General features: G+C 40.3%; 1 protein-coding gene across 1 annotated transcript; it reads right to left on the reverse strand.

The window, feature by feature from the left end:
• Nucleotides 1-24287: 24287 nt before the first annotated feature.
• On the reverse strand, nt 24288-102227 carry ADAMTS18 (ADAM metallopeptidase with thrombospondin type 1 motif 18). Its single transcript, XM_071567749.1, has 23 exons — nt 101943-102227; nt 101707-101785; nt 99530-99846; nt 73046-73328; nt 69148-69347; nt 68355-68438; nt 67267-67426; nt 66555-66660; nt 62321-62458; nt 60930-61083; nt 59843-59938; nt 58703-58851; nt 53008-53180; nt 50554-50684; nt 50295-50418; nt 48966-49210; nt 39064-39205; nt 37475-37601; nt 32505-32709; nt 29864-30055; nt 29322-29534; nt 27797-27944; nt 24288-24489 (listed from the first exon to the last, which is right to left on the reverse strand). The coding sequence occupies exons 1-23, from the start codon at nt 102042-102044 to the stop codon at nt 24374-24376; spliced, it is 3684 nt and encodes a 1227-aa protein (XP_071423850.1). The 5' UTR covers nt 102045-102227; the 3' UTR covers nt 24288-24373.
• Nucleotides 102228-144179: the final 41952 nt, after the last annotated feature.

Genomic DNA, 144179 nt, shown 5'->3' on the forward strand with positions numbered 1-144179 from the left:
TATTTTCAAGCTGTATGTTGTGATTCTCAATTACATTTATGTAGTGGTCAGGCTAAAGAGAATTGCCGCTTGTTCTTAACTCTGAGTTTAGAATATAAGAAATACTCTTGTCTTTCCAACATGACATAACTGTAGGCTTGGAAACTGTGGCTGACTTGATATGTTCTTGGCTTGCTGACTTTGCTTTATCCTCTTAACAGAATAAATGTTCTCATGTAACAACAAACCCAACAGATCTTCATAATTGATCCCTGTTCCTGACATGAAGGGCACAGGATGCAAACAGAATGAAGCACTGTAAGTATCATGCAATGGAAGTATTGATTCTTTCACCATCAGTACTGCCTTTCTCTGTAAGTGCCCACCTCAGCAAGAAGAAATTATGGGGGAAAATGGACTGGGGAAGTAAAATTAGACTTAAATTAAAAAAAAAAAAGTGTTACTGATAACTCAGTGAGAGCCTGCCAAGTAGTCTCATTGCCTAAGGGCTCAGTTTCACAAAGAGCCCTTAACTATATCAATAGATTCCTTTTGGACTACTGAAGGTTAAAACAAGTATAAGTGGGGGAGAACTAATAAATCAACCCTGCTTGTACTAGACACAAGTTAGTAGTGTTCAAAATCCCTTTATACAATTAGAATTATTTACAGATGAGTGATTGGCATAGGCTGAGAGGTGCAGTGGGTATTGGGTAAAGTGATGTGAGAAGGGCTGCTCACACCTCTTACAGCAAAATTATAATCAAGCAAGTTGTTCTTTCAAAGCCTGATGTCCTTGATAAACAAGGAATGGCAAGACTTATTAAAGTGCAGTGCAATCATTGTTATACCCTGAGACTGGAAGAGATAGGTGTCAGGTTCTGTTATTGCTGAAGTTTTCACAGCATCCAAATGATCTCTTTGGAGGTGTGTGAGAAGGCACATTGGCACATAATACGTGCACACCTATTCCCAAACCTGCAAAACCACTGCAGGGACCCTTTAACCTGTTCTTTCATCTTCTTTCATACATCACTGTTCCCTCACAATCTGCTCCCACTGAGCATGCTGCAGTTGTCTAACGAATTTCACATTCAGATGGTTGAGTCACATTACACTCCACAGGGTCATATGAATGTTCTGAAGCTGACAGTTGTGATTACAAGTTAGTTGGGTAAGAAGAGGACCCCTGGGCACAAATCTCTGATGTACCTGAAAATTCTTTTGGCAGGAGTGACTAAATCTATCCCAAGCCTACAAGGTCAATTTGCAGCTCAGTTGCCATCCATATTTATCTGCCTCACACATTGAAATTTTACGATGACAGTGATAGGATCTCTAGGAAATGCCTCAAGTAGAATGTTTCCATGGATAGCCTGTAAGCCTCATTCTTTTGAAACAATCTTCCAGGATATGTTGTTCTCCTGATGATGCTTTCTTATGCTAAGTTTAAAAAAAACCCCAAACAAACCAAAACACAAAACAAAAACAAAGCCTAAACCAAAAGATGTTCTTAAAGCAATAAAATTCCCCTTAATTTCAAATCTTAGTGGCTCATAACATGGTAAGTCTTGGTTACAGCACTGTCACCAAATGTAGACATTGTTCTGCTGAACAATGAAGGGAAAGTGTTGGCTGCTAGAAGGGACAAATGCAGTGTAAGATCATTAAGTACCTTAAATTTCTCATGTTATATTATGGAAGGACTTAAGAACAAATACCAAAGACATGGAAAATCCTGTTACATATACAGCCTCTTTGCTCCTAAGCACTTTCAGTTCCTGATGATCTCTCAGTAGGAGTTCCTATTCAGAAGTAATATATTTAATCACAGGATCAGTATGATCAGATCAGATAACTGCAGTTACAAAAGGATTCAGTGCATGTGTCATGTGGATTTTAGAAGCAATAGCAATTTTAGAGATGCATCTTGGTGGTGTGAAATCAGACTGTTGAAATGGGTCTTAAAGAATTAGCATTTAGCAAGTTTAAAGGTATTTAAACTGAGGTGATACTTGGGAAGTTTTCAGCTGAGTCTCTGGAGAGAGCTGCTTTTCTTGGTCCCTGATCAAGGCAGTGCATGGTCCTGTGGGATACAGGGACATGCCTGAGATAGAAGCAGGTTTTAACTGGGATTTTATAATTCACTACATTAAATGGTTGATTCTTTGCATTTCTCAACACAATCCACATCTGAAGTGCTAAATATTGGAAAAAAATAAGACATCCCTTGCTCTGAAGTATCTGTTTAATATTGAGGCAATACAGGTGGATAATTTTGTCTGGCTTTTTTTTCAAGAACAAAAGAATGTAAAAGCAAGGAAGGTTGCTCAATGGCTTGGAGAAGCTGTAGGGGGAGAGGAGCTGTTGTGGTAGACTGTAAAATGAACACTGAAAAGGAGGGAAAATAACTTTCTCTAGCTCTGTCTTTTCGTTCCTTATATTGTGAAGTATCCACACTGCAAAAGTGTTCAAGAACTTCAGTGTTCAAACACTGTCACTGCAACTAACTGCACCAAGGGCCTAATATAATGCATGCTGAAGTCACCAGGAGTCTTTCCATCAGCTGGAATGGGTGTTGGATCAAGTTCAACACAGCACAGAAATGCAAACTCTGCAGCCCTGGCTCTCAGAGGAGCTCTTTACGATGTCAGCTGAAGTAAACTCTGCACTAGCTGAGCTGGTATTGTCATCAGAGACCCTGAACACAGAAGTGCTTCTGCAAAATGAGCCATATGCTGAAGGGTGGCTGCAGGCAGTAGGTGCAGGTCAGTCCATCTCTTCAGAAGCAACATCTCTTTGCTTTACAGGGGCTATGGTGTGCACTGGGCAAAGTTTCTGCTCAGCAGAATTAGCCTTTTCTGTATTTAATTTTGATATTTAATCAAAAGACTGTATTTCATAGTTACTCAACAGTGTTCCCTAAGATAGGTAACATTTGCAGGGAGGTGAAGATGCAGAGGTTTTTTCCTGAGCCTGTACACTTATCTCCCTTGAGACTCAAGGCAAAGCTGCTGTAGCTCCCTCCATCATTATTCAATTGCTAAAACAGCCAGAAAGTTCTATTGTAAATGTGCCCCCCTGCCATTCACAACATGAATATTAGTTCTGCAAAATTTTGCTTTTTATTTACAGCCCTCTAAATACATTTCCAGAGCTGGATAATACAGTCTTTGTCAGCAATACAAGCAATAAAATATTACTGTATAGCTGGCATCTCTGAGGCCAGAATACAACCCAATCAAACTGACACAACTGATAAAATTCAGTGCTGCAATTCTCTCAAAGTCTTTGCAGCACTCTGAAATGCTTGAGTACAGAAGAATCTGGAAATCAGTTTGGGTTTGTCATAAAAACCCACCTCTCAGTGCTAGGGAATAGAGTCCTTTGTTGCACTGATTTAGTGCTCCATGCCAACCCCATTCTCATTAGGAAATGGTCATCAGGGACAACTCAAAAGCGTTTTGCTGCTTTTAAGTAAGAAATCGAAATGAGTGGAAGCTTCAAGTGGAGGTGTATGTTTTCTTTTGCTGCCAGAAATCCTTCTGTCCTTTGCATCAATAAAACCAATTGATTCTAAATTTGCTAATCCTGTTGAAAATGGATTTCTTGTACTCTCTCTGAGTCCAATAAATGGGGATGGAAAGTGATAGTTACAGTAGGTGCAGGGTGATGTAGATGGTGCATCAGAACTCCTGAAATCCAACATGTTGGGGTTGTTTGGTTTTGTTTGAAGAAGTAATCCAAGGCTGCACTATAAATATACCTTCAGCCATAAGGTTGCTTTGTCCGTCACTTATTTCTTGAAGAACTAACTTTATATTAGGTAGCAAAGTATTTCTTCCTATGCAGAGGAAGATAAACTTTTGGTCTTATGCAACCCCTGCACATTTCAGAACAGAAGGAAATATTAACCCTCTGTATCCTTGCACTGTCTGTGGTGATGTGGTACATGGCAGCAGAGGCACCAATCCTTCTATAGGAAACCTGTGACAGAATTTCTCCGGCTCTTGCAGTCTATTGAGCCTGGAAACTTCTTCAGTAACTACCAAGCATTTAACCACTCAGGATGTTTTGTCCTCCTGCCTCTGCAGGAGCAACATAAATTTAAATGAAAGATGATTTACAGACTTTTAAAATAACATGGTATATGTAAACTTGTAAGTGTCAAATACAATTAGACCTGGTGGGAAGGATGAAAAAAGCCTATATCCTGTGCAAAAATGTCTTGTTTGGAACACAAGCTTGCAGCCAAACTCCCACCCAGCATGTTCCCTACTGCTTCCCCACATTGCTGCAGAGAATGCTGGAGAGATGGACAAAAAGAAACAGATTTTATTGTTTCAAAGCTGCCTCTTTCCTTCTTTCATCTCTTCTCTGCTTATCTTTTGCTGATCTTCAGACCCCCCTTTAGGAGGGAGACTAAACAACAATATGGGAAAGCAAAGGAAACATAAGAGCGGTTTATTTTAAAGAAATCTTTCTCGAGTGTCTGCTCTCAAATGCTTACATTCAGATTTTAATTCTGTTGTTTCAGGTTTTTTGTGTGTTTAAACACATTCCACTCTGTCATAAACAATCCTTTTGCCATTTCCAGTGTCAAGAAGGGAGATCTGGGTCTTGAGTTGATTTTGTGAAGGTACAGTTATAAAGAGAAGCAGATGGGAGACAAAATGTTGGGTGAGATTTTCTGTCTGTCTCGCCACCCACCCATTTATTGTCCCTTTCCATCTGTCTTTGCCTGCCTTCCAAGATTTCATTGTGTACTTCTCTCACTGCTGTTAAGTGCCAGAGATTTAACCGAGCACCACTCAGCTGCAGAGCTTACATCAACAAGAAATAGTACTTAGTTATACTGCATTGGGTTAGTGCTTAGTGTTTCTTATCAGAGTTTTTAAAATATAGCTGTTCATGGGTCTGCAGAAGGCTCTTATGACAGGTTTACTGTGTAGCTCATCTTAACCAAAGATACATTACCTACTCTCTGCTTCAGAGGGTTTTTTTCTTCAGTGCTCACATCTTTATGTTTTGCAAGCTTTTAATCCTTATTCCCACTTTTCAGCTGGCTTGCTTCTTGCTACTTTTTAATCATTTTCCTTAATATTCATTCCGCAAAATGCTTTAAGGCTTTGTTAGCATGGGAAAAGGAAGCATTCAGCAAGGTAGGTGGGATTGAAGACAGGTTTTCCTGAGCTCTAAGCAGAGCTGATCCCAGTGGTAGATGTTACTTTAGGAGGCACATAAACTTCTTGCCTGTCTCCCCAGCTTGAGCACGGAGGTGCCAACACTGCCCTCTCAACTGCAAGTGGCTTGGGAAAAGGACAATTAAACAGTAATAGCTGCTGACTGCTTTATACAGCATGCTGATAGTTTCAAAGTGCTTCGGCCTCAGAAACACATATAAAACTGGTAGTTTTAAGCTCACTTGACATTTTGTTCAGATAAGCACCAGCATTTTCCATGTCAGGGGAAAATCTCTGTATGTGTGTGTATAAATCAGAAAGCAAAGTCTGTTGCTCGATTTACTGGCAGCCTCAGGTTAAAGCACCGGAATGGCCCAAAGCAAAACCACTAAAATGTTGTAGAATCCTGCTTGGAATAATGATGGGAATGCCCAGTGAACTGCATGATGTGATGCTAAGAATGCCTGGATATGGAAAATGAGATATGACTACTGTAAAGGTAAGACACCCTGAGGTAAGGACCAGGTGCTGGTGTCAGGAGCTTTTAGGAGAGGCTGTGGAAAATGACCCAGGTCAGTTCTGCAACTGAGAGGGGATGTAAGTTTTGAAGAAAAATTCAGGAGATGGAGATAAGGGTACTTATCTTTGGGTTATCAGAGCAAGATGGTCATCTTAAAGACTTAAAATACATCCTGACATCTTTCAACACCTGGATGGGGTTACTGGTTTGTTCTCAGTGTGGTTCTTTTTCAACTGTTCATCCATTCATTCAGCCTTTGTCTGATTTATTGTCCTGAAATAACAATCGTGTGAATTGGCTCCATGAAGTTATATAAGGTTTTAGCAGATTCTCAGCCTCAGGGGGTGGAATCCTTCTTCCTCTTTATTTCCATCATCCCTGTCCTCTATCCCCTTAAGGATAGGTGCACTCATTTCCTCTGTTAGCTATTTTGAAACAGTTAAACGCTGCCAGGCATTGAATCAGTTCATCTATGATATGTCACACAAGCCTGGCAGCAATTGCTATCCTGTTGTGAAAAAAAAAAAGTCATATGCAAGTTATTTCTTTTACTGTCTCAAGACAACATCCATTTCTTTGTGAAGCTTAAATTATGTTACTATTTTTTTCATTATTATTATTTTCCACTCACTTCAGAATGCTTCTTTATGCAGTAGAGTTCAGTGAAAGCCATTTTGATAAGAATTATGGAATGAAGAAATGTAGGATTAGAAATTTTCTTAATAGGAAAAAAACATTTGATTTTTTTCCCTCTCTATGCAATTATTTTATTGGAGTACAACTGGAGGTTCCTCAGAACTTCATGGCTGAATTTCTGAAGAGAGTAATTCCATCATGATCTTTCCCATATGTTTTGCAAAAATAAATAGTTGTCTGTACTCAATTTGCTTCAACAATAGGCTTTAAAATATTCGTTATATATTTATAGTGGACACAGATACAACATGTGTCTTCATGTCTTGTAAATGAATACTTTTTCTTCTTGCTGGCCAATTCAATGCTAGAAGCCCTTCTGAGATACCATCCTATTGAAATCTTAGCTGACATGTTTTCCTTTCTGCCTTTTTATAACATTTCAGTGGTCTGGGACCTGAATTATAATACATTCCTCACTCTAATATATTGTGTTATTTCATTCTTAAAGCTGCATGCTCACTGCAGTGCTGCTAATGTGTACAGGGTGAAAAGAACTTAAAGCTGTCCTGCAACCTGTTTTGCAAACTTGGCAACACCAAACTGCAAATGGGTATCAGCATGTGCTGTTCTCCAAATATTTTCAAGGGTGTTTTCTGGTGTGAGGAGTCTCCAGTCTGTGTAAAAATACAACCACCAGCTCCTTTGCCATATTCCCTTAGGGAATCAGAGGATACAGGAAAATTGTGTCTAATGTCTGCCGAACTCTGACCATCTGGCTATGGGAGATGTCACATTGGAAGCCACCTATTATAGATAAGACCAGTTGCTTTGGCTCCCTGACTATTAAGACCCTGGAAATGGGTTTCTGCTTTCCCCAGTATAGTCAATCCCATCTGTAGCAAATGGTTCCATGGAATACTCCCATCGAGCTGTGCAACAGCCAACAACATCACCATTTTCCTTGGCACCTCTACATGCAGATGCAGAGATAACTGTGTTATCTGGGATGTTGTTATGAGATCCCTTAGGGTAGGACTCATTCCTTAATGACTACCAGAAGTTATTCCAATAGCTCATTGCCACGTAGTGAGACACAGCTCACATTCCCTGCTTCCTTTTTCAGAGAAGGGAACATTTCTGTTCTGAGAAATGCACTTGATTTTCCTTCAAGTGTTTCTGAAAGAGGAGGACAAAGCCATTACACTGTCATGTAGGCTGCTTTTCCAAGCCCACACTTATCTGGCAATAAATACTTGGATAGCAGTAAGAGGAAGTTGTGAAATTGAATCATGATATCTCAGCAGATGGTAACAAGCAGCCTAAATATGAGGTGAGTGCATCAGATGTTTGACTTGATTCTGAGAAGAAGATTTATACAGTTATGTTCTACCTTAAAAGGAAATACCTAAATACCTTTGCTAATCTAGATCTGTGCTACATTAACTTTCACAGGCAGACAAGATCTCTGTTGCACTCTAAGGTAGATTATTGGTTCTTCTGAGCCAGGAGGCACGTAAAAAATGACAAAAGGGAATAGGCTCCTATTGAATTTACCAGACATGTTGATAAATTGTATGTGAAAAGGGAGGTTGGAAGTATAAATATGTTCTACATCCTTTCCATGACAGGCTATGGAATATTTATTATAAATGGAGACATAAAACAGGAATAATCTTCCTCATGACCTCACTGTGACAAACTGGCTTTCTAATTCTTGCTGAGTGCTGATTATTACTTGGCTAACACTCTGAGCTGAAGATGAAGCATGTGCTAAGTTGCAAGAATTCTTACAAATAGGCTGAGCTATTTCCAGAAGGGCAATCTTAAGGACACATTCATGTTTTTACTTGTTGGAGTATTTTTTCCTTAAAGCATACGAATAGATCCACATATGCTGAAAAACCTTCAGGCAAAACCAATGTGAATGCAATTGCTCATTTATGCATCATGTAGTGCCTGGCCCAAGGAAGCAGTGGGATTAGTGGCATTGGTTACATGCTGGGAAAGGCACTCTCCTCAAACAGCTTCTGGAGGTGGTATCATAGGAACAGGAATTACACTAATAAACTTACTTCAATTTTTATCAACTCAGATGGCAAAGGTAGCTCAGAAATACACAGGTATAATACATGAGAGTGAAGGTAAGGGTTTTATCACTTGCTGGAAACATTTGGACTGTGTTTATGTAGAGACTTTGCTCAAGCTTTGCAAGCAGCTCAAGCCAGTCAGACCTATTGGAACAGTCGCCTTGTTCCACACCTTTCCACACTGCAGGATGTGCTTTTCCAACCCTCACCCTGACCTTTGATCAGTTCCTTTTATCTTACAGAGCAATAAGCTCCAGCCCCAGGACCTCAACAAGTTCTTTGTTCCCGTGTTTTCAGGGCCTGTTAGTGGCAGCCTTTTGCAGTTTTGTTCCACGGCCCCCTTAATGTGTAGTTATAGGAACAAGGGGGGAAAAGGCAACAACTTTTCAGGTGTTACTGCTACTGAACAGCAAGGATAGCACACTTCTGAGGATGGTTGTTTAGAGCAGTTCTTTTAATAATGTACAAAAAATAATGTATAAAGGAAGGATTTATCATTCCCTTTGTAATAATCTAAACACCTGTAACTTGCTTTCAAAGATTTTCCATATAGCATAAGACTTTCTTTATAACTTATTCTACTATCTCATCATGCAGCCTGTTTCTGTGATACAACAATTTGTGCTGAAATTAGGACCACTGGGGGAGATCAGTGGAGAGGATTGTCTCACATGAAGAGTGTAAAACATCAGTAGAATGAGCAAATACCTCTTTTAAGTTCAAGATGTGCTGTGGGGAGTTTTTGCTTCTATGAAGTTTCACAGACTGTCTGAATTTAAATCTCCTAAATCTCCTAAATCTGTGAAAACAGAGTAGGTTTTTTTTACTTCTTTCAGATCACGAATCTGAGACTTTCTTCAAAACTAGATAGGCTCAGTGTAGAGCAGCACTGACAAGAGAGAAACACCACCTGCAGGCTCAGCAGTGTGTTTCACTGCCTGTGTCATGAGCCCTGAGGTACTCCCAGAGCAAGCACAGTGCCCATCCAGGTAGTGGGACTGAACCAGCAGGTATATCTTAGTTTCTCAGATGGGTTAGCCTCTCTCCTGTTTTGCATAAACTGTGACAACTTTGTGACTCTGAGGGCTTTTTTCAACCAAATGGAGCACATCAGTGTTTTCAAACAAGTCATCCAGCAAATGTAAGGGTTTGTTTCTTGTATTCTTGACTTCAAAACTACTTCCTTAGGCAGGTCATGCCTGCAGAACACCTTTTGCATTAGTGTGGTTGATTGCAGCTCAGCTGAATTCATCCAAATTCATCAAAAAACTCAAGTGAATTTTAATACTTGTTAAATATGTGTTCTTATGTACCTCATGTTCAAATAACAGAAACTTCTTTATGAAATCTAGAGGGGATATAGTCACATGCTTTCCTACTACCATTGGTTACATTCTGTGCCAGTATGTCAGATTTTAAAAATTAAAAGCATATAAAATAATTTCCAGTACATGTTTCATTTCACAGACCTATGAGTGTTCTGTGACTCCTGTAAATTGGCTTTACTCTGACATCACAGGTGAATTTCTAGTAGTTCCATACTTCAAGTTCTCAACAGCTTCAGCTGTGACTTTATGTTCTTGCCTGTCCTCAAAATTAAAAAGTTAGTTAATCAGAGATAGAAACAATAAAATAATTCAAACTCAGTTTTGTGAAAGGTCTATGAAGATTTAAAGGGAATGTTTTTGTAGTTAAAGATCTGAGAAGCAACAAAAATGCACCAAACTGTCCTCTTCAAGAGAATTCCTGACTCTAGTCTGCTTCGAGTATTTTCCAGAGGCTTTGGGGGTTACCAAATTTCAGTTTACAGAGGTTGTTCACAGAGGGGATGGTAGCATTTCTTTCTAAATTAGAAAACTCTGAAGAGATATTTTTGCCCTGAATCAATAAAGGCTAAACTCATAATCGCAAAGATATTCAGTCATGTCCTGCCCCTGTTTTCAAACCACAGAAGGATGGATGCAGCTTAATGCTCATTCGTATGAGAAGTCAGGTATTTTTCCAGGGATATAGAGAGTTGGTCTGGTTTTGGTTCCTTGGATACCTTCCCTTACTGCCAAGACTGTTCATTTCATACAGCAGAGCAATGGTACTGAACAAATTGTCAAATGCATGAACAAAAGTCCTAGAACAAAATTGCAGGCAATGCCCAAACCTATCTGTAGGTTCAGAAGTTGTTCACAACATTGTTTCTACAAGCTTAAATTTTCTTTAATTCTGCAATTCTGAAATGCCTTATGGCTACTAACAGGCACCTCATGAAGTGATTCTGGTGACAAGGATGTGTCAGAACAAAATGGAACACAGAGATAAACTGCTCCAGAGGGTTTAGGTACTCTGAAGGACTTTTTTGGTGATCCACATTGAAAAGACTTTAACCAAAAAATGTAGAAATTAGTGTCATACAGGTATTACCTGAGAGAAAAACATGTTTGCATGTCTAACATAAAGAAAATGTATTTTCTAGATCCTGAGGTGTTAGGAACCAATACCTGCTGCATGGTCTGATAGTGATGAGTTTGCTAACAATTTCTGTGTGGCTTTCTGTACTAAACTGGAGAAGTACCCTGAGGAATTATGGAGGCTGTGGAGACTGTCCCTTGAGAGAACCTTGTGAACATGATAGCTGGAGGAAGATTTCTGGATAAAATTCCTTGCAGTACTAGAAGTAAGATAAAAATCAAGCAAAAAACACCACAGAGGTGGTGAACTCCCAGCACAGAGCTGGAAACCTCAGAGGCTGCAGAAGTGCCTGGCAGAAGTTCAGACCCAAATGTCACAGGCAGCACCTGCAAGTGTTGAATCCCAGCACCAGAGCAATGCTGGGAACCAGTGGCCATTTGTGGGACACTTGTAGGTGACCTCAGATGGAGGAGAAGTGTGACACTGCAGTGGAGATGTTTTAGAAGGTACATGTCCCATGTTGTAAGTCTTACCGACAGCCAGAACTTCATATTGTAAACTATAATTTGCCAAACTCCGTTATTTGACATGTAAAAAACACAACAACAAACAAAAAAACATTCAAGATCTAGAATGAGCCCTTGAGATGTCAGATAAAACACTGCAGTGAACACAAGCCAGTCAGGGAAAGTCGAGGCTTGTGACACTTGTGATATTTCATACTGTTTAAACCAACAGCACACACAAAAAACATCAAGCCAATAGACCATGCTTAAAAATACTCAGGGCCAGGAAAGTTGAAGTCCCACAAGAAAGAACTGCAAGACTTTGCTGACCATAACAACCAATATCTGTTATACTGAAGTGAATGAAATAATTATAGTGTTTGTAAATATCTCCTTAGAGCAAACTGGATATCCATATCATCCCTATTCTCATGGAGTATACATTTTTCTACTTACTATTAATAACTGTGCCTGGGAAATGGGGAGGTTGAAGACTGTACTTTAGAGATGCCCCAATTCTTTAATGCAAAAGCCTTCAATATCTAAGTTGGAACTGAGACACTGAGAAGTGCTTATCTCACATGCCTGGGCACTGTTGAAGAACATCATGGCATCAAATTGCTCCCTGGGTACAAAAGAGAGGAACAAGGAGCTTTGTGAAGGCAGCAGTTTGAAGTTATCAGGATCTCTGCTGTTGGGGGTGGGACCCACCACCCTCCCTCTGGGGATACCCTTTAGACCCTGCTGAGCTGCCATCAGCATTTAACCCCTCTTGCCCTCTGAGGAAGGCAGTGAGAGCTGAGTTTGTACTCCAGTTCTGGGCTAAGAGCAGATCTGCTGGTGGCTGTGGGAGGATAAAGAGGCTGTGACTCTACTCTGGAATAAACAAACACCGTTTCTTCCTCTCCACAGATTTTGTGTGGAACCTTTGTGCATATGTTCAGCTTCTACACAGGAGCAAGCCATATGTGCAGGCGAGCCCTTTAGAGGTATGGGAAGTAAGCAATCAGTAAATGGCCCCAGCCCCACGTGTCTGAGGAGTTCAGAATTGAAGCTGAACTCCTTAAGGGGCTGGGAAAAACTGGGACAGAAGAGCAGCAAAGTGGGAGAGGGAGAGTCCTGGAGCACAGTGTGCCATCTCAGTGTGACCGAGCATTTTGTCGCAGCTGAGCCATGTGAGGAGAGGAGGATTTTGAGTGAGACCTAATTAAAATCATCTGGCCCTCATGAGAGAGGTTTCATCTCCTTGCAATTATTTTTTTTTTTTTGTGTCAAGGATATTTAATTACGCATGCAGAGCTGATGTTTCTGAGAGGAATTCAAAGCACATTCATAGCTATTTTAGTATGTTATTATATTGTTAGACTTGGGGATTATAAACACTGCAAATCCAGAACAAAGAAACTTTATGTCCAAGGCTGCAGTGGTTCAGGATTTACATGATCTGCAGCTTGGACAGGCAGTTCTCTGTATCTAAGTTTCAGGATGTAATAAATATCTCAGTAGAAATTCTACAGCATCCCAAAGAATACCATCATCAGTGTTTAATTGTTTCTTCTTTGACCTACTCACACCCTTGCTATTAATATGTGGCATATTGATACAGATAAAACTTTGGAGAACCACAATTTAGATAATGTTTTTCACGAGTTCTTAATTTTTTGTTTGAGCTGATCTTTTTTTAAATTTTTCTTTCAGTGATCACAGTTATGAAAAGACCATCTGGGAGGTTCACAGCAAAAAGCAATTTAGTGAGCAGCAGTTAATAGGTAACTGCTGGACTGATGAGGTGCTGACTCTGGCTCCTTCATTTTAATTCCACACATTCTGTGTCCTTCTAACACAGGGATAAAGTTGCATGTTGTGGCTCTGTGAGCATCCAGAGCACCAGCAGAGACATGAGGCAGTAAGTGTGTAACTGTGTCAGAGCTCTCCCCGGAATAACTTTGCACAGGCAAACTCAGAAATCACACCTGCCTGTTCTTGTGTAGACCCTTGTGGGTGAGGGATTTTAAAATTTTCTTTACTTTCACGGAGCTGGAATTCAGCACACACAATAGTAAGTGTAAGTGCTGTTCCTCAGGTAAACTGGGCTTATAGATTCTCTTTTGTTACTCAAAAGACTTCATGCTATTTTAATAACCACATTCAAATTTAGGTTGCCAGGAATGGCAGAATACACCACAGCAGTGAAGTAGGCTCTCTGTGCTAATGGTGGGGTCACCATCCCTGGAAGTGTTCAAAAACTTGTGGATATGGCGCTTGAGGATATGGTTTAATGGTGAACATGGTGGTCCTGCTGGTTTGATGTTTGGATTTGGTGATCTTAGAGGTCTTTTTTAGCCTTAATCATTCTATGATTCTATTTCTTCATCTGGACTTTGTCCCTTTTGTAATATTGCATGATGTCAGTGTTTTCAGTCAACAGGAATGTTTTGATTTGCAAAGGATATGTTTGAAAAAGTAATGTGTATACATACATACACACACACACATATATATCTATGAACCATACATATATACTTGTTCTTAACCAAAATTTTGAAATTCACTTAAACCCCAACCTTCTTTTCTGATACTTGAACTCTCACCAAAACATTTATTGCTAGAATTGCAAAATGATGAGAAATCTTGTCTTTCAACTGCTCAGTAATTGAAGAGCCCTTTTGCTCTGCCACTGCCTGGACTGAGGCAAAGCCCTTCTGAAACTCCCTGGAGTTTAGCAGTGCTTAACATTGTATTTGTAGTGTAACTCCAAAGTCTCTGTGTGAATTCACCAAATTTTCTTCAAGCTCTTGATTCCTCCCAAAACTCACTAGGTGGCTGTCTAAGAACGCATATAAGTCTTTTCCTTGCTCTGTACTTGTTTTCTTACTTGGCTCTCGCTGCTGTGCCCTTCTCTGCGCTGACACTGGAGAGCGCCCCCTCCTCAGCCACAGCAGGTACCAGGTGCCTCTGCATGGTCAGGTCTGAGAAAACCCAGCCCCACATGTCCTGGGCACCAGATCCCTTTAATTAAAACAGTTTTGTTCTCCAAGGCAGAATTACATACTTATATCAACCGAGTTCAGGCCTTGTTTGAATCATTTCCTCGCAACACTAGGACTTCAAATTCTGTGTGGTGTTCCTAGGAGTCAGGTGAAAATAGGAAATAAGGTGCATCAAGAATTTGCTCTTTCAGTAAGCTAGGGGAGTGAGGCAAAGCAGCTTCCAGAATCTGGAAATTGTGGTTTGCATGTGAGGGGACAGATGGAGAAAAAAAATCTGTGCAATTCTCTTAACATTCTTCTTCTTGAGCCCTTATTGCCAGATGTGGCTTGAGTTTGGCTTGTGCACACTGATGTTGTGTGGTTATGAATCCTTTAACTTAAGGGAAATTATTTCTGATTGAGATGAAAATTGGACCCCAAGGCTCAGTCTGAGATGAACTTTGGGCATGTATCTCAGTTTTCCAATGGTTCTCATTGGAAACCCTGACTTACAAAGGAAAGTATGCACAGATCTATCTCCAGTCCATGTGTCATCCTATTGTCTTCAGTTCTGCAGAATATAGAGCAGGGAATTAGACCACACAGGAATGAATGCATCTCTCCAGAGCACCTCTGGATCTGGCTTACATGGTTCGTGCTTCTCTGGACTACCCCAGAAAGAAGAGGCAGGGAATTGGCAGTATCTTGTCTCTTTGCCTTACTGGGATTGCAGCAAAGCTGAATTGGCACATGGCTGGGAATGACTTTAATTGCTTATGCATGGAGAAATGAGGGAGAGGATGGGAGGACTGAAAGGACTATAAATGTTATCTGTACTTAATCAGTTTTTTCCCATCACCATGTTTTCAACAGGATACTTACATTCCATGAAACAATAATTTTTCTTTTAGTTCAGCCTTGTTGAAAAACCTAGATTTACCTGACACTTTAACAGTTTTCAGTTGGAAACACTGAAATGAGATACTTAGTCTGAGGGCTGGGTCAACTCCATATCTTCCAGAAAATCTCAGACTGTGAAATAGTTTGTTTCCTGTCATCAGGACACCAAATGCTGATGTACAACTCTCCAGTGCCTTCTGGGTGTTGTAATTCGCTTGTTCTCTGCCCAGCTCTGGTATTTTTTGGCACCTTGCTACATGATACCTTTTCCACGTGAAGATAAATGCATAGTTTTAAACCCTCATTTTCCATAAATCTTAATTTGCATATTGCAAGTTTAGCTGGAATAATAACAAATTGCCAAAATGTTTTTGCTTGGCTGTTGGGCGAGTTTGAAAGCTAAATTCTTGGCTCAGAACTGGCAGGATTAATATGAAATGCTAAAACATGATACTGGAGCTGATCAAACCGTGCAACCTACACCTGAGGGGAATTTTTCTCATGGAATTCATAAAAATGTCCTTATTTTCTCTTGATTACATGTGACTGTTAAGGTTTAAATAGAAAGCAGCAACTTGTACGTGGACAGCAGTGGGAGCTTTACTGTTCCAAAGCCATAACTTTTAATCAGCACAGTTCCCTGTCAAAGTGGATTACCCCAGGACACTTCACAACCCACTCTGCTCCCACCCCCTGATGGCTTTGGGGGGGGAGCTCTGGAGCAGGAGGAGGGAAGCAGTGAAAAGGGGATGCAATTGTCCGAGAGAGACAGAGCTATGTGCCAAAATGTCTGAAGGTTTCAGGGCTGTATGATTCTCACATTATTGTACTTTATTTTTTAATCGACTGCTGTTTTTACAAAGGCAAATCCACTGTTTGCATTCCTCTTCTATGTAGTTGGTGTGCACAGTAACTCAATTTGGAATCTGAGGTGTAAACTTTCCTTTCAAAGAGTCCTTTAGTGGTGAAGGATGCTGGCTGGGATCCATCCAGCAGGCATGAGGTTCAGAAGGTTAATGAGAAGTTCAGGGAAGAGCATTTACAAAAGCCAGCACCAAGAACAACCCAGTTCTTGCTGCACTCTGTTCCTGGGCAAAGTGGGGTTGTGCAGTCTAGGAAGCTGGGAAACTACTCTTCTCTGGCTGTTCTCTGGTAAGGAGACATAGCATGTATGAGATAGTTTGGGGATTTTTTCCACCTTAATTAAGTCCTTTATATAAAAAAAAAGAGCTAGATTAACAGCCTGCAAAAAGTACACAATATATATTGTATACATGTGGATAAGTAGAGTTTGGGTAGCAGCTTCTAAAATTGACTTTATTAGAGGAATCTCTGATCTAAAAGAAGAAGACTTTTAGTCTGCCTTTAAGTTATAATCTCTCAGCAGATCAGGGCTGTACCAGGTAACATGAGGACCCCATTGCACTCACCTTTGTACAGACATGAGCTGCGAGTTGTGCCTGCCAAAATAAAATTAACCATTTAACCAACCTAATCAAAGAGGACAGTGGGTATGGTGACCTAGACAGAGGTGTTTAGCAAATCCAGTCTCTCACCACAACACACTGCTATGCCATAGGTATACAGTCCAGAATGAATCCAGAGGATCTGCTTTTCTCTTCCCCTTCTCCTTTCCTCAGAGCAAGTGAGGAACTTTCAAAAACACTACCTGCTTCCTTAGAGTAGACTTGATACAGACCATAAAAGATTCAAACCCTTGTAACACACAGATTATAGAAGAGGTTAAAATATGTGCACTGATACCAGGAATCTCTCCAGGGTGAGACTGTGACTTCCCAGTATCTAAAGGGACTCCAGGAGAGCTGGAGAGGGAGTTTGGACAAGGGCCTGGAGGTACAGGGCAAGGGGGAATGGATTCCCACTGAGAGAAAGCAGAGTTAGATTAGATATTGTGAAGAAATTATTCCCTGTGAGGGTGAGCAGGCCCTGGCACAGGGTGCCCATAGAAGCTCTTGCTGCCCCATCCCTGTAAGTGTTCAAGGCCAGGTGGGATGGGACTTGGGCCAACCTGGGCTGGTGGAAGCTGTCCCTGCCCATGGCAGATGAACTGTAAGGTTCCTTCCAATCCAAACCATTCTGTGATTCTATGATTCCATGACTATGATTTAAATATCCTCAGACTAATAAATTTGGCAGACAGACAATGTAGAATCTAAATAAAACAGAGGACGTTCAACCAGCACAAGCTGTTGGGCAAATTTGTGCAGAGTGTGCAACAGGGCGAGCTTTAAGGTCCCTTCCAACCCAACCCTTCCATTACGCTGTGTTTGAAAATGTCCACATGATCTTAACAGGGTAAAAAAATTCTCCTTCTAGACCACAGATTTAGCATTGATTATAGAAAAAAGTGAGCAAATCACTCAACCAAGAACAAGACAGCATTGGCAAATCTTGATCAGTATCTTGTCCTGCTTTCTGTGAGTCAGAAGACAAATTCCTCTCTATTTTGTGTCTTCAAGTTATGCTTCAAAATGAAAACCCCACTCCCAGTCCCTGCTGAAGACCAGCAGAAACACCAAAGAGTGGGCCAAGCTCAATGCAATGCAAATCCTGTGCAGCAAGCACAGCTCAGCCTGGCCTCCCTTCAGCCTCACAGCTGTTGGTCACAACAGGGTGAGGATCAGGAGTCCTGTAGTCCCCAACTTTCATTTATAGCTCTGGCTATGACCTCACCTGTTCCATAAGCAGTTCTGTGAACTTGTGCCTTCTCAGATGACATTCCTTCCCCAGTGCTCACACCTAACCTGCATTGCTGCACCAAGGCAGGGAGGCACAGAGACCCTGCCTTACTATTTGTATTTCTACCCTACTATTACCTTACTCTTCAGTAGTATGACTGGTGAAACTGGGCAGGATTCTAAATGCTGTGTAAGTTCCAGGGCAGAGTCATTGTGCTAAGGGTTGAATAAAATGGTTGATGAGTGTTTCAGATGTACAATGTGTCAGTGAATTCAGGGGATCTACCGGCCTGTGAGAGCTCCACTGGTCTGCTCTCAAATCTGATGTCACTTAGGTCTCATATAGCTGGAGATGAACAGACTATTGCTGACACTTGAGCTTACCTGAACAATGTACCAGTTCATGATTTTCATGACAAGTTCCATTACAAGTGAGAAACAATCAAAAAAAGTCAGGATTAGCTGTTAACTGTCCACGGGACACAAGGCCAGCTTGGGTTCATGTAATATGGTCACTATATATAACAGCAGCCCTTATACCATCAGATGGCCTCAGTGTCTTGATGCTTTTCAAATTAGATGTTCCAGTTTGTTTATATACAATTTTGGTTTTGCAACTGGTATTTTGGAAGTGGACACCAAAATCCTCCAAATGAAATTACACAGTTTGAAGAAGTATATCCTGTATTTAATTGGATAGACCTGTGTTTACAGCCTGTTATTGTCTGTGCTGGTTGACTCTTCTCCACACACCAGCAAAGACCAGAATGAGCAAATTGTGGCAGTTCTGGGCAACTTGGCATCTGCAGTGTCCTTTTACAAAGCCTGAGCTGATGAGCTTCCTGCTGACAGGCAATCTCTCTCTCTCTCTCGAAGTGAAATGTTCTGACCCAGTTTAAGATACCATCTATCAATCGAGGGTGCTGTACAGTTAAGAGTCTTCAAAAGCTAAAATTCCTTTAACGGAATGGAAATAAAATATCTTTTTGTGGAGAGTGAAATAATGATTTGAATGTTGAATCTTAGCTCCTGTGGATAAATAGTGAGATATCATTAGTTCACAAATAATCTATGAACACTTTCTGCAGTGTCATATGGGGAGGGAAAAAATCAGTGAAATGATCTGTTTGGATATTCAGAATATATCTAGACAACTTATTTTGTCTTTTTCCAATAAAAGTTTATTTCAACTACCAAAAGCCCCCAAAATGAAAACTACAAAATATTTTGTTTAGTAGCTTATAAAAGTCATTTTTGGTGCTGCATTTTGAGGAAATAGAGACCTCAATTACTTTCTACTTGCTCAACAGTTCCATTGAATATACAACATGGAAATGTGAGGGCCATTATTTCCATGGCAGCTCTGGGGAAATACCTTCACTTTCTCCTGTCAGACAGACCAAACTCAGATGTTGAGGCGATTTGAGAAGGTGAAGATCTCAAAGAGGAAGTTCTTGTGTGTGCTTTTCTCCTAGAGCTGTTTGCTCCCTCATAGGTAAGACCCTCATGAGTAAACATTTCCCTTTATAAACCCTTTCATATTCCTTTTGAATGAGCTTTTGTGTCAGGTCCCCTATGTTATTACAAAAGGATTAGTGAACATTATCACAATAGAACATATTAAAGTAATGCTTGGCAGCTCAAGTCACCTAAGGGATACTGAAGGTCTGTCCTAAGTTGCAGTAGGCACACAGCAGTGTTAAAGCTGAAGTGTATGGGGCCAATAGCTTGATTTAATGCTTAGAAAGTAAGCCTGGAAGTTAGGGCTTAGTTGAAGGTTCCTGCCTCTGTTGGCAGAATCCAGAAATTAAAACCTGTTCTGTTCATGACTGAACAATTCTTTTTATTGGACAGAAAATACATAAAATATTTAGTAGTTTAAAGTATAGGTCCTGTAATAGATGTTTTTCTTCAGGGAGCATTAGAAAACTGCTTTTGATGTTGTTACATTGCTTTGTGGATTGAGAAATTCAGGTTTTGTCTCTGGCTGAACCCACTTAGGACATTCAGGCTGTTTCTGCCCTGGTATCTCTCACAGAAAATATGTACACCAGGAAGATGTGTACACCTTAATGCTGCCTGGTGTGTGCTGGCTTTTAGAAGACAAGTTCTCGGGCCAGAGGGTGACTCTGCTCGGGGCCATGGCTTCCCCTGGGCACTGTGAGGCTGATGCTGTAAACAACCCCCTGCATCTGTGCCCTTTGCAGGGAAAGGCTGGGCATCATTTCCACACTCACTGTGCTCATGGGAAGAAAGAGTGTAAGCTGAAGTGAAGAACTTCAGAGTGTGATAGACAACAAAGGACACATTCCAGCCCAAGCTGGACCCAGATTTGTTCTGCAGAGCAGGGAATGAAGAATATCTACAATAGTGGTGCACAGCATGCAGGAATTAGGCAGGAAGGTCAGCTTGATTTGGCTGATGTTCATACAGTAGTGCCTCGGGAGGGATTTAATGTATCTTCTAGAAGCTGTACCTCATTTCAGGATTTTTTTTTAATAGAAGGAAGTCTTACTGCCTTGCCAAAGCATCACATCTCTATAGTCCCCAATAACTGGCATTGGTTTCCTTTCAGGACAGTCACTATCTTAGTTAGGACTCAGCACTGATCACGCCTCATTTCTGGTGTACCCTCAGCAATGCTCAGTGTCTGCTTTCCAAACAGAGCCAAGATAAAATTTCCCACTACTGCTATTCCAGATCTTATCTGCACGAAGATGCCTTTGAGATGTTCTGCAGTGTCCAGACAGTGAGCCACCAGCAGCACCTCCCCTCCTAATCACCAGGAGCTGCCTGATAACATGTTCTTTTCCTGCAAGTTCTTGTTGCACACTCAGGACTGTGAGCCCCCCATGACACGTGCACACAGTGCTGCACAAAAGGGGATCCCAGTGTCTCAGTAGGGTTGCGCTTCAATTGCAATAGAAATAATAATGTTAATTTATTTTCTTGATGCTTTTGACTAGGATTTGCTGAAAAATAAATGAAATACGGGCTATGGATCATGTTACCATAAAACCACATGCAGTGAAACATTCATCTATCTCCAGCATTTCATGTCTTCTGGGCATCTGAGAGAGTCGATTTTGATTTACACAATCAAGCTATTCATTAAATATCTGTTTGAGTTTTAGGCAGATGCATCCTTTACCTGAGTGATGAAATCTGACTACAGGAAATGGAGCTATTCCTTTGTGAAAAGACCCCATTCTGCTTTCTAAAGTGAGCCTTGCAGCAATATACTTCTAGAAAACTGCCAAGCTTTGTATACCAAATACCGTTGTAAGGGCTCAGCAATAAAACAGTTGTGGACTTGGGGGTGATCCAAGCACACAATAGCACATCTTTATGCAATATTTCCTCTTTCAACATCCCTCTCCAACACTGTAATTCACTGACAACCATCGGTTCATTTGAATTCCAAAATTCTAGCCCGGAACACTAAGCAGTTTATAGAGTCTGAATTCTTGTGTGGGCATATTAATTATTTAAATCACTAGTCTAAATCCTGTTCCAAAGAGCTTGCTGGGAGTCCTTCAGGAGCAGACTGATCTATTGCTTATTATCGCCTACTGGGTTGTACTGTGAGTCAGAGGCATGCTCAGTATTTCCTATCAACAACCCTCCGCATAACTGGTTGTTGGGAGAGCACTGAGTGATTGTGAATGAAAGGAAAAGCAGCAAATATATGTTAGAGAATATATCTGAAATGATCCAGTGAATTGATTTAGTCCCTAACAGGGATTGGCTTGGAAACTTCTCAGACGAGTCATTTTTAGAAAAATAAAGTATCCCCAGGCGGATGGGAGAGGCTGTAAAACCTGATGCTGTGCTGAGTGAGGCTCCTTATCTTGCAAACCACCTTGCAGATAAACACACACAGGGAAGAATCCTACTGGTTCAGGGAATCACAAGTTCCCACTGTCTTTGGTGAGAGGAGTGATGGGTCTGGTCTGTCTTACACCTAGAGGGGCAGCTGTATTTTTGTCTATTTTAGCTTTTGTGTTGTTACAAAACCCACGAAGTTCTGATCATTTTGCCTTTTGGGGCCTGAAATGGGCACGATCACACCAGCTGTTCCAGTGGTGGGGTAGGCATTCAAATGAGAAACACCTTCTGCCTTTAAAGGCAACCCCAACACAGTCAGTGCGCTGAATAACGAGCCGTGCATTCCTCCCCAGTCAGGATAAAGGGACCTCCAAAAACAGAGCAGTTTCACATGACCCCAGCATATAGGGCTGACTTTGAGTGCCTGAAAGGAATGACCTCTAGCCCATTCATCATCGTGGCTGGGTAACACTCAGACCCTGTTCTGAGGTTCCCCCCATTAACCCAGCCCAGACCTGAATGGCAGGGCCATGGTTGAGCAGGGGGGTCACACTGAGCTCCTGAATGGCCACTCTCCAGAGGACAGTCTTTTCTTTTGGACAGCTCTGCCCATCCACAGAACCAGCTCAGAGTCACAGACTTTTGCCAATTACGTAGCAGGAGATAACAGGAAAATGTTCTCCTTAAATCTACGACGGGACAATCAAAGCAAGCGAATGCACCCAGTATTCATATTACTTGATATTTACTTATAACCTCCATATTTTATTCATGAATTTTACAATTCCAAATATAATGAAACAGTTAGAGTATTTTATTACAAAGCTTATAAAATAATTAAATATTACACTTATAGTTTTTTTGCTTTTTTTACACCATAATTCATAATTTGTGACACTACCATTTTCTTTCCTCAGTTGTCACTTAAGGAAGTGAACAAAGAAATATAAAGGAAAAGCTATGCATTAATAAATTAATTATTTTACATCAAATAATAAAAAGGAAACAATTATAAAAACAAAACAAAAACAATCTTGTAGTTTTCCTAGAAAAGAAAAGTTATAATTACACAATGTCCAATATCAAGACAGAGCAGTGTAGGCTGAGATATGTTTCCAATCATCATTTCTTAGAGTATCACAGAATACATGTTTTTAATTTAAATTGTTGCAGAGGGAACTGCTAATTTTAAGTGACCACTGTCTGGCATTAGTGCTGAGCTGGCTAATCTTAGGCTGAAACCATACTTTAAAAAAACAGTCAAACTGAACTACATTCATCAAAAAACGTGGGATTGGGTGGAATTAGATAAATATGTCCCTCATAGGCACTCGAGAAAATTACAGTAGGACACAGCTCTGTCTCAGGCGGGTTTGGCAAACAGGTTGGAGATATTTTCAATGCAGAAACCTTTTGAATTGTACCATTTGATAGTGTCACCTTGATACTGAACAGTTACAAAAATCATTATGTTTACAATTCTTTTGTTTCCTGGTGGATTCTGAACTAAATACAAGTATTAGGAAAGTGTATAAAAATAGAATTGACTTTTATTTGGTTTGAGTACATAATCCATTTATCTTTTCCATGCTCTTTTTCTGTATAACCTGTGTGAATAAATAACTGTTTAGAGAAGTTCAGCATGAATTAATGGACTGTAATATTCTTGCTATTTCCTTTGGGTAATGGATGAATCAAAATTTGCAGAGATTTAAGATTAAAAGGAAGACATTCTTCAGTATCTTGGCATTCAAACAATCTAGCTTCTGAAACAAAACTACTTTAAAATATCAAGTTTAAATTTTAAAATTACATATCTAATGAGCTTAGAAAGTTGAAAACATAACCATTGAGCTCAATAAGTCTGAGTTCCTTGAGTTAGTTGAAATATGAAATCCTATTTTACTTGTAACACAGCAATATTAAAAGTCCAAATATTCTAACGCTGAGTATTTCTAGGAATACATTTCAAGTTACTAGTTAACCACCTCTGAGTTTCTACACAAAGCAGAAAATTAATTCTTCAAAATAATAAACACATTAGCATGATGCAAAACTTGCTTTTCCAGCAGCAAGTGTGATAGAGAAGCACCATAAATCTTTGTAGTGCACTATTTACTTCTGGTGGTCACACGTGTGACAATGTTCTCCAGCCAACAGCCGTTGGAATGTCTCTCTGTGGCAGCAACAGCTTCCTCACCCTGGACAACAGGATCATAAAAAATTATGACAGGACACGCTTTTGACAGTGTGATCTGTCCTGCTGCCATGCTGTAGCCTTCCTCCTCGAGCTCCCCACCTCTTTTCCTTTGCATTCTGGTAAATTAGCCAGAAAAGGCTTCCTTGCCTTAATTTCTTCCTCGTAACATGTGACAGTGCAAAATGACACTTTTAAAGAAAGAAGAACTTCCCCTTGAGTCTCAGTGTTCAAGTGATCCATAGTACCCTGTGCTTTAGTGAGGTCAGCAAATGAACAAAAAAAAGAAACATTCCTTTTTCAACACATATCCAACAATTACTGTACCTCAGACATTCCCTTAGAAAAAAATGTCTCTTCCATCAGTGGTTTATGTGGCACCATGTCTTGCCTCAAAGTAGAGATAATTCCAACATCAACTGAAGACAGAATCGTGTCACTAAAGGGTTTGGATACCACAGGACTATCAGTTCTTCTTTGTGCATGATTTACAGCATTGCTTGCCATAAAATTTGTGGTTACAGACACCATGCTGGGGCACCAGATGACACCAAGTGAAGAAATCCACACAAGAAGGATCATCTGAAGGAAAGAAATCCAAGCAATATGGTAAGACTGTGTTTTAGCAAGTCTGCAAGTCGGGCAGTATTTCCACACACTTGTATGCAATTGTAAATATTAAAAACATGATAGGTGACTCAATTCAAAGAACAGGAAACATGAATGAGCTTTCATTTAAAAAATAATAGTTCATTTTTTTATTTTGTTAAGAACTGTTAAATTTGTTAAGAGATCAAATTTATTAATTTATAGAGATAGAGCTAATATAGGAGGGTCAGAGGCTGAATGAGTTAAAAAATTTAGAGCACTGCAGGAAAACAGGAGAAAGTTCCACATTAGAGGACAGAAAACGTTATCTGTGTTTACATCTCTGATTACAAATGTTATTCTAAAGCCAGATACTTGTACCTATGAGCCCGATCCACAATTAATGCCAACTGGCTGTTGCCACCATCATCACATGGAGTTACAAACACAAGTGAACAATATTTTTCAATTAATATCTTATTTCTCTTCAACTTCTGTACAGATCATTTATACACAGAGCTCTGCTGCTTTAAAACTGTTTCATAGCTGCTCCCCTCTCCAGTTTTGTAAAGGATGCTTTATGTTTCTTTAAATGAGCAGAGTGATGACTCATATGGATGATTTATAAACAAATTCACCATGTCTGAGAGAGCAGTAAGACTGAATGAGGATTAGCAAAATTTATAGCTCAACTGAAATCTCCTGTGAGCATGGGAAAAGATTTCATTCAACCCTTAGAACTACTGTTTACATGGTCAATAAAGGAATTTACAAGGAACTGAAGAAAATCTATCCATCACTATCTGCATGCTCAGATCAGCTAAGCTGAGTCACAGCACATGCTCCCTCACATGGCACAGACAACTTCATGTTCCCCAGGCCAGGAGTCATCTCCATCTCTCTATAGGAACTTCTTTGGATTAATCACCACTGCTTTTTTTTTTTCCTTTTATAGGATGCCAAAGGTGATTTTGTGTGCCTTTATCACCCTCAAATTTATTTGAATTAATAAGATCATAATTTAATAATTTTTTTAAAAAAATAAGCCATTTTTTTCCTCCGCTTTTAAAAACATAAAACTGTCTGTAAATCTAATGGTATGGAAATAAAATACTGTTCTTGAACAGCCCAGGAAGCTGTCCAGGGAGGGGAGAGCTCAATCCTGAACTGCAGCCTTCCCACTGCACAGCGCTGCCTTTCCATTCTTCATGCAGCATCAGGAGGGACGAAGCTGGAGTTCAGCACCAGCCTTCCTGTCCCTTCACCTGCTGCCACCAGGCAGAATTTGGGAGTACCCAAATCAGACAAAAGATGAAAAGCACACACCACGCAGAGGAAGGAAAGCTATTCTGAGTAAGACAAGAGAAACTCTCCAGCCATGAAAGGGTAAATTAAAAAAAAATTACAAATTACTCCTTATAAAAGAAAGTCTGAGCATGGAGGAGGCAACGTTAACAAATCTTTATGCCCACTTTGAAGATCAGAAGGCAATGTTAATATTACAGAATTATGGCCAAAAACTTTACACCTGGAACATAATCCAAGGACTATTGGAAGAAACACACAGAGTCCCACAAAACTCAGTGGATGGGGATCAGGCTGTCCATTCCTTATTTCTATTTACCCAAGTATTTGTACATTGGTCAGATTTTCATTCATTTTAAGCAGCTCCATTTACTACGAGTTACGGTGACCGTAACTGCATTTAGCAGAGGGGTGGAAATGACCTGGTTTGTCTAGGAAAGTGTGCAAACTCTCCCTGAAACATTAATTTCTTGCCTATGATCACTGATCTGGAGCTGCATGGCTGATAACAGAGACTGATTTGCTTCAATGTGATTCCAGCACAGCTGGTTTCCTCCCTTACTGCTAGTTTAGACAGAAAGTTAGAGAGCAGTGAGGAGATAATTGATCTCTAGAGCCTGACGACCCAGGTATAATAAAGGGGAAAGGGCTCCTGCAGATGTGAGGAGAGAGAGAAACAAGCCAAGGCCAAAATTAATAACAGACAGTACTTCAGACATGAAATATAGCAGGGGAAAACAGGGGTGAAAGAAAAGTCCTTGCTATGTAACAGAAAAGGGAGTTACACAGAAACTCCAAAGTATGGCAGAACCTTTTAGGAAGGTTAATTTGAAGTGTTAGGAACATTTACTGATAAAAACAGCAGAGCTATTTACTTATCCCTTTTAGGACCATTTCATCTCTCTATCCTTGTTTAGATTAAGGTCCCCTGATAGATCAGTTTGATACTCTGCATGTCTTGAGCTGATGCAGTAGAATGGTCTGATAGGATCTCACTGGGTTTCACGGGGTTTCTGTGCATAGGGAATGCCAGGAATTGGGGCAGACGTGGGGGTGGTTGGCTAATGTCAGCTTACATGAGGCAGGGCCAGAGCCTGACCTCTGCTCCCAACTCCATTACCACCTTCCTCTTGCAATCCAGCTTAGGTTTTATGGAGGTTACTTTCAGCTCCCAGTTTTAAAATGGTAGCAAGTGAATTAATGTGCAGTATTTTGAAAGCTAATGTTTAAAGTGCTTAACATACCTAGATAACCAGTGTTATATGGGACAAACCTGGACCCTCAGGAGCTTTTTTCACATAGTTAGGAAGGAGTCACAAATCGTGACCATTCTGTAAGCAAATATATGGGATGGGGTAATGCACCACACTCTCTCTATGGTGGTGCTGAAAGAATTCACCTTCCATTATTCCAAGTGGCACAAAACCTCTCGCCCCTCCCTGCTCCTCACACTGAAGAGGTAGAGAGGGACAGTGGACATGCAAGTGGGGAGAGAGCTTAATTTCATGTTCCCTGATTGCATGTCACACACTGATCAAAAGCATAAGAAAAGAGGGACATTCTAGGCAAAGCATTTTTGGTGTCTCAGGATCTGGGTGCAATCTGAGGCTTGGTCTGACTTCAAAAGAGGAAAAGTAAATGACAAATTCTTATGGCTTAGTTCCAAAGTTGCTATTACTGACCACAAAGCAGTACCAGCATAGAATGGTTCTGTTACAGCACCAAGGTGCAGCTCAGAACCAAAGAGTGTAACTTTTTCACATACTGTTTTTAAAATCTCCTGTGTCAGTTGTAGTCTCAAGTTTGCTTTAAGGGGGCTCACTTTGAGAAGAGGGATGCTGTAGTATCACAGAGGTACCATCAATCTATAAGCCTGTGGAAAAAATCATTTATGAAGGAACATGTCAAATTAGAGGGTGTAACAAAAAGGTGGGTTTTGCTGGATATGGAATTCTAAGGAACAAACCCTATTGCAGCATGTAGAGCTGAGTTTTACCTCTTTTCACAGGGACTGGGCAGAAGTTGGTGTTGCAAGCTCTCAGGACAGCTGGTTTCTGGTGGGGCACGCACCCAGAAGCTGGTCTCCCTTGGCGCAGGCACTGCACGCTCCGGGTCTGCACTCCCCCTCCACAGGTCACTGTGCACTGAGAAAAGGAAAAGCTGTCTTTCACTGCACAGACTCTGGGAGCCCATGAAAGCCAAAGAGGAACTTTCAAGGGCTTCGGATGAGACTTTCAAAGGTCAGGATCAGATATGTTGCTGTTCAGTAACTCCCATCAGGACTAGTTTTTCAAAGATATGTGTGTCTTGTGGTTATCTAAGGACTTAGCTAAAAATGTGGTTTCTTACTTAGGCATTAAGACAGAAACTGAACATTTTAGAAAAACTGTTCCTGACCGTCTGCACTGATTTCTTTTGATCTCTGAGCCTTTGGGCCCAATCCTGCTGCCTGAATAGAGATAAAACTCCCATTGGAACAATAATTATGGCAGTATCTGGGGAAAACCACTATGCACTTGCAGGAAGAGCTATGAAGTATTTTAACATTAATAAGCCTTTTATTTGTATGTGTTTCATGAAAAGTTGTCTTTAAGATAAATGTGATATTTTTCATCTGATTGCAATTGTCAGGCATACATTGTTTCATGTATATATTATTAAATGAGTGTGTGTCTCATTGATATATGACTCATAAAGTAGATAAGTTCCAGAAATACAGAAGCTTGTTTGCAAGAATGTAGAAACAAATACAGACTGATCCCACAATTAATCACAGTATTTAGGGAATTCCAGGCAATCTGTGCAGATGCTCAAATACATTGTGCACAGAGATATGCAATAGTTCAACCACAGTGCACTTTGAAGAAGACTGAGAAGAAAGTGTTGGAAAATGAGTGTGGAATGTAGTGCCTCCCAAGCATGAAGAACATTTTTAGGTTACATTCTTCAGTTTCAGGACAAAAAAAAAAAAGCTGTACCGAAGGACATGATGGATGTGAACCAGCTGCATCATGTTTAGTGGCTGAGTGTTGTGGTCTTCTTTAGGGAATGGCTACGTGCAGGAGATACCTGGGAACTGTTAGTACTGGGGATGGCTCTGCTGTACCATTGGACTTTTGAATACAGCAGAATGTAAAGCTGGAGCTGGCTTCAATCTGAGCAGCCTGGGCTCACATTGCCATGGTCACAGTGGCATGGCTGTCAGCATTTTACACCCACCAGGTGTTTGTGCCACTCCAGACAATGTTCCTTCTGTGGGATATGATGGAGTGTGGTGCTCTCCAAACTCAGCACTGACACCTCACCTGCACTCCAGGACAGGCACTGCCCAGGAGGAAGCACTCGTGGTGCAGGTGTTTTGTTCTCTAGGTCTGTGCAGGGAAGAGCACCAGGGGATCTGACTTGAGCTACTGCACAGAGAAACTTGGCCCTTTTGCAAAATCCTTAGAGCCAAGACATGAAAGAGTGCAGCTGAAAGAGCCAGGACAGGAGAGAGAGGGGAGAAAGTTTCCCATTCCTACCTGCTGCCAGGGGGAGGAATACCAGCCAGACATCATGTTATACAATGTCTGTGATGGACAGGCTCCCTTGTTACAAGCTTCTTCCAGGTTGGTGTTTGGTTTCTTGATGTTTCTGCATCTCCTCTGAGGGAAGGTGATCAGTTTCCCATGGATGCTTTTCTCGCCACATTTCAGTTCTCGCCTCTGCACGCCTGGGCCGCAGGAGGCTGAGCACTGCAGAGGCAAAGCACACCTCTTACCTCTACAGAAACATGTTCAGACAAAGGGCAATGTGCAAGAGAACCCAAAGTGTGCATTATAAAAGCATGACAGAACTAAACCCACAAAAGACCATGCTCCGCAAAGTGAAAACTGAAATATGAATCCAAGCCAGTGGAAGTCCTGAATAACAAAGACAGCAGGGTACATCTCACTACATCTGTGTTTTATAGTGGCTTGCCTAGAACACCTGACAGCTCAGCTTTCTTTGCTCCCCATGGTTTGTGTATGTCCCTGAGTCAGCACTTCCAAGAGCAGCAAAGGCAGGCAGTGAGCCACTTTACCTCACTCCAGGCAGAAATGACCCACTGGAGCCGGTCATTTTTGGGACAGCGTCCTAGCACACAGGTCTGCTGGGACTCAGGTCTGTGGTCTCTGCTGCACATACTTTCAGGCAAGATCTTCACCTTGGGAGAACCAGTACTTTTGCAGTAGACATCTCGTTTCTTAATACCTCTCCCACAAGTCTTGGAGCACTGTGATGGAAAGAAACACTTGTTTGAACTGGAGGAAATGAAAATTGGCATTATCTGTATTTTACAGCAGAAGTCATGACTAACATGCTTATATATAAGCAAACTTAAAATTCTACTGGTAAATAAGTAACAGTAACATCTGTATGTCACTTCTAAAACATTGCACTAAGTGCTTTCATAATGTAAGCTGTGAACTCTCACAGCCCCCATGAAGAACAGATAAGTAACATCTCTTTTCCGTAGATGTAAGTTGGACTTGTGAGCAAAATGCTTTTGTGAGCACAACGCTTTTTTTCCCTGCTCAGCATAGTTGAAAGCTGGTCCTAACCTCCCTTGGCAGAATCTCCCACAGCAAGATGCTCTCAGCTATTTGTTATTTTGTCCTCACCCTGGCCTAGAGGGATTAGAGAGAGGCAGAGAAAATTACCCAGGGAATCTCTGTAACTCCTTCACCAAGTGAATCTCACCACAAGACAGAATCTGATACAGACAATGGTTGTGAAGTTTGACCAAAGATATTTTAATTGCCAACTGCAGCTTAGGACAAGTCACCAGTGAATAAATAAGCATTGCTGAATTGTGGTTCAGTGGAATACATATTCTGTAGTTTTCACTGCATTAGCACACAACAAAATGCCTGAATGAGCCATTTCTCATGAAATGAAGAAATAAACAGCTCTGAAATAATGCTGCCGCCTTCCTACCCTCTTGCATCCTCTTCTAATTATTCTTCTTTCTATTAATAATTATGGGGCATAGTTCAAGGTACAATCACTACTTTTATCAAATTACAAGTGTTTTAAAAATATCTGCGCAGTTGTGTTGAGGATGTAACAGGAATATGTGCATGCTGAAAAACTGTGGGTTTAATCCTTCCCCAAACAAAGTCAAGTCTCTTCATTTAAAATGACACTGATTTGTGTGGAGGGGCTGGGTTTAGATTAGATATTGGGAAAAAATTCTCCCTGTGCAGGTGGGGAGGCCCTGGCACAGGTTGGGCAGAGAAGCTGTGGCTGCTTCATCCCTGGAAGTGCCAAGGCCAGGTTGGACAGGGCTTGGAGCAACCTGGGATAGTGGAAGGTGTCCCTGCCTATGGCAGAGGGTGGAACAGGATGAGCTTTAAGGTCTCTTCCAGCCCAGACCATTTTGTGATTCTATGATTTTGCCTTTTTTTTCCTCTTAACTCCTTTGACCCTGTGATATAACAGTTTTCAGCTGAATCTTAAAATCTTTACTAACTTGTTCAATAGGCCTGTTCACTGCACTTCAGCAGGCCTTGTAAACCTAAAATCTCAGCTGGAATTTTACACCTCTTACAGAAGAGGGAAATGGATTTTTCTTTAACTGCATTATTTATTTTAGAGGAAGGAAAGTTTGAAAGTGTGAATGTTTGAAGATCCGGTTTCTATAATCTCCTGCCACACTCAGGTTTCCTTCAGATACACAGGAAGAAGTTCCTTTTTAAGTGTTAAAACTCTTGTTACGATGCACTACTGAGTAGTTACTCGTCTGTCATAGTACATTCCAGGGCACTCCCCTGGAGAGGCAGTTCATGCTTCTCAGCTGGGAATGCTGAGGTCAAGGTGTTCTTGAACACCTAAAGAGTAACGGAACACTTAAGTAATACATTTTACAGTAAATTCAAATCCATCTTGACTCTCACTAAATGAAGATGGAAAAATAAAATTATTCTGCCTCCTTTTGATGTAAGTGCACTGCCAGCTCTCTCTTAAATCCCAGATTTCTTCATTTATCCTTATATTAACCATCCACAACAGCACTAACAGCAGTGAAAGAGCAGAGCTGAGTTTTGTGTGTGTTTTTTAGCTCAGGTGGTTCAATGTCAGGCACCCTGCAGGTGTGTAAAGCAGGGTGTGTACACATAGGAATCTGCCCATGGGCCTCATGCCCCTCATGGCAATACCTGCAGTGGCACCGCTTGCAGCAGAGCAGCTGCTCTAACAAAGGCAGAAGCACAGAGAAGGGATTAGTGAACATGTAAATCACAAATTTATCAACTTGCAATCCATATACATGTGTGCAACCCTAAGCCCAATTTTTTAATTTGCTCCTTGACTGCCTCTCTTCTCTGAGAGAACTTAATATTGCTTGAGAAACAATCTCAGAGGGGGTTAAGGGCTTGAAGAATTCACAGAGCCTTAAGTTATGAAACCAGAAAGAATCATCCATCTATTTGTGTGTATCCTAAAGAACACCACCTGTCTGTTTCTGGCAAGCCCTCCTGTCTGAGCACTGCTGAAGGCTGGTTACAAGGCATATTTAGTTTACATGTTTATACATACATGGTTTACATATTCTCTTCATGAATGAAACCACTTGCAAAACACTGATCTCCACAAAGTTTGGACTAGTCTTCTTTTTGAGGAGAGTTTTTTGCAATATTTTCATTACGCCAGCAGACTAAAATGTAAGTTTTTCTCCAAATTACCTGGGACCAGGGGCCAGGGCTCCATTCAGGTGGGCAGTCCTGACCATTGCACACCTGCACCTGTGCTGGGGTGCTGACAGGACACAGGGAATGGGCCACAACCTCCTCTCTTTGGAAAGCTCTTTTCTGGACGCACTGAAGGAGACGGCTTTGCTGCCCTCCTCCACAAGACTTGCTGCATGTGCTCCATTCACCTGCTGACCAGCTTAAAAGAGGAAAGGTATGTTAGAAACACAGGAGTGCAATTAGCTTTATAAAATCAATACATCTGAGCCGCCTATCAAATGTGAATTATTCAGGGATCCTGCTCAGCCGATCTCCTGATGTACCAATATCTGTTCAAGCAATCAGAGAGCTGTAGTTACATAATCTGTCTTCAAAGCATGGAACATTTTCCTAAGGATAAAATATAAGTCACACAACTAGAAAAACAAGTATTGCTTATTTACAGTTCTCACCTACTAGAACTAGCTTGCCTATGAATCTGACTTGGAATCTGAAATTCCACAGGGATTGAGAGAGATGCTGCCATTGAGGCTAGTGGAGTATTCAGAAGATATAAGGGTCTGGTTAACAAATCACCATTCCTTTCTAACCCTGTCTATGCTGTTTATTAAAAACATCTCTCTCACATAGGGAAAGAAAAGCATTTTCTAAAGAAATGGTAGGATTATCACTCTTGTCATTGTAGTTGCTTAAAAGACACAGAACAACAGACTGAGGCCAAAGGAAGAAGCCAAAAGGATGGAGAGAGTGCTGTAGAGAGGTAAGATTATTAGAAAGTTCTGCCCTTTGTTGTATGACTTTTCCTTTTTATATCTCTCTCAGAAGACAGGATGGGCGAGAAAGATTCACCTAAGCTGATCTAAGGAAAAGCTGCCATGGAAGGGAAAGAATGGGCCAGTTTAGCTTAGCATGTACCTACCAGGTTTGTGCTTAGATATATTCACACAAGATGACAAATGTGAATGTCCAGTGGTAGTTCTGTCAAACCTTACTGGCCTTTATTCACCAAAAAAGAATTGCTTGCTAAAAGCAGCAGTGTCTTGAGGATTTGAAAAGGTTCTGAAAAGCTGAGAGAAATGGGGTTATTCAGCCTAGAAAAGAGAAGGCTCTGGGGTGACCTAATTGTGGCCTCTGAGTGCACAAAGGCAGCCCACATGAAAGAGTGAGAGGGACTTTCATAAGGACGAGGGAAAATGGCTTTGAGCTGAAGGAAGACAAGTTTAGATTGAATATTAGGAAGAAATTCCTCCTTGTGCAGGTGGGGAGGCCCTGGCACAGGTTGGGCAGAGAAGCTGTGGCTGCCCCATCCCTGGCAGTGTCCAAGGCCAGGTTGGATGGGGCTTGAAGCAACCTGGGATAGTGGAAGGTGTCCCTGCCCATGGCAGGGGATCGAACAAAATGAGATTTAATGTCTCTTCCAACCCAATCCATTCTATGATTCAATGATTTAAATGTCCTCAGACTAATAAATTTGGCAGACAGACATTGCAGAATCTAAATAAAACAGAGGAAATTTAACCAGCACAAGCTGTTGGGCAAATCTGTGCTCGAGGACACGTCACGTCCCTGAAGTGACACAAAGTCTGAGGAGTTCCTGCCAATTGTTTGGGGTAAGTTCAGTTCTGAAATGCCAAGAACTGCTCAGTATTTCTATTCCTGAAGCCCTGAGTGGGTCCCCAGCCATTGTGGAACACTTTGGAAACATTCAACCAAGTGTCTGTCCTCGAAGGCTTCCAATGTAAGACCATAAATAACAGCCAGATAGAAAAACAGAAGGGAAGAAACAAAGGAAATTATGAATGACTAAATGATTACTCATTGAGAACTCTTATTCAAAGACCCACCACTGAAATTAAACAGAGTATTTTAGAAAAGTTTTACAAATTTTTGATAATGTAATTCACAGAAAAGTTTCTTTGGCCTATGCTGCTTCCACAGTTTCTCAGAGCACTATGACAACTGGAACAGCTGCTTAAGTACAGTTTTAATGATAGGAAAGCTTCTTTTTTTCCTGTGTGAAAGATGTGCAGCATCCCACTTGCCTGTCTGTGCACATCTGTCTGAAAACAAAGTTAATTTTAATTTGTAAAAAATGCATAAAAAGCCTATTTTTGAAAAATCCCTCTGGGAATAGAAGAAATCCCTGCACTCAATGTCTAGTAACTTCAGTTACTGCCAAAAGTAGTGGGAAATTGAAAAGGCACTAATTTAAGGACAAAGAAATATTAATGTGAAAAGTCAGTAGTTATGTAATTCCAGAACACATCAGAAGTTTCCTTCTTGTCTGATTTATAAATATTTGGACCATTGCATTACAAACTTCTGGGAAAACAGTTTTAATCCATTTTACAACTTTTAATTAGTTTGCCTTGATGTTTCTGACAATGGTGACTGGTAGACCAACCAAAAGTGTTCCTTTTAAGAGTTTCTGCCCAGAAAGTTCCCTTCTTCACAGAGGAGAGGGCAATAAACCTACTTTAATGTCCTCTAGTAAACTGCCATTTTCCAAGATTATCTGGGCTGTGATCCAAGAGTATCTTTCATTAGCTCAAATAACTAAATAATTAATTGGCAGCTCTGAAATCCAACAACAACAGTGTGTAGCACTGGTGCCTTTCTGTGTTCTTGGGACAGTAGTTGGGTCCTATTCAGACTAATAAGCCTTTGTTCTTATGCAGCAATTATTCCTCACTGACTTTGGTAAGTTTGGAGCCTCTTTTATGTCCCAAACCTGACACACTTGTATCTCATCTGTTAGTCACCTCCTTCCCTTGCCTGTTCTGCCTGCTGTATTTGGGTTTGCTTTATTTGCTGGCTATTAAACATTCCTCCATGCCATTTATTAATCCTACATTTTTTTCTGTTGGCACTCTCAGGTTTATGGGAAATATTACATGCTGTGACTTTCTGGGCAGATTCCTCAGCAGAGATATTCTGGCACAGTTTCACTCAGCTGAATGGCAATGTGTTCATTTAAGGCATGGTCCTACATGTAGATCCTCCATGAATTAATATATCCTAAGGATTTTAAGAATAATTAATTAGTGAGTTGAGCTGTTTTTCCCTAGAGGTGCTTGGAGCTTTTACATCTTTCTTTTTGTACTCTTTTTAGGGCTCAAGTCAAAAATTGTGTTTTAAGGTAGTAAATTATACAATAGCTGCAATTTCAGCATGAAAACATTGCACTGTGTGTCAAAATGGATATTCAGCATTTGCAGTGATAGGTATATCAGTGGATGTTCAAAGTACATCAGGATTTCAGGTTAATAGAAATGGAAATTATGTGTGTGGTCAATATAAATTAATCTGATTTGGGTGGAGTTTTTATAGCATAATGATGCCACATCAAAACAAAGGTAAGCAGAAAGAACTTAAAAAGACTTCTGGGGACATCATAGACAATACATTTCTACATGCATGATACTGAGCTCATTGGATAAAAATAGTTCTGGCAGAAGATAAGTTGCATATGAAAAGATTCTGTTTGGCTACAAAGATTACTTAAAATTGGTATTGAGAAAATCATGTGGCTAAACGCAATGTAAAGAAACTGCTGAAGCAGGAACACAGGGCTCTCATGTCACATGTTACCATTATTTAAACCTTATCTCTATCGTTTTGTGGTCAGAGTGTATAATTTGCCATTTGGATTTTGTGTACTCTGCTGTAATCATTAAATTTTGCAGGAAATTCCAAACTATTACTGGACTATTTTTTACTATGTCCAACATATTGCAAAGTATGGATTTTTAAGTAAAAACAAAGGCACCACAGAACATATGCATGTTTTTGCTTTGCCCCATCCTCCTCCTCTGGGGGAGATGAGGAATGCTTCCTATTAAACTTCATTAAATATGTTATTTTATGAAGTATGGGCTTAGCCAACTACTTTTACTGCCCGGTTGCTTTTATCACCACAAAGTAAAACCAGCAAATGACACCAGGTCTAGCCCCTTCCTCCATTTCTTCTGCTTCAATATGCATCTTCAAGTGTATTTATTTTCCACTGACTGAAACACTCTCAATTTTTTCAACATAGTACTTAAGACAATCTCCTCTTCTGGAGCCCAAATGTCTTGTCTGACATAGCACAGCTTTTCTGATCTTTAGTGCAAAATTAAAATAATGCAAAGGTTGCAAAGTCAGGAATCCAAAAGTGGAAAAAAAAAGCAGAAGAAAGATGGCCATTTATATCCCAATCCACCTATTTATATTCTAAGCCACATAATACTGTGCTTAATTATATGAGCACACACTTTTGGTTGGTTTTTTTTTTTTCCAAAAGGACCCCTTTACAGCTACTATAAATCAGTGCAACTCCCTTGGTTTTTAAATTGATTTAGACCAGCTGGATTCTAAGTGCTTATCTACATGTCAATGTCTTCCTTTGCATCTCACCTTTCTTACATCTTTTAGAAAATAGGGTTGTTCACATAGGCAATGCCTCCATATTTATTTCTGTGGGCACCGGGAGCACTGCTGACAATTTGTTTGGTTTAGATAGTCCTCATTTTGGTATCACGATACTCCGTGGGGCATTTTGTTCAAAAATCACTAATTACACTTCACAAGAGTCTTTTAACCTAATCTAATATGTGGAATGTGAGCCGTGGGGCCAAGCCTGCACACAGGGAGTAGCACTTTACTCAGGAAATGGGCTCAGTGCTTCAAGATGAGTGGAGGTGGCAGAAGAGGCGTGTGAGAAGCAGCTTTGCTCGGTGTCACACGGCTCAGCCCAGCACGGTGACAGCGCCGGGGGCGCCCAGCGAGCCCCGCTCAGACATCACACACACCGCGCTGTTGTCCTTGGGCAGCAGCCACACACTCACATCTTTAAACAATTCACGTTACAGCACACAAAGGGGTTCATCTTGCAGGGAAACAATTCCATGTGCCTGCTGGAGAGCAGCTCCTCCGTGGCACACTCGGGCACAGGGAGCAGGTACAAAACACACAGCACTTACTATGCTGGGCAGGGGTTTGTGTTGCACAGCTTTGTTTCACTCAAAGGCTTCATCCTTGGGCCACAAAGGGAGGTGTTGACTCGCACACGATGATCTTCTAAACAAATTGCTTTTGCTGTAATGTGTCCTGTGGAAGTATTAAAAAACAATTAGACTATATTAAACATTTATTCAAAATATTAAGTAGTAGGGAACAATATTAATTAAAGAAATCCAAGCTCATCCTTGGTACAATTCCACTGACTTGAACTAAATAATACAGTGTTTTATCCAGCAGCATGTTTTTAACATTGATTTCCTTCTCTGCAGCACAGGTACTACTGCAGTCATAACATTTTAACTATAAGGAGAAAACTTGCAGAATCTTTCCCTAGCAAAAATTAGTAATTCTTCAAATCCTAATTCCCTGCACACACTAGCAGTGCTTGCTCAGAGCCCTCCTCATGCACTTGCAAACGGCAAATAAACATTCTGCACATTTTTTTTAGTGTATCTTTACAGACTCCAGAATTCTGCAGGTCCCTGTACCTTATCTCAATCTAGTGTCAGCATCAGGACAGGTTACAGAGAAGACTGAAAATGCCTTAAGAGATGAAGTGATTTTCTAGATTTATCTTTTAACCAAGATCTATCTTTCACCTCACACATGGTTCATTTGGCACACCAAGTCAAATTTGGAAACACAGTTGTTTCCATCATTTTTATATCCATGCTGCAACCTTTCAAAGGGAAGGAAGAAAATACAGCTGTCATATTTTATGGCTGCAGTGCTCCTAGTGGGTCTTTCTTCCATAAACTGTTTACTGAGATGTTGAAAAATCTGACAACACACTATCAAGATATTCTTGAATTTCACCTGGATGGACTATTTTGCCAATACAGGAGCACAACATGGCATTTCCTTCATTATCCAGTCCTTTCCTTTGGTACTAAAAGCTTCCCACATGATAGTTTTCTGCTTTCATTACATCCCAGAATTACTTTCACTGACAGCTCATCCAGGATTTAGAAAAACAAATAGATGGTCTATGCAAAGCAAGAGGAATATGGCAATAAGAAATCCTCAGATTGTATGGAATTTCAGACTTTGACCTGGTAGAATTAAAATATTGGTAATTAAACAGTGAGAAGATTGGGTGCAACTTTCAGTGAAAGTCTTGATAATATTTTAGTCTTCATTTGCTCTCTACAGACAGGATAAATTTTCCTCATTTTACCTAATTTACCTCAATTCAGTATCTTTCAGTGTTCTCAAATTGCAACCTCAAAGCACATATTTAAATCCCACATTACTTCAACAGCAAGGTATCATATGGATATGTAGTTACCTAAACAAAAAAGACTGGAGTCATAGTGATATGAATTGAAACTGGCATGGATCTTTTAAATTTTTTTTTAACTATAAAGGAAGTACAAAGGTACTTCATCTGTGTTTCTTAATTGTCAAGTGAAAAAATAAGGACCAGGTGGTCAGTGTAACCCTCTGTATGTATCAATACACATTGGCAAAATGAAAGGCAGCTGAAAAGTTTGAGATGCTTTTAAAAAAAAAGAAAAAGAAGAGGTTTAGCAATTGGGAAGTTACCTACCCCCACCACAGGTAGCTGAGCACTCAGACTGCACCGTCACCCAGGAGTAGCTGTGTTTTCTGACAGATGTCTTGTTTTCTGTGTTGGTTTTAGAAAATGTATATTCCCAAGTAATCCCAGGATTTTTGCCTTGTAACAGGATCTAAAGAGGGGTATTTGGGGTTTGTTTAAAAAAAAAGAAAAAAAGGAGGGCATAAGAAAAAGGATTCTGTCAGTCTGAAGGAAGATGAACTAAGCATGATACACACATAGTATATGTCTCCACTCTATGCTTGTGAAAGTCTTTCACCTCATGATTTTAGCATAACATGGTAGAAAACTTACAGAAAGTGTGATTAGTGACTGTAATAACAATCTTTGTCATTTAACTAAGGGAGCCCAACCCTCGGGGGTGTACTATTTTAGTGGTGAATTATAATGCAGTTTTCATGCAGGCAACTTTCTAAAATTCACTGTATTCATTTCAAGACTGAATTATAATCAATGCAAGATGCTTGAACATCTGACACATACTTAAATTTGGGGAGAAATTTCTACTTAACAACATTTATTTTAGCAAGTTTTGGCACCAATGTGCATTTATATTCATACTTAATAGAAACAGTGCAAGGGTTCACAGTTACTGAGCTCTGATAGGTTTTAATTCTTCACCAATATGGATCTTGTCACAGTAGTATTAAGAGCAGGTGCAGTTACCCTCAGTTCCTAAATACACTTTTTGATAAGCATTAACATTTCAAGTACAATTCAAATCTATGCTAATGGCTGCCATTCAAAACATTAATAAATTATCAGATAAGTTCACATAATGTCTGACCTGAGCACTTAAGCAACCCATATAAGTAGAACTGATCTCTGTATAGACTGATTTCATAAAATAGCAACAAACTTGTATTTATGTTGTTTAAGACCAAGGAATATAATAACATTTTGAAATGTAGCCATGGGTTTTAAAGCATTCTGAAAATGTATCTATTGGAAAATGGAAATTACCCATGACACTGAAAATTCAGAGCAAATTTACATGACCTCCGGCCCAATAATGTTGAACACATGAAGGATCTGGACTGCACACTCTACTTTTCTAGAAGAAAGAAAAATGGATGCTCTATTTTCCAGGCTTAGTAGCCAAAGATTTTATTTCAGTCAGGGAACTTCAATAATGATCCAGACTGAGAATACAGAAATTAAGGCTGCAAAAGGCAACATACCTCCAAAAGAATTGGAGAATATGTGCCTTCTCATGGGAGGATTCAGATTAGAAGCTCCTTCAAGCACAGGTAAATGGAACTATTTCATGTGAATATTTTCATCTCCCTCATCCAAGTTTAATTCATGAGCACCTTAAAATACTCTGAGATTATGGAAGACATAGATCTAAGAGTAGTTAATGACTTCTTTATTTTGACTGAAAATTCTTGGTAGAAATGGCATGATGAGATCTGCTTTAGGGTGAGTCACAGATGTAAGTATATCTCACAACTATTTTACAAGAACAGGATTGAAATGGAACGGTCTGAAATTAGGAAAAATTAGAACTGAGACTGCTGTGCAACTTAGTGCCCTGCAGGGCTGCCTCCCAAAGCTCTAGATCTCTTAATGGCTTCCCAGAAACGTTCTACCCTGTTCAGTGCTCCCAGCACACCGTGCTCACTCATGAGCACATCACAAAGCTGCTATACTTTACTTTGGGCTCACTCCTCAAGTTGTAGTTCTGTGCTCTAATTCTGTACTCTATTCAAACCATTCCCAAGTGTAACTTTTTTCAGGACCCTTCTTTTCCCCTTGGCTATTCATCACTATCTGATGTAAATGTTTTATAACATTTTACAGCCCCTTAAGAGGAAGGAAAACATCTCTTCTATATAGTTTTTTATTTATAGAAAGCTATCAGACTGCTGATAGCAAAAAATCCAACTTTATTAAAACAGCTGTTCCACAGTTACTTGAACCCCAAGCCCATAGAGTTTCCAGGTATAATAGGTTGTAAGAACCTGTTCACTCTACTGTTCTTCTCTCAAGGACAAATTGAGACAAATATCTAAAGTGTAAAGTTTCAGAACATGTGCTTCAGAAAAAAAAAGGGGAGGTGTTCAGTAAGAATTGAGCCCTGGAAAACTACTCTTCAATTAAACCAATTCATTCCCTGGTTCTTCTTACAGACCAGACTTGAAATGTTTCTATTTGCTTTTACTCATCCAAAGGTCCTATGAGTCCAAGGTATTAGCACAATCTCAGCATCTTAAGCAGCCAGAAACACTTTCTCCCATTTCAGTAGGTGCTCTGTACTCTTTCAAGTGCAGAGACTGAAATTCTGTCTGGCCTTTTACTAAGTAGTGTCAAAAGAGGAGGAGGTTTGGTCCACCATACCGCAAAACCTTGTGTAAGGGTTAGTCCTTGTCTCATTTCATTCTGACAACTGTCATAAAACTGTACTGTGTCAGTGGCCAAAAAACCAGTAAAGTTTAAAACCTTTCTAATAAAAATATCTTGAAGTATTAGACTGAACATTTGTCTTCTGAAAGCGCTCATTATTTTGTGACAGTAGAGGCAAGGAACAGAATAAAAGCATCCTGAACACAGAATTCAGAACAGGAAAGAGGGAAGATGAGAAGGTAAAAATGGCAAACACTTTTACTCCTGTTAAAACAATATTCTCCTGGTGCTTCAACAGAGTGTAGGGAATGAAGAGGAAATGATCTTGGACGAGTCGGAACAAGACACATCAGCATCTATCACTTCAGAAAACAACCTCACAATGGTGTAAGGAACTCGCAGCCTCCAGCTGGGTGAGTGCCCAGGGGGTAAATCCTGCACACCAGGCAAGTTGGGCCATATGAATTTTAAGACCTTGAGCTACACCCTCTCCTTGCACACTGGAAAAGAGCCACAATTATAATAGGCAGGTGAAGGGAACTTCCTCTCCATTTCCTGGCTGGCAGCCAAAGCTGGAGCCCCTTTCCACCTAGCAGAGGGAATGTTTACCAAGCAAGAGCTGCATCACAGTCAGGTGTCTTTCCTCCTGTATCATCCCAGCTATGTAGAAGAAGGGCAAAAATAAAACTATAGAATAGTATTGAAAAGAAACATTGCAGGGCACAAACCATATGTTTTAAAGTCCCTGGCACTCAGCTGAAAAACAGTATAGGATGTATAATGTTCAACCGTGTTTCCAGCAGGAATGCAATACTATTGCAAAGTTGCAATTTTGCCAAAGTAATGAGCATATAAAAAGTTTTCTATCGTATTTTCAAATATTCATTATAAAGCCCTTTCTTAACAGCCCAATAACTGAAGTCTGCATATTCAGCCAAGTTATCAGACCTACAAATTTGGAAAGACCTCCAGTGCTAGTCTACTTAACTGGACACATTCCAGCATCGTTTCAGCCAACTGGCATTTGCTCCCAAATTTACAGCTGGCAAATAACCTCCTTAAACATTTCCAGTTCCTCAATAGAACTGTTTAATGTCTACCTTTAACACACCAACCACCTGACTTCAGACACAACACTCAGCAGCTCTGACCGCAGGGCGCAGAGTTATAAAATTTACAGCTTCTTGAGTTGGAAAAGCACAGGCTCTACGGCTGGAATCTGCCGGATCTATCCCGGAGAAAAAGGACTGTGGCTTTCGCTCAGGGCACAAAATGTTAAAACAATGGATAAATTGAACTCTCCTGAGTAAAGAACCTTTTCCTTTCGCTGCTAATTTTGTTGTGAGAGCTAAACCAATAAATACTCTAAACTAGCTGTGCATCTGCTCCTTTGTTTGAGATTTTACCTTTTTCCCATGGCCATCCTAAGTTTCCAGTAAAATATGCTGTTTTCCAGTCAAATTTTTAAAGAAACTACCAACATTGTTTTCTTAGTATTGACTTGGTGCTTCTCAGAGATTTTTATTCTAAGATGTGTAGGTGAAGTTACTTGCAGTGCAGTCAATTAAGAGAGATTCATTTACACAAGCTAAACTCCTCTTTCTTCCACAGTATTTTGTCCAATGTGTAGGAAAACATACTAATGACTGGCTTGCAACAAGCTGAAAAAAGACTCTTTATCTCTGTGGAGGATTAACAGTTACAAATCACTTACAGAGTGAAACTGAGCATAGAGAAAAAAGCCAGGTAAAGGAAAGTTCTCATCTGCACACATTCTGCATGTGCCCAAGAAAGAAACTTTGCATTCCAGCATCCATGAGAGCTTTGATCTGTGTCCTCACATTGCATCTACACCTCCTGGGTCACTCCCATGCTTTGGAAGTCTTTGATGAATTCTTTAGGGGGATGCAGCAAAGTTAATCTCTCTGCAGGAGGGCAGATGGAGAAGTTTGTGTGGAGGACAAGTGGCTGGCTGTGCTCTGCTTGAGACCTGCAGTTCTCATCCACTGTGGATGTACATCCTGTTCAATAAATATTGTAACATCCAACGTCCTAAGCGAGATCCTGATTTCTCTGTTCAATCAGGATTAATTCCATTGACTTTATAAATTTACTGTGATTTCAGTAGGATAAATCTATGCATGCAGCATATGGTGCTAGTGGGAAACTGTCTAAAACATGTTTTAAAACAGGACCATTTTCTTGAATGGGCAGTTATTGGATGGGATCCTTGACAGTGGCTAACACCAGTGCTTCAAAGGAAAGTGAGAGAACACCTGTTTGGAGAGCAGTAGAGGAAGAATTACACATTGAATACTTAAAGCAATCCTTAAAACAAAAGGAGTTTTATCTCTTCAATATTTCTAAAGTAATTTTAAACACAGTCCTAACTAAAAGCTTATGAAAAACTACTGTTTTTCAAGGAAGTCCACTAAGGTCATTGAAAAGAGAGAAAAAAAAAGTATCCTTGAAAGGTCCTATATGATCTCATTTCTACTTCAGCTGTTTCAAATTTATCTTCTGTTGTTATAGTGTCTCCATTTTTTCACTGTTCACATGCTAAATGTACAACCTTCAGGGACACTGTCCAGCTAATCTCTCCTCACTACAGGAGAACCCTTTTATCCATTGTATTGAGTCAACATCTGTATCTTATAAGCACATCTTAGTTCTCTTTAGCCCACTTTCTCTTTAGGGGAAATCAGTACAAATTTATCATCTAGTAGCTAATAATAAATGTAATCCTTTATAACTGCAACTTGGCTTTCTCCCAGTGGCAGCTACATCATCAGTAAAGCCATTCCACCTGGTCTCCTTTCTCCTATTTTCCCCTATTGATAAAGAGGAAGTGATTTACTGGATTTAATTAGACATATTCCTGCCTTGAAGCTCTGTTCACCTTCTCTTCCCGTGGCTGTGTGCCTCTTTACAAAGCATCCTTTCCATCTGTTACTTATTGATGGCAAAATAAACTCTCTTTTGTTCCCACAGGTTTCACCATTTCTTGATTCAAAGTTTCACCAAGATTGAGGTCAACTTTAGTGTGGATACTGATCCTGTCTCATCCTGGAAAACTTTCCAGTGCTTTCTCAAATTGTACTTGACGTCTCAAATCAGACAATTCTTTATCTGCTTACTGACAGAATTGATAGCCAAATTACCAAAGTCGTGTTTTTAAGCTAGTTCATCAATCCTGGGCCATGCAGCATTTTCATGCCCATGTAATAGTTTCATTTCTTTTGCTCTTTCAGAATCTTTTCCAGCATTTGAGTGAGTGATGGAGGGTGAATATTACACCAAATGGATGTCACAAGAGAGCCTCATATGAGTTGTGTAGTGACAGAGGCCTGTGATGGCGATGTCCCTTGGGCTCTGCCAGCCTCCTCTCCCAAGGATTTCCGGCAGACAGTGTTGCCCACTGGCAGCCCTTGTTTGCAAAGCTAGATAAATTAATGATAAATACACTGATTGGTTCTCCCCAAGTTAAATATTTTTCAGTTAACACTAAAACACTGACAAAGTCTTTAAATTGGAAGTGCTGACTTTGGATTACCTAAAACCAAATTACAGATAAATGAGTTTAATATATTCAAGTACATTAAAAAAAATTCAGCATGTTTCTACTTAACATGAGATAAATATGCTACAGAAACTATATTTTTAAAACCTGGTAGCCATTTCTCATCCTAGATTAGCATCTAACTATCATACTTCTACCCCCACTTTGACTACTGATCATTATTTCATGTAATCTGAATTCAGCCATTTCAGGAACTGCCTTCTGAATCCACAAATATTTTTTATTTCAGCTGTTAGTAGTTTATAAATACCCACAATCACCAAAACATCAATAATATCAACTTCAGAGGGGCACTGATACACCAGTTCTGAAGGACACCATTTTACCGGTTTTCCCCTTCCTTCCATGTCTGAAATGAATTCCTGAGCAACCCAGAAAAGATTCTGATGAATCCTAAAATTTACCCTTCCATAAGTTGCGGGAAATGCTACACACAGATATTTAATTCCACATTCATCTCACAATGTTCTCTTCTCAAAATATTTGGTCACCATAATTTGTATTTTTCTTCTACAACTCAGTTAAATTACAGATTCACTGTCCTTTGTCTTTTCTGGTTGGACCCATTCCCATAATTACAGACATTTAATATATATAAGTATATATAAATATATATGTATGTGTTCTAGGGTAAGTAAGAAAAGCACTTTATATGTCTTTTTCTTGTCTCAACCATTTTTGAATAATGCTGAGGACTTCAACATAATCATTAAATGATACATGCTCAGGTGAACTATTGAAAAGCCTGATAGAAAAGCAGATGCATAGGAACATACCGTCCAAGAAAATATAAATACAAAACATTTCACAGAGCTGCAAGGCTGAACTTGTGCTATGCAAGACAATAGGGAATCTAAAGATTTCTTTTATTCCTTATTTGCATCTCCTCTCTTAATACACGCTTCAGATGTCTCTTTCAAGAAAATATTTTGGAGAATGACTGCATTTCAAAAGAAGTGATTGCCTTGAGCACAGACTTGCCAGACCTGTCTGGTCCCATCCTCTCCTGGGAATGTTGCTCAAGGACGTGCATAACCTGAGCTTTCTGGATACACACAGACTAGTTTGCATCAAGAAACAAAGTAGAAAACCTGAGCCACTTGAGTCACCACACGAATGTGTAGTAAAATTGTGACCACAGAATGAAACGGGTACAGGCTGTGCTAATCTGTCTTTCAGAGTGGAATGGCAATAAATACAGCTACAAAACCTCGTATTTTCTGCCCACCTGAATAATAAAAGTTCCTGTATTTTTACATGCAATTTATTGAAGTCCTCAATATCTGCAGTGTGCATTTTCACAAGGGCTCACACAGAAGTATTTTGGAAAAAATCAACAAACCTAATCTAGGGAAGAAGTATTAAATATCATTTAAATACAACCAAATTACAAAATGAAGAAAAAAATAAATCTAAATATTACAGGAAGAAGCTGAGGTCCAAACCCTGGAAACCTTATTTTATCAAAAACTAACTTAATTGAATAAAAAAAAAATTGCTGGCAGGACTTTTTTTGTATGATTCTTTGAAAATTACAGATGAGATAAAAATCAAAACAAAGCTACACTGTAGTGTGCTTAAACACTCCTTTTTTCAGCCTTCTATCAGTTTCTGGTATTTACAGCTGAACTAGGATTTGTTCCATTATTCCTGCTCCCAGCAGGTCTTCAGCAATACGTGTGTTTTCTCGTCAGAGCATGTTTCTTCAGTGTTCACTGGCATTTTTGCATCTCAGAGTTACAGGTAAATCATAAATAATGCAGATCGCTGAATACAAAATTCTGCAATTTTTTCATAATTCAGCTTGTTAATGTTGCTTAAATTATTAAAAGGGAAAAAACCTTAACTGCAGTTCATAGATACATGTAATTGGGGAATACATAATAACATTTTCAGACATTAGAATCCCTAGCTACCCATGCCAGCGGTGTAGGTATTTCAATAAAAATACAAGGGAAGCTTAAACAAGCTCTGGAAGGAGAAACAGCCTCCAGTTAAATGTTACATCTTAATAAAACTGTTTAGCATAATATGATAGGATGAAAATAGAAGTGTTATTTGGCATTAAAAATTTTTTCTTTAATCTTTATTCTGCAAAGTATGTGCAGAATATGCAGCCAAGTCGTCTTGCAGGAGATTTATTATTCATACTTTTAGCTCCATAATAATACAGCTCAAATCTACTTTGTGTTATGACAAGTAAGATTCCTGAGAGCTCAGCTTAACATTTCATAGTATTTGTAAGTATGGTTGTTTCTTTGGTGTAAGGCTGTTTCAGAGATGACTTGCAGACAGGGGAGAATGTCTGTAACTTACAGATCAAACTCTTCCTTGGACTAAAGAAGATCCCTATTAACATATATATCCAAAATGAAATTTCTTCAATGGAGAAAAATGCTTTTAAAAAGCGTTAAGAATGATGATGGCAATTTGTGAAAATACACACCCTTAGCCCATGTCAAACTGTCCATTCTAAAACATGTGTTCACCCTGAAGTGCTTTAACATGTGTTCAAGGGCCATGGCCTTCAGTGGCTCTTAAAGACACATTTAAGTACATTACTCAGTCAGTGTGAATAGCAGTAAAGCTCTTCAACATTCCAAATAAACACTTTACTGAATACTTGTGGAAGTTTATGTAATCCTTGAAGAATATATTTCATGTCACAGTCTGTGCTTGCTCTCTCTCTTGGTTTAACAGAACCAAGCTGGGTAAGGAAGTGGGATGGAAAGGTCTGGGCTCCCTGCTCCAGCTGCAGGGAGTGGGTTTCAGTGACAGGGATATGGGATGGGGGAAGCACTGCAGGATGCTGCCTTGCATCAGGGGTACAGCACCCACTCCCCTGCTCCCCAGGTGCATCACACTGACCTGAGTATTGCTGGAAGGTGTGGCAAGGAATTGAATCCCTTCTGGTCCTGAAAAAAGTTCCACTTAGGAATGGTTTGAATGGAGTATAGAAATAGGATACAGAACCACACATCGAGGAGTGAGCCCAAAGTAAAGTACAGCAGCTTTGTGATGCGCTCATTAGCTGGGATGTGATGTGCTGGGAACACTGAACAGGGTAGAGAGTTTCTGGGAAGCCAGTAAGAGATCCAGAGATCCAGAAGTGAAGGAAGGACTCATTAAAACAGACAGAATAGCTGAGCTATAGAGCCAAAGACCTGTTGGAGCTTTCTAACAAAGCAGGCAAACTAATGGAGCTAATGGGGAGCAAAGACCTGAATGATTCAGCCAGAATGGCCCCTCAGATGCTCTGATGAATTTCACAAGAAAATCTAAATAAGTAAACCAATGCAGAAAGAGATTTTTCTTAGAACAGCCGTAGTGGCCAATTTCAAAATTGTAAAACTGGAACAAACAATGTAAGTACCAATTTTCTTTTCTACTAACTATAGTTTCAACACAGGACATCTGGCAGACAAAGCAGGTGATACAAATTTATGAGATAAACAGATATATAATGAAACAACTAAATCAACAGCAATTCTACAGGAACCTAAGTGTGGTACTTTGACTGTATTCCAAGGTGGATGTGAAAATGGTTCCGTGCACCTCTAGTTTCAGAAGCATTATTTGAACCTGTTACCACTGAATGTTGACATCATGTTACATTTAATTTTCCCATTATTGGGTTTTATTGTATACCATGTATGGGATTCATTTATGATCTCTATTACCCTCATGCAGCAACTGAGAAATGATGCTTTATGGTGTGTTTTATGCACCTTCCTTTTCCCTGAGTTTGTGACAGTTTGCTAAACTTCAGACTTTGATAAAGTAGTGAAAGGCCTTTCAATCTAGCAGGACCACACAATTAAGTCTGAATGCTATCGTGACTCAACACTATTCTTTAATCTTGCTGAGAGCTTCAGTGCAGAGCTCCAGCTGTCGTTACTAATTCTGTAATAGACATCAGGGGAAGAATAAACAGAAGAAATCTTACTTCAAAGACCAGCGTCTCATTAGTCGGTCCTGCTGCATAGAGACTCTCTGGATGGTTGAAAGAGCGTTGATAATCAAAAACTGTTCCAGCAAAAGGGAACTTTCCTGGCCAGTCAATTGTCCAGTCTCCTGTCAGGTAGTACTTTTTAGCAAGGTTTCTGACTGCCAGGTAGCTGGTGGAAATCTGCATCTCTTGGAGGTGGATACTGCGCGCTCCGGCCGGGACCGTCACCACCGCGTAGTAGTCTGCAAGAGAGAAGGAAGCAACATGTTTGCAGCTGTCATACAGCTAGAGATGGCTTATCAGTTCTGGGCCAATTTGAAATCATTGCAGTTTAATTAAGACAGCTGTTCTGGTCCACCAAGTTACTCCATTTCCACAAGGAAAAACCAGTTCTGATTTTAACCCCACTATGTTATGCAGCCTCTAATCAGAGGCACTCTGAGGTATTTCAATTCCTGAAATTTGTCTTCGTGATTAAAGACAAGAAAAAGCAAGTACACCTTAGAAAAAGGCAGAGCACACTAATGGTGTCTCCACTGTAATGTTTTCAGCAAGTTTTCCCAGTAGTTCCCTGCAGCAGGTACTGCTTCCATTGTGGATGAGGGCTGTGAGTTGATATGCACTGGGATGTGCAGAGCCTTCACAAAGCCCTGGATAGTACAGGATCTCCCTGCTGACAGCCAGTGCTCAGTTACTATATCCTGAACAACTTCCTGGCCTGTATTACTGCAGCATTGACATGTCTTATGATCAGCCGTAAATGGACCCTCAAAATACCCCCATGAGTACAGAAATCTTATCTGCATTTTTTGCCTGAGACTGCAGCACAGTGAGATTATTTCCCAAGAAGCCTGTGACAGTTACACTAAAGAAAAGTCCACCACCCAGTGACTGGATCTTCCACTGAATCAGCTGGACAGCTTCCAGTCAACTTAATTTGAAAATAGACATGGAAATACTGTCATGTTTGGCATTATGCTGTGTATTGCTTTTTATATGTTCTACAGTCCCATTCCAGTCAGAGTTGCTGACAGCTATTTTTTTTACTTGTCTGAATACTAAAATCTCTCTTAAGAGGAAATTCACACGTACAGGAAAAATGTGGCTAAGGCAACAAGAGAAATGCTTAACTGACCAAGACTTATGCTCATAGCTTTTGTGTTACCAAGAAACAGGAGAAATGTGAACTCTCCTCTCACTCTCCCTGTGATTTTCAGTTCACATCTGGACCCTCAGCCACTGCCTAAATGAGCAAGGAGGCAAATATATTACATGGGGATAGAGCAGAACAATGACATGATGATAATGTGGAACAGTTTTCCTTACCATTAGCTTTGTGCTGGATCAAGTATTGGCCTTTAAAGAACTTGCACGTTGAATTATCTCCTTTACAAACTCCACAAGCATCCAGTACAGCTTTGGAACCAAGTCCGTGATCACACCCTACTTGCTGCAACCAAAAGGCACAAGTGAAGGACTCAGACACAAGGGAATTTGAAGAAACAGCTGCATTTTCCATAAAGGAGTCAATTGCCCACTTAAAAAAATACACAATAGGATTGTAAGAAACTTAATTTTATCTTACTTCACATATTCCATCAATACAAACATCATAATTATTTGGAGAACACAGAGTTCCATCCTTCACTTTGCTGGACATTGCGAAGAAAAAGTCAAAGTCTTCAGCTGTGCAGTATAATTTACATCTGTCTTCCTCTGGGGAAAAAACAAACAAACAAACAAAAAACAAAAAAGGATAAGGAAGCATTAGCAAACCTGCAGCATAAAGTTAAAAAAAAAGCTATTGTTTTTCCCTGCATCCTACAGGACAAGCTACAAGGCTTAATTGTGCATGGTGACATCTTAGGACACCAAGATGTGCAGAAATACAACTAAATAGAGTACCTTATGCTATTTTAAAAGCATGTGTGGGTTTGCTTGTCTGCACATAGAACCAAGAATTCAAACCCAGTTTGAGAATCATAGAATCATAGAATCATAGAATCGATTGGGTTGGAAAAGACCTCCAAGATCATCGAGTCCAAACCTTGGTCCAACTCTAGTTCATTTACCAGATCATGGCACCCAGTGCCACGTCCAATCTGTGTTTAAAAATCTCTAGGGATGGTGAATCCACCACCTCTCCAGGCAGCCCATTCCAATGCCTGATTACTCTCTCTGTAAAGAATTTTTTTCTGATATCCAACTTAAATTTCCCCTGGCAGAGCTTAAGTCCGTGCCCCCTTGTCCTATTGCTGAGTGCCTGGGAGAAGAGACCAGCCCCCACCTGGCTATAACTTCCCTTCAGGTAGTTCTAGACAGTGATGAGGTCACCTCTGAGCCTCCTCTTCTCCAGGCTAACATTGCACACTGCCTTAGCTCTGCTGCTGTGCCCTGGTTTCAGTTCCACTGCTTCACAGGTTCAAATTGCATTTTTATTAGGAGAAATGAGAGATTGTAATAATTTTATTTGAAGTTTAGTTAAAATTTGGAAAAGGCATAACATGGTAAAATGATCAGCTGAAAATTTTCAGCTGAGCTGAAAGCTCAGGACTCAGGCCAGATTTCCCCCCAACAAAAGCATTTTTCCTCCAACAAATCCCAACCATTGTCAAATTTCTTCTCACACAAGGATGGTGTGTTGTGCCTATGAAGGGCTGATTAATTCTGCACAGTCAAAAAGTCATGTGATTGTAAATATTTTCACAATTTCTGAAATAAACAATTTTAAGACAAATAGTATGTGGAACAAATAAAACAGCACCAAAAAGTTTTGAGGAGCGTGAAACTGGATTCAAAATAGTATCTTTTTATTCTTGAATCAGCAGCTGCATTTCCAATAGTCCTTTCTCCAGACGAAAAGCACTTGTAACAATTTTGAAAACCAGCTCATGTTTTCAGGACTATAAATGTGTATCTTGGGGAAGCTTTTGTACAGCAGCTAAGAGAGTAAGGACAGGCATTTTCAAGTTCAGAGTCACTTGGGGACACCTTGCTTTGGAAAATTACACATATTCTCCCTCATTTTAAGCTTCTTTTACTAAACACAGCCCCTACATTGAAATCCAATGTAGGCCACCTTAATTTCTATTAAAAAAATGCATTATTCTCCCTATTATACAACATCCACTGTTACATGCTGTGAAATCATATTACTTCTCTCCTCTGTTCACACTGGCCTGTTGGGACACAGGTTTCTAAACACCCATGAAACTGTCTGCACAGACTTTTGAAAAAAATATAATTAGGCTATCAATGAAAGGTACATATACATGTACATGTACGTGTATATATATTCAATTATGCCCTGATTATCATCAAAAGCAAATTTGTTCAAGTGCTAAACAAAGCAGCTGTGATGTAATATAATCCACACACACTGCTCAAGTACTTGCAGCTACAAATTGGGCTTTTAAACTGTAGAAAAATGTTTGTTTTCTCTGATAAAAGTGAATACTGACTCAAAATATCCACAAAATTAAGATGCATAAAATAAAAATAAACTTGCTTGCACAAAAAAGAATAAATAGTTGTTGAGACCTGAACTTGATAAAGATCTCTTAGTAAAAGATGACTTTAAAAAATGTATGCCCAGTCCATTGTTTGTTTTTCCACTTGCCATGGGACTATACCAGCAGAAAAGTCAAAAGGTTGACTTACTGTTACATTTCGAAATCTGAGAACATTCCAAAGGAAGGAAGATTCTAGTAGTGTTATTGTGGAAGCTTACATTTCCCATGCTGAAAAACCCATGGAAATTGTTTTGGTTGGGTTTCAAACTAACCAATCTGTAGCATAAGTTGAAAGAGGGGGATAGCAACAGCCAAGGAGTCAAGCTAAGGACAAGGATTTGAATTCACAACCCACATCACTTCTGCATGTCCATACTGGCAGGATCACACAGGAGGCTGGATTCAGCTCTGCTGAGAGCCAACACATCCCAAACAAACCAACCGAGTCTGTGTTTGCTTCCATGGGGTGACCATTTGCCCAAAGAATAGGGGGGAATTCGGGCTGTCCATCAGTGGGGCAGAATTACCTTCCACTTTGGTGTATGGCTTCCACTTGTAGTACCAGCCCCGGAAAGGTTTGCTGTTGTACTCTGCACACTGCTGGGCACGGAAGTCCAGGCTGTTTGCTGGGCAGGGCTGGGTATTACAGAGCTGATAAACACGACTGGAACCTTGGCAGAATTTGCCACCATACTGGGGCCTGCAAAAAAAAAAAATAGAGAAAAAAATGACTTTGCAAAATCTCCTTTTTGTGTGATTGGCATGTTACACGAGAATACAGAAAACAGGGGAGGGTGTACTGTCCTGGGAGATCAGTATTTCTTATATGGGCCATTAATTTTCATGGCTCCTAAAACCAAGCAAAGCAGTTGCCATGAATTATCTACTTGGATCACTGCAAACTCAGCAAAGATGCAACCATCTAGAGGCGAGTCATGTTTTCACTAATTTAAATTTATAGGGCTATTTAGTATTGGCCGGGTTCAATCTTGTTATAGAGCTATTTTTACTCTGCTGTAACCCAGGAACATGTGCAAAGAATTACCTATCGCAATTAGAGTTAATAAAGGATAACAAAACACTGATCAAACATAAAGAGAATGAATGATTACATTTGCTTGTTCATTTCTTTTGTAAATAATGTTGAAAAAATGTGCTTTTAAAGAGGGGAAACAAGGACTGTGCATAGTCACTCTGCTTTAGGAAAATGCTGGAATTCAGGGATAATTTTAAACATGTCACATCCACTCCAGCAAACCTTACCTGGGGATTTCCCCTTCATTTTGGACAGAAGGGAAAGAGTATATTCTGTTACTTTGCTAGTGCCTTGCATTATCAGAATACCAGTTTTTTAACTATCTAGTCTGTGCACAGGCATTGTAAAACAATGCAAAATGCAAGAGTTGCTCTTTTTAAATCAGGAATTCACTGATGTCACTGGTGCAGTTTCACAATGCTCAGATACACATCTGCAAGTACTGAGCCAAATCTTCAAAACACCAAATACTAAGAACTGCTCATTTTATTACATGATTTATGCATCAAGTGAAAAGAAATGTACCAAAGCTGCACTTGCACTCATTTATATAGCAATGTTTTTAAAAATTAGGGAACACACATAGTTGGAAGATAAGCTATAAACTTCCAGTGGACAGCTTGCCTATAGGATACACACATTAGGGAAAAAATAGTATGAAAGATATTGAAAAACTGTAATATATTAACTAACAATACAAATTTAAAATAATAACAGAAAAGATACAGTTGCAATATATTATTTGTTTAAACCCCTAAACATTATGTTATAACTATTCCCCACTTCCAAGTATCCCATGCAACTCTCTTGACATGCTCATGCATGGAGTAACATGGAGACAGCTCAGTGCAGCATGGAGGAAAAAATGCAGGTGCTTCTCCTGTTTGCTTTATTATAAATTTTAATCCTCTAACCAAGATGAGATTTTCTTTTTTATGTTGTGAATCAGCTATGAATACCCAATATCTGCCTTTTCCAGTATTCTGGAAAGAAATTCCAGAAAGAAAAAACATTCTTTCAGAGGAAGAGATGAAACCCCACCTAGTACTATGTTTAAAACAGGGCTAAAGCACCACTAAAATGTGCTGCAGAAAAAAACCCCACAACAACTTCCAGTGATTTTTCTGAGACCACCTGCTAGCTACACTGACACTGGGTATAATGGTGAAAGTCTTAAAATAAAGTCAAATATTCTGTCCTAGTTGGTGGCAATTCAGTTTGTGAAGGGTAGGGAGGAACATCAGTGAAGTCAAGGAGTATTTATGTTGACTTTGTGCAATTGGTGAGAGCTTTGAGTTAAGGCAGCCAAACCCTTGGGTCTTGACTCAATTCTCCACAGACTCTCTTTACAGCTTCAGCACATGTATGGTTTTTGACCTCCTTCAGCCCCAGAGAACAAATCTGTTCTAGTGGAAGGAAAAGAAGCAACCTCCTTCCAAGTAAATGCCACCAAATGACAATATAATAGAATTATTTATGGTTCGATCATGATTTTTAGGAGCACTCTTGTATTTGAGGATGGGATAAAATTCCCCCAAACTAAGGGAGCTCTGAAAGAGACATTTTGTTTCCCAGCTCTGTTACAGCATTTTAATATTACAGCACACTCCCATTACTGAAGCAGTTGGCTAGAGAGTGATGGAAACTTCCCCACCTTCATTTTTACAAACAAGATGTCAGCAAGAGTTAAGTAATTCACAGGAAACTAGAGGCGATCTACAACCCCAAATTTCTGAGGAAAGACTGCTATCTACACTGACAAAATCACACTTTGCTTGGGGGATGTTTCTGCCAGCAGTAGATTTTGAGTCGATTGCCCCCAGAAACTGTCCATGTAACCACCCTACCAGTGGAATGCACGAAGGGTATTCTGGCATATCTGTAGTGGTACAGTTTTGAGCTACAGCTCAAAACTCTCATCCCTCTGTGGACCTCCCCAGTGCTGGCATACATAGGTTGACATGCATGAGTCCTTGCTGAGGATTATTGGAAAAGGCAGAAATTTAGTAAGAAAGGCCAGCAAAAAAACACAGTCTCTGAAGATGGATTTGGAAAAGGAATATAAGTGCAAAGACGTAAATACTCCACCTCATATGACTGAACTATTAAAATGCTACAAGACTAGCTTAAATTAATTCTGCAGTGCCCTTCTGAGGACACATTTTATGAACAATGATATTCACTGCAACAACACAGAGAGTGAGAAATCCTGGAACTAATATGATCAGGGAAAGTATTTTTATGCAATACTGAAGGAACTGAGGATCAGAAATTCTGGACTTCTATTTTTTTCATGTTTTGTAATCATTCAAATTCAAGTAAGAACACTTCTGCTCACACTGTGACCATATTATGAGAGTATCACAAAGCTATTTTATTCTGAATCAATTTGAAAGGTCTACAAGGTCATTTTTTAGAAGCATTTTAAATGGCATCATTACTTTGCACCAGTTTACATCTGCATTGTCTCTATTGTTACAGATATTGTACACAAAAGATTAAAAAAAAAGTGTTCAAACATATTTGACTGCACACATGCCTATAACTCTGCTCTTGCTGAACAATGCACTATTGTGAAGTGGTAGGATGCAGTCCCACAGATATGATTTAGGTATTAATTTAAATCTCTCGGGCACTCTTCAGGTTCTTTCCCAGCCAAACTATTAAATTATGCTATCAATTTCTATCTTGGAAAAGCACCTCAACTGCAAAGTGTTGTGGTGTATGAAAACCAGATCCATGAAATTACACTGTGACAATTCATAGAAACATAATGATTTTAGCAAATCTGTCCAGCTCTGTGTACCACAGGGGACCCCCACAGGGGTTTGTTGGTGTGAATTTGTGCACAGCTCTGGTGGCAATTCTGAAGCCATACCCAGAACTGTTTGGGTACGGCCACAAGGACTGTCTGAAACTTGGCAAGAGAAAGAGAATTCAATTGGCTGGACATTATTTGCAGGAGGAGAATTTCACAAACATACACAAGTAAAAAGATTCTCATACACAACAGCCTGATTCTGTGTTCTTCACCTGTCTAAGTTTTTGGTAACATGTGTCACCTTTAAAATCACCAGAAACTGAGAAATTTCCCTCAATGTTCCTAAGAAGTCTATTATTTTGACCTCATTCTTGGGTCCAGTCTGTTCTTCATAGATACACACTCCTTGTTCTAATCTCTTACAGAAATTTCATTCTTTGTCATTTTCAAAATTTTGCTATCCAAAATCATTTATCAAGCTTTTGATCAAAATAAACATTAGCCCCTACACAAATCTGGATTAGGAAGTGAAATAAATGTATCACATATAAAATAATATACACACACGTACTGAAATACATAAACATCTGAAATATTTTTCAGAAGTTCAAAAAGAAAGGTGTCATTATTCTGTGTTCAGTGTAGTTATAGAAGTGAACAATGAACAGGGACTGGGTTATAAATCATTCCATGTGGTGTAACATTGAAAATGGACAGTATTATTTTTCTTATTATTCCACATTTATACAAAATGCTGTGATGGGAAACACAGGTACTTGGGTATTTGTGCACTGTTGTATGGCTTAGTTATAGCCCTGTCATTTCACCACTGTAACTCTGAGAGAATTACACTATCTTCTCTTTGCTCTAACTGAATTATCATTAATAAAATGAAATTAAATCTGGTGTAAACATGATCCAGTTCTGGCTGACTTGGTTACATCAAGTCTTGCATCAAGTGTTACTTATATTAGAAAAGACAGAACACTGAATTAAGGTTCTAAATGCATAATGTTACTAACACACTTCATGTTCAAGAGCTTCTGCTTGAAGACCCCTGGAAATCTTTATAGTTATACCAGTGCACCAATCTGAGCCACTTCCACTACTGGACATTCCCCCATCACATTGGGAGAGCAAGGGAGGGCTTATGAATAAATGCAAAGAACAATGAGCACACATTCAAATTTAGCAAGGAAAACAAGGACCAAAATAGGAAGACCAAAATATATATATTGACCCTCTCAGGCACATGGTGTGACTCGACTCCTGGGGCTGGTCCTGTGCAGGGCTAAGGGTTGAACTCGATGATCCTTGTGAGTCCCTTCCAACTCAGCATGTTCTGTGATTCTGTGATATATATATGACCAGTAATTGAGACCCTGCATTCTCCTGCTAAGCAGTTTAATAAAGGAAACTATCCAAGTAATTTTATTTATCAAAATATACCAAGAAACAACAGAAAAGCTTGAGAAAATGCTCTGCTATGGATCTGCAAAAATTGGCTTGACTGAGGGTAATAAAGGCTATTTTAACTAACTCACATTTTCCTATAACATAGTATATGAAGCGTGGATATTATTACTGCAGCACTGTATAGTAGGTGTGAGGCTTCTTTACAGCCTCATATAAACTGTGTCATATTTTCTCTGTTTTTTATTGCTGCAGTTTAAATGCTGTTTTTATTGTGTGCAATGAGGAATACATGTGTCTATGCCTGCTGAATTTGTGTATGAAATAAAACAGTGAAATCCTTTTTTTCATGTAAGTTGCAGTGAATTGAGCACTTGAGAAAGATGCTGGTCAGATAACACTTTACCTCTACTTTGAAATACCATTATATGGAATAGTAACATTTACAGTGGTAAGACACTAATTAGATGCAAATACCAGGAATGTTTCATGAGTTAGCACACAATTCTAGGATTCAGTACCTTTACTCTGACCCATGAAACATAAAAGGATGCCAAGAACATGACATACAAAGACAATTGTCTACAACCATTTTGATGCTGACTTTAAACATTTTTGGTTTATTATCCTGGATAATATGAACTCATTAGAAGCCTTAATAGCTTTTAAGACCTTTTCCCCTTGCTCTTAGACTATTAGGTGTGAATATGTCTGTATGGTGCTTCGTTACTTTTGCAGGCATTTCATGAACTGCAGTGTCACAAAATAAATGGACAAAATTGGGCTGTAGATGTTCTCTACTCCACCAGTCTCCAGACAGCCACTGCTTTCCAGTGCCAAGACATAGTTCTGTCTTTCAGCCGCTCCCTGGTCATACTGAACACAGAAGTAAGGTCACAAAAACCATTCCCACACATACTCTTTCCCAATGGAAATGGACCCTGTTAGCTTTTTGTTCTAAAAACATAAATAATTAGTATAAAAATAATACCTTTTCACATCTATGTCTTACTTTGGATTATTGCAGTGTCTTTCCTGGTACGTGACGCCCCCTCCACACGTGCGAGTACACTCTGACCACTCGGCCCAGGCAGACCACTGGCCATTCACAGGCTTGGGGCCATGGTCACCGTATTTCACACACTGTCCTCTTCGACACCACTGCCAAGAGAATGCCAAAAAATATCCCATCAGAGTCAGAGATACCTAGTAGGTGCAGAAAAGTAAAAATCCACATTTAAAAGCTCCAGTGCTTGACCTAAGGTCACCCACAGGACAATGAATAGTTCACAGCAGGACAAAGACTCTGAAGTAGACAGTGCTCCATACAATGGTATAGGTAAGTAATGTCTTAAAATTTTTCCAAGTTCTGAGTTGAAGATCTCTGAGGTACAAATTTTCAAAACTGTTCTCTTGAAGAGTGATTTTTTTGCTTCTCTTTCCCAAAAAATCCATGTTACTTTATGGTCCTGTGCTGCAGACCCTCAACATTTCCCACGTAATTTACAAATAGCCTGCTAGAATTTGTCCCTTTTATGACTCAATTAGGAAAGACAGCACAGAGAGAAAAAGCAAAATAGAACATTTGTCAGTAACTCAAAAATTGAAACAGTATTCTACTGGGAGAAACCTTACAGCAAAAGAAAGTATTTTGGATAACTACAGATGAGAGTAAATTAGAAGGTTCAACTCAAACAAGAAGAGAGTAAACACAAACAAGTAAGATGAGAGTGAATTAGGAAGTCTGACTCAAGCAAATAAGCTCTTTTAGGGGGGAATCATTGCTGACAATATGCATTCTGGTCTTTGTATGGGAAATACTACATCTTAAGAATGTTCATATCAGAGTGGAATTTGAAGCACTGATTTAACTTCTGTTATAATGAGTGTATTTTCTTACTGATTAGGATTTGCCAGAGATCTCTTCTCTCACAGCTCCAAGGGAGAGGCACCACACCCTGCCATCAGACAGGTACCACTGTGAGCACCCATCCTGACCATGCATTGCAAGGGAATCTTTCACAGAGCAATCTGAAAGTCCACAATAGCAAATCTGGAAAGTATGGATAAAGCTGGCTTTGATGGGAGCTTCTATTTGACCCAATACAGTCTGATAACAAGTTAGAATTGTTGCATTTATAAAGCAACTTACCATACTTATACCACAAGCTGTTCCTTCCGCTGCGGGCATGAACTTTGTCTCACACCTGTGACCCACTTTGTGACACCAGAGAGATTTGCAAATATCCTGAAAAGGGAAAAACACTCACTATAGTATTCATAATTCCCATTATTTACCAATGTAAAGGACATATAAATAAACTCTTTTCTGAATTTAGGAAAGCCTGGGTTTAAGGCTTATAGCACAACCATACCCTGTATATTGCCTTCTTGTTTATGCACCATTTCACTATATATTTGCTAAAACTATTAGAGTGTGAGATTATAATAGAACAAAAACACTGTTAAAAAGTTCAAGGCTAAAATTTCATCAAGTCTACAGGGACTATGATACTGTGAAGAGATAAGATTTTCTAAACTACACAAGATATCTGGAAAGGTAGACTGTGTACAGTGCTGTTCACTCTCTCTTCTTTGTAGAAGAAACACAGCTGCCATCACCTGATAAATGTGGTTAGCATAAAATAAATCAAAATACTCCAGGTTAACAACAGGAGTAAAAGAAATTACAATACTTCTTTTCAGAATGAGCACTCCAGATTATTTTAAAAAATGCTTTCTTTGAAGAGATCAGTAAGGAGTGTAAAAGTCACTAAAATAATGGGTTAATCTAAATTAATCCTTCATCATGAAGCCAGGAGTAAGAGTTACATTTCATTGCTCTAAAATAACCCTATAGATCTCTTCCAGACTTTTTGCTGTCAAGGCACAAAAGTAAAACACAAGAAACTTAGTCCTTCTTACCCCACACCCCACGCAAGCTTTGATCAAAACTCTACTGCCTGCTAATTTCCCTTAGCATAGCAGGCAAGGGCTCATGGCTGACATGGATTCAGCTGCACTCCTTCTGACTCCTGGAAAGAACACATTTCCTTCTGAAACTCCCCTGGGACTGTGATATTCCTCAAACGAGGCCAGTACCTTCAAAGCAAATTGCCAAGCAAGATAAGCCAGAGAAACAGCCCAGGCCTCTGAAGAACACTGTGTTACTTGTACTTGTTCAGTGCACTGCAGTTCTGTAATGTCATTTAACTTCTCAAAAGTATATTGATAGGTACCTTTACAAAGCTGAGGTTGCATAGTTTTGCTTTCATTCCAAATTGCCATTTGCACTGGGTATCAGCATCATAGATCTGCCCTGGCAGTTTGTCAGGGTATTTATACTGTCCTGTTTGCTTAGGTTCATCAATCAGGCAGGCAGCTTGAGCTGTACTATAATGAGAATGTAAATTAATCATGACTATGATCTTTATATCAAAATATTTTAATTTGCTACAGACCAGCACAAATACATAATATGGTATACAGTACCTTCAACTAGTTTTAGAGGTATGCTCTGAAATGAGAATATCTGCTTGCTGGAACCAAAAGATCTTGACATCTTGTTGGTAGCCTGACCTGCAAAGTTTTAAGGAAGCAGGAATTTCCAGGCTTTGGGACTGTTGTACAACAAGAAAGAATGATGCCAAATTCTTTTCCTCCCTTTATTCCTGGATAACCAAGAGCAAGGTGACCTAGTCTGCTTCTTTTCCTTAAATGGATTCCCCAAATCAGGGATGAACAGAATGAGCAGGCATGTCCCATTCCAGCATCCCCTTTCTGTGGATCGACTGACGCGTGACTTTTTAGTTTGCCATTTTCTTCTGTACTCACAATATGTTGCATCACTGCAACAGAAAAACCTCCAGAACTCTGTTACCTTTCCTGGCTGCTACTCAAAGATATTGACTGAGAATTCAAGGATCAGATCCACAGAATTCCCTAGGTATCTGATTCTTCCTCTATGGAATTAGTATCTAAAATGCCCGTGGTGCTCTTAGTCACAGCACTGCCTATACAATCTTTAGTAATTGTGTAGAGTCTACCCATGAATGACAAAAAGGAGAAATTTTAATGTAATGATAAATTACACCTTGACTGAAAAACAGCTCCTTTAAGAGCATCACTGAGTTGTAATTGGCATCTTTCTCTTTTTTTTCTTTCCCCAAAAACAGGATGTTAAAAATACAAACTGTCCTTTACTCATGTCAGGAGCTAGATCAAGAGACAAACTCCAGTGAGAAAGGTCACTAATGTTAATTTACATTTTGTAATGACTTTGGTACCACTGTGTCTGCCCTCTTTTGTGTACACTTCCTACTAATTCTCTAATAAGCCTAGCTGCTGACAGGAATGCCTGGAAAAGAATGATATGCCAGTCATTACTGCAGGGTATTCCTGGAGGGTGAAATTCATGCTTTTGAAACAAGGCAGGACAAAAGCACTTACATGCCACACCACCTCTATGCTTCAGCAGCCTGAGTGTGTGGGCTCACACACTACATGGGCTGGAGCACATTTTAAAAGAGGTGAATTTCACACCTTAGTAATTTTTATGCTGTTTAAGAATTTAAGCCCAGTTACTAAAGCTGCATTCCCTGGCACCAGCCCAGATTTACATCCAACCTACCTGAGAAATTTGTTGAGATACTGTCTGCTGCAAACAGACCAAGAAAACACACCATTGTTTCCAGTGAGTGTGGGAGACATAATATTTCCCTCAGCTTTTCTACAAGCATTTCCTTCTCCATCGTGAATCATGCCAAAGCTGAAAAGAGAACAAGGTGGGAGAGTGAAAGTCTAGATTAAACAGAAGCAAGAGAACATTTGGGGCAAAAAACCCACCTTTTGAGTAGCAGCACTATGCCTGAACTCCACAGGGAATGTGGAATTCATCCCTTTCATTCCAAAGGGATGAAAACATACGCACTACACAAATGGCTGTTAGTACAAAACAAGCTCCAATTAATACCAAATTTTTGACATCACACAATTGTCTGATGAGAAAAAGGGTCAAGTTCCAAGGAAGACCCACACTGGTGCTGCAGGCTGTACCCAAAGTTTCCCAGTTTGTCCATTTCTTTTTCCTGAAGGAGAACTGTTCCATGGTGAATGGCTGGAAGTTGTGGATCTGATGTTCAGCCACACTTGTACTGGCCTATGAATGTGTCAGCTTAAAACATGCAGTGTGAGCCTGTCTCTGCTCAGGAATAATGCCTGTTAACAGGAATGGCATGGAGATCGGAACCCAGGAACATACCAGCGCTACACAGCCATAGGAATATACCTTAACTATCATCCTAACAGGAGGGAAGAGCTATAGAGCACCATTCAATCTGTAGCAGAAGAAATGGACATGAATAAATAGAATACAAGATATGAATATAAAAATATTATTTTTCTAATTTGGGCCACTAACTTCCTATATTAGCTCAATCAAATCACTTTTTTCCTCCTCATCTCTTTTATACAGTGTCATTTACTTTATCTAGAATGGAATTCTTCAGTGGGAATACTGCTTCTTATGGGGTACTTTGCTCAGTCTGAGCATCATGAGGCTCTGCTTTTACTAGGAGAGGTGTTAGGATGATATAACAAATAATGAGCAATCATTAAAAAAATCGTGTCATAAAGACAAATCATGGGGATTTTATGGATAAAATAAAGCTAATTTTTAGGGTTTTTCCTTTCACTCTTCTGTATTTACTCACATCTGTGAATTTCTATGTGTTTTGGATAGAAGTTCCATCATCTGTTATTTCAATACTGTAGTGCACTGGCGACTTTATGAATGTAATCTCTGCATGTGCAGGGAATATCTAATTCACTGGACTCAGTCCTCCACTGCTATAAATCATTGCAGGTTCATCAGAGTTATTGCAAGTGTTGCTACCAACTGAGCCTCCAAACTTCCTAAAATATACGTCTCTTTCTATAAATGGACAAAAAAAGTACCAACTGAGTTGTATTTTAGAATCCTTCATAAAATACTTTGTTCCCATCCACTGCAGACAGAGAATCCCCAGTTTATATCCCACTGACACAATGGGCTCTGAACACCCCAAGGAACTTTTATGCTTTCAGGTAAAAATACAAAGTAAAGAAAACAATTAAAATGTCTAACAAACCACTAAAATGTCTAACCACTGAAGCTTGCCAGTGGATCACAGAGTGTGATCTGTACAGGATACAACATCTCCTCCTTTGAAACCCTTTGGTTACTATACACACTGAGGGCCTCAGCACTTCCAAGGCTGTCATAGGTTTTTTTTTCTTCCAGGAATCTCTTTATCACAGAGACCAAATTCAGTTGTCTTACATCTCATATTAGGTAGTCTCAGGAATATGAACACAAATGATCATAAAGACATTTTGTATCTGGCACAGGCTTTTCCCAGGAGACGCAATGCATTTTATTAGACAGGAGTATGGAAGTATACCAAAGAAAGGTTCAATAATATGTGAATCAAAGGCAGCAGTGAAAAAGAGAAATTAAATTAAATTAAAACATTTCCAAGGATAATCTCTCAGAGCAAAGAAGAAAATAAAATAGAAGGTGAACATTAGGAGATGAAATGGGATAACTCTTGAAAAATAAGCTATGGACCTGATTCTCTGCTAATATTGATTGATAAAAATGTACTGAGGTCTGTGACATTGCATTACTGTGACAGGAGGATCAAACAACATGTATTTTACATATTTGGTCCCTTTGAATGCTTTGGCACAAGTCCCATGGGCTTCACTGGTGGCTGGATTATTCTTTAATTCCTTATTTCCCTTCACATGTCCAGAAATCTGTGAAAGGGTCACTCATGTAGACATTAGGTCATAGCATGTACTGCAGAGCATATTTGTACAATGAAAACAAAATAGTCCTGATTCAGTCATGCAGAGTTAGAAGGCTCCATGCCTTGACCAATCAGCAGAATACACTACCATTGCTTTCCAAAGATATGCTGTGCATTAATGTTGCTGCACAAAATAAAGATGCTGTGCCCATGTTTCACCCGACCCTTGATTTCAGGTTTGTACCTCACAGAGAAACTATACTCTTCTACTGCCAGTGGGGACAGAGACTCCAGCTTGAACTATGCTAAAACTGAAAATCAAAACCAAGCACGAAGTTGTGAAAGAGTAATTCAAAATTATTTGGGAAAGAAACAGCAGAGCAAAATCTAATCATCTTCTTTAGATTTAATTCAATTCAAAGAATAGTTGAAGTTCCATGGAAGATTATTACTGATTTTGTAGGAGACACAGCAGGTTCTTGGGAAAATTACAGTCTTACTACAATAGAAATCAAATGGAAATCCAATGGTTATAGATACAGAAAGGCAGAAACCATCACAAAAGAGCTTTTGTGTCAAATCACACATTAAATAGGTAGAGTGAATAAAGGACAGGTTGAATGGAATGAATGGCATGGTGGCAGTGTGGGAAGCCTGTAGACTATCACCTGGAATACATAAAACGTGAAAAATAAAAATAAAAGTACCCTGGGGAGCTGATTCACCATGTCATGCTAAAGGACATACTTGTGAGTGAGAAGTAGTGACTCTGTTTGGCCTAAGACTGCCTGTAGCTTCCTGTCCAATTAGAAGCAGCAGTGAAACATCTGTATCAGAGTAAGGTCCCTCCACCAATGGCAGAAAAATTAATCAAAATTCCACAGTGATCATTTTTATCATTGTTGAAGAAATTACATTCAATAAGGCAAATGCACTAACTGGATGCTCTATAGATTCCAATAATTTTATAGCTCTATAAAAGTCATAGAATCATGGACTCTTAGGCTGGGAAAGACCTTTAAGATCACTGAGTCCAACCATTCTCTCAGCACTGCCAGGGCCGCCATTAAACCATGTCCCCAGGTGCCACATCTACACATCTTTTAAATCCCTCCAAGGACAAGGATTCCACCACAACACTAGGTAGTCTGTGCCAATGCCTGACAACCCTTTTGGTGAGGAAGTTTTCCCAAATGTCCAATCTAAAGCTCTTCTGGCACAGCTTGAGCCCATTTCCTCTTGTCCTGTCCCTTGTTCCCTGGAAGAAGAGTCCAACCCACCCCTGGCTGTCCCTTCCTGTCTGGGAGTTGGAGAGAGTGAGAAGGTCCCTCCTGAGCCTCCTTTTCTTCAGGCTGAGCCCCTCCAGCTCCTCCTCATCAGACCTGTGATCCAGATCCTTCCCCAGCTCCGTTCCCTTCTCTGGACATACTCGAGAACCTCCATGTCCTTGTTGTGAGGGGCAAAAAACTCATCCCAGGATTCAAGGTCCCTCAACAGTGCCCAGCAAAGGGGACAGTCACTGCCCTGGTGCTGCTACCACTATTTTTGATACAGGCCAGGTGCCACTGGCTTACTTGTCCACCTGGTCACACCTGGGTTCATGTTCAGCCAGTGATGACCAGCACTCCTAGGTCCTTTTCCAGCTTTCCAGCCCCTCTGCCCCAGCCTGGAGCTGCAGGAGGTGGTGGTGATGCAAATGAAGGACCCAGCACTTGACTTTGTGGAACCTCCATGTACTCAGCCCATGTCCAGATCCTTCTGCAGAGCCTTCCTGTCCTCCAGCAGATCAACACTCCCACCCAACTTGGTGTTACCTCCAAACTTATTGAGCAGACACTTGATGCCCTTGTTCACATCACTGATAAAGGTATTAAAGAGGACTGGCCCTAGTTCTGAGCCCTGGGGAGTACCACTGGTGACCAGTCATCAACTGGACTAACTCCAGTCCCTTCCATTCTCTGGGCTCCAAATGATCTATGTTTAGAACCCACCAATCCAAATGATCTGTATTTAACTGACTTATATTAACTGTGCTATGTTTCCATTCATTTGTTTATAGAAGAAGAAACTTACTTGTGTCCAGATTCGTGAGCAATTGTAAAAGCCAGTCCCAGGCCTGTATCTTCGTTAATGGTGCAACTACGGTATTTGCTGCACATGCCACTGATAGGTGCAAATCCTGCAGGAGGGAAGCAGTTGAATAGCTTGTTCCTCTACAGAATTCCAAACAAACATATCACCTGCACTGGTTCTAATAAGCCCGTTATTTTGGTGCATGAAGACACTTGTCCACTTCATCAGGTTTATCATGGAGGAATTACAGCAGACTTATTTGACAATAAAAGTACTCCTGTATAAGACGTGTAAGTCAAACTTCACCTCCCAAACTATACCTTACTTGTAAAGATTATTCTCATCCCACCTCCCATACCTTTACTCCTCCCAAGTTAGGGAGGAATCCCATTCAAAGAGGGCAAGCAGTCACAAAAAGAAGAAGAAAAAAAATCAGAGTGGCTCAGAAATATTGTCAGAATCAAAAGTATTCCTTAAAGAGGTGACAATCCAAAAGTCTGTTCAGAGAGCTTATTCTGCCACTTGTGAGGCAATGATACCAGCAATACACTTTTTCTTCTAGGTACCTCAAAGACAAATATGCGAAAATCACACTGTTCCTCCCTCTTCAAGAAGACTGACAACACGTGCAAAATTGAACTTTCTTAATTTTAAAGCATTTTAGTTTCTGCTGTGGACACCCACAGTTTATCATCATGTGCTCTGGTATTACCTAGGGTATCACAGGGCTCATTTTTCCAAGAGCAGATATCAAAACCCGTGAGCAGGATGGCGTGGTCGTGGCGCTTCCCATTCTTCCCAACCAGGGCCGACTGCCACTGGCAAAAGCTGTTCAGGGACTGGTCTGCGTGGTGGTTGATCAATAACCCACTCTGCAGGGATTGCACAGACACAGAAACAAGGTGCTCCATCAGTACTTGAGAAAGGTGATTGAAAGAATAAGATTTGGTTAGGGAAAAGGGAATTCTTTTTCCATGTTTGCTCTACATAAACTTTTGTATTCCCATGCTAACTGTGATGACTAAATCAGTTGATGAGTGAATCTCTTGCAGTTTTAAAATAAAATGCACCTCTCCCCAGACACATAGATATTTCCAAAGTGGGTGGTTGAAATTACACTGTACAAATATATTTGAATCCTGAGAAAGCAGAGCACTAAGCCATATTCAATCTTGTGATTAAAATGTTTGGTGATTTCTGTGGAGAAGTATAATCCAAGTAAATCAACCCATCACAAATTTCTTTTCAGCAAAAGACATTGTCCTCTTTTGTCTCAGTACCCTTGACAAAAGAACTGGCTCCGCTCCCACCTTTTGCTACATGCTATCTTCAGTTTGGGACTTTGGCTCCTTATCACTTCTGAGCATCACTTCCTCGAAAGACCAGTTCAAAATCTTTCTATTTAATTCCTTATTAAGCAGATTTCTTATTCCAGCCACTTTTGATCATCAAATCCTAGAAAGCTCAGCTCGACATCTTTCTATTTATTTAAATACTTATTAAGTGGATTTCTCATTCCAGACATTTCTCTTTAAGAAAATGCTGGAAATTGTTAAATTTTATCTCACTGGAAACATTTCAATGCTTCTAAAGAACATTTATACGCAATGAAGGAATTTAGTATCAAAACCCAAGAGGCAGCAAAATGCAGAAAGCTTAATTTTGGATGTTTTTGTGATTTAAATCTTCTTCTCATGCTTTATGCCTTAAGAAACCTCCTTTTATATAACATGGGAGTACCCAATGTTCCCAGTGAACTTTAAATGAAGTAGCTCAGACAAAAATTCTGACACAACTTACAGGCTCTTGTTCCAAAAGAAGCAGGCTTACAACAATAATGTTTATATCACTTCCAATTGTTCCATCTTTAAACAGACTAGAGACCTGCAATGATTATTGAAGAGGAAATATCACCTACATGTATAATACTTTTTAACAGATTAAACGTATTGAGTTATAGCCTTGGGCTTCAATTTTCAATACAAATCAAGAGAATTATATACCTTGTAGGATTAATCCAAAAGAGCTTAAGCCAGAAGAATTATGCCCCAAACCACTACACTTATTTAAAAACTTGAAAACCTTCTATTGACTTCAGTGGACATTTGGGTTCCTGGACCAAATGTAATCAAGGTCAAAGGTCAAGCTCAAGTTTTGTAGTACAAAACTAAAGAGCAAAGCCACACAGGAAAATATATTTCTAGTTATAACATAAGAATTTTATGGAAATAAATCTGTGCTCTCTCCAGTAAATGTTTGTTTCAAAGACACAAATCAGATAAAACAGACTAAGCTTCATAATACTAAATGAAATGAAAGGTGCAGTTTCAGAGTATCTGCCTTTAAAAAAGTATTTTAAAATTTAAAAATGTTCCAATTTTTTTACTCTGTAGTACTGTTACCAGAGTTCTGGTAATCTAAACATCTATTTATAAAGGCTTTTTGACATAAGTAATGCATCAGATGAGGCTTGAAGAAAGGCTTGTAGAAGGTCCCTCTGCTTTTTTTGGTATCACTACTGTCTAATGCAAGATCCTACTCTGAATAACATTATTCCACACAGAAAACACACTACAGTTACACCACATCTTACCATGTTCATGACTGTTAAGATGTATGTTGTTACATTTTCCTTGCCATGTTTCTCCAACATTTTCTTATCTGCCACAACAAGGGTTTCAACATTTAGACTTCCATTTTTCTGAATTTTAGCAGATGATCTTTTGGACCTTGCAGAAGTCCCGTACTCATCTGAGCGAATGTATGTCTCTTCTGTGGGTGGCTTAGGTGCATCTAAAAGGAAATCAAACTGTTTTGGAAAGGGCTCAGATCCCCCATGAATACTTTCGTCAGAAAATGAAGAATCACAGGTTTAGAGCTTTAGATTATTTTTACAGCATGTGATTTAATACTTCTGGCTAAGTTCTTCTCTATTTATTAAAAAAGACCTGTTTCATTCCTGCGGGAAGGATGGCTACAGGGGGAGAAGGAAATGGGAGAACCACATTCGTATGCAATAAGCAGTCTGAAATAAGGAATTAATCTAATAAAATGGTAGCATCTGTGCAAAAAAATACAACAGAATTTTTAACAGAGTATCTACATTTTTCCTGTCCTTTTGATAACTTCCTGAGGTGTTTGGCATGTGCTACTTACACAGCAGTTGGCAAAAAAGTCCTTTCCAGAACAGATGTCCACGGTCAGTACAGAAAGCAGATACACACCACAAGTAAGATTCCTGCCAGCCTGTTATTGTGACTGACATTAGCCTTCTATGCGAATCTGCCACTGAGATTATTCCTGCTGGGAATATATTTATTTAACACAGGAAAATGTCAGGCAGCACCAAGGAGGGCTTGACAACAGCAATGCATATCCCATTGCCAGGGTGCTTTTTTTTCCCTCTGTGCTGGTCTTGCATGTCCAATGGCACAGTTAGAGAATGGTCTCTACTCCATTTCCTCAGAGAGCCAGAAAATGGGAAAAGAAATCTACGTCCCACATCCCATAGTGCTCCTGCTATCCATAGCATCTTTTGCCTAAACCTACACTGCTTTTGCATCAAGAATTAACTCAAAGGCCACTTTAACACGCTATTTGAATAACGATAGGGTTTTTTTGACACAGGATGTAACATGACACAAGTGAGGGTAACAAGAAAAATCCTGCTTGTGCCTCATCAAGAAGGTATTCCAAAGAGAACTAAAACAGGCAATTCTTCCTTCCGTGCCAAACTGGGAAATCAAGGGTACCAGAGAATGCACAACTGTGATCTCCCTTCAACAACTCTGTCACTCTGAAGTACATTTAACCTTCCAAGGGACTGTGCTAGTAAGATTTTCAAAAGTATCACTAATTATAAACAATTCTTCTTTACAAGATCAAAGAACTTTTCTGGAAGCACAGCAGGACACAAGGACAGGCCTCACCCAAGAGTGAAGAGCTCAGTTCAAGGCACATCAGTGTCCAGGTCCTGTGTTGAAGACAATACAACTTCAAGGCTCTGGACACAAATATCCATGAGCAGTGAAGTTTGCTCTTGAATTAACTTCACTGGTACTAATAAAACATAAGCAGCAGCAATGTTTCATGCATGATTTACCAACTGCAGTCCAGCTAGTTCTCACCATATCAGAACATTTAGGTTGTGAAGAAGAGTTTGGAAGATGATTAACTGGAGTTTCTAGTGCTTACAAACTGCCAGTGCATGATATTTTAAAAGATGGTGAGTGGGGCAAGCTATTTTTATGACACCAAAAGCGACAATGTGCTCTTCCCTCTTACTGTTCAGCAAGATTGATTTCATTCTTAGGTTAAGATAAATTAATTTTGACTAGGCAGGGTTAATAGCAAAGGACTGCCTTCTGTCAGACTGGATTCTCCAACCTTTTGTTCATTTGAGCTGAAAATTTCTCTTCTAGGTGGCCAGATTGGATTCTGCTGAAATTTTCAAACTTATATATAAAACTCTAAAGCTCAGAATAAGACCAGGAAAACAATGTTGAAACTTAAAAAACAACCAAAATCACCTTAAAAAAAAAGGAAAGAAGAAAATGAAAATAGGACTAAATACTCATACAAGGAGTGTTCCCATTACTGGAATGATTTCTCCTGTATCCTATATTTTCCCGTACTGAATTAAACAATTACATGTGATGCAGCACTGCATCCATTCAGTGAACATGAGATCGATTTGTTCTATAGATTCATCAGGGTTGGGTCTGGCAATAGGTTGCTTTTTTAGAACTCCTTCCTTTCTCTCAGAAGGTTTTAGGTACGTACTGCACAAAGTTAAAGACCACAGGATGTGAAGAGCTTTGTAGGTAATTAAATGCCATCTTGTTTAATTGGATCCTAAACTGTGTCCGACATAGAGTTCCTAAGCAATGATGGGTAAAACACTTATACTAACCACAGTTGGATGCTAATTGCATGTTCTTCATTTAACATAAACCCAGCTTGAATATGCAGCTAAGAACTCATAACTGTAACTCAAATCATCGAATATATAGACAGACATATAGAATTAATAAATTACAAAAGCATATATTTGATAAGTGTTTTAAACAAAAACTCAGCTTCTCTATTTTGGTACCCAAAAGCAATGATTAATTTTGAACTCCCCTGTGTCTGTGGGTCTCATTTATAAGACAGGAATGGCAATAATATCTTCTCACATCCCAGGAGGTCATGAAAACCCAGTGTTCAAAATGCTCTCATTCATTATAGGGATAAGCACCATGTAACAGTGGACATGTTTAATTCTCAATTTGGACAAGCAGCCACAGGAGGAACAGTAAACAAGGTACAAGACCATGGTGGACAATGTAAATAAAATGAACCGGTGTAGAGCAGAGGAGGCAACTTATGAACCGCTGTACAGCAGAGGAAGCAACTTAGTCCCATCACCCTCTGCTCTGCATGAGCAAAACCGGGCAGGAGGGAAAGGGAGGATGTAAAGAGGCAGTTTTGGACTGCATTAGAATGCAAATGTTTACAGGTTGACTCACAGCCTGTGCCTCTGGCATTTGAGCTTTGGCTTTCAAACCTGGGGGAAGGATTTTGGAATTTTTAACAAGCCATTTGTTTTCAGGCCTCACATGGGTCTCAGTCTCAGCCAGACACCTTTTCCACTAACTCCTTTCTCATTCATCCCCTTTATTTATTTTCTCTTTCTTCCTTAAACACCTTTGGAAAAGGAAGTTTCTCATTTTCTCAGAACTTGAGTAGGAAGTTGGAAGAATATAACTGGACTGAGACATTGTTTTTGACATTGTTTGCAGTCCTAGAAACCCTCATTAAAAATCTCAGCTCTGAAGCTGATCAGCTTTCAAAAAGAATCAACTGAATGCTGGACGTACAGATATAGGGTCCAAGGGGGCTCTAAAATGTTCTGCAATTTGAGGGCCTAAGGAAAGACTCAGAATAGACCTTGGCAGGATAGTATCTCTCAATGTATTTTTTAAGACATGGCTCCAAAATCTTACTTAAGCAATTTACATGGGAGGTTCTTTTTGAAGATCTTAGTTGCTGAAATATCATTATCAAATGGTGAGCTCTGAAAGACTTATTCTCTATCCTCTCAGATATTAACAGTTTTGAAGACTTTCTCCCCATCTTCAAGCCTAATTAGTTTTTTATCCTTAAACTAACAGAGAGCAGCTCAGGGACTTGGCCTCCATCACTGTGCAGAACTGCTTACTGAAAACTATGTCAATGTAAAAAAAAAAATCAAGCAAGGGATCTTTCCATCTAGCTCAAGCACAAGGAAACCAAACAGTGATTCCGATGGCTTAATAAAACAGATTATTGTGTGAATTTAAAGGAAAACTCGAGTTTCTCATCTATGTTTCACTTTGGCAATATGTAATTCAAAATTATTATGCCCTCATCCCAAAGGGATGTGAAGAGATGTGAAGGACACCTCAGGATCACCACACAGCCTGTAACAGCCACTATCTCAAAAGAGGAGAGAAAGTTTCCTTACATACATTTCTTGCGACGTCCACAAAAATGTTGCTTTTGAAACCTTCCGTGGTGGTAACCATTCGCTCGAGCATGATACTTGTGGGAAGTGTGCATTCTGTCCTGGCCAAAAGAAAAGGATTTGGGATGGGACTCTACTGTGTACCGGTGCACCTTCTCCTCTGCAGTTCGTTTGTACAACACGTGGGGATGGTGTCCAGCGGGCGAGGTGTAGTTGTGCTCCTGTGCCAGCTGCTGAGGTAATGGAGATATAAGGAACTCGACCTGCCGTGTCCTTATCAAACCTGACTGAAAAAAGGAACACCACCACAAGTTAGAGACAAGACCAACAAGGCTCTCAGCTGGAAAATGCTAACTCTTACAGTGATCCTCCTGCAAAGCCCAGACTGATTGCAATGCACACCTCTAAATTAGATTTACTCGAGTTATGAGCTGGATAGTTTTCCCAGTTAAAGTATGCATCATAGAATCATAGAATCGATTGGGTTGGAAAAGACCTCCAAGATCATCAAGTCCAACCCTTGGTCCAACTCCAGTCCCTTTACCAGATCATGGCACTCAGTGCCACGGCCAATCTCAGTTGAAAAACCTCCAGGGATGGGGAATCCACCCCCTCTCTGGGCAGCACATTCCAGTGCCTGATTAGTCTCACTGGAAAGAATTTTTTTCTGCTCTCCAACTTCAATTTCCCCTGGCAGAGCTTGAGCCCATCGTGCCCCCTTGTCCTATTGCTGAGTGCCTGGGAGAAGAGACCAACCCCCACCTGGCCAGAACTTCCCTTCAGGTAGGTCACCTCTGAGCCTCCTCTTCTCCAGGCTAAACAACCCCAGCTCCCTCTGCCTCTCCCCATAGGACTTGTGCTCCAGTCCCTTCTCCAGCCTCGTTGCTTTTTGGACCCGCTCCAGCCCCTCAATCTCTTTCCTGAACTGAGGGGCCCAGAACTGAACACAACACTCAACGTGTGGCCTCACCGACGCAGAGTACAGGAGAACAATCACTGCCCTGGGCCTGCTGGCCACGCTATTTTTGATACAGAACAGGATCCCATTGGCCTTCTTGGCCACCTGGGCACACTGTTGGCTCATGCTGAGCTTCCTGTCAATTAGTATCCACAGGTCCCCTTCTGCCTGGCTGCTCTCCAGCCACTCTGTCCCCATCGTTTCACTGTGGAGAGGACCAGGCTTCACTTTTGGTAACACACAAACCAGGAATGCTGTGGGACTGGCAGCACAGCACCTTTACACAGCACCATGGGTAATTCCATATGCAATATTAACCCATTCTTCACAGTATGGGTTTAGTTGTATGAGTGTTTGTGTACAGGATACAGTCTCACATAAAAAGGAAATGCTTTGGGAAAATGCAGCTTCTCATAAAAGCATACATGAGTAAAACAAAATGTTTGAATTAAGATTCAGAGGTTTTTCAGAACAAGGTATTTATTACCAAACAGGAATCCCAGACTTAAGGTCAAAGTAGACATGTACATACATTGCAGGTCAGCAGCACAAAATTGAAGCATCTCAACACTTTAGCACCATCACTCAGTAACCAACTCCCTGCTATTTAATCATAATAAACACAGTTAAAAATTTATACCCTCCTATAAGAGAAAGCTAATCAGTGAAAGCAAGTATCTAATTGTTTTCCTTCTTGGATCCCTGAAAGACAAAAGTATGGGAAAACTACACTGTAGTTTTCACATAGTATCTTGTGCATAAAAGTGCACATGTGATGAAGTGTTTCCAGGATCAGGGCCAGGGAAATGTGGGTGGCACTGAGGAAGTATTTCCATGCAGCTCATTAATCAGTTATGATTTTATTTCATTTCTTGGTTTGTAAAACATGTTGTAATAAACACTCCTTTTTAGCTAGTCAAAAACCAAGAAGAAGTTTCATCAGGTAATTCCACTACATTATATACGAAATACTAGATACAGATTTTTGGTTTGGATCAGCGAGGCTCTACCATGGGCCAACATCCTCCTGCCAAAATTGACATCCCACGAGGACTACATATCTCTTATGCTTCAGAAAAATATGTGCAGACAAACAAATGTCAATTGCAAACCATCTTGCCCGACATCTCAAGCCCTCCCAGACCATGATTCCATCTCCTTCGGCAAAAAATCTTCTTTGAAAATGCAGATATGAGGCAGGTATCACCTATTCCCTTCTGAAATGGATGGTCTCCTTTAGCCTAACTACACAGACCAGAATGCCACGGGTATCAGAAAGGAAGTAGTTTGAATGTCTAATGTAAGCACTGTATTTTTTAAGGATCTGTGGAATATTCTGCACTTTACGAACTGTTTCCCATGAGGAAAACTTAACAGAAAATGAAAAGCAAGAGAAAATAGAGAGTTACATATGAAATCTTCACAGCTTTAACTGTTTACTTGGCTAATGCTGAAATTGATTTTAAGTCAATTCCAGCTGGAAAGATTTATCAGAGATCTACATGTCCTCAACAGCCCACAGTCATCTACTATGCTCTTTTCATGGAAATTCACTTCTGTGGCTCCAAATCAAAGGCAACTTTGCAGTACTCCTCAATATAAGCACCTTTCACAGAGGCCTAATAATAGTGCTCATAAAATCATACTGTGATCTGAATTTTGACAATAGAAGAAATCCCACATTATGCACTAAGAGGGTCGAATTGCTCTCTGAATAATAATAAGAAAATTAACAAAAAAGATATTCTCATTAACAGTCTGTCCCCTCTCTCAACATTAATTCATAATTACATATCTCAGCCTGTATCTACTTAACATTTTAAATGAAAGTTAAAACTGCCCCCATCAGTAAAAGACTGGATTTAAATAATTGACAGGAATTTAAGTTGCCTGCCCACTGCAATAAGTTGGCATATTTCAAATGTCAGATCACATTTGGTCATGACAAAGTACTTTCCTGTAGGGAAGAAGACTGATAGTTTAATCCTTATGATGTGTGTCATCACACAATTTAGAAGTGGTTCTGAGAGGCAATCTTCATCTACTAGAATCCACTGATAATTGGGCGCTGCTAAGTGGGGTGGGCTTTTTTTTTTTCAGCTGGAAAACAGAAATGTAATGAATCTGGTTCTTATTTCCCCATTTTCAAGGTTTCCACATCTGAAATTATTCCTGTAGGATTCATTTTGTAAATGATTCAAACCATATGGAAAAAAAGGGGCTTCTACATTTTCCTGTAAGGAACTGTCCCTGATGCACACCAAGTTTCAGCCACAAACATAATTTCTATATTTAACATTGTAAGGGTGGATTGAAAATTCAGGGTGGGGGGGAAGAAGCCACTCAATTTTGGGCCCTGCCTGTGCTTTGCTGCACCTTCACAGGGGCTGCAGCTGAGGACGTGCCTTACACATGCAGTCACTTTTTTCCAGCACAAATGACCCTGAATCTCCAATAAGACTTCTTTCCTTTGGGTTTTACATCAGACTCATCCACCAAATTGAAAAATGCTGTGTGAATGAAAGCTTCCTTCTTTTTGATATCATCCAGTTTTATGAAGTTGTCAAGAAGAAAGGGGAAGTGCCCCAGAGCAGTCTGGACACTCATTCAATCATAGACCATTTTCCACTTCTTCCAGGTATGGGATGGGATAGTTTCAAGGATTCATATTGGAATAATCACTTTGGGAATTCCAAAGTAATGGTGAGAATGCTGACCTGGCTTCAGACAGAGCTACAGTCCTTGGGAGCACTGCAAAGGGGGTAACAATTTCCAGGTACTTTTCTTGCAGGTTCCTGAATTTTAGTGTCAGGTAAAGCAGAGACTTATTGCTGTGTTTGTATTGCCTGGAAACATGCCAGCTGAGAAATGCCCAGGCACAGAGGCAGGAGACCAGCCCAGAACCATCTTTTCTAACTTCACACTGCCAAGGAATTCGTTTCTTGAAGGCCAGATTTTGGCTAGTTTGCACTCCAGGGTGTTGTGGGAACTTTTTCTACAAATACATGAAACATCTCTGTAATTGTGACTTAGATGCAATATATTTATCCAGCTCAGATACTTCAGTAATTGAACAAATAATGTCAAAGTGTCATGGAAATTTATGCATTGGGTTTCCTATTGACAGCACAGCTTTCAGTATACTATGTGATTTTCCCTGCATCAGGGATGTCTTTCCATTAACCTTGATGGGTTTAGGACACAATGAGGGCAGGGTCAGATAGGTCAAAACTCCATTTTTATTTCAGATTCTCTGCAATTATAACACCATGAGAGGAAGCAGGATGACAAAATCTAACATTCTTCTAAGTCTAGACAACACAGCATGAAAAAGGCCAGGGACTCCTGTCTATTCCTTTTGTCTCCCACTGTGGCTATCACTAATAATAGCAATAATTGTGAGAATATGGTGGGAAGGAACACCCAGAGATTGTTCAGCTGGAATCCGCTGTTCCCTTGTTCTTTCCTCACAACACATATTTGCTGTCCTTCTGTAAGGGATATTCCATGCCATTGGAAAGAAAATGGAAAGACATGTGTTGACCTGTCTGGTCAGCAAATAATTTTGAATCAGTAAATTAGAGGAACTTGTAGTTTGCAGAAAAGTTGAGAAGAGATAAAAAGGCAACATTCTTCCCACTTGTTATTTGTTATAAAACATTTGCTTAGCTCTGGGCTAAAGGAATTTTCAGCTCCAATATATCCTTGTGGAATTCCTCAGTATGCAGTTGTTATCACCAAGTGTAAGGCACTTGTTCTGTTTTCTTGATGTGTCTCAAAAGTAGCATCTCAAAATTAGTTTGGACAAAGGAAATGATGACATAGTATCAGCTTCAAGATTTTTTTAATCAAAGACACATTATAAATTAAAAAATAAGGAGTTTTTTTTAACCACTGAAAAGGTTTATCTTAGCTATATAAAACCAGGTAGATCTTCCACTAATTGTCGACCCATGTGGAACAATTTTGAGAGTCACACTAACAAATCTGTTCCTAACAGGTCTCATTGGGCTCTTACTGGAACAGCACAGAGGCTGCTCCCCTGTGCTCTCAAACCCCAAGTGAAGCCTCTGGCAGCCCACCAGCCTGTAATCCTAGTTCAGTCTGAGGTTTCAGCATCTCCAAAAAAACAGACCCTCCATAAAAACCAGAGCAGTGACAGTGGATGAAGGACTTTCAGAACTTCTACTTCTCACCTATAATTCAAGAAAGCTGAGTGCTGAGATATCAGACAAATCCTTGTTCTACACCAGCAAAGCCTCATGGCTGTGGGTTCTCTGTTTGCATACAAGGCATTTTCATGACATGCTAATTAAATTAAAGGCAACAGCTCTATGCATATTAAGGTCAGAAAGGAGTTTCAGAAACCACATGCAAATAATGAGGTAGGGAGCTCAATGAAAGGAAACTGAGAATTAAAACAGATAAATAATTGAACTGTAATGTCTCTGCTACATATAACTACTTAATTCTGAGGGATGTAAAGTTAAATTACAGTCTGTACAAAAACAAGAGTATCTTAGCTAAACAAAGTGTTAAAAAATATGCTTGCATTTTCTTAAGGAATACTATTTATATCCAGAATGCCTTATTCAGTGTTATGAGCATATAGATAAAATTAAGTGTTAAAAACCCACTGCCTTAACTGACAGCAGCTAAAACACTGGCCAAAGAAATAAATGGAGGCTATACCATTAGATGGGTGTGCATGTGCTCAAGATGAAAAATCTCCCAAAAGAAAGAGTTAAATGTTATTTCACACCCACTAAAATAGTTCCAAATATTCATGAAAAGTTTTAAAAGACTTGACAAAAGGCCAACTGAAATTGTCATAAAGCTTTCCACAGACTTAAGCGGACATTGATCCAAGACTTCTGTTGTGTTATTTCCCAAATGTCCAGCTCTTGAAAAAGCCCCCACAAATCACTGATTCAAACACATCCTAACAAGAGCTACAGAACGTAAAGTACAGTGAAAAAGTACAGTGTTTACTTCTACTTGAAACAAATAAAAATTTAAATTAAGAACTTCCCTGAAATATAAAGAACAAGAACAGATGACCTAAGAACTATGATTGCTGGCTATTTAAGATCATCTGAGGTCAAGGATTCCTAGAAATCTAGTATTCACATCGCAGCGTTGTTGGGACCATCTCATGTTACAGCACGTTGGAGTTTTTTTCCTCATTCACTTTGCAGTGAAAACTCATGAAATTATCTTGTCTACAGTTCATTTTAATCAAACTCTTACTTCCTGCCCTGATAATTTGCTAAATCTCTGATACTTTGGCCCCACAGAGGAAACACAAAAGCCCCATCTCTGTCCCCAAGGAGGCATGACAGCCCACCTGTGGGTTCTGTTGTTTCCCATACTGGAAGAACAGGCATCTTGGAAGCCAAAAGAGGGTATGATGGACATCCAGAGAACATGAAGCTATTCACACAACCTAGAGCCACCTTGCAACAGCCTTTGGGCCCAGACTGGCCTCTAGAATTGAGTAGATATCAATTTTTAAATAACAATACACAGCAGCGTGTGCTAGAAGAGAGGTCTCCCCATAACCCTGTACCTCTGCTCAGACTCCACCACAGACTGATGGCGATATAAGGCCTTTCCCTCAGGTTTTATAAGCAGGTAATGGCAGTCCCTTCACAAAGCACAGAGATGCTCTTCACATCTGCCACCATCCCTCCATTCCTGCTTGGAGCACACACTCCAAGGCAGTGGAGGCAGTCCAGCCCAAACCAGGAGCAACAGATCTGCTCAGAGTTTGGGTTACCAGCTCAAGCACAGTGTTAACACCCACTGTGGACACTCTATTTCCTAACCATCCAGTTCATGGCCAGCAGCTTGGAGAGCAGCAGCAGTGATTTCAGACCCATTTCAAATGTACACTTGGAGAAACCCCTGTGGAGGTGGCAGACCCTGTACCTGTGTCCCACAGCAGCCCGAGCCAAAATCCTGCCAGGATAACAGGAAAAGTGCCAGCTTTTTAGAACTGGGTTTGGGTCAAGCCTTGGAAATGTGTATATCATTTTCTCACACATGCCAAGGAATCCCAGGAAGAATAAAGTCCTGTTAAGTCTGTCAACATTCATCATTTGAATTCCCCTTTCCCCCAAAGCAAGGATATTTCACCAATAATTTCACAAGGCTGTTCAAAGCAATCCTGCATCATGTAAGCAGTTTAAATAAATTATTGTTTCTTCAGAGAACGTGTAATGAAGCAGACTCACCTCTTGGGATGGGTTAAGTTGGTAGTCTGAAAAATATGTGAGACTATAACCTTACTACAGTCATAAGCAAAACTACTTCCAAGAATTATAGCCAGCAGTATAGTACAGCCTGACCTGGAACTGCAGATACCCGATATCACCGACTGACTTTTTGAGAGATGGCTTAGCTGAGCCCTCTCAAGTTAGGGTCAAAGTGTCAATGCTCTGGAAAATATAATCAAAATGAGCAAATTAAGATGTGAAATTAGGTAGAAAAAAATGACAAGCAGCATATCTGGAAAGCAGAAAGAAGGAGCTGAATTGCAGAAAGTGTTGCTGAGGTGAAAGATATTTTTACCCCCGGGAAGCATCAGGAGCGAACAGCCAAGCCAATGGCAGTAAATCACAGTAATTAACCAAGTTCGTTCCCTCTCCACTCTGACCTACAGTCTCTTTACTGGGAGTAGCTACAGAGGGGACAGCAGCAGCTGAGCTGCATTTTGCCTCCACAGTCTGTTCTTCAGAAGGGCACTTTTACACAGTTACCCATGTTACTGAAGAAATGGGTAAGCAAAACAAGCTTCTGAAACACCGTGACAGGGACACGATCCATGATCCACCAACAAAAAGTGAAAAGCCCGGACCTTAAATCCATACACAGATTGTTAAATTAATGACAGACTTTTACAGAGTGTTAAGCACCTAGGAGCTCCCATTGAGCTGAACATTGTCTCTGCAAGCATTTCTAGAGTGCTTTAAAACCAATTTGGGAAAGAAAATGTTCTGGGAAACTAGTGAGAATGGACTCTCAGGAGGTTTCCAATAATACACATGTAGTATTGAAGTCAGGAATCCCACGAGTAAAACTCGGGGCATGTTCATTTTTGATCCTATCCCAAACCAGGCAGCACAAAGGCATGTGAATACACTAAGGGAAAGAGAGAATTTAAGTTAACTAAAGTTTTCCCTAGCTTTTATGTTTGCCAAAAAAATGCACCCATCCTTCAGAAAAGTATCAAGTCTGTAAATGGGCAGCTCCTGATGATTACTCCAGAGTCAGGGAAGTACAGCAGTGATGTTTTATTGGACTAGCTCCTTGCCTGATGAGAATAACCTCAGCAGACCTTTACTGATTTTCACCAGATTGGAATACCTGGCTCTGTACCACAGCAAATGTTTAGGTTAATGGCCTTTACACACACTAAAATATTTTTATCGTGAAAGAAGCATTAGAATCATTGCTTGCCTACTCTGACTTGAGAATTGTCAGCAGATGACATTTTTCTTTAGAATCTGACTCACAAAAATAACTCAATTATTCTGTTTTCTAATATAATACACAGTTCTTGCAAATGTAAAATGTTACGAGTTCTTAACAATACAGCATTTTATTACCTGAGGATCTGACAGAAGGAGAGTACGATGTTTAAATTGCCAGTCTGAGTTAGTTCATGAAAGACTACTCTGTTTGGTTGCTCAAAAGTGCTATGCAGAACATTCAGCAATTATTAAAACAAGGTAACAAAATTGCATGTCTTTAATTATTTCTATATGAACAAAGACGGTGTTATCTCTGAATAGTGCCTTTGTATTTCTGCAGTTGACTGAACTTGTTTCAAACATCTTTATGCAACCCCCTGTCAGCATAGGGCAAATAAGGAAATATTCTTATTTGTTCCTCCACTTAAGGTAATTGAACCAGTCACGTTGGTATTTAAATGTATTAAATTGGTATTTATTGCAGGGTAATGAGATATTCTAGAACTAACACAAAGTTGATTGCTTTGCCACAGATTAAATACTTGCTTGTCAGTATGTGAGCTCCCTCATTTCTCATGTTTTGGGGGTCTTTTTTTTCTTTAATTAACAGAAGAAAAACACTAATGTAAACTGCAGCACTATGACACCAACTATACACCATAACCTTTAAGTGAAGTGTCAGAGGTTTACCAAGTTGCACTCAGAATTCCTTCATTTACAAACCCAGCAGTAGGGCCCTCCAGCTCCCTATAAAGGTTTTGGAAGGCAATAATCTAAAACCAACAGCTCAAACTTGGCCTTAGTAGATGTACAAGCACTTGGATATGGCCTGTTTAAGCAAATCCCTGCAACTGTAAGATAAAATCTACATCTTTTATTAGTTATGACAGTTCTGAAATCCATCAAAGAGCAAACAGGAAACAAAGGGATTATTTAATGAGCGCATTTATGCTTCACTTTTCCTAAAAAGAGGCAGCCCACTATTTGTCATGTGCTGTCTGACAGTTGATAAGTTACTTAGGATACATTAAGAATAACAGAAAAACTGATTTCAGAGGTACCTTAGTTAGTCCCCTAACCTAATATCCCACAAAACTGGGTGCCCAGCTTCAGGGAATGCTCAAGGTGTGAGAGGAGATTGACCTTCTGTAACCTTCAAAAGCATAGAAAATGCAGCTCTCTCTCTGTCTTCTCATTCTGTGTAACAGCAGAGAATAAAAGCACCATTTATGTCCCTCCTAAACATACGAAACGCAACTTCAAGATGCCGAGATCTTTAACAGACCTTTGGATAGAGCAGAATTTCACCGTAAGGATGGTTTGCTATGAATTATTTATGCTGCTCAAAGGATTAGGTGAAATGAAAATGTTCAGGCAAGATTCTCCTCCACCTTTGTGTAGAGATAATCAATTTTATATGGCTGGAGTTCAGATGTACCAAAATTCTAGGGAAAGTGCATGCCTTCTTAATGAAGGCTCTGGTCCTACTGGTGATAAAGCCAAAACCAATAAAATCAGGGCATAGTGATAGAGAAGATGAACAGCTTAAAAAAAAAAAAGAACTGATGATCAATAACTAAAATCGGTACTTGGAAATTCCTTTCCATAGGTACTCAGCATTAACAGATGTTTGATTGAGTGTTTCTGATCAGGAACATTCCTCCCTATCAGACAGGCAACTTCAAGCATTAAAAGTCATGAATCAGAACTTGCAGGAAAAAACACTATAAATTATTAGATTTTTTTTAAATAATGCCAAAGGGCTTCGGAGTTTTATTTTCTTTCTGATTTCTTGAACGATTTTCAACTGATTTTAAGAGGGTTTTTTACCCTTTACAATCATGTGTACTAGAGTCAAACTTGAGTGTTTTTTTTTTTGTTTAGTGAAAACACAGCTTTTCCTGTGATGATGGGCCTTTGGCAGCAGGACCTTTTGGGACACTTCATGAGTGTGTAGCAGGAAAGCTTGAAATACTCCCTCTCCCTTACAAGACACCTTGTTGAGGGTGCAGGCAATAGGGAGAGACATTTGCCCAAGCACTGGGTCACACCACCTGAGGCTACCTGATGGCAGCCCTTGACTCTGTTCAGGAGTCACATCTGCAGAGGGACTTACACCAACTGCATGCAAGCCCCAAGCAAATGCTCTCCATGCTGGTGGTTCACTACCCACACCCACTTTTCCCCAGTGAAGATCCTTCAGATTGAAACTTCAGCCTGGCAGTGCTGATGCAAATGAATTTGAGGGGGCAGAAGATCTGAGCCTGTCTGACCCGGGATAATTTGCATTCAAACAAAATAAATCCAGCTCAATTCCCATAGCAATTTTGCTTTGCTATGAATAGCTCAGGCAGCTCTAATAACGAGGAGCTCGGGTTACATCTGATTGCCAGCTGTATTGCTTACTAAGAAGTTAGGTCAGTGGTTCCCAACCTTTTAATTTTCCTTGTTGGAGTATACATTGCTATGGATTAGTTACATGAGAGAGTGGTCACAAGGAACTCTGTAGGGAGCAAAGTATCAGCTTTGCTGATATTCCACATAGACAGACATATACATATGTTGAAATATCTACGTGGGAAGGAGAAAGGGAGTGGAACAAAAGAGCTTGGGCCATTAAGGGAATGGAAAACAAGAAGCAAAGATGGCCCAAGAGGGAGAATGTCAGGCTGGTGCCTGGGTTATCTGGATTAAACTCCCAGTTCTTCATCATTTCAGTTTCTTTGTTCCTCATGTCTCAGTTTTATAGGCGGGACTTTGTAATCAACCTGGAAAATCCTTGAGAGAGACTTGTGAAGGTTCACATTTGACCCTGGCTGGGCCATTCTATTAAAGGGCCTCCATCTTCCCCACTCCAAGCCACAGCCCCAGCCTTCAGGATGCCCCTCAGCAGCTTGGGCTGTGCTCCAGTGACCAGCTGCACTGAGCACAGAGACTCACAGCGCAGGCTGGGATGTGCCCCCACCAGGGCTCTCTACTGCAAGTGTCCCATGCCAAGACACTGACCCCAGATGGCTTCGCCCATGATCCCTCCCTTGGCACATCCCTGGACAGGCTTGTGCCAGGTGACCCCTCTCACAGGAACACCACCACTCCATGGCATATGACCCAGGAACATGAAGTCACATCCAGTGAAGCCCATAACTGGCATGTTTGCCCATAACTGGGAATTCCTGTGCTATAATGCTTCCTATTTTTCTCATGCCTTTAGAAAAAATGTGTTACTTGGCATCACTGTAAAAGGCAGAGCAAGAAAGAATAAATGCCATCCTCTGTTTTTTTGCTTAAATAATCTCTTTGAAACAGGACAGTAACCTAGATACTTCCAAATATCTTTTCCCCTCACCCAAGAAAAGGTAGCTCAGCAAAACCTTGAATGCAATTCACAGGATTAAACCCAAAATACAGGGCAGCAGCATCCCAAAGATCCACCAAGTTGAAATAAGACTTCACCATTTTCTCAGTTTTCCACAACATTAAGAAACCTGTACAATGCCAACTCCACATAACATTTCAACAGCCATACAAACATCCTTAGCATCCAAAGTTTAGTGCATAATGGACATTTGAATCAGGAGTTATATATTAAGATAAATGTAGTACCTCACATCTACATTCCATGTCATGCCTCATATTTGTAGGCACTGTCTACAGCCATGAAACTTGCCTTTCCCAGATTATATTGCCAAGTGTACCATGGGTCCAGAAAATCTTTGTACAAGTGTTACCAGTCTGCACTGCTCAGCCTTTCTGCATTCATCTCTGTCATGGTTTAAAGCTGTACACACTCACACTTCTCTCCCACAAATCAGCCAGTGCTTCTATTTTAAGGGGATGATGCCCAAAGGTGAGCATGCTATAAGTGCTCTGCTGGAGAAACTGCGCTGAAGTTAAAAGCAGGAAACTTGGCTGTATTTGTCCCAGAGTAGAAGAGTTTTTAATACTGTTATAAATGGAAGTTTGATGAGAAGCAATTTTCAGTACTATTTTGTAACTAAAGAAATCTCTGTAGTAGAAATAACTGATGACATGCAAAACCTGCCAAAAAGAGGTCCTGGTTTGGTATCAAATAAAACATCATGCCATAACTACATTAAAATGGACACAGACATACTACCTTAATAATGGTGCAAGTTTTCAGCATAAAATGATCCATGTTTCAACCCAATGCATCCATTTGCATCTCCTGACATCCTGTCTGCTGACAAGGTCAGAGCCCAACAGAAAAGTCTAAACCAGTATTTGGAGTGTTAACGGTGTCCAGGTATTCAGATCCATGTTTGACTTGGACCCACAGAACAGGCCTGCAGCACTAAAGTGATCACGAAAGGTTACACTAATTTTGCCATCACTAGACTTTAGTACAAGCCTGTGACAGAATTGTTGGTGTTGGAAGGAACCTCTGGAGATCAGCTAGTTCAAGCCCCCTGCCAAGGCAGGGTCATCTGGAGCAGGTTACCAGGAACGTGTCCAGGTGAGTTTTGAATGTGTGACTGTTTAGCAGAGATGACTCTCAGGAAAAGTATGAAAGATGGTGTGGGAGCATTTCTTTTCATTAAAAAAATTAGTTCTACCTTTGAAAATTAGAAATGAAAACAGAGGACAAAGAAGAAGGTGAGGAGAGGACATGCATGTTCCCAATTCTACAGTCTCATGGGAATTGATCCAAGAAGGGAGGGCTTGGATCCCTGTGTCAGCAAGCACCGTTTGCCAGGATTTTCACGCAAGTGAAAAGCATTTCTTCATGAAAGCATTTGCACAATGGTGTTTTCAGCACACTACCTCACACATCAGGCTCTTAAAATACAGTCTGTGGAGCATCAAAGCTCTAAGTAACCCTGGAATGTTGAAATCTCACAAAATAGGAAAAATAAAGTGACTAAGGGAAGGTTGTGCCTGAAAGCAACCTTTTTTTCCATGAGATATTCTTTATATTAAATGAGTCTAAGATGTCCAGATATCTATTGCACAGATGTTGCCACTACATTAAACTCTATAGGCCTTCCTATTGAAATAAAGATGCAGTGCAGACAAGGGATATATTTGCTGACAGCTCAGCATGTTGCAAAGTTATAAAAGGATGGTAAAAAATTAAATAAATATATATCAGCAGAAGATTTAGGAGGCAAGATTTCCTAAGCAGCTTGACCTTCTTTCTGCAATGAATCTACTGAACAATAGGTTAAGCAAAGGTCAGGTTAACCATAGGTTAAGAAAAAAGCTCCAAGAGGAGGAATGTACTGTCAGAATCACCGAGGCTCTGGGACATCAGGGACATGTGAGAGACACAGACGCTTCAGTCTCAAATGTAGTTCCTAGTCCCAGGGTCTGAGTGTGCTCCCTGCTCCATCCTGGCACCATGGGACACAGGACCTGAGCTGGCACATGCCACAACCAGCAGTAAGAGGGGTGCTCTTGGATCTTGAGCCCTTGCCTAGAAATCAGGACACATTTGGTCTGCTGAGAAATGCTGCACAAGTCAAATAATTAGTGCATCAAATCCCACCAACAACCATTAACAAGAGACAGTTTGTCTACTTTCATAGGCAAGAACTAGAAAAGTGAATGTGAAAAGTGGCAAATGTGTCCCTTCACTGCCAGTCTCTCCACAGCTCCATGTGCCCTGCACAGCCTCTGATCTACCATTCTCAGATTCTAACTTCTCTACTAGAGCCTGCCCTCAAGCCCCTGTCTCACACATGAACATATCCCTGACTTTTCCCCCAAATAATATGGCTGCTCAGTGGCCTCTGAAGGGGCACTGCCTGCCAAAAGACTGCTGGCATGATGGGAATCAAGCACTCTTTGTGCCTACACATTTTCCTGCAGAAGGTCACCCGTGTACAATCCTGCCACTGCTCAGTGTGAATCTGCCCTGCTTAACAGGTTGTGACTAAAGACATGACTGTTCATGCAATCCATCTGGATCATCAGTCAGTCACTCCACCTTTTCTTCTTTCCAGGTGGTAACGCAAACAGAGGAAAAGCCAGAAGGAGCTCTTGTGAAACATTTCCTCTCTTCACAGCATGTTATGCCATACACTCCTCCCACTGGAGAAAACCAGCAGTGTTAATGTGCTCTGCAAGTAAATTAGGCACAAATAGCACCATAGGGAACTTAAATATTTTGAGTGTATACCATATAATCAGGAAATGCCCACCCTCTTTATCTGTGAGAAACAAGGAAACTGAAAGCTTTGTAATTTTAAACTGCCCATCAATTGCTATGAATCAATCAGGCCTCTTGCTGGGGAGAGCCAGCACACACGTCACTGGCAAGATAAAACAGGGTTTAAACTACACTCCCCACCCTGTTGTACCAGTTTCAGCCCAATACTCCACATGTCAACACCCCTCTCCATGGCTTCACTGAACCCCTCAAATGGCCTTGAATAGGACACTGACCTTTCACAGTTTTTCAGATTATTTATACTATCAGAGAAAATGTCACTAATCTGAAATAAATTGATTTTGTTTTCAATTGCAAACACATTATAAAAATAGAGATTTACAGTGACTTACTTCTTTAACATAATCTAGAAAATAATAAAGGAAGTCATGCAAGACTGATATACAACCTCTACATTATCATTTTTTTTGCAATAACCCAACATCTACTCACCACAAAAATCAAAGAAAAATAACAGCAATCTTCTCTTTATAATTTAAGTCCCTTCCTGGAAGAAGCAAGAAGGTCTTGATTTAAATTATAATTTATGTTGCTAGCACATAACACAGTTATTTAACAGCAGAAGAGACAACAGCCATAAAGAGCCACTTTATGGGCATACAAATATATTAATATTTCACAGACAACGGATGCCAAATTGTAAGACAGATTAAAGGACTGGCACCAATTCAGTGCATTGTTACAGAAAAGTATGTATGAATATATAAATTCCTCTTCCTTTTTATTGGCAGTTAAAACACAAGAAGTCAGGTCTAAAGGCTAAGCTGTTGTTAATGGCATGGGGCATATCCAGGGAGATATTTTGAAGTATATGGGCACCATTCAGGGCAGGCTGATGGTGGACAGGAAACACTGCCCCAGGGGAAATCCTCCACATTTTCCTGTTAATCCTAACACAGGAGTGGGCTGAGGAGGCAGAATGACCAAACACCAGTTTGCAGAAGACAGACCTTCATTCCGGGTGAATAACATTTCCTTCTGTTTTGTTTCTCACATTAGAGCGTGTTCTTGACTTTCCCAAACTGTATTCTCTCAAATGATTAAATAAATCATGTGAACAGCCACAACAAAAAAATATACTATTCCCTCAGCCCTCGAGCTATTTGCAAGTAATTTAGTGTTGTGGTGCTGCTCTGTGTACCAGAAAGCTAGTTTTCAAGAAATGCTTGGGAAATTACAACTAAAATAAACTTCTGATGGCACTATAACCCAAAAGCTGAGAACCTGTAAATGAACCAGTGCAATACTCAGAGGCCAAGACCACACTGTGGCACGTTTTTGTTCCCAGCTTCAACTGTCTATGGTGATTCATCAGCCTCTCTGATTCGGTGCAAATTGTCCTTTCATTGGTATTTCATCTGTCCCACAGACAGATGGAGAACAAGAACTTTGCCACCACACCACTAACCTGATGTTCCCTGACACATGGCACCAACTGTGTCCTGTTCTGCCACGGCTCCCATCCTGTCCTGGGGATCACACATGGTCTTCACTAAGCTGGACCTGCAGGACACTCTGTGCCTCAGGCAGTTCAAATGACCACCCAGCTCTCTCTGGTAAACACAGAAACAATTAACCACTTCTGTAACAGACTGTCAGTTCTCCTCTCTGCAGTTACTCAGCATTCCTACCATGAGCAGAGGATGAATGAGCTGTTGTCCCTACAGGTTTTCCAGGATGACACTGACAATATCCTTGCTCATTTTTGCAGATACAACTGTCAAGTCCATCTCCTGCCTAACAAGGGCAATAAGCCTCAAAAGTCATCTTTTACTCCCAACGCCAGGCTTGACTTTATAAGGGCTTGATTTGGGTGAGGCCCAAAAACCTCTTTACATTTACTCTTGGCTCTGTATTTTTTGGTGGCCATTGTGCTTCCTTTACTCCTTCATTGTCAGAATGCTCTGGCAGCAGAGTGGAATGAAAACACTTGGCACTAGTACACTGAAACGTATCTGGCAACTGCAGACACTACATGCCAAGCACTTGAGTGCATTTTGCAGCAGTAGCAGCAGCAGCTGATTCTCTGGGAAACTGCCTGAGCTCCTCCCTCATTTCACTCCTGGCTGTTACAAGTCTGAGCAGTCCATGAGAATGGCACAGGGTCAGCCTACAAATGGGTTTTCTCTGCCCTTCAGCAGCCTGTTCTCCTCCATTTAACTTCTGATTCAGTGAAATCTGATTATACAGCACCCCCCTGGATCATGCTCAACATGCATTTTGGGGTCTGTCATAAACACACACTTTACTTTCTTGATGAGCCAGCAGTGCTTCCCATTTCCAAAATGTCTCTCTAAACCAAAGAGGAAGTGCAGTGATGCTTCCCAAAGAAGTGGTGTGCTTATTGACTCAAGGGCCAAGATGATGCAGGGAGGAAGAAAAGAGACCTCTCCCTAGGCCAGGTTCAGATCCAAAGCTGTCAGCATAAAACATTTTACCACAAGAAGCTTCAGATGAAGCCCATAAACCAGCAAATACCTGGCAAGGAGAGTGGGCAATGCTGGGCTGCAGGAATCAGGAGACATCAGCAGCTCCATTGTGTCTCAGCCTGGAAATCACCCTTTTTCTGCCCCTTTGCTCAAGTTTTTGCTGCCAGAGGCAGGATAACAAGCTAATCATCGGTGCATAATGTCAGGAGTGCAAAAAACTATCCACATGGTCTTCAGCATGGCTTCTAGCATGAACAGAACCAGCAAACAGAAAAAACCTTGGGGCTGGAGGTCCTGCTGTGGTAGACTGGTATCCACAGTGGTTCCAGAGACATTTATTGCAAACAATGGAAGAGTGGATTACAAGGAATTATTTTTTATCAGAAAAAATCAAAAAAGTGCAAAAGTGACAGAAGCATTTTTCTTGTCTATGACAAAATCACCCAATGTGGACTGCAAAAACAAAAACACCAAACATCATGGCCCTAGCCCAAAATTAGTATTTTAGTATTTCATTTATACTTGCACCTAACAAAATAAGTAAACACCACTTTCTGTCAAGTGTTAACAAGAAATGCCATTTGGTTGCCATAGTTTTAGAAAACTTTACACTTTGCTAAAGCATTTATACCTATCCCTTACCATGACCAGCTTATATTTTAATAGCAATATTAACTTGAAATATTTCTTCAGGTTTAGTCTAGCCTAATTTTAAGACTTACTGTTTTGATGACTTCTTCCTAAAAGAAGAATGAGTGCATGTCATAGGATAAACCTGGTCAAAAAAGAAATCTTTTTAAATGCTCACACTTGTCACTGAAGTGCAATACTTTGCACAAAGAAAATCTGTTTTTAATTTCATTCTTTTAAAAGAACTAATTATATTCTGGTGTTATATAAATTCTACATCTCATGGCAAGGAAACTGCAAGTCTGAAGAGTAATCCACGTTTCATCAGTTTGTGTATTCTGCCACAGAATATAATATTACGTTCTTAAATTAGTTGGAAGCCACACTGTGCTGCAGAGTATAAAAACAAAAGTGAGGGCTCAAGCTAGGTCAAGCATATTTTGTATAGGTCCATTAAAAATCTCACTCCATTAATATTAATAAAGATGTTGAGACACAAAAGTCCTTCAATTAACATATATTAGGCAGGCAGGCACAAGCATTCAAGTGATCCCACTGTGAACAGCAAGAACCCAGCGCTCAAAGAATAAAGCCCCAAGTGTGCTGTGTACAGAGAGGGGCAGCCTGAAATGCCAATGCCCAGGGGAGTGAAAAGGCAACGCCCCATTGTCTGTGCAAGCAAACATCACTTTATTGCCTCAGTTTCCTCTTCTATGAAGCAGGTTTGTGCAGGGCCTTCTTATTGCAGGAAGAATAACTTCGAGACCTATTATCTTTGTCATCAAACTTTTTGTCTTTTACTACTTTTTGGCAGGAACTAGCTGGGCTGCCACACATGAGATTCAGGAAAAGGATTTTCATCTGACTGTGCAACTTGTTTGCAGATTTCCCCAGCTTATGAACTAACATTGTAAAAAAAGAAATTAACTTGCATGTTCCAGAAATTACTCTGGACAATAATGGTTCCCACGGTACCAAGCTTCAACCATCAAGACTCATTCACTTGCATCTGACCTGATTATTTGACATTTCTTCACCCTCATTCTTGGTGACTTCCGAGCACGATAAACAATAAAAGGTTACTGATGTCAATCTATTATGAGCCAGGATGTTGTTCTCATCTAACACAGAGTAAAGCCAGCACCGAAGCTTAATTAATACATGTTTGTAAATTGTGCTGAGTTTCAAGGCATTATGATTTCAGGTTTCTTCTGTAAATGTTTACCTCAGAGCTTTAGTCAACGCTCCACTGTCTGAACCAAAGATAAGTTCTGCTTCCATCAGCTATTCACATAGCTGGTCAAATCACTGTCAGAGCAAATCAATAGGAAATTCCTTTAGCATACTGTAATTTATGGTAGACCTGCAGCAACAGAATTGGGATTAAAATGGGATGAGAAAAGGCAAGAAAGAACCAACATTTCTGCTCTCAGTGACATGATCAAAAAGACAGAGGAAAACCTTGTTTGTAATGGAATTATCCACTAAAGTTTCATTCAGATACCATTTAAGGGCTAGTCAGAGCCTTCCTAACACAAAATGAGTGGTTTTTAGGAAACAAAAAATAGTAATGTCTGAGTTTCAGCTGCTAAAACTCACTATAGGTCCACTGCCAGCTTTCAGTGTGGAGATAACTAAGTTTAACCCCTGTCCTGCCAGCTCACTGAGAGAAGACCATGACAAAGTGAGGCACAAAGAGCTAACAGCTGCTGGATATGGTAAGGAGTCCAGTCAGAGGAAACCCTTTCAATGACTAAAAAGGCTGCTGACATTAGTGGGGCTGCTGTCAGGTTATCATTGGACACTGCAGCTTCCAGAAAGAGAAAGCAGGTATTTTCTGAAAAATTCATAGAGAGCTGTAAGTCAGCAACATTGCTCATGCCCAGAAGAGAATGAAATCAGATGCAAATAGCTCTGAAATGGTCTTGAAGGATCGACTGACATGGGCATCATTGCTCTAGATGCCTTTGTCTAGCATGGCCTCAGCTTTTATCTTGGCCCCATCTATGGACTGAGTACCACAGGTAATAAAGACAATCTTTAGATCTCCAACATTCTCTCCTGTTTGCATTACTGGACAGCAATCCCAGTGATCCATCTACCACCTCTTTCAAAGAGTATGGACATGCTGTACATCAGAAACACAAACCCATCCCTAAAGGCTGAAAATTAGAAAAATTGTCTTAAATATCTCGTGGACTTAAAACCCAACACTGTGACAAACAAAATCTATAGATGTCAACACATTTGAGAGACTTAAAGAACTGGTAACGTCCCCACAACCATCCAGACCAGTTATGACTGGGCAGCCTACAGTGAATCAGTCAGGTCTCCAATTGAGTGCAAGTGTGCATCACTAAATTGCCACCATAATCAGGTATAATCAAGGCACTGGTTCTGCAGAAAGGGTAAGGAGGGAATAAGCTTGGGAAAAATATGTTTAAGAGCAGTTTTGATATCACTGTTTGCTCAGATTAGGCGGACTGTGTGCCAGGGCCAGGGTACAACCAAGACAATCCTGTGCTTCCCACTCCACTGCCATGTATCAGGTACAGATCTCCAGGAGTGGGCTGCTTGAGCTGGGCTTGAACTACAGTTTCACAGACTGCCATTGTGTTTTGGGTAAACAAAAGCCTTTAAACACCAGGTCTGCAAACCTGGTACCTTCTTCAAACACTTCTGAAGTGAAGGGAGAAGAGGGAAATGACAGAAATAAAACCTTGTTTACATTAATTACTTGTGACTAAAAGCTGCTATTAGTTATTCAAATTTGCCTCTAAAAAGAGAAATACTTCTGATGCCCAGCAGTTCACAGCTGTGCAGAAGAGAATACGCTGCCTCTCGGCAGCAGGGATGGTTTGGTCCAAATGAAAATAGTGGCGCTTAAAATAAAAATCCTCATGACATCAAAGACATCCTGTTATGAAGAGGTCAAGTCTGTGCAGACAGGTCATCCTCTTCTGACCCTCAGGAGGGCATTTGTCTATTAGCTTCTCTCTAATGGACTGGGGAAAGTGTGGGAACTAAGTTTTGCGGAAAGACTTTGCTACAGCAAGAAAAATGCTGATTTTTCAAGTAGAGAGTCTGCTAATTCCTTTGGTAGTGATGGTAAGACTGCAGCTTAAGAAAAAGAGCCAGGATGAACTATCTCTGTACAAATGGATGGCTCCCTGTTTCTGGAATCACTCTAAGGGTGCAAGCAACGGTGTTCACAACAGCCTGAAGTCTGGTTGGAAATCCACTGACAAATCATTTCCATTCTCTGCTGCCAGTCAAGCAAAAATAGAGTGACAGAGGACCAGCTCCTCTGGGCACTCAAGAGCTGCTGTGCATCCACAGCCCATGCTGTTCAGTTTGATGGAGTTCAAGTGCTCTCAGGGACACTGGTTTCCTCTTTGTATGTTCCAGGGAGTTTAATATAAAACCAGGAAGAAATGCAGCCTCTATTACTTTTACTGTCAAACAGAAGCAGATTAATCCTCTTTAATTCCATTTCTTATCTGTCATGAATCAGAAGTGCCAAAATGCCTGCAGAGTGAAAGGCAGAGTAAAACAGAATGCTTATCAGACAGATATGGAAAAGGGCAATCAATAACCTAATCTCACAATTCATCATCAGTCAGTTCAAGGCTGAGACCAGAAACAGTGTCTTGTATTTGTCTAGTATAACTTAAAATATCCTCAAATATGACTTTTTGCCATTGTCACCTCAATTTCCCACAGAGTTTTTCTTATTTTATTATTTACCATATTATGGACTAAAGGAATAACAATGGAAAAATGTTCATCAAAACAGTGGGCAAAATTATGATTCTGTAAAACACGGTTTGTGTTTTATAAAGGATGAAGATGCGATGGTGTGTGAACATAAAGAAAGACAAAGAACTTGCACACCAGATGCTGCTCATATTGAGCTGGTATAATGGCAGAAAGCAAAGTATTTGTGTATTGGCTTCTGGGCGGACTAAAACCAGTTATAAGAATAAGAAGAATCACCAGTTCTGTACTTAGTTTCCCTTCAAAGTCCCACTGGGCCAAATTTTGTCATATTTTTACAGCTGTAGGTTTCTACAGGAACCTCATTTGCAAACAGCAATTATTTGTACTTTCACCAGCAGTCTGGCTCACTGAGTTGGATGGGAGTTTGTCTGCATAAGAACCTTGGGATTTGTCTCAACATATTTAATTGGGCTTAAAGTGTGAGCTCTAGGAATAGGAAGCTGTTGTTAACATGAACTTTACATGATGCAGGATGCAATTAAATGACTACAGAGAGTGGGTACATGAGTTGCACTGCCTGCCTCTTAGGTGGCCAGACTGCATTAAGCAGCTTTAATTTTGTGGCTTCTTTGATACTTGGAGCAAAGTCCTGACCTCAGACATGCACACACAACCCCCACTGAATTAACACATCTCCTGTATATCTCTCAGTGCTACATCTAACCCCTTCCCCAGTCCTAGACTCCTCTGACAGCTCAGCGAGTGTAACATGATTCATCCTTCCCTCCTCTTTCTCTTCCCTTGACTAGACACTAATAAACATAACAGAACTTGAGACAAGAGGCCCCTTACAATGACAGATTCAATCACATCTTACCAAAACCAGAGGAGGGCACTACTACTTCTTCTAATTAAGGTACATAAATAAAGGGGAGAGAATGGCCCACATTCACATCTGGTGTAAGCAGGTGCAGCCTCTCAAGCCTCCATTCCAGGGTGATTGCTTAGGGCTAAATTTGGCCTGAACAATAAAACTGTGTATCATACAAGGACCCGAACTGTTCCACTGAGCAGTACTTGTTTTCTCTGACCCAAAACGCACACAGATCTCCTCTGCAATGTGATGGCAGGAGAGCTCCTTGCATCATAGGAGCTGTTCTTTCCTCTGGCTACACGCTCACCTGTCTCCTGCCCCAGCTGCCAGCAATGACCCCACAAATGCTGTATACCAAACTACTCACTCATTAGGGTCACCAATTCCTCTGCTGTGCATTGGACTACAGTGTAAACTTGTTTGACTTTGGAAGAGAGTTCTTATTCACAAGAGAAATGTGACTTCTCCTAAATGCACAGTCTTAAATTACTTTTGAGAGTGTCTCTGGAATACGACTGGACACCTCTGAGGTTCTCTTGTATTCTGCCCTGATTTACTGTGTGACTGCAAACAACTCCCTGCATACAGGAGATTCTGTATACATAAACCTAACCTAAGGAGACAAAAACTGGCACATAAAGAGAGAAAACACAGGGATTCACAGACTATGAAGACAGCAGTGAGGCTTTTAGGTGTCACTGTGGGAATTAGATGGTGAGCCTACAACTGGTATCATTTTTTAATGCAGATTAAATAGAACATGTGGATAAGAATGGGCAAGAGGAATGAGATAGGAATACAGACACAACCACTCTGAGTAGGTCCTGAAGAAACAATTTCATATTCTAACAGTGGCCAGCATCATCTCCTTCAGAAAAACAGAAACCCACTGCATTCTGTGGATTTGGCACAGTCTGCCTGCCAACTAGCTAGCTAAAGGCAATTATAAGTAATAATGAATTAGAAAATAACAATAGAAATAAAAATATAATCAGAAAAAGCAAAAATTAGCTCAAATATGGGTTTGGGGAAAAAAAGATTGAATTTGGAAATAAACAGGGGATGACGCAAAGACAAACCAGTGGCCTGGATGTACTAATTGAGAGAGCACAAGGGACTAAAGGAAACTCCACTGAGTCATTCAGGAGTAAAAGGTTTATTAAAAGCAATAATGAGTATCACTGGAGAAAGAAGTTGACCATTTTGCATTTCTATTCAGGCCACATTAAGATGATGCCAAAGAGAGAAACTAGTTTTGTATTTACTAACATAAATAAACTTATTGACCCAAAGTTGTAAGAGTTAAAAAAAATGACTGCTGAGAGTGAAAACATATTAACAAAATATACGAAATAATTATCACAGCTTCTGTGGAAGGAACGTGTCATGTTCTCCACAGATAGCCCGGAACACAGTTTTCATTTAAAAAACAAGTAAAAGCACAGATTTCTTGCTGCATAGCAGATGCCCCAGCAAGCAAAGGATGCTGACTGAAGCAAGAAAGGGCAGAAAATAGAAAAAAAACAAGTTTCCAGTTGAAAAACAAAGCACCTGAACACTCTTATGGTGAAAAGAGGAAATACTCTAGTAAACTTGTGCACACTCTCCTGAAGTGCCAACTTACTGTATCAGAGTACTTGTTCACAGAAGGAGCATAGAACCAATTCTGCCTTCTGACACACCAAGAAAATTGTGTTGACTGATGGAAACATTTGGTCTCAAATCAACAAATCAGCGTAAAAATGTGGGGCCTTCCTGTCAACTAAAGCATTAAATCGTAAGATAGACACAACTCTTAATAGATGTACACCAAATCAAGAAATTCGTGCTCCTTTCCAGTGTTAAGTTAAGGTCATCCTGCCTAACAAACCATTTCATATAGACTCTCTCCAAAGTCTCCTCTGCAGGCAATGGCAGATAACAGACAGCTGAATGACTGAATACTCTAGGTCATCCAAAAAATTAGATCAAAGAGTCCCTGTAGTCTATTGAAATGCAATTGCTTCCAAATCACATTGTGGTGTTCCAGGCTTGAAAGAATGGGTCACTGCAGCTTTATTGTAGAGAAGCTATTGCTAATGAAAGGAACAATGGAAAGATTAGTGCTACCAACCATATAGAAGAAACACCACTTTCGGTTTAATTGCAGTGAACAAAGCAAATAAGAAAGAAGGGCAACCAAGTGACAAAAGTAGTTGGTGCAAAAAGGATATAGAAGCTATTCACAAGGTTCTCTTGATCAGAGCACAGCGTCCAGACTTAACATATGATTACTGAATTTGGATCACAGTAAGAAGTGACGTGGTCATCATTACAGACAGCTGACGACACATTTTTAAGAGGGCAGCCTTGTAAACTGAAAGGGTAAGAATCCTGTTGATAATTTGCCTGGGATTCATTAGGTGCACTGAAATTATTAGATGGATAGGGAGAAAGGAATAATTATACTCTGGGATATTTACAGGAGATTATTGTAAGTAAAGGTTTACTTTGTCTACCAGTTTAAAGTAACAATTTAAGGTGAAAACTATTGAACCTTGGAACTAATTAAAGAAAGAGCAAGATTCTAATTGCTGATAACATAGGTAATGCCAGAATAAACTCGCTTATGCCACAATATTTATTCTCTTTTGATCAGTTTCTGGATCTTTTCTAAATGAAGCTTACCAGTCATAACAACCTCTGTGTCGAGACAGTGGTAAAAGATGCATTTCAGTCTCAGTTAAGATCACCACATTCTGCTCCTCTGTGACCTGAGGCAGACTCGAACCTTCCTTCTCCAGACAAGACTTGACAAGCCCAACTTCACTTAGCTCAGAAAGCATATTAAAAACCAAATGTGACCAAACAGGGGAAATCACCCAAACTGTACCTGTGGTGTGTAGGCAGAGCACTTCCCTTAGAGGAAAAGGCAAAACACTGCAATGACTGAAAACAGAGTATTTTCTGAGTAAATCTGGTAGAAAAGTAGCAGTTGTGAACATAGGCTTCCACAGAAGCAACTAAGCACGTCCATCCAATTTTAAGTACACAGCACTATAAACACAACTTTAAAAGCAAAAAAAAAGCTTCGTTCCAGTTCAGGGCACCTGCTCTAAGCTCAGATTTGCAACTGTTCCAGTGAACTGTAAGATACTAATTCCCCTAACTTGCTGAAGGAAAAAAAAGAAAAGTAGAGCATTCAAAATGTAACCCAGACCACTTCACCCAGTTATCAACAGCCCTTGCTAACGAACAGTCTTCTCAAGTCACTGATTCCTGTTTCAAAGGAAACACTGGCTGTCTCAAGTGCTCCTTCTTTGGTCCCATCACACAGTTCAATAGCCCTTATAGACAAGTACCTTTGCAAAACAGATTTCTAGAGGGTGACCCAACATATTCCCTGGACCTTAGTCAACCACAAAGCACACAAGTGACTTCATATTCCAATGCTAAAATGTCACTGCCCTACTCTGCATCCACAGCAGACTCCTTTGCATGTGCAAGGTCTTAAGCCTAAAAAACATCCATGACTATTAATCTGTAGATGATTCTTCTAAATTACATCAGTAAAGACTTTTCTGCAGGCAATGAGCACTGTCAAACACATTTTGAAAAAATCACTTGTGAGTAATAATTTTTCATGAATTTTGATGACAGCCATAAACGGAAAATATGCAACGATAATATTTAACACATTCATAAGAGATCAACTCATCAAGACTTGTAAACCCAAATAAGGCTTGAATTACCAAAGGAAGCAAAAGGAAACCAGTCCATGACTCCTGCTGAGCTAGGAAATTCACCCTTCCTTAAAGTAGTTGACAAACATAGGTATAATAATATTTTTTCATGAGCTTCTGAATGTTTTGGGTTTTTTTCCTTTATCCATAGCAGTTCACAAAGACAGAAAGAACTTATACTTCAGATTGAGCAGAAATGTGTAAACTATCAGGAACTGTAACAAATTGCTATGAGATAATTACTAGAACTACCAGCCAGTCTTCTGTTTTTTTTCCCCTGAAAGGCTGTCATCAACGAATACAAAGGGTGTGATGCAGTTCGTTGGCTATAACTAAATCTCTTCTATTAAATGCAATGGCAACCAGTGGCATCAGGAAAATCAGCAAATGGTGTATGGTATCCTAAATATTACATGAATTACATACCTTCAGCTACTATTCCACATAGGAAAATACTTTTAATGCTGATTTGTTTTAAACAGACACTTACCAAGCCTACACATGTAGATATTGCTACCGAAGAGGTGCTATCATTCCTTATAAATCCCTGGTAGAAACACTGCTCAATTTCATGTTCCTGAGAATTTGACACTCCATCTTTCCCGAGTACCTGGACAATAAAACTGTTGCTTAAAATGGTCGAAGGTTTAAGTTCTAAGTGAAGTTCCTGTCCAAATGCTGAAAATTTGTAGTGCAAGGAACTCTTTGAACTCTGAGTTGATCTCTTTCTCCTAGTACTGTGCAAAACATCATGTGAAATGTACGATCCACTGGAATCCACTCTGACAGGTGTCACAAACACATAATCTGCAAGGATAAAAAGTTAGCCATCAGATTTTCATCCCACAAACCAGGTAAGCACCCCCCTGACATGGTAAGCATCAGGTATTCACTATGGGATGAAGCATTCCCTCGTTCAGCGACTGGCCTGAAAGCTCTGCAGGCTCTGTGTGTGTAGCCTTGTCTGCATAAATTCACCCCTGTAAGACACACAGGCTCTCAGACTGTGTTTGTTTCCTTTGTGCCCCACTGAGAGGCACAGACTAACTAGCATAGCTGTGAACATTCCCACAACTGCTCCTCTGAAGACATTTGTCATCACCAGCAGATCTGTAGATTTTCCCCTCCCCCTGTATTAATTGCTGTCAAATGTGAAAGCTGCTCTGGTTGGAGAGGCTTTTTCCTTCCCGAAGAATGCAGCAAATATTGTATCACTGTAGGGATAACCATGACGGAGACTTTGCAGAACTGTACCACTTGTTCAAATGGATTAAAGGATTAATTTATTAATGCCTTAACTGACTGAGATCTCATCTCTTTGTAGTGACTTGATTAGACTGGGTTTCAAATTGTAACTGACCTTCAGCAGAAAGAGATTACATCCCACCTAATAACCTTTAGTCAGCCACCGCTAATTGCATGCCAATGAAGTTTGTTTTGGATAAAATATGTGAAAAATACAAAACTATTTTTGAGAATGCTGAGATCTACTCACAACAACCTCAGAAAGGGGAAAAAATAGAGGCCATGATTCAGCTGCCTATGTAGGCAGGTGCCTTAAGCTTGAAGGACATTACCACTGGTGTTGACCTAGCCATGCAGGGATTGCTTGTGTCCTGCAACTAGGGTTTGAATTTTACCTGTTTCCTGAACTAGGATCTTTGCACCTATTCCTGGTTACATGAGTAATTATGATGAATGAACTGCTTTCTGACCCCATTTAATTTTGTGGCTCTATTTCTCTATTGATACTTAGATGTCCATGCATTTAATAAAATAATTAACTTTTCTTCCTAAACTGAAAGACTATTAGAAACAAAAAAAAAAAAAAAGAAGAAAACTCCCTCCTTCTTGTGTCGTCACAGATGTTGCAAAACTATCAATCTCTTTGCCTGAATCTCTTCATTGGACTCCCATTAAGCTGAAAACATAGCCAGTGATAAGTTGTTTTCCTTAGAGAGTGGAAACAATATATCAGGAGCTTTCACTTTCCTCGAGTGGTGTTAATCAACGGCAGAAGCTGAGGACACTAAGCAGGCTGGTGGCCAAAAAATGCGAGCAGCAGCTGGAGAGAGGGAATCCCCAGTGAGCAGAGGATAGGGCGCTAGAGGGTTTTCCTTTCTGCACCCTGGTGTGGTTCTCTGTTGTACTTTGTTTCCACTCACACTCAATAAAAAGCATATACTGCAGTTCAAACATCCCAAAGTCATCAGCATCTACATGTTAGTCCCTGCAACCTGGGAACAAACAGCTCCTGAGTTCTTTTCTCTCCAGGTTTGTTTTCCCTCAGCCTGCATTGCACGGCTCCTTCCGCTCTCCCACCCAACTCTTTTCATTACTTTTGTCTCACTACTTCCACAACAGACACACGAGGTTTTGCTGGTGTGGCTACAAACACATTTATCTTTCTAATCGCACATGGAAACGTGCATGTATTAACTATCCCATTCATTTGCTTTGCTGTTACATATAGTTCCTTTCAGCTTTAACACACGGGGCTTAAGTTAATCCCTGCCCATGGCTCGCTGTCCCACAGCAGTCAGCCTGCTTGCACTTCATGCTCCCCAAACACTGTGGCTTCTTCCCTTTAAACGCTCACTCCACCAAAAAAAAAAAAAAATCCATGCAAATGTTCACATACACAGATACAGAAAGAGCTATACAAACCATGAGTCAATTCACTGATGCTGTCACTGGTTAAAGTTGCTGCATGAGACATGCAACAGAGGCAGCACAGCTGAAGGGTCTGCAAGAGAAAAAAAATAAAAAAAAAGAGAGAGAGAAAAGGAGTATTGGGCGAGATTTCCTCGACAACGGAAGGCAGAGACAAGGCACCAGAAACTGCAGTAACCTGGTATGAAAGCACACTAGGCGACTGCAAAAGAAAAGTGCTCTCGACCTGCCTTTACAGTGCTTCCAAGCCACGGGAGAGTCTGGAATTGCATGGAGCTGCCGCCGAGAATCGCAGCAGGTAAAGTCCAGACGGCCAGCAGCAGACAGTCCATGTTCCGCCGCGCACCTGGCGTGCGCTACCTGCTCCCCGGGGCGTGCGGCGGGCGAGCCGCGCTGCCCCGCATGGTCACCTGGGCGCTGCCCCGCAGCCGCTGGCGCGGCCGGCGGAGCCCGAGCAGCGCGCCCAGGTGAGCGCGCCCGGCGCTTTCAGCCGCCGCGGGGCAGCGCTGCCTCCGGCGCCGCGACTGCAGCGGCCGCCCCCGGGGGGCCACGCGGGACGGGGCGGGCGGGACCAATGGGGAGGAGCGGGGCCGGGCCGGGGGAGGCACCTGGGACCGGGGATGGGGCGGGGGAATCGGCCCGGGGAGCCGTGGCACGGCAGGGCTGGGCTGGCGCACCTGTGCGGGTGTGCAGGGAGCGGGGTCCGAGGAGGGCAGAAAGGGGGTGTCGACCCACACGGAATCGCAAGATGAGTTAGGTTGAAAGGGACCATATCAGAGCGTCTGGTCCAAGCAGGATCATGCCAGAGCGCATGGCATAGTGTTACATCCAGATGGATCTCGAGTATCTTTGGTGAAGGAGGCTCCACACCCTCTCTGCTCTCTGTTCCAGTGCCCGGTCACTGCACAGGAAAGAAGTTCTTCCTCATGTTCAGGTGGAACTTCCTGGGCATCAGTTTCTACCCATTGTCTCTTGTCCTGTTGCTGGGCACAACCAAGCAGAGCCTGGTCCATCTTCTTTTCACTCCTCCTTCAGATACTTCAGATACTTGGCACTACTCCTTCAGACATTGATGAGGTCCCCTCTCAGTCGTCTCTTGGCAAGGAACAGAGATTGTGAGCATACTGGGAGAAGAAGCAGAGTCCTGAACCAGCCATGCAGCTTCCACTACTCACTTGGAGGGAATGTGCTGGTATTTTCTAATATTTTTAAAAGTCACTTCATGGGAAAACAAATAATTCACATGAAGTTTAAGGTGCCTGGGAAGCAAACGCAGCTGTGACAGGTACAAGCAGGTACTGGGTACCAAACACTGATGTCCATCAGAGAGCTGACTTTCACACCATGGCTCTCACATTGAGCCAACTCAGCTCTAGGTTTTGGTCCCAACCAATCTAGTTGTGCTATTACACATTCTCTTCTACAGAAAATTTCAATAAAGATTCAAAGATCTAAATCATCTGAAAGCAAACTGAAGTATTGAAGTGAATGTGACTGGTCCAGACTGGAAATCAGCACACAATTGTTTCTGATGATTTTGGCTGCACGTGGGGAAGTGTCCCTCACTTCACGATCACCTTTTTGTGCTAGAGAGTGTTCCAGTATGTGTCTCAGTCCAATCTCACTCAAAATCTCCCTTGTCTCAGGGTCACACCATGAAAATAAAGGGCAACTGTTCCAGTCCAAGGTGCCTTGTTGCTCCAGTTGGCACATGAAGATGGAGAGCACACAAGCTGAGGTGAGAGAGAGGTCATCTCCTCTACCTGCCTCCTTTACCGGGTGTCTCATGGTAACTAGTCTGGGGAAGTGGATTAGACAGATCTGAGGTATTTTGCCTTCTAAAGCATTTCCTGTCTTTAAACAAGTTCACAGGTGCGGAATTTCTCCTTCACCTCTCTCTATTTCCCAGTAGGTTTTACATTATCACTTTGCTGAATACATTATGATAAAGTTTCAAGATCTTTTTGTAAAAATGCACCTGCCACCTCCCACTGAGTATATTCAAATTAAATGGCTGGCCACAGGTTTAGGATGGTCCCAGTGGAGCAGAACACATAAAACATGCTATGCATGGCAGATAATAGGAGAAAAATAGAAAATTATTGGGCTGTAATTTTATTATCAGCCTTCAACCCTCTGAACAGACGGACCTGACTGTTTGCAGTAGACTACCCTGACTGTGAACACTGACATTTAATTTGCTGTGAGAAATAAATGTGATCCTTTAGCAAGTACAAGAATTGTTTAAGAAATAAAAACACAACTTTCACCATAAACCTTGCACCACTGAAAGGTGGTTTGCTCTGGATTTCTGTAGAGTTAAGATTTCACCCTGGGGATTTATAGTCTCTGGTATGATCAAAGAAGAAGAAAAAAATGTGACAGTGCTTTGCATGACTATAAATGGCATGCGTCTAAATTTGAGTTGGCATTAGGCAGGGGACCCCAACCTTTCTCAGCCTGTATGCAGCAACACTGATCACTTACCATGCTCAGACAACATCATACTTTGCTCCCTGAGTCAATCAAGATCCCAGCCGTGATGGCCATAAACATCAGAGAATCCTGCAGGCAGCTCGTTCCATGTGCAAACACACTTACCATGCAAACATCAGAGAACTAAAGCTCCACAGCCAGCAGTGGAGTAAACAACACAGCCACAGGGGGGGTTTCCTCCCCCCACTCTCTACAAGTTGCACCTCAGATGATCAGCAAGTGTATATTCCCTCAGAGACAGTCATTACCATACTACAGTCTCATCAGACTCTATTCTCCCTAAGCTGTCAGCCTGAATGCTCCCACCATTTTTTTTTTGTAGATTTGTCAGGTTCTCAGTAAGTCCTTGTTTTCCCCTATTAGTTTTTCTCCACCTGTGGCTATTTTGTACCACCTACATGAGAAACTCCTCCATTACCAGGGAACAGAACAAACTGTGATGACCCAGCATAAGCTCATTGTTCTTGAGCAGCATTGCCCTACAGGTAGCAATACCTTTCTTGGGGAAGGATCTCCAGTGCGAAAATCTGTGTGAGCCCTGACTCAGGAAGTCAGGATTTCTCTCATAGCTGCAAGGGAAAGGAGGGATTGCTGCTCTACAGCAGCACTGAGTTCCTGCTTCCCTATACCAAGGCTCACAAGAGCACAGACTGAGTTTCACCAGGACATTTCAGTCCCCTGCACTCTAGAGAAATCACACCTACATGCAAAGTGTCCAGTCACTTGATGTTTCTGTGCAAAGATGTTGGATGTTCTTGTTTTCCCCTGTGAGCTTATCAGAGAAAATGGATTATTATTTTAAACAACTCTATTCTTTCTACTTCCAAATCCCTCTTTTCTCATACATTTTTATAGGCTTTTCCCCCCTAACAATTATGCTGTCATGGCCATTGGCATAGAGTGTAGCTGCACACAGGATTCACATGGCTGTTGCTGTCCCATCCCTGGAAGTGTTCAAGGACAGGTTGAACAGGTCTTGGAGCAACCTGGTGTACTGGGAGGTGTCCCTGCCCATGGCAGGGAGGTTGGAACAAGAGAGCCCTTCCATCCCAAACCACTCCATGGTTCTGTGAGTCTGTGCTCATTGGTAACAGGAACGACAGGCATGCAGAAGAAATAAGCTCTGAACTAAAATGCTACCATGTTTGTTTTGCCGTCTTTGTTAGAGCAAATTCTTTATCCTGTGAGACATTTGTGACCACTGAGATGAGTGAACAATTCACAGAAGTCTGTTGTCAGAGAGATGTCACCTCTTCCCCTATTAATCTAGATTATTTTTTCAGATTTATTTGTACTAAAAATGAATTTTTATAATAATTTTCACCATATTTAAGTCACATATGATTGTATGACTGGAGGCAGAGTACTTCCAAAGGGAAATGGTGCAGGGAGGACTTGTTTTAATCAATATTCAGTGAACACACACAGTAGAATCACAGCAGAAGTTTTTTTGCTAACTCAGCATTCAGTTTCTGAACTGTCCATTTCTACTCGACAATTTCTGTGACTTGTTTCTTACCGAATGACATATTTGTTGGGTTTCTCAGGATACACATAAGCATTCCATAGGATTCTTCCAGCTCAGTTTTTAGGCTTTGTGTTTATCCTCATGAAGTTTCACTCTTGTGGCACAGAAGCCCTTTGCCTTCATTTACAGTGAGTGGTGATTAACCACATGCTGGGTGAAACTCTTTGCAGAGAAGTCTTCACAGAAACCCTGTTACAAATGACCCTCTTTAGAATGAGCTGGTAGTTTTTAAAACCCATCAAGTTCATCTTTGTCACAAGTTGAAGAGGCTCCAAAGTGAAATTATGCTCCAAACTTGGTTATGCTCCATATACACCACAACTGCTAAGAAGGCTTTTCTTTCCCATTACATATTTCATTCAGTAATCTCAAGGCATTTTGTGAATTTATATAATTTGTCTAAAGAGTTACGCAGTTGTAGCAGGACAGGACTGCTGGTTGAACAAAATAGGAACAATTTAAAAAAGACCTTGAGGAAGGGTTTGTACAGATTACCTGGTATCAAATCACACTCTCATGGCTCTGTGTACATTATCTAAAGCCTTGCAATACCATACAGTTTAGGAAGAGGCCTAATCCTGTCAGCTGGCATGAATGTTCACAGCTCCTCTCTCTGGCTGGATTACACAACCTGAGAAGACTCTTTCGTACCTCCCTGCCAGAAAGTTCCTTTGTGCAAAACAGAGATTATAAACAGGGAGAGTTGGTGCCCACCTTCCTGCCCTGGGGACCCCCCAGGTATGGGACAGGGGCAGCTGGAACAGGACACATCCTAACAGACCAATGGTGTGAGGACAGTGCTCATCTTCCTCACAGCTACAGCAGCATTAGTGCTTGCTCTTACTTTCAGAGAAGGTTTATATAGTACTAGACAGTATTATAATGCCAGCTGACAGCAGATTCACTCCTACACCATATTCTTAACCCCCTCCCCAAATTTTAAAAGGCTACTGCCATAAGTAGAAACTGAGGACTCCTTTGTTTAATTCTGTGAAGTCTGAAGCTGACAACAGTATTCTGAGGAATGGAAAATGCTAGTCTAGCGTGTTCCCAAAAGCATCTTTCTGCATTTCTAGACAGTGGTCAGTTTACAATATCAGCTACTGTAACAGAGTTGCTTTTGCATGATGGCTAATTGCATTTTTCAGTGACACGTGGCATGGGCTATACCATGTCACTGGGTATTCTGTGTATGGGTAACTGTATTTCAGCTGACATGGAAACTGTGTAAGAAACAAAAACATGTACTGGTTGACATGGCACGGTTCCTCCGTTAATTCCTGATCCTTCAGGGTCTGAAAGTTCACAGAATAAAATTCCACTGTCTCACCAGTTTCTCTCCTAAATTCTGCAGCAGCCTTAAAACATGGGGTAGGACAGAAGTTATATCATGGCCATTGGCTTGTCTCTAAACCCCCCAGTTTTCAGCTGGCATCTTATAAATTCTGGCAAAGTCCATGCAACAAAGGGTAATCTCTGAGGAATAGGTTTTCACCACCATTTACAACAATATCTTCTGTCAATAAGCCCCTAAATTCATTTCACATCACTTTTGAATCACAGCCCCTGGAAAAGGATCCAGCATTCCTGCTGCACCCTAACTCCGAGAAATCAAAGAAACAATGTTTACATTTTTTCCTCACCCAATTTGCACGTAGCACTGGGCTGTCATAGTCCCAAATAAATGCTTTTGATTACAAATATTAAACACAATTTTCTGCTTACATGCATTTCTCTGTATTGCACAGCATGTCCATCCTAATTTGATTAGTTCTACACATTTATTTGTGCTAGCTGGACATCCCGCTTTCTGGCATGGAGTATGAAGTTCCAGCTATCCTGCTGACTTGTTACCATTGTCCTTGCTCTGTCCTGCGACACAAGAGATTTGGGCTCAGGAGCGGAACTAAACCCACCTCCGTGCTGGGTTCTTACGGTGCCTTGGGGAACCTCCCGAGCAACGTTCTGCATTTCTGCTGCGCTCTCTGCTGTAGGCTGGCGCTTAGATTTTACAGGAGATTAACTGACTTGCGTTTCGAGTGTCACCAGCGATTTTTAACAGGGGGAGGGGAGACCAAGGAAGCAAGACAGACAACCTAAAAACTTTGCAAGCAGCGCTTGCTTGGCTGGGGTCCAAACGTCGCAAGTTGCTGCCACGGTGTCCCAACACACTCTGGGGCTGCAGAGTGAACGGGAGAAGCTGCAGCTCAGTGCGTGGGGGCTCTGTCACACACCCAGACCAAAATTAAATGAAAATGTCCATCACTAATAGAGGAAAAATAAAAGCTGTCATTGTGGGTGGCCCGACGAAAGCTTTGCAAGCACTACATTTTAGAGGAGTTTTCCTGGAAACTTGCCAAGTGTAATTAAAGCACAGGTACCTCCAAACTCACAGAACTCTAATAAAAACAATTATGCAGTTTATAATGTTGTGCACGTGCCAAAATTTGTATTTATACAATGGATCAAAAATGGCACAGGAGAAACTGCGCAGTCCAGCAGGTTCAAAGATCCACTTTGAAAATGCCTTTTATAAATACTGATTTGCACTCTACCCGGAAGGCTGGGCAGTCTACAGAGTCACAAAGACACACTTAAAACCCCTGCAAATTACTTCTAAGACACTAGTATTGGTTTCAGACGTACTTTGGCATCACGGGCAGGAAGAAAAGCTCAGGCTCTGTTACAGTCAGCCAGCATCTGCACCCCAGAAAAGGATAAACCAGGCCAAGAAACAAAATCCACATGGAAGTTTCAACCTCTGTCTTCCATGATAGGAATGTATGAGGTTTCTCCACCCCCAAAACAAATGGCATTGGGACGAAATGTTTCCTCATTCATTTCTTATTGGTTCTTCTTTTCATGTCTGCAAGCAAAATATAGTTGTTTCATCCAACAGAGTCTAAATATTGTGCCTTCCCCCCACACTCCTGGTAGTGGTGCTTCATCACACCCAAGCCTGAAATATTATCTTGCTTTTTCATTTTATTCTTGAACTGAAAGGTGGCTGCTGCTGATGGGATTAGTTCCCACAAGTGCTAGCATCAGTTTGCATTGCTTTATAAGAGAAGATCTCTGATAACAATTTTCGTGCTTGTATCCCGTTGGTTTCAGAGTGGGAGTCTGAGTTGAAAATTTCAAAATTTCAACTGTACTCTGGGGACATAATTTTCCAAAGTACAAAGAATTCACAGCTCCTGTTGGGATCAAGAGGAACTGAACCTGGTGAGTGTTTCTGAACATGGATCCCTGTATGCTTTTGAACAACATACCCCAAGAAGAATGTTGCTGGGAAGGTTTAGTCTCCAGTCCTTTTAACATGTGTTTCTTCTTTTATTTGCTACTAATTTCATGGGCCAGGAAAAAAAATTGGCTTCTCTTTTCTCTGAATTTCATTATTTGCAGATTTTTTTAATACAAGATAATGCTTCTTTGGCTGGCTCCTGGGATTCCTCTATTAAAAACTTCCCTCCCTTCTCACATCAATGAGCCTTTGTTACTTCAGCCTTCTTGCTGGGAACACAGATGGCAAGGAGTTCAGGAGCCTTTTCAGTTCCTAGTGTGGAACAGTTGCAGTGTACCTACAAATACTTTTTTTACCAGTTTCAATTAAGTATCAGCCCATTTCCTGAGAAAATTAGATGCTTTTACTTCTGGTTCAGTGTGTGTTCATCTCCCCTTTGTAGGTGTCTGCCCAGACCCACCACCTTCATCTCTTTCTTACCCCAACTGAACCTCTCAGCGGGAATTTTAACTACAGCCTGGCAATCAAACAGGAAAAGGTCTCCCACAGAATTATGGAGCTGTTCCATATTTGCTTCTATAAGAAAGGGCTTGCAGCACCATGCAATAGTACACAAAGAAGGTGTTGTCTAAAAGATCTGCATAGATATTGTTTGCTGTTCACTGAAAGACTCTAAACTCTTGTACCATAACGACAGTGGGGTTTGTGTTAGACACTGGAAAGTTGTATCTTTTGAGGACTAGAATCTCATTACTTGAGGACTATATTGCACCACAATGGCAGAGAGCAATCACTTCACAGCTTTGTATAAGGGTATTAACTCCCTTTAAATTGCTTTATACTCTTTTACCAGGCAAGCAAGGCCTTTGTGACCTACCTTTTATTTTTCTGCAAATAGAATTATTTTTACCACTATTTTTCATGCCAAAAGATGATAAAAAGAGATTAAGAATGTAGTAGGAATAGTTGCAGAGGACTCCTTGCACTAGGTGCTGAACACATGCAGAACAGAAAATTGGTCCCTATCCCAAGAGCTCAGCTTACAGTTTTAAATTTACCACAGCTTTCTTTGCATTCCTAATTTGCAAACAAAACTATTCCCCGACTGTGGTGTTGATTTCCAAAGTGATTTCAGCATGTTGAGGAGTCAAAACAGTTGTCTTACAAACTCAGTGTTGCACTGGTTGCTGTGACAACATCTAATAATATCGTAATCTGTGTGTGTACTAAGTGAAAAGTGATTTTTGTCTATTTTCAGTAAAGCTGGATGTTGGGAAGATAAAGGAATGCAATAATTTTAGGTTATACATCTGAAAAGAACTGCCCCTCTTCAGCTGAGTTTAGTAAGGGAAGAGTTGGGCCACTTCTGACCTTGTCTATTAAGGAAAGTGCTGCAGTGGAGCCCAATGAAAGGGAGCTGGGGGAGTTACAGAAGAAGTGATTTCTAGTCCTATTACGAGAGAAATGTAGAATAGAATATTCATAAAAATTGTAATCCTGGAAGTTGAAGCTTTCCTCAGCAAGCCCTTATGTACAAGTCTAATTCGAGGTATGTTTATGTTTGCTGGGAGGTGCCTTATGACCAAAATCCTTCCCTTCCTCTCCTTTAAGAAATACCAAATACTGTGAAAGTGCTGTTGTTTTGCTCCATGGATGAACTCAAAATGTGTAACATTAATAACAGTGATTTCATGGCCTTTTCAATCATTTTACTTTTAATGAGAGCAGGCTTTTTTTAGCTTGAATTTAAATGAGATTTAAACCTTCTTGGCAAGGCAGACACTGCAACATTGTACTAAAGCTTCATAACCAGAAACTGAAGCTGGTTAGTCTATTTGAGGGTAACCTGATTAGTTTTTACCCATACTCAGAGGAGAATTTTACTGAGTTGCATCCAGCAGGAAGAACTGTGCTGGCTCCAGCTCTGCCCAACCAGCCAGCACAACCTGCCACCCTCATGGAATGAAACTGGGACAGGCACAGGCTCTTCCAGAGGACTGTGGAAGGCAGCACATGTCTAGGACTCAGCCACGGTCAGGCAAAAATTATTTACAGTCAGAATTCCACAACTGAAGTCTAGAATTTGAGTTATCTTGGCCTATTTTCATGATCCAATATAAAATGGAATTAAAAGTAAGCAGAAGAATGTGACAGGTAAAATATTAATTAGATTGTCAAAGCACTTTTATTTGTATGACCTATGATAGTTTAAACTGCAAGAAGTATTTTTTTTCTCAGTATCTACCTTCTGTGTCCCCTGGATTATATATACACTTGTGTCTTGCTCATTTGTAATCCCACACCGAGGGTGTCAGGAGCAGCAAGACATAAATGCTGCTCTCAGGAGTCACATTTTCTCACTGCAAACCGAGGAAAATGGGCAGCTAATTATTAAGTCTCTATTTTCCAGATACATTTTTCTGCAACCTGCCTCATGACAGTATAGAGACAATGAAAGCTGAAAGCAGATGGGTTTGGACGAGTGCCAGCCATCTGGGAATCCTTCCCAAGTACCTGAAATAGAAGTAAGGTAGGGCAGATTGAGGTGAGCAGCTTCCAGATTCTACCTGAAAGCTCCGTAGGTGGCCTAAGGCCACTTGAATCTAATCCAAAACAGGCACCTGGCTCTGGCCTGGATGCCTGCCAGTTCCATAGCATATTCTATCCCTGAATTATGGTGTCTGGACTTATTTCATGGCTTATTGTTGTACGTCTTTTAAAACTAATTCCTCACTGAAAGATGTTTGAAATTCAAAGCTTTCTTCAGTTTCCCACTTCATTCTGGAGCTGCAGACACTTGCCTTATTAGGCCCAGGACAAACCTGCTCTAATGATTCACTAAGCAGAGCTTAATGTTTTGGTAGTGTGGTAGTTGTTGTTTTTGAAGGAGGAAGGAAAGGGAGAATGAAGGCTTGTGTTATGGCTTTACCTTGTTGATAAATATGACAAGGTATAACTTTTGTACTGTCAGAGTTGTCACTGAGTACCTGCACTGCTTAACTTTCAAAGGACTTTTTAATAGGTGTAAAGGGAGCAAACTCCTTGCAGTGATTAAAGCTTGGTTGTTTATTAACTACAAATGTGGCTTGTAGATGCTAGCCCCTGAATTACCACAGTGCTATTGTTATAGCTCAGTCTTTCATATTTCAGTGAGATTATTCTAACTTTTTCCTTATGGGCTGCCCAGAAGCAACTCTGTGGAGCTTCAATGACTACTGGACTTCTCTGGAATGCCAAGTCAGACTTACTCATACTCCAAAACTCCAAAAAGAGAAAAAAACTCCTAAACCCCAAATGTGAGCAGTATGCTTGATATTTCCTCCACAGGGGAATAAAATACTTAAAATACTTAAGGCAAAATTTAGCAATAGGTGATACATGTAAATATGAGAACTTTTTCCTGAGAGTCAAATGTTTAGCTTTTGATGTTAAAATATTTTAAGTGGACAGCACTACAGGATTTCTCAGTGCTACAAGTGTAGCTTAGATGGTAATGTATTAATCTTTCTTCTCTCTATCAGATCTGTCAAAATGGTTTGTATCTTCCTGATTTTGTATAACCACCAAACCTAATCCTTACCAGATGCCTGGACTTTATATTGCAGTGTTGCATATTCTTAATTATGCTGCTATCTGCCCATCTCAGTACTCTGTTATCATTATCACACTAAGCAGTCTACTTAGTTAAACTTTGAAAGAAACAGGCAGACTTTTGCAAAATCTTTTCCTAAGCTCGGCAGCCTCACTGCTATAGAAAATGTTGCTGTTTAAACAGCCCAGAAAGGAATTACCTGACCAGAATAAATAACAACTGCCTGAGGGCAAGTTCCCTCTCAAATGTTGATCTGAAATTGCTGATCAAGCATCAGATTAACTGAATTACTTACAACTCTCAATTAATAAATACCAAAGCAACTTGGCTAAGAAAACAATGGAGAACATGAAAAAAAGAGAACAATGCCCACGTCTGCAAAAATCACTCAGAGTGGTTTGTCAGATACCAGGGCATTGCACAGAGAAGAGATTTCTCCTGAATCAGCCTCAGCACTAAACCAAGGGTCATCTGTTATTTCCCACCTAAAACTCTAATAAGCAACTCAAAAGGATTTAAAGACTGTCAGGCCTATAGGAAAATGGCAAATAACTGCAAAGTCAGGAGAACACTTAACCTGAGATTTATGTGTAGTATCAACAATAATGGAAAACCCGAGAGAGACTGAGGGTTCAAGACATGAACCTATTATGTGTGTGTGTGTGGAGTGTGGAATGTGGGAAGCTTAGGGCTACCATATTTCTGTCCAGGTTTTCCCAGACAAAATGAAATGCAGTGAGACTAATGTGTCTGGGATGCATCCTTGATTTATATACATACAGCAAGTTCAGAGTGAATTGGATTTATTGTGTTCACACAGATCACCTACTCAGTGCACACACGTTAGATCCCATTGCATCCCGAATGCACAAGGTCCATTGTCCATATACCATAGAATAGATCGGACCATATGCAATAGAGATGTCTGCAAGTGGCCTTGATCCACCCATCAGATGGCTAAAAAGGCCTCACAGTACCTCACTTTGTCCTAGTCAAAATAGCTAGGTAGAAAAAGGGAACACACCTGGAAAAAGTCAGATGCAGCCCTAGGTAAGCTGTGTAAGTAGAAGTTTCAATTGGTGTGCTAATGGTACCCCTAGAGGAGCATCTGAAGATATAATTTGTATCAGATTTTTAAAAAAAGAATGGTATTGCAGATATTTGACGTGGAGAATTCCATTTTATTGTCCTGAGTGTCCACAGAGTGAGATTAGAAAAACATGTCATTATCCACTCTTGTCTACAGAGGCACAGAAATAACTGCTGGCGTTCAGGAGGGAGAGATCCTTCTTGAAACATTAAAAATCAAATCAGCCATTTTTTTTTTACCTGCCTAATATATATGTTTGACTAACTGTGATCTTACCATAGATTTCTGGAAATGTACTTCAATGTATTTGCATTTTGAAGTTCTGCAGTCCTCAGGTGAGGACAGTCCATATTCAGAGTGACTGGAACATTTGGAACTGCAGGATGTGCACTTGCTGTGCATCCCCACATTCCCTGACCTGGACTACAAAACTGGAAAGTCAAATGATGAAGTAATTACATCCTCAGCAGGATACAATTAATATTTCAGTAGACTAAAGGCAAGAACTGGATGTGGAGCAGGTAGTGCAGCCTGCTACTGTAGCCTGGCTGAGCACCAACCACAGACACAGACAAGTTCTGCACACAGTGACTGGCAGTTACAGAAACACTTTCAGACATAATCTGATTTTATTTTGCAACGTACACTGATGGCTATCAAGCTATGATATCTTATCTAGCTCTAATTTCTTTGCTTTTTTTTTTTTTAAAAAGGCCACTTTTTCCTAAAAATCTGTCTCATTACAGCATACAATGCCAGAGGGACACTTCCTGTTCAACTCCAATCTTTTCTGAGTCACCTAACTGAAAGCACACCCATAAACAGTTTTTAAAACAGCATGAAAATAATACTAAGCACGTTTTCTAACTCGAAAGACTAAGAACCAGGCAATCAAAAACCCAGAAGCTCTTTTGCATCCAGTCCCTGTGCATGCTCTGGCCTGGAAAGCAATCACTGAGGCAATGGGGGAACCCATCACACCTGAAGGATATGCTAGACCTGGTGTGTGCATAAAAGAATTTTTCTGTTCTCCACCACCATAACATTTTATATCCTGACTCCAATGCAGCCAAGAAGCAAGTCAAGACAAAATTCCCTTCACCAGTAAACCTAGAGTTCTATTCAGCAGATGTCAGCAGAGAGACTTGATCACCAGTCTTCAGGTTACACACTCTGCTGTTGTTCCTTTCAGGGCATTTACTGAACTCACAGAATCACAGAAAAAGCTGAGTTGGAAGGGACCCACAAGGATCATCCACTCCAGCCCTTACCCCTGCACAGGACCATTCCCCAAAAGTCAAGCATTGACATATAAATCAACAAGCAAACAGCTGTAATAAAAAATATCAATAAGCATTTCCATTGGAGGAGTGATTATGTGGGAGTCCTTTTACCTTTTTAAAATCTCTGGCTTTCACCTTTTGAGTCTCAAGCTGAAAGATGCTATTTAAAAATACTGTTTCAGCTTGCTCCCTTTCTGTTGCAGGAGAGAGGAGAGTGCTCTCACAGAAAGAATTATTCCAGTGGTTCCTGGGGAGTCACTGTGTAAGTACAGTAATACTTCTGGGAACAGTTTCCAGAAAGGCTCCAAGTAGAAATGAAGGCAATTACTCTTAGCAAGTAAGAGTTAGTATTCAAGTAGCTAATACTTCTCCTGTATCTGCCTAAATACACTTTTTTAGCTCCATGGGAAGAATTTGCTGAAAAAATAGTGAGGATCATTTGGACTAGATGATCTATAAGGTCTTTTCCAACCCTTAACATTCCATAATTCTGTGTTTTTATGATTTTGATTAGGAAGATGGTGCTGGATTGAAGACTACTCCAGAATGTCTCCCATCACAGCCTAAAGGACTCATCCCAGTAACCTCTTTATAGTTCTGGAGAGGAAGATGGTCCTCCATAGGATGCTTCAGAAGAGGTCCAACTTGGATGGCATTCCAGAAGAACCTCTAGCAATGGCAATGTGTTTTTCTACCCCAGTAAATATACACACAGAGGTTTAGGTCTATCAGAGGCCTCAACACCAGCTATACAAGGTATGTTGAAACCTTTGAACAGCAGCAACTCCACATGCTCAACCCTCTGAGTCGCCTGATCAAATACATGAGTTGGTGGCATTCATTATATAAAAGGGAGTGAATGTGTTCAGTGCCCTTAACTTAAAAGATATTCTGGTAGTTCATTTTGTTTAGAAATTTCTCATTCTAAATTTTAATCCATAATTGGCTATTGTAACTCTTCAAGATAAACTTATAATTTTAATTCAAGAGACTTTAAAACTGTCTGGACAAATTAGATATGTACTTAGAATACTGGCACTTCTCCAAGACAAACAGTGTCTGTTATTATCAACAGTGCTAATGTTACCAGAATAACAAAGAAGCTTTACAAATCAGCATGACAAATTAAAAAGAGGAAAAACAAAAGTCTCTGAAGGCAAGGAGTTTTTAGCATGTGTTTAAATTTAATCTTCACAGCTAGATTTGCTTCCATAAAGATAAATTTGTTGTAATTAACTACCAAGACTGGAGCTTAATGAGTTTAATAAATATTTCAGGCTGTTAAGAGATGGAAGTGGCACTGTGATAACTGGAGATTTTTTGCAGTTCAATGAAATATAAATGAAGACTAGAAATTAATAATTAAAAGAAAATTGGAATGACCAAATCACACATTTCCTAAGGGCACCACTCGACTCTCTGTGGAGTGGAAAAAGTTATTAGGAACTGAGCATGGCCCATAAGCTTCTAAACAATTGTCCAGCACAAAGAACAGGAGGTCAGGCTGCTGGAGATACCTGCTAGGCAAACCTGAATAATTATGTACAGGTGCTTATTTTCTCCAAACAGGAGACTGAAGAGTGTAGTGGACATATTGCCATTTGCTGCAGAACGATTTTCACTGCAACCCTTTTGAATATCACAGAGTTTGATGATGCCCTACAAGGAAACCAGTAACAGGCACCACACACAGAATTACAGGTCTCTTGAAGCTTCAGATAATCCCTCTCTTCATTTACAGCTCTGGCTCATAATATATCTCCCTTTTCTTGTTGCTTTATTTTAGAATTTTTGGGTTCGAGATGTTATAGGCAACAATTTTCACACTGTTTGGATTTTGCAGTCTTGAGCATAGATGCAAATTTGTTTCACTTATGTGTAATCCTGGGGTTACTTATACACAGATTCAGACCATGCAGAGAAGGCCAAGGCCCCTTCCAGTCCTAACTTGAGCTTTTCATATCGAATTAAATGTCTCAGAGCCATCTTAAAAATCATGAGAGAAACGTACAAGCCATTAAATAATTAAGTATTCATGTTTGGAGGAGGGTTTATGAAACAGAATTGAGTTGTGCACTGGTTGCTTGGTTTATTTTTCTGTAGATTTTAGTCCTTTTTTACAACTACAAGATGGAAAGTTCTTTTTTTTTTTTTCAAATTAAAGCTTAAAGGTCCTTAAATGACCCCATCATTTGAAGGAAGCTGGGGCATCACCTTCTCCTTACTACCATCACCAAAGCTGATAATAAGCATCAAACGTTGGACCTAAAAATCAGAGTTTTGGAATTTGGAACTTCCTTCTAGTACTGACTGGCTATTCTTAGACAATTTTTGCTTTTAGATGATGAAATCATTCTTGAGAGAAAACAAATTAAATGCTGCTTGTTGTGAAGATTCTAGTTCACACACTGCCTTCAGGCGCCTCTGGCTACAGATGGTTCTTGAAGCCAGACAAGAAAAATTCACTTTCATAATCTTGGAGCAAGTACTAAACCAGACCTTGCAGCTTGATGCACTGTTTGCCCAGGTTCTCAAGAGTCTCCTGACTTGTGTTGCATGGAAGATAACCTATAGATGATCTAGTCCATACTGTATAATAATTCACTACTTCAAAGGAAACAGAGAACTGTGCATTTATCAGATAATGGTAATGTAATGAAAGGCTGAAGGATATAAGAATAAGATCAAACTACAGAGATAGAAAGTTAAGTATTTAAATGTTAATGTGGAAACTCTGCATACCATAAAATACATAAAAATTCTTACAATAGAAGGACATGATTACAGTGGAGAAATTACTGCAGGGCCATTCCCTCCTGTTATTTCAGTGTTTCATCATGGGTTATCATTCAGCAATTAGGTGTAATCTGGCAAGCAGAGAGCACTCTGAAACAAGGCTTTGGAGAACCACCTTCCTTTGACTCCCAGCAAATACTGAAGTGTTACTGGAATGAGGAGTGCAAAGCCAAAGACACTGGTGAGGCTTTTCTTTTTCTTCCTCTCTGGCTCTTTAAATGATGGTGTTACATTAGCCTGACTCACAGAAAAACAGGTAAACAATCAAACTTCTGGCTGTAGCTGGGTTTCTTCGTTATTTCACTCCATCTTTCTGCATGTTATTCAGTGGGCCTGCAAAAGGAGCACTGTCAAACTTGTTTTCCTGATCTGCCTCATGGCTCATTCCTCATGCAGATGCAGAAGAAGGGGGAATTCTACATGGGTTCAGCATGTCCTAAATTATCCTTATTTTATTTAGTTCAGACAGGCTGGTTAACATACTTTTCAGAGTACATATGTCTCAAGAAACATATTCATGTTAACTATGAATATACCAACCACAAAAATCAGCTTATCTCAAGCTGCTCAGAAAGAAAAGAAATATAATGACTGATGAAATCAAGAATCAGCTGTCACCACTCTGTAATACTCTCACCCCATATATTTTCATAACCTCACATGGTTATGCCACAGAACTCTTCCATGATTGTAAAAGTTGTATGTCATGAGATGGAAAGATTTAAAATAACTGAGAAAAAAAGTTTATTCTTTCTTTTTTCTTCATGAATTTGACAAGTTTCTCATCATCCTTTTATCAGGAGGTACAGTAGCTGAAAGCTGCTGAACAGTATATTCTAAAGAACGTGAACACAGTTCAAATAATATAGATTAATAAAAAGTAAAGCAAGCTAACAGAAACATGTTGATATTTTTCAAATAAATCCTCAAAAATCAAGCCCCATGAAAGTATATTCTCATGAACTCAAGTGGAAAAATGTGATCACAAACCAAATGTTTATTTTGCAAAGAAAGAAAGAAGTAACCAGTCCATTTTATTCCAATGTCTTCATTGTGGTCTAATTAATCAAACCAAAATGAAAGAAAAAAGGTAACAATTTGCCAAACACATAAAAGAGATGTCTGATGCTGATGATTAAAACAACAACTCCTCCAAACAGTCTGAATTATTTCTAGAGGAAAGAATTTTAGGGGCTTTTAAGCTTTCGGAACTTTTTCTCATAAGTTTTTTTTTTAAAGATCAAATACAAATTTACCATTTATCAATCATAGTGCACACAAGAATTGTGGGTGTCTTTGAAATTCTCATCGCTTGAATTTCTGCATCTACTTAAAAAAAAGGCGCCACTGTGGAATTTTTTTCTTCTAGAAGAGGCCCCATTTATGATCAGCTCCACTAAAATATATATGACTACAGCACTGAGAACAGATGCAGGTGCTTGGGACATCATTTATAACATGCATTCCTGATGAACTCAAGCAAGTAATTTCTATTCATCTCCCAAGTAAAAAGGAAATACCGATACTGTTCTGAAGCACCTCCATTATGAGAATGCAGAGTTTGATAGATGCTTGTTTCTTGTTGTATTTCCAGCAGCTTGCAGCCTTAGTGTCTAATTGCATTTTACTTACATAATTTTACATCTACAGTAGCAATTATTTTCAGTGAAAGTCTCTATTTTAACACTCCTGCCAGTTTGTGTTCCCACAGCACAGACCTGTGCTCAGAGGTGCCACTGAACAGGTTTCCTAGAGCTGAAAATTAGATCTATCAGTTACCAAATATAAAATTTCCCTGAGGCAGAAATGGATGGTAATAAATGATGAAGACAACATGAATCACTGTTATTTTGCTAAATAGCAAAAGGTTTTGGCTAATTAACTCCAAGAAGGGATAAAGAGGGAAATCCTACCAAGCATAAGCAACCTCAGAGATTGTCTGTCAGAATAATGGGGAGAACTTCTCAGGCACTACAGTCACATGTTCCCACTGGGAGAAATGTAACCCAGTCTCCTCTGTGCCCCATATGCACCATTTTAAGGCCAATTAATGTGTGTTTTCACACACCCTGTATGTGGTCTTCCCTCCGGTCCAACCACATTGATGATTGCTGGTGGCACGAACACCTTTTTCTGCCACTCCAAAACCAGACACTGACCCTCCTGTAAAGCTTTGACACTGGTGCTTTCCACACAAATCCAGTTCCTGCAGAGGAACAGGGAGTTTCATCACCTTCTGCATCACAGTGGAATTTGAAAACTGTCAAATGTCAGAAAATAATTTCCACGTGCTGTGGCTGCGACTGCAGCTACTGCTCTTCAATTGGAGAAGTGCAAAATGTTTCTCTATTGCTTTGTTTGGTATCAGCCTCTATGGAATACAGGTCAGAGCTCTAAGCATCTTTCTGCTTTCTCAATATCCAAAATCGAATGGAAATCTGCACACCTACAGACAAAAACTGTCCAAAGGACAAAAGAAATTTTCAGCAGGAACTGAGAGTCAACTGGAAGGACTAAGACATGAAGTGGATATCAAAGTTTATCTAAGGGCATGTGCACATAACTATTATAAACTTGCACATACTGAAAAATGAGAGATGTCCTGTTTGAAATACTGATCAAGTTACTGTTATTGTACAGGGAAACCCCATTTCTGATACCACAGCTCTTATCTGTCACTTCCTGAGGTACATCAATACAATGGGTTTTTCTTAGTGATAAATATCACCTGTATTTTACAAAGAACCTGACACCAAATAATTCATATTTGCAGTCTGCTTGATAATAATCACAAATATCACCTTTTGATGAGCAAATCGAGCATTCCCCATATTTCCTGCCTAGCTAATCCTTTGCTAATATTGATTAATATTTCCATCTGTATGATCACAATACTGCCACATGCACTGCAGGACAGTCCATTTCCAGAGGACATGTCACAGAAAAGTCTTTCTCAGGAGCACACTAATCAGTTGAGAGAAATTCCATTGCTTAAATCATTAGTTGTTCATCTCAGCAGGGTACAATCTTTAAGGACCTGAAGAGCCAATTCTTAAATCAAAAATCCCCCCAAACTCAAAGAGCTTTGTCCAGGCTACTTCGCAGCTTTACATTTCGCATAAAGCTTTTGAAAATTTTACTTTTTTGGGTAAAAAAATTAAAAAGGCTTTTGAAAATTGACTTCCTACCCAGTTGGCTGATACAGCCTAAAATCCACCTGCCCACAAGGATTTTCAAAAAACACTGGAGGCAAAAAAGGTCGTTGAGTGAATCTACTGTTGCAAACTACAAGTGTATAAAAGTATTTCCCTAATGGGCTGTGCTGGTTTAAAGATAAACCAGCAGGAGAAATGGACCCACCACAAGAGGAATTATAAGTCAGAGTTACAATTTAATGAAAGATATTACCATAAACACACTGACACAAAGAGAAATTGCTTTCAACTCACAAAACCCAGCAGTATAACCCAGCATCCTGGGGCACAAACCCAAGGGGGTTTGTTAGCCCTTGTGCTGAGACCAGCGTGGTTCCCCCCAAGTCCAAAGCAAAAGGGCAGTGAGAAACCTGTTGGTGCCAGTGATGGCTGTAGTCTGGTTGAGAGCGGTGATCTCCTCCTGTCAAGGTCCTACTGCTCCTCTGGATCCAACTAATGCTTCCTGAGCTCTTACCCACCACTTATGTACCCTCAGGGAGCACCCAGTCCCTCCCCCTGGGCGGGGACTCACACAATGGGTGATTAACTCTGGGAGCCAGTGGGTATTGTTGAACCGTTGATGGCCCATTAGCAGCCACACCCCCTCAGGCTGGGTGTGAAGGTGATAATGACTCCCTGGGCAGCTGCTGCTAATGGTCCATTGTCCTTGGGGGTAGAATACAAAGCTTTGATCACACCCACACAGTGATAGCTGGTCCCACCTGCTGAACTAGGACATGGAAAGAAAAGCTCCCTGGCATCATTCCCTTCACCCAGGTTACAGTCTTCTGTTGCTTTTACTCAGATTTGAAGGTCGTTGATCCTTCAGTAACTGAGCAGAGGCCACTGAAATCAGCAGGGGTCTCTTCCATTCACTCACACACTTGTTAGGTAAGGCGTGTACATCCTCCCTTGCTGTGACATGGTGCCCTGAGGGTGCCTAGAGAATCATGTCTCTGTCTTTGCCTCTGGAGCTTTACCAGGGAATAAATTTTCATCTCACTAAAGTCCTCAGTTCTATTATTATTATGGGTCTTGAACTAAAAATGTCTTCTTTAATCAATATAGTTATACTCTTCTTTCTGCCATCCACTGAAGTCGGTGAAATGTCTCCACTAAAGTCCAGCCAAAAGGCCATTTCTTCTCAAGAAAAGAGCAACACATTTCATGAAACAATTTATTTAAACAACATCTGCTTGAGCTTGCAGAATGTTGCTGTAGGATATGGTTACACTGAACTGTAAGACAAAAATGTCTGGTCTTACTGTGTTTCGTATCTCAGTTATTAAGTCAATTTTATAGAAACACTTATGTAGGCTGAAAGTCTTCCTAATAAATCATTAGAGGATATTTAGGCCTCTCTCTCAGTTTGTGGTCTTTGTTTGTTTTCCAGTAACCACAAAACAGCTGAATTAAATTATCTAGCAAATTTGATTACTTGTATTCCAGAAGTTGTACATCTTCAAGATATGTGAATGTCATTGCTACATCAGCAACCTCATGTTCTGACGGCATTTAAATCACTCTGCTCCTCTTCCAGTGTTTTGCTGTCAGAGAGGGGTTAAATCAGATAGAAGCAACATTATACAGCTTCAACTTTGGAAAAAGTTGAATATAAAAATTTTTTTAAATATTTCTGTTTGGATCACAGCACTGACTGGTTTGTCCTTCTTTAGACATGACCCACCGCCCCTGCAGCTGACAAAGAAAACATAAGCTGGCATCTTGCACAATGGCATCCAAGCTATATGATGTTAGGGACGGGGTTGTGGTGATAGCCAGGTGACTATTTCATCCATTTTAATAAACTTTTTAATGAAGTAGAAACAATTTGAAAGTGTCTGAATGTTCCATTTCCAGATGCCTTAGAAAGGCATTTCCATTACCTTAGAAAGATCTGATTTTATTTAGAATTTTGAAACAACTTTGGAGAGAACTCAATGTATTTTTCAGAATTTAGTTTCTTCAAAATAATTAACAGCCTGTGATTCCATCTTGAGCCATATTACTTCTTTTCTACACAATCTCTGTTTAGAAGATTGGAAATTTCTGTTCCAATCAGCTGTGTTCGGTTGGTTTATCAGGTGGTTTGTTGCAGGCATGGTGTGAGAGAATTCAGCACAGAAGAGAGGGCAGATGCCTCACGATGGGACTGCAGACACACAAAACCCAATCCCCTTTATTCATAAAAATTATGTCTTCATTAAGACAATACACTTTTTTGATGAATGCAAAAGCAAAAAAATAAATAAACCCCAAAGACGATACAGTGATTCTTAATTTTCTTCAACAACATAAAAAGCCACTAGGACTTTTAAATTTAATTCTGCTGCTTAAAAGTGACCTCTACTTGTATGAATAACTCTTACATCAAACCCAAACTAATAATTGAGAAACAGCTTGAGCCACTGAAGAGCAAGTGTAACCCATGAAATGCCCTGGCTATTCCTGGGAGGTGTCTCTCCATATCAGCATTCTTCTGCACAGGGAATACAAAAGTTAATTAAATTAGATATTAAATTAAGCATAGTTTTGACACAATACAGTTCACTGGAATTTTATAACAATGAACTCCCAGAATTACTCAGGGTCAATAAAGAATTACCTCAGCAACCCCCCATGGCACAGACATTGTCCCATCAGGCAAGACAAGAATGTACCACACATTCCACTCTTCAGACTAGACTTTAAGTGTTTAAAGTTTTTGGATGGACAATGGAGAGGAAGAAAAGGAAAATGAACAGTCCTGCAGCAAACAGTTTGATATAACACAATAGGAGCAAAGAGTCTCCTCTGCACTGCTCCCCTGGCCTGCAGGAGCAGACAAGGAGCCTTTCAGACACGCTGTTTGTCTTGCACTCCAAGCTACATTCCACATTTCCTTGCTTTGGGCACCATCTGTAGTTTGTAGATTCCTTCAAGACGCCAAACATCCCTGGGAAAACAACAGCAAAAACCCAAACACACACAAAACACAGCCCATTCTCACACAGCAGAAGCCTCAGTTGGAAATTCTAGACAATAAAAGCTTTAAATAAAAAATACAATCTCTAGGCAGAGCTGTATTCTCCTGGTACCCTAGAGAATTATTCTCTTATTTCTGGCTCTGTTTTTTGCCAGTGGGTGCCCTGCTTCCCTGTTGTTTGAGGTAAAGAAATCTATAATAATGTCTCTTTCTCCATTAAAATGTCCCTGCAAATGACTAGAGATAAATTCACAGCATTTTTAACAACCTCAGTGGATGCAAAATTGGAAAATTACAGCTTTTTACTGCTACACTAAGAAGATTACACACTGCCAGTAAATGTAGTGTACTCAGCCCCAAGCACACAGGTTGGTTTGATGTCTGAGAGCAGCAGCTCTGTCCTCACTGGTCGCCTGCCCACGCCAGGCAGAGCTGCAGGGCACGTTTGCTCCCCACATTCCCACATCTCCAGCGTCTGCAGGAGCTTCAGCAGCAGCATTGTGCTTTCCCACACACACCTTTGCCAGCTGTTTTATCTGCCAGATCACTCAGGGCTTTCAGGATAAGGAGGAGGTTAAAGCAAGCAGCGAAACCCCCTTCCTTAAGGTACCTCCATTTTCAGCTGTTCCAGAGGGGAACTGCTGAGATCTAAATACATCAGCCACCACATCCCCATCCAGGGGATTGCTGTAACCAAGCCCCAAACACCGCTCCACTCTGTGAGATGTGCAATTCCCACAATCTATTTTTTTCCTACACATTCTTATTTAATGTTTGCAGTGCACACATTGCCTACCCTGTGCCTCCTGGAAGGCCTGAGCTTTCATGGGTCACCAGGAGATGCTCCCGTGGCCTAACAAGACATTTTCAGAATGGCACCAGGCTGTGGGGCTGCATAAAAGTGGAGTTTGGACAGTACCAGGAGAATGTTGCATGAGGCCCCAGTTATTCTGTGCTATCAGGGAAACAGCAGCAAAGCATGTGGATCTCACCTAGGAGATCCATGTCATGCTCTTTAAGTATGGTTCTTTTTGTAAGGATCTTTATTAAGGTTCCATTTCCTTAGTTGTCTTGTAGAACATGATCAGGATCTTAGTTCCTTCATTGCTCCTCTGAGCTATTATTTATATCAGCTCTTTCCATGCAAACATATCTCACAACACTACAGCACAGCCAGACCTCAGCAAGGGAGTGTGTGTTTGACACAGGAGGAATGCACACTTTACAGAGGAGTATATTTTTAACATCCAGGATCTGTGTGGTTTGGCTCTTCTCTTTTCATGAGTAGACATTTTAAATCATGCTTTAAAACACTGACCTTTTGATAAAGAGACATAAAGCTGGGGTGAGAAGTACTAGGGGAAAAGGAGTAATAACACGCTAGACTTTTATTTCTTCTGTTGCTCATGAAGGTGAATACGGACAAGAAAGCAGCCAGGGTGTCCATCACCTCCCTCAAGCTGAGCTTCACATTTCACTTAATTCTGAAAGAAGTAAAGGCAAGGAAAGACCAAGATATGTTTTACTTTGTTGTATATGTGGTATGGCTAAAGGAATAACAGCCCCACAGATGAAGCCCAGTCCAAATGCTGCAGCCGTGGCTCTCTGTTTACATGTCTTACATGAACATTAGGGGGTTGCTCTGTTAGATTTTCACAGAGATCACAATACTCCAGCTCCAAAGCCCACCAACATTGGAATTTTTGTTTTTTAACTTGCACCAGGTTTTCCTGCAGCTCTTTGACTTGTATGGACTTGTACTTTGTTGTTTTGGTTGGTCAGGAAAAGCACGACAGGATATCATAGGGAAACTTAAGAAGGTCTCAAGAATCTTTGGTTTCAAAGCTACTAGTGGGACAGTTCTATTGAATTTTTGGGTGGCTCCAGGCTCAGAGCCCTCCTGTAGCAGGCACCCTATGGTACATTACTGCCTGCTTCCAGTGAACTGGTAGGAGGTGATTTGGTTTTTTTAATGTGATACAAATAGTTTTTATTAAAGAAAATATGACTGTAGAAAGGGATGCTGTCTTGTGATGATTAAAGGGTCTTTAACCTATTCAGTGTCAGCACAAAACTGGGGCTGAGCAATGTATGAACATCTCCTACCACCCTGAATTAATTGCTGCATTTTAGATTTGCTATGGGACTGGAGAGAGCACTGGAATATATTTCAGAGACACTTTTCTTTCAGTACCTCTTCCATGTTTTATATACTCACCCATCAAATATTTTGCTGTACTTAAATTATAAGCTCTTTGGTTTGGGACCAAACCTTTTTATAGGTTTGCACAGTGCTCCTTTTATAGATTTTCAACAATCTCATACCTTTGGGGAGTTCTGCCGTGCAAATTAATGATGTCGAGTCTCCCAAAACTTTTTTACAAAAGGACGTTAATTTTGTGAAATAAGGATTTGTGAAGTAAGTTTGTGAAATAAGGATTTTTGAAGTAAGTTTGTGAAGTAAGATACCAGCAGGTATGAGAATTAAGGTTTCCTCTGCAATGGCCTATCCAGTCTTGATTTGCAATGCAGCCTACATGTACTCTGGTGCAGGCTCTAATCATACAGCCATATGCCTCGTACAGGAACAGGCAGTGCTTACCACCACTACTGAATTGGTTATTTTGTTCCCTACATTCCCTGCTGCACCTCATCAGACTCATGAGCCTTCCATAATTGCCAAATGTGCTCTCGTGTGTTGGTTGCCTGCTTTAAGAAGCACAGGGCTTGACTTTTATAAGCAACTACAATGTATAGCACATTTCTACTCAGAACAGATGTCAATGCAGCAGAGATCCTGCCACATCTGCAAACCAGAAACATGAGCTTAGATGTCTCAAGCTGGATCCCCAGAAAACGAGGAACACAGTGTTACCACCTCCAAAACCTTGGTTTCAATCACTTCCTTGCACTAACTACACAGAAGTGTCTGCCAAAGACGTAGTTCACCAGACATCTATTTCACTACACAGGCACTGATTTGTCTCAATACTTGAATCCTCTGCCCCTTTTACTGCAGCCATGACGTGTCTCAGAGATGTCTTTGAGTTGGCAGTGATTTAGCAACTTTTCTTGGGGCTAAAAGCTTATTTTAGTCTGTGTGAAATAAGCACCTGATGATAGGTACAGTTCTCAATGGATTTTGTCTGGGAGGAGAATTTGGCATGTGTTTACTGTCTTCTCCAAGGTCTTCAAAAGGAGTCCCTGGGTGATCCTGCCAGGTTTCTCATCCAAATAGTTTGGAAAAGCATGACCTTAGAGCATCACATACCTGTGCTGAGGTCCAGATATAGCCTCAGAAATAAAATCACTGCAGCACCCAAGGAGATTTGATTTGTCACAAGTGGGAAATCAAATCAGGCAAAATCAGGCAAAATGCACAGGAGTCCCTTTTGCTCACCAGAGACTGATCTTTCCTAAATCCCCACTGATCTAGGACTTGTCCTGTATCTTGACTTCCTTGACCTGCATTTACCTCCTACTTTCAGGCTGTGAATGTGCCTAATGATCATGTCTTTATCTTACAGAAAAACCCACAGAGCAATGATCTTCTCCTGTCAGCCTTGAGACAGAACTGACAGTTCCTCGTCCCACAGCAGTTTGACACTGAGCTGGTCCACTATAGACTTATCCTCACAAATTTTGTTCCTTGCTCAGACACGTTTTTTTGCCCTTGAGCTCTGTTTTATTCAAATCTGTGAAGCTCATGAGCCCCTTTGAGGGTAAGGAGCAAAAATCCCAGGAACCAACTACCTGGACTACCTACATACAGGCAGTGGGATGAAGTTTCCTCTCCCTTTAAGAAGACAGACATGAGTGTCTCCCCTTGAAATTCCTGTATTAATTAAAGAGAAAGCAATGCTCCACTGGAACAAGTCCCTTGTATTACTTCCTAGTCATCAATTTAGAAGGACAGATTCTAAAGTGAAACACCTGTGGGTCATTCTGAGATGATTAACAAGATATAAATCTTTTAACAAATAATCTCATGGGTATGGCATCTTAGGAAGACTGCGACCAATTTCTACACCATTTTAAAGCCTGCTGTGCAGTTAGGCTGGGTATCAGTGCTACAAAAGAACAGCCTGAATCTTGGCATGGCAAACCTCCTGTGGGCAGCTTCAGCCTGTGAGGAGTCACTGGGTGCTGTTCAGGGCACGGCTCTGCAGGACCAGCAGAGCAGGAGCCCCATACACTGTGGTGGAGCATTAGCAATGTAAATCCAAGTGTTTTCATGCTGCCAGCTGAAGCCAACTTAACACAGGCTGTGTGTGCAGCATGTAAAGTGACTGGGTGAGCACTCTGCAGAAAAATAGCTGCCCTGCCAGTTTTCATGTAACTTTTTCAATAAAAATACATGAGACAGTCTCTAAGGGTGTGTATGTCCATGGTGACAGTAACAGGAGGAAGAACTTCCACAGGGATCATAATTCTGGATGCGCTTTCCCTGCTGGGGAGGTGGTTGAACTCAGTGCCTTTCTGACTGGAATGATAATGCCATCAGGAAGATTACAAGATGAAGCATCCACAGTGCCTTGTTAGCCTTTGACGGGATGGGAGGAGCTGCCAGCAGAAGCAAAATATATATGACCTGCTTTTCAGCTGCTTTGTGTATGGAAGTGCAGTGCTGGAGCAACATGGAGGGTGTGCATACATTAATTGTCCTTCCATGAGGCAGAGTAGGTTGAAAAACAGTCAGGAGGAAGAATTATAGTAGTCTCCCTTTTATTGTTGTGATTTTATGTGTAGTCAGCTTTGTGCTTTCAGTCAGTTATTTACAATTCTGTTGTTGGTTGTATTTATTGTTACAGGATCTTAGACTTGGCCCACTAAGTCAGAGTTTTTTGCATGGAGACTGTATCATTTTGATGTTTCTTTTAGCAGTCTTTTTTTTCCTTTTCTAAACTCCATGCTCTGGCTATCTGGTTTAAATACCTAATATAGAGTTAGTCTATTCTGTTGGACAGTAGTACAAGGTCTAGGACAGCTTTTGGGGTGTATCACAATGAAAGAGACCTCAAATAACAAGAAAGAGGCTTTGTGTATCCCTTGCCCCAGCTGACTTGACTGTTGGTTGGGACAGCAGCACAGCATGTGCTCAGGCTCCTCTGCTGTCTCTTCCTTGTCTGCTCTGAGAATACACTCATGTTATATCACCGAACACAAGTGTTCATTTGTTTGTGCTCTTCTCTGTGCCTCCACCCTGGGAATAAATATAACAGAAGTACTTTGACCTTTTTGTACATCTCACAGTGTTCTGGCATGAGCAAACCTTCCATGTGTAGCTGCTGTGGTTAAAGCAGTTACACAAGCACCTCCCCAGCAAGATGTCCCAAAGTGTTAGCATTGTAAGGTACATTGTCCCCATGGTAGTGCCTCTGCCAACCCCAGCTGCTAAAGCCACTGTGAGCTAAATACAGGATAATCAGATGGTTTTTTTAAAGATGATACATGGAGCACTCTCTGTCCTTTGACTTCTGGACTCCACAATTTTGCCTGCTATGAAGGCAGAAATACAATCTGTTACGCTCTGTTATCCTTTTCAGACTGATTGGAGATTCTTCAGTCACCATTACAAAAGCTTTTATCAAAGCTAATTCTGCAGTTTAGTTCCAATATAGTAAGACTTAGAAATAGATGTGAGGTTGTAAAACTGACGGAGCTTGAGTTTCAAGGAACATGTGACAAATCATACGTCTTGCAGCAGTGGTACATACTATTATAGAGCTCATTTTATCAATTTATCAATTTAAAGCTTAAACTAATAATATACTCTCTTATTCTCTCAGCTAGAAAATATCTTCAAAATATGATTTGCATTATTTTCTGTTATTGGAGGCTATTTATTCTTATGTCTTTTATGTTGAATGAATAAAAAAGGGTAGACCTGCACTCATTACTTTTGGTGAGTGACTTGGTGAAACTGCTCAGAAATAAATGGGCTGCTCCACTGTCTTGTCCTTAAAAACTGCCCTAAAAGTGTATTTCCTCACACAGATCTCATCATCCATATGGCTCCTGTCCCACAACTCCATGGACTGTTCAGTCCTTGGAAAATCAGCAATTTCTTATTGTAATTAATGTAACCATTTTTATTCACCTGCCCTCAAGATAATCTCTTAAACAGGACATGCAACTGCTTTAGTTTAACAGTAAAGTGTTCATAAGGAAGTATTCAACAGCAAGGTATTGCAGGAATTGCCAGAGCAGAATAAAAGAAAAGAATAAATGCAAGTTTGCTTAAAAATACATAGCTGAGTGATTTAGTTGAGCATATTCTAGATCTTTAGAGAATGTCTCAGATTCTTTTCCCAGAGACCACACTTATGGTTCTGCTATGGCCACTTCTCATCACTTTGGCACTTGGCAGGACAGCACCTGGCAGGACTTTGTCTTCAAATTTGTCTTTATCTCAGGTATTTTTTGTTACTTCTTTGCAAATATCTACTCATTTGAGAGAAGACAGAAATAAATTTTAAAAAATCATCTTGCATTTTTGGCATTTGTTTTGTTTTGTTTTTCTTTGCAGGAAAGAAGAGGTTGTAGAAAGCATGACTGAAACTCACTTGAAACACTTTCTAGTACAGATGTTGCCATCTCATGGGAAGGAAAGTACATCAGGAATTCTTTTACCATCTCATGTGATTATGGAACAAGCTTCTAAATGCATCTGTCACCATCAACCTGCAACTGCTGAAGCAGTTGAGATAAGATTATTTTAGCTGGTAGCAGACCTAACTTGAGGGTCTGTCTGTACACTACATTCATTCGTTCTGCCAAACATGTAACACTAAAAAAAGTCCTGCCCTGTTGCCCAACATTTACTGCATCTGTACCTGACAATAGATTGCTCTGCATGGTGGGATTTCAACAAAGCAAACCCTTCCCTAGGAATATGGCCGTGAGCCAAGTGGCAATAAACACTTAGAGGGAAATAAATCAACTTGAAGGTCTAATGCAAGTGCCAAACACCTGCTTGCTGTGTCTTACCTTTCTGCCTGGCACCAGCTTGGGACTGCAGAGCATCATCCTTGCTCAGGACAGAAGCCAGTCATTGGGCTGGCCCCTTAGAGCATGGTGAGATGCGCTGGGTCAAGATTCAAGGGAATGTGGAGATTCCAAAAGTCACTGTAAACTGAACTTGACAAAAATGCAACTTATGTGAGGTTTTAAGTTCAAGGGACTCAGACTGTGGTCTGTCTAAGGAGAACCCATGTAACAAGAGCTCTCTTAATGGCATGTGGGTAATGAGGATGAGTGTGAACACCAGGGCTTTGGCCAAGCAGCCCTAAGTTAATGAGCAAAGCTGATTATCAGCACTCCTGTGTAAAAGCCAGTGTAACCACTGCCACTGAGCCCTCATCAGCATTCTGTTCTGTGCACTCCATTTGATATTCCCAAGATTAACCTGGCCCATGCAGACAAGACCCAACCACCTTCTGCCCAGAGAGTGTCTGAATCCCACCCTGCAGTTTCCTGGCTCCCTCCCTTCTCCATTGGCCAGGCTTATCTACTCTTGCCATCAAGAAAGCAGGATTGCTTTTCTAAACTCCCACAGCCATCAGACAGAGCAATCATGAACCTTGACAGCTTCCAGAGCAGAGGGAGAGCTGTTTCTGCCCACAGCTGCCAATGAACAGTGTTTGTAGACAAACCATGGCACATGATGTCAAATGCCTCAATATCCAGCAGGAGGTTTTCCCACTGTCCATCCCAATCCACAGTGCTTCCAGAGGGGCATATTTTCCTTAGCCTTAGATAAAGCTTTAACTTTGTGTGAATTATAAGCGATAGGGTCCTTATAACTGAATTAAAGATTATTTTATAGGCTTAGAAACTGAGATGATCTGTGAAATACATATAGTTTTTAATGCCAAATGCTTTAATACCTATGAGAATGCCTTCTTTGATGAAGGATTTTAGCTATATGAGCACTACTGAAGGATTTGAAGCAGCAGGTCCTGGCAACAGTAATTGACAGGGCTTGTTATAAGGAATTTTAACTAAGTAAGTAAGAGATAATAATATGTGGTTAAGCAATTTAGGCAGGATATCAGAAGAAAATTCAGAGTGAGATCTATTAGACAATGAAAATATTGTCCAAAGGAAGTGATAAAAGCCACATCACTTAAAATATTTAAAGCTGGTTTGTTTAAAGCTCTAGAGAGGATAATTATATTGAATCAATCTCCACTCACAGAGAATGAAATCAGCTTTTATTCGGCAACATGAAATAAATTACTTAACTGGTCATTGTAGTCTCTAACTGAGGTGACTCCATGATTTTTCTCTTCAGGGGATGCAGTTTCACTCTATATGTTTCTTTTCAGAGAGGAAAACCTTTCTAAAAAGGAATTAATTTGCAAGCCTAGCTTAGACAGTCTCCCCAAACCACAGCTGTACTCCAGTGTACATGGTGCAGTAATGCTGTAAAAGGAGTAAAATAAATATCCCAGAGTGTCACAGATACTGTACTCCTCACCAAAATGACCAATAAAACCAAAACATAAATAACTTGTAACTGAATTTTTACCTCATCTTCAGATTTTACTGGAAGACAAACGGTTCTTCCACATGTGGATTTGTAAAACCCCATTCTGCAGTATCTGAGGGATTGTCTTTGGTATATTTTCCTTCAGCACATTTAATCGACTCTTCTGAAAGTGCTTTTATTGCTTTTTCAGTTTTGAGGATCAGTTCTACTGTATGGATAATTACAACTCAGGATCCCCATGTCACTACAGCACCCATGGAAAATGTTCACAAAAGTGAGTTACAAGTTTTCAGCTCTTAGCCCTGTCTAGATGTACTCTGATGTTTTTTGCAATTATTCCTTGGAGGAAATATGTAAGTGCATTCATTAATGGGGCACTGGTGGGTTCCTGTCTGAGAACAATGGCAACTCTAATTGCAGTACAGGAGCTGTTTGATTCTGCAATAACTCCTTGTGCTGAGGGCTGGTATCCAAATGGAAGGGTTTGATGCAGACATCTGTTAATAAAATATTTCCTACTTAACTTTGATATGGAAATAAACCAGCAAGTCTGATTAAGTCCTCGACAATCCTTAGGGCAAAAAGCAAAACAAAACCACCCTCCCAGCTCTCAGTTTTAACAATACATCAGGTTCCAACTATAAGGTCATTTTCCAATGCATTTAAATGCACAAAGAAAAAGGATCAACATTTGCTACAGTGTGATCAAATGTCCTCAGTATGATGCACAACCATCCAAATAAATGTCTGTTCTTTATAATTTAATTTATATATTCATAATTCTAGAAAGACTTAGGTTCATATTTAACTTACCCCTGGTAGCAATCCACTGATCATAATGAGATTATCCACAGTTTATTGACTTAAGCCTATGCATAAATCTCCACAGCAATGGACATTAATTTTTTGCATAAATGTTTTTATTTTATGCAAAAAATATTTAGGACAGAAGTCTGGCAATTTTTTACTTTATTTTTAAAATGGTGTTACTTCAATTTGTGCAATTCTTAGTGTTTGTGCATATGTCACAATATTGTCCCTTTTTAAGAAAAAATGTGTACACAAAAGACAAAAACTATATAAGGATGTATCCACATACTTCTGACTTAATCACACAGAAATTAAATGCATACATACATAAATATATAGAGAGACTTATGTATTTATTTATTATAAATATTCAGATATATGTTTCTATGTATATAAATGTATTCATACACCTATGTAAAAAATGTAATAAAAAGCAGAGTAGGTGGAGAGCCAGAGCTACATAACACCTCAGAATCCATGCTTCAATACATAAACACATGGTATTAGCATAGATTTGTATTAGAAGGGATTAGAAGGAAAAGAAACAGTGGATTATCATGAAAGTGTTGAGATTAGTAAAAGAATAAACAGCTAAAAATTGGAATACTTCCCCAGCCATTATGGGATATTACTCAGCCCCACTATCTCCTCCATGTCAATGACTGCAAATTAAGAAGCTCATTTACAAATGTTGTCGTCACTATCAGACAGTATTTCATTTTTGCAGGGCAATTTAATTCTCTGTGCATGGATTTGTACTTCATGCTTTTCTCCTGCAACACATCACCCACCTCCACACCAGGGACAGCACACACAGAGGACAATCCTACCCCACTGCTCAACCACTGGCCCCAAACCTTGGCTTATTTATCTCTGCAGCATTAAAGCAGACTCTCACCAACACTTTTGCAATGTCACTGTGGTTGTGGCACAGCTAAGCATGGATAAAGCCAAATGATGTCCTTGATATCATCTTTCTATGTGAGCTTTTAGACACCAGTTTGTTCTGGAAACTACATGTTGCAAATCTTACTGGAACACAGCCTGGGCAACTCCACTGACTCCAGAAAAATTCCAAAGATATGCCTCTTTCACAGCTAATGCATTTCTTCTATAGGTAATAATGCTGAAAATTTGCTTACCCAGTGTAACCTAGTATTGCTTATAGTGAAATAATCTACAGCAGGTCTCTATATGATTCCTACTGCTACTATAATTATACCCTCTGTCTCATCTGAGACACAAACTGACTCTGGCCTTTAACACTATGCAATTTGTCTGCACAGGAAGGCCTGACCAGAAATCAAAATCCAGCCCTTTTGATGGTCACTAGGACTTAAACCATCATAGATGCATTTTTTCCCCAGTATCTTGTGGAACAATAAATGTCTGACCTGTTTAGAGGATTTCTAAAAATATTATTTTGAGGGAAATCACAAGCTATTTTATGGTGATCATAAAGAATTATAAAGGTTCAATTTTCTGCTCATATATGCTATTAGAATCTGCAGTAAAAACACAAGTTTGGGCATTACTTCTGTATAAAACATGAATTCTATTTAGCAGTGTGGATGCCAGAACAGTACCTATTATTTTAAATCAGATATCAGTATTGACACAGTGTAGAACCATCAGATAGGTCTTCAAAATTAATTTTAGCCATCATAGTTTTAGAATAGCACTATGAAATTTGCTTTAAAGTTTTTTAGCCTTAAGGGTTCACAGTTATGTTTTTCTTTCCACAGTTAGAAGAACAAGGAAGTTACCTTTAAAAAATAAAATAAGAACTAGGAATCTATTGTAATTCCTGCTCTAGGAACAAGAATTATTTTTTAAAATCCCAATATCGGGAGAAGTGGCAGCTCTGAGTCTGGATGAAAATTGTACAGCAATTCCTTCAATAATTGTGTAACTTTTTTAAAAAAACTAATTTGTTTCCACAGAGTTTGGGGAAGTACAAAAATGCCTGACATTTCTGGCCCAAGAGCCTGAGTGTGCTCTTTGAAGTGTGATAATTTAAGAAGCTGTCTTAAACCATTTTTAGATTTTGGCATCCAGCATTGGGTTGAACCATAAATTTTCCTTCCCCTTACTTTTCTTTTGAGCAGCAATTTGTGTCAGCATAAAGCCACAAGGGTCTGTAAAACCCATAACTTCAAGCATGGCCATGTGTGTTAATTGGCGAAGTCAAGGAAGATAAACAAAATAATATGCAATAGGGACAGGATACTTCTTGAATTCTAGAAATGGCTAAAATGCATTAAAATATATATGACTCCCATTGGTCTCTGCACATCGGTGTGGCAAATCCAGAATTCCAACACTCTCTGTGTTAACAGGCACTTGCTGGTTTTTATTTGTATAAATCTTACCTTTGATTTACACTTTCAAAACACAGAGAAAAGGAACTACTGCATGAATTACCGTTCAGTTTTTCCACTCCATACTTAAAGAAGTAAGATATAAAATCCTATATGAAAAACAGCTTTAAAAACAAGACTTCCTACAGACCTGATTTTCACCGCTCCTTACCAGTCCCAGCTGAGTGAGCTGTTCTGAGTAGTGTGGACTTACTTAATGTGAGAAAGTGGATGGGAGGGGGAGGCAGATCCTAAACTAGATCCTAAACTAGAATATTTACTAGAATAAATCTCTGCCATTCAGAGAAAAAGCAGTGGTAGGCACACAGTGTCGTGGCTTGGTTGTATACAATGAGGTGCAGCCAATGAAGGGTACACAGTTTATCCATAGGATTCTCTCCCGGTATCCTCTCAAGGAAGTTGTTCCCTAGTCGCTATTCTGTTTGGTCAGGTGGAGTCTCACCCTGTGAGAACCCTGAGGGATGCCCAGAACAGTCCTCTGCACAGGGAGAGGGTCATTGCCTGGCTGATTCACAGACCTCTGCTGTGGCTACCAACACCTCATTTCCCTGTGGAATTGTAATTGTTATTTCCTGAGACACTTTGAATCAACTACCGATAACCAGCCAGGTAATTCTGTTTGTTTCTGAAGGTTTCTGTGCTGTTCATCAGCCAAGATTTGCCATGTCACTCTCCCCAACTGCAGGCCCCTGTGGAAGATCAGGGTCATGAGAAATCTAAGCAGAGAGGAATGGCTGAATTCACTCTTTACAATGGTTCTTAACAGTTGGCTTTGGCTGTGGCCTGAAATGGGCAGCCAAGAGCAGCTCCAAGAAAATGCTCTCTCAAGCTTCCCCCATTGCAGACAGGTGGCAGCTGCAATGCAAAGGCCCCTTTTGGGCTGAGACACAGACCACATGGGAGTGTACATTTAAAAAATTTAAATGTCTTTTTTTCTGCTTTTTGCTGTTTCTGAAGCAACAGCTGCTTCAGCTGAGCTGCTGTGTTCTAAACTCTCAACATCCTTCTCATAATAACAGATGCATTATTGAGCATTATGAAAGAGTCTCTCCAGGGGAACAAAGCCTGCTCTTGGGGTGCCAAAAAACACAGATATTAGTAAAAAGACAGATGATTTGTGAATTTGAAACTGCCTGGTTTTGTCTCTCACTGTTTTAATAATGAATTCATTACAGAAGAGCTGTAGTTCCCTCCCCCCCACCCCCCCCACTCCCATCCAAGTGAATCACCTTTTCTTGTCTGGCAACTCAGCCCTTACTAATAAAACCAGTCTTGATCTGAAATTATACAGATCTTGGAGACACTCTCTGTTTATGTAAGCAGCCATAAGACTCATGTGGAACCCAAAAGTTTACACTGTGGCTTCTGTGCTACCAACTTCAGGTGGTTTCAGGCTGTTCCACCTGAGCTGAGGAAAGAAAATACAGCTGGATAGTCTGAACGGTGTGTTGTCAACCAGTGCTTGTAGCCCGAATTGTGAACAAGGATGGTCAGGTGAAAAAGAGAAAGTTCAAGAATTGCTGTTCTTTTTGACCAAGTGTACTGAATTACTTGCTGGCTTCACTCCCAGGGTTTACTGGGAGGCTGCAAGGCATAACCATGGCAGAGCTTAATATCCTTCAAGCCTCTGACCCCCATGGAGCAACATCATCAGAACGATGCAGTCGCTTAGCGTGGGAGGGACAGAACTACCTCCTACCGAAGATGCTCTCTGCACTGATCACTGAGCAGCAGCATCAGGTGAGAAGGTAGATTCCACATGATTAGGAGATTATGAAATACTCTGCTTCCAACCTGCCACTGGAAGTTTCTGTAATGCTCCTACCATGGGGAAGAAGAAGTCCAGGGGAAGAAGAAGTCCACGGGAAGAAGAAGCCAAGTGTGACAGATGGGAGGGACACAGGACTCAAACAAGTGGGTAGATACAAGATAGTTGCAGGAACATTTCAACAGGAAAGAACTATGGAAAAACAATTATTTGTGTACATTTTGACAAAATGAAGTTTATAATGTTTGCATCTAGTTCTAAAACAGAACAGCACCATTCTCTTGAAGAGCAAGGAGGAACTTCACCCAGCGATACTGCTCTTTAGCTACAGAGGAAATAAGTGTTTTATTCACCTTCAATGTAGCTTGCTAGTCCTAATATCACTAATATTCCTTATATCTCCTAAGTGAATTGATTTATAAGCAGACAACAGCAGTCAAAATAATAAAAGGTGCTACAAAATAAAATAGTCCAACATCAGGAAAGGATTTGTGGCAGGGATGCATTGTCACTCCCTCAGCTGTGCTGACACTGCATACAGCAAAATGCTAATGTACATTGACCTTGATCATCAGATTATGGAGTGTGAATCTGAGGAAAAAATGGAGTGGTCTTGGGTACAGGAGGAGGAGGATGAGTTGATGATATCCTCCCTAATTGCTTACTTGGAGGAACAGGTTGTGTCTAAGTTTATGTGGTTTCTGGACTAGCCATATAATGTGATCTTTTTTGGTTTTCCTTCTTTTGGAAGTGGTAAAGTCCAACAACAATAGACAGTAGTGAAGTGTCTGGGAAGGAATTTCAATACCCCATCTTCCCAGCACATAAAGATAAGAGATGCACAAAAATATTCATGAAAGATAGTAATGACCCATGAAAACCAGGAGACAGTGAAAGACAAGTGGGACAATTACAGTGCTTGTTCTAGATTTTCTTTGGCTTTCTTGATTCCCCGAAGAAACAAACAGGGATAGGTATGACAGAGGGGAATTGTATTAATTAGGAAGGGCAGGTGAGGGGCACACTAGGTCAATAGTATAAGGAAATACATAAAGAGTGCTCAGTGGAAAAGAATACTCACTTTAAACCTTAGGTAAAATGCTAAATAATGTATAACCTCTGGTCAGTTGGGGTCAGCTGTCCTGGCTCTGTCTCCTTCCAACTTCTCCTCGCTGATGGGCTGGGGTGAGGAGCAGAAAAGCCCTTGACACTGTGTAAGCAAAACAAAACCATCTCTGAGTCACCAACACTGTTTCCAGCACAAATCCAAAGCACAGACACACACTAACTACTGTGAAAAGGTTAACTCTAGCCCAGGCCAAACCAACACAAACATCAAAAAGCAATCCCAAACTATGCCCACTGGTACTCCTGAGGATAATTATGAATGCTCTGCCTTCCACACAAAGAGCCCCTCAGCCCAGTGTGAGATCACAGCACCTGCTAACCTGAGGACCTGCAGGTGAATTACTGACCCTACACACCGAGACACCATGTGATGCAGACCATGTGTTGCCCTCTATGAAAATAATTTTGGGGATCTCCCAAAATGTTCAGTGCAGCAGCCCTATCCCTTCTCTGCAGATAGTGGCAATCATCAATTCATATCTATTTTTAAGCATATTTGCCAACAATGCTCACTGAAACATCATCCTGCTCATTTAAGGAGATTAAATCATTTAAACTCTCGGTAGAAATTCTACAGACAACTTGTGTAACTCATCAAAGTACCTAACCATTTACTACATGAATATGCAACTCAAAATCACAATTTGTGCAATTTTTTTCACATTTTGTTTTGTAAACTGCACATTAGTGAAATGTTTGACCAAGTTCAATCAAGCTGAGTGTGGGTATGAAGTTCACTTGAAGCCATTTCAGGCTGATAAATCTGTCTGGATATTAATCTTGGCTTACTTAGGGACCTGCAGGGACAATTCTGGAATATAAAGCCACATTAATCCTTCACACATAATCAGTGTAGATTATATACCTTTAAAAACTGATTAGAGTTCTTGTTTGACCAAAAAAAAATATTTACTTATTCTTATGGCCATTCAGATCATTATGGCCATTCTGATCCCTAAGTACTATTTAGAGAATATAGAGTAAACAAGCAAGCAAACAAAAAAAACAAAATCCCAAAGCATTTGGATCTGGGTATTAATAACATAGAGCCAGATACAATAAAAAATGCAGTGTTAGAGAAACATGGTTATGATGACACTTGCTTCCCATTACATTTTTAAGAAAGAAAATTTACTACTGCACCATTTCCAACTATAAAATAAAAGTAATCTTTTAGGGTCCTGATGTAGTCAGACTGTATTGCTAATATTATGGAAAAAGCTATGTTAGATCAAAAATATAACGTGTATTACACTTGATATTTAGCACGCAGCGATGAAAAGTTTTGATTCACATTTTTAGACTGAAATTCTTTTCTCCTCAAGTGATTTTTCTAACTCCTTTTGAAGGTCATACCAGCATGGAAGCAAGTTGGCCTGAGTCAGCACAGATAGTAGCTGTATCATTCTTCACACTTTAAAGTCTAACTCATGTATTTTTTCAATTACAGAAAAAGAGTTCATAAATGCTTTTTTAACATATTGCATTTCAGCTTTAAAAATAAGCCTTCAGATATATGCCCTTCTGAAAACACAAAAAGGAGATTTCAGTTCAAAATGAAAAACCCATCATTCCAGTTAATAAAAAACACTTGTTAAAGCAAAGATGAGCCTTGGTGGAAATGTAAGTTTAAAATTATTTGGACTAAATGTATGTGTAATAAAAAACCTCCCAACAGAGAGGATACATTTTTACAACATATTCCTGTCATTTCTTGTTTTCTAGAGTGCAGAAGCACTTGTACAACTTTACATAGAGCAAATCTCCTGGCAAATTACTATGTGCAATCATTCTGAAAGCTAATGTAGTAACACAGCTCAGAGCTGGGAGAAAACACACTTCCAGCCACCAACCTAATACACAAACTCTTTTCATTTTATTGCCATTTTGCTAATTAGAGATATTTCTATTTCTAAAATGATGAATGTGAATTTGGTTGCAAAAAGCCATAATTGCTATTAAAAACAACTGGATTAATTTCAGAAGGGGATTTCTAACAACACCAGTTCAAATGCAATGTTATTGTAGTAACACACAGTAGTTTACTTAAATGTTTATGCTGGCATAAACATATCTGCTAATGTGTTTTTCCAGGATTTGACCCATGATAGTCACACAAATTGTTTATTCAATTCACTTCACTAATAAGGATGCTTGAATTTCCTGTCCAGTACCATCAGTAGTTAATGTTCAATATTAACTCTTTTTCCCTTTCATTTTTTTTCTTGTCCCCATTAAAAAAAATTAAAGCAGCACAATATAACACCAGGTCATTGATGGCTCTTCACCCAGAGTAAGACCCACTCTCTCTTGCAGCACTGTCAGTGAGAGACCTTTCCCAGATAATGTTCTAGGAATCTTCCATTCTTTCCATCCCAAAAGTGGAAAATAGGACCAAGTGCCCTTGAAGCAGCAGGAAGCTCCTTCCCAGCTGCTAGGATGGACAGGGATGCAGCAGGGGACCCCACTCGCTCCAGCAGCTGGGAAATATCCATTTGGGTGTGTGGGTTGGCCTCGTGTGACTATTTGTGGAATCTGTCTATGTGCAGCTTATAAATTCTGCGTTGAAATTTTGAAGCTGTTGTAAAAATTCTTGCAAAGTGGAACGCCAAGGTGGCCTGAATCCAGAGAGCTTCAGTGGGCTGACTTGACCTCTGGAAATTCTCTGCATTATCCATGCGTGCAGCCTAGGGATGTGCTGCACACCTAACTCATCCATGTGATGTGGTTGCATGAAGTTCAATGCTCTGTGTGCTCTTTTATTGCCAAAACCTACCAGGTGCTCTCAAGACCAGGGCCAATGACCTGCTTTTTGACAGAATAAGTGTGTTACGCAGATGAAGTAAAAAATGCTGGTTTTCAGAGGAGATAGATGAGAACGGCCTTTCTTTTTTAGTAGAATTTCACACTGGGAATAACTGTCTCTTGGAAGTAGGTGCACACACACTCTGTAGTACATGCCTCAGAGAAGGGATGATGTAATGCACTTCCCATTCATGAAAAGATTACATGGAGTCATATTAGAATGGCTTTACTGTGTGGTGAGTTTCCCAAACACACTCATCAGAAGGGAATTCATGGCACTCGGGGACTGCCACAGAGAGCAGGGAGGGCAAATGTACATGAGGGGCTGCGACCACTCTCAAATTAAAGCACATGTTTTGACCTTGAGTCTCTTGAAGGACTCTGTTATTATCAAAACCTCTTTTGTTTCCAATCATCTCCACATTAATCCACTTCCACCTTTGTTAGGTTCAGCAATTTGTTGATAAGAGAATGACAGCCCAGGTAATCCTACCTCTTCTCTGGTCACTCTACATTGTTGCAGTGAGAAGTTGTTGATTTATTCAAATCTACCTGGCTTTGTAGTTTTCTTTGTCTGGGTCTGTCTTTCTCCTGCCTTTCAAAGCCCAGTTATCTATTTATCATTCTGTCTCAGCTCCCAGGCTTTCAGGAAGGTCTCTGTCAGGCAGAAACTACTTTCGACCCTAGAAAGTGCTGAACACTAAAGGCACTTAACAAAATGAATCTTTGATCCTTTGAGGATTGCATTGTTATGAAAATATTATAATTTTTTAAAATAGGAGATTGAAATCTCATTTCATCAAAAAATACAGCAGAGATGTCCAGTTGTAAGAAATTTCCCCAGTGACTTACAGATTACTGACAGGAATCTGTATTCACCTGTCTGAATAACACTGCATTTAAGATGATGAATAGAGACACAGAAGACCCTATTTTGTCTTTTCACTTAAAAATGAACATTTTACTGTCTCTTTATAACACACAGGTTATATAATTTTATCAGTGAATAATACAGAACTCTTTCTGTAGGAACAGTTTTGGCTTTGGTCCCATAGTGACAAACCACCAACAATACCTTTAATAAAGTACTGTGTTTCTTTCTCACAGTGCCCCTTAATTTCAAGGGTACATTCAAGGAAAGATATTAGCTTCACCTTTGTTCAGATCATCTTGAATAAAAAACATTGCAATCAATCCTTCTGTGCATTTCAATCCACAGTTTTCAAAGAAAAGGACTGTTTTACATTTAAATATTTCAGATTTATAGACATACTGAAAACACGTTGCAGAGATTTATGGCTGTTTTTTTCTTACTGGTCTTATAAAGATGGGTCTGTATTGCCGACACCACAAAGATGTAAACACTCTGGATAAGAAATAAAGAGCAACCCCCACCAAGAATGAGATCCAACCCACAAGACCTATAAAATGGCTGTGGGTGTTGCAATGTTAAAAGCATTCTTGTTTGTAGACTGCTAAGCTTGTTTTAGCAAGGACTTGAAATGGACTTCTAAAAGTTCACTGTATGACGTGTGCACTATATAGTGCTGTGTTCATAGTCTTGGAGAAGAATATTTAGCAGTTTCTTTTAAAAGGATATGTGCAAACAAATCCTACATGGCAGCTCCTTTGCTTTTTGCTTTTTCTATTAATATTTTCCTCTCTCTTTATTATTTCTTAATTTTTTTCCTTCATTATGGCTGCCATTCCTCTGCTTTCCATCTTAAAGCACATCCTAGAAACTTTCTGTGCTCGTTCCTTCCCCTCTTTTGTGTCCAGGTTGACTCTGTGCCTGTCACAGTGACTGGGAGCACAGTCTAACCCTGAGTGCACCTGAGTGTCCAGGCCATGTGTGATGGCCATCAGTACAGGACAAATCTGCCTCACCACCTCAGAAAAGGTCTGCATTCACCTTGAAAAAATATGTGAATGGGAATGTATTTCCCCACAGGTTATGCATTACTTTTGTTTTATGAATATTGAAAAGATTAGTGATCGTGCAAATGCCAGAGGCAATGTGTGTAAAGATGAAAAGAGGCAGAAGAAGAAAGGGAAAAAAGAGGTGATAGAAAGGGAAAAAAGATAAACCATATTAATAAAAGTTGATTAATGAACAGAACTTTATTTTTAGGAATGACTGGGAGAAACAGTTTCAAAAAGAAGCTGCTAAGATCTAGCACACTGTACACTGTTGCTTTGCTCCTTCCGGGCTCATGAGGCTCCGGTGTGAAGGTTTCTGTATTGCTCCTGTACTGGAAGATTTGGCTCCTGATTATGAGCAACTGGAGTTCTCTTTGACATGGCAAGGGAACAAGGAAGATTATGTTCAAAGACTGTGACTAGCTTTATCAAGATCCAGCTGGTAGGGAGGACGAAAGGAAAAGCCTTTACCTCTGCTCCTTTAGTTTCACAAGGGAGATAAACCAACCAGTCAAGTAAAGGTCATCACCTGCCTCATTTTCCTTTAAAACAAGGATGGTAGTTTGAGAGCAGTTCTTGGAGTTACCTATAACTGGCACTAGAATTGGTACAGTCTGGGCTCTTTATCTCCTTCAAGGGAACAGTTTTTCTTGCAAAGGACTCTAATATTCTGTGTTCAGCACTGTGCCTGTTCTTGTAACTTTACCATCTCATCTGAAGATTTATGGAAGCAAATGGCATCTGCTACATGTCAAGAAAAACTATGGGCCAACACTGATTTAAAGATGATGCCTTGTACTGTGTAATACTAAGTAATGTCATGTGTCTGACATACCCATCAAAGCATGTGAGACACACCCTATAACATGTTTTAAATTAATTTATCCTTATGGAGAAAAAATTGTTTCCTTGCCTGTGAGAGTTTTTTACTGTTATTAAGGAACTGCCTGGGCCAACCCTTTCTTTAACTGAA

Source organism: Pithys albifrons, chromosome 12 (genome assembly GCF_047495875.1).
Source record: "Pithys albifrons albifrons isolate INPA30051 chromosome 12, PitAlb_v1, whole genome shotgun sequence".
Lineage (NCBI taxonomy): Eukaryota > Metazoa > Chordata > Aves > Passeriformes > Thamnophilidae > Pithys > Pithys albifrons.

Bases quoted from the DNA above. Each gene is read 5' to 3' on its own strand.
- ADAMTS18 (XM_071567749.1), bottom strand. From the start codon at position 102,044: ATGGACTGTCTGCTGCTGGCCGTCTGGACTTTACCTGCTGCGATTCTC. The intron at 67,427-68,354 runs GTAAGTTGTGTC...CAATCCCTGCAG, and splicing joins TTCTTTTGGAACAAGAGCCT to AGTGGGTTATTGATCAACCA. The intron at 32,710-37,474 runs GTAAGTGCTGTG...TCCTCTTTTAAG, and splicing joins ACAAACCCCTGCCCAGCATA to CTGGTCAGCAGGTGAATGGA.